Raw genomic sequence first — 133,697 nt, forward strand, 5'->3', positions numbered from 1 at the left:
ACCATCGCCAGATCTCCTCGTTTCGGATTCTAATGTAGATTCATACCGAGCATATACTGTACGAACTTTAAGTCGAAACCCATAGCATGTAAATTCACCTTAAACCATCAGTCCAGAATGATAACAAATGCCGTTTGATTAAACCCACAACGCAGCGGATGTCGTTAGCGCCGACGAGCAGCGGTCAGCTGATTGATGATTATGGCAGATGATGCCGCAACAAAGTGCACAGATCGTGTCAATTAATGTGTTTTACCCGGTACACATGTGACGCGGGACGCGGGGCATTACAGTTAATAGCAGAATCCTGTAGCATGTAGCACGAAGGGAAGGGAAAGGATCTTTCTGTAGTGAAAATAAGTGCCAGAGTGCCATTGATACTTGTCTCAACGAATGGATGTCTCTTATCTAAAAACAAACATAAACTTACCATAACGACAGATAGTGATAGTATCATATGTGAACGTGTGCTCGGTGCCTGTCGCTGCGGGCTCGAATAGTCTACACGTTTGGTATGATAATGGTCCGTAATGGCGAGTGGCGAGACACTCCAGCCACGAGCCGAACGTGCTGGCTGGATCTGATAAATTCAGCTACGCGGGACAAAAACGTTCGGGAAAACCGACGTCTTTTCTGTGGAGCATACAGCTCTAAAGATGTAGAAGGTATATTATATACCTATAAGGGTTTCTGTAAGAAAATTAGATTTAGTAAGACAGATAAAGGTGCCATTTTACCCCAAAGGATTGTTTCAAAAACCAAATGCCAGGTGACCTACTTATTCAATATTAATTAATCAATCAATAATTTATTGCAAGATTCAGATTGAAATGTACAGTGACCTGCGAAATTGCATCTAATGGAGAAATTATGAATGATTTCATTGATAACATGGTTGCTATAGCCGCTTATGTATATCTTTAAGTAAATCATATGACTTCCCTCACGGGACAGGCTTTGCCTAGTGTGGGGGTCAGAATAAACTGTAAATGCTCTAATGTTTCTGGAAATAAACTATTTGTATTTGTATTTGTATTTATAAAGTCGCCATGCACTTACGGCTGATGGTAATACATATGGCCTGACAATTTAAGGATGACTCACGTTAGACCGGGCCGTGTCCGGGCCGGAGCTTTCGGCGCTTCGTTTTCTATGGAAAGCATCACGTGATCACCTGTCATGTCATAGAAAAAAAAGCGCCGGAAGCTCCGGCCCGGACACGGCCCGGTCTAACGTGAGTCATCCTTTAAGCAGCACAACGTATGTATGAGAGCCAGGCATCTACATATTTCGACTTAAAATTCTTCCTAAGAGCTACCTAATACAGTTTGGATAAACGTATGTGGCTTTCCATCACAGAAGGTTTCTCATGCTTCAAGTGCAATAAGATCCTTTTTATCTGAAATTCCAACAGAAATTGTGATAGAAAGGTCCTTATTGCACATGAAACAAAAGGACCCTGCTCTAATGGAAAGCCACACATTTCGGCGAGTTTCTTCAAATTCCGCATTAAATAAATCCAAAACATATTTCTGGAGGACTAATGATACATTGACAAAATGCCAAACTACCTATAGATTAACAAAATTATCGGTAGTGTGCGGAAAGAGATAAAGAGTCGTGGAACGTGGAATGGATGGGGCCCAATACGTTCCACGACTTTTCTCTTTCCGAACAGACTATAACAAAATAAAGTCACGTGACTATATTCCATACATTATTTAAGTTTTAATTTGCATTTTCTATCAAAGATTGTCATCTCTTTTTCCAATAGACAGGGATAAGCATATTAGTACCTACGTTCTACGCAAATTCCACGACATTAACAAAACACCCAGGTAATATAAAAAACTCGTCTGTGTGTGTGTCTGTGTGTGGAAAATAATTTGACTGGTTATCACGATTGTAAATAAATAGGAAATAAAATAAGATATTACGTAAGTACCTAGTCCATGACGCCATGACGCACACGCACGCAATGCATGGAACGATCGGACGGTGAACGAGATGCGGAAGCCAGCACTTCGGCCGAATCACGTCTCATCTAAATATGGACATTTATGTTACATACTATACTATTAGGTACTCAACTTGCTTCGAATAGTCAGTCGAGTCGAGTACAGTCAGTAGCAGAAGTTGCTAAGCGGGCGAGGTGTTCAAAATAATCTTGACGCGACTTTATTGTTAAGAGAATAAGAGCGTATCAAGGTAATGAATAACTTGCCCGCTTAGCAACTTCTGCTGCTGACCTACAAAATACAAATCATTGCAACTTCCAGAGAATACCTTCTAGCAAAGATAGATATAACTCCGTAATAGATGGATACAGTCTAAGGAAAAAAAGTGCCTCGAAAATAAAGAAAATTTGATTCTCGTTCAGAAGGCGCTACTAGTTTTGGCCTACAGTCGTATAGATGGCGTTGACGGTTTCGTTTGTTATTTAACAATTTTAACGCATATCAGTGAAAGAACATGGGTCAAAATCATAAAAATAATTAATGCAAATAAAAAAAACATTTATCTATATTTAAATACATTCTATCATATTTTTATAAATCTTCATTTTTAGTTTTAAAGTGTGTCGACAGATGGCAGTGAATTTACTGTGGTTACAAAATTTACTATTACAGTACCGCTCTAGTATAAGTTACTCTATGCTTCTAGTATTATATCTTAATGCGAAAGTATTTCTGTCTGTCTGTCTGTTACCTCTTAATATGTACCTAATCTGTTGAACAGTTTTGATGAAATTTGATATGGAGATAATTTGAGGTCCGGGGTAGGAGAGTAAATTTTTACAATCATCATCATTACACGATAGACGCAGACGAAGTCGCCGGCAGGAGCTAGTATTCTAATACCTATTTAATATTCTTGTTGAACAGTAAATAAGTACGAATGGTGACAAATGTACTTACATTTTATAATAATTTAACATAACAGTTGTATTCTGTGACAGTTGGCATAAACTGTATGTATGTATGTATATTCTTTATTGCACATAGAAAAACAAATACTAGGAACACAAGAAAGAAAGGAAAGAAGGAAAGGTACATAATATTAGGGCCGGTACAGAAGGACTGCAATTTGTATGGGAACTTTTATGGGAACTTATTTGTTGCAGTTGGCTTGCAGTCGGTGTGCAGTTCCCATACAAACTGCAGTGGGGTTGCAGTCCGTCTATATCGGCCGGCCCTAAATGTAATAACCACCATGGATTGCAGTAAATAAATGAAATGAAATGAAATGAAATTATTATTTTGACCGGTGGCGAAGGACCCCACAGATTATTAGGTACCTATGTAGTTAGATAAGGCCTGTGTTACTGCACTGAGAGCTCGCCTTCTTAGGTATTTGACTCTTTGCTACAAAGTTGACTAGTGTTGCTACAGTGTTTCAACTTTCAATGCGGCCAATTACCGTGAGAAACCACAAAATATCATCATCACCCTAAAATGCCTAATGAAGACCACCCTATAATGACATTAAATTTAAAATTAAAAAAAACCCCAACACAAACCGTTGATGAACGGGTGAACCGATTCTGTTCTGATAAACCCAGTCTTAAAACAATCACTAGCAAAACTGTTTTCATATTTAAAAAAACCGCATCCTAATAGGTTCACCCGTTTAAGAGCTATGGTGCCACAAACTCTTCTTTTGGATCGATGGTTAAACATAACCTAGCCCATAATATAAACATAACAATTTTAATTGCTTAATATCTATTCTGTTCGTGTAAAAGGGCCATTACGAATGGTCAGTTGTCTTAAACATGGAGTTCTTTGTTAACTACATAGATGCCGATGGTGACTCACAGTCTCGGAACAAACGGGTCGAAGGAAAAAATGTTGCCGCAAAACCAGTATGTTCACGATTTGAACCGTTCCGTTTAAACACTTTGAAAGTCTCCCGACTACACTTTAAGGAAAATAAACAATCCTTAATTGACCAGATACTTTTTCCAATTACGTTTTTAAACCATGTGAAATGTGAATGTGATTATGACAGATGCATAACGAATCTTTATAAATATAACCACCGGAAAGTTGATTGAATTACGGAAAATATAGATTTTCATCTATTCTAAATGTTTGAATGAAAAAGTTGTAATGCAATGCACGCAATGCAATTATACAGAAAGGAAGATCACGCACGCGCACGGCAAACACCCGGAGCGTACAGACAGCACAGTACAGTATAGGTACGTACACAGTAGGTGTTTCCGGGTGGCTTCTATTAGTTCTATTCTAACTGTCATTGTACTGGTTATAAAATCTTGTTGTTCGTTCATATCGGAAAGCCGGAAGTCACCCGGCTAAGATTTCATCATTCGAGTAGCTCTTTCAACTACAGACGCCAAATGGGTCTCTATTGGTTCCTATAAAGTTTTAAGTCATAATGTCAGTCAAATTGGTTGTCCAAATTTGGGTTAGTCATAATTTAGTTTTTCTCAGAAACGCGTAACTTTTCAGGATTACCATAAAACAAACCTAACCTAACCTATTTATCTATAGGATAGCCTAATCAAAATCCTGAAAAGATAACTGTTTCAGAATTATGACTAATGATCTGACAATCGTTACATTAGAAATAAGCGCAGGATGGGGCACAATGGAAAGGAAATAACCAGAACTTATACTAAAAGTAGGTATGGTATGTATGTATTTATAAGTGCTTTGAACGGCCGCCCAGAAGCCGCGGCTGGCCATGCCACAGCTCGCAGGAACCGCGGGGGGCTGCTGCAGCTGGATGCGTCCGCGCAGGAGGGGGCGGTCAAGGCCGCGCGCGGGGGGGGGGGAGCGGCGCGGGCGCCGGCGCCGCCAGTCCGAGTCGTGAGCGCCGCCGGGAGGTCGCGTTGTTGTGAGTGCAGTGACAGTGCTAGTGCCCGAGCCGAGAACCAACCGCCTGCGACCGAGACATGCGCCTCGCGCATCTCCTTTAACACCAAGCAACAACACAGGTATGCAAACAAAAGCTACATTTCCTAGAGAGCTTTATGGTGCTTTCCGCGTCCGTGTTTCCCTAATGCCCTACTAGATAAGTAAAGATATGCAAAGTTATTCCGATAACGGTAATATCTCCCAAATTAACGTCACAGACTAGAGGTGCCCGCGACGGAGTGTAAAGGGACTAACGACAAAAACGCCAGTCCCAGTTGCTGGAACCGTTTAGACAACACATAAATAAAACAAAAATGTAGGTATGGCATCTGATTTCCATCGGATCCGATCGAACATAATTATCTACCAATTTAGTCAGGTACATCCTGAGATCACTGGCCACTGATCAATTATGATTAAAAGTAAGTGAAAGTATTTCTGTCTGTCTGTCTGTTACCTCTTAATATGTACCTAATCTGTTGAACAGTTTTGATGAAATTTGATATGGAGATAATTTGAGGTCCGGGGTAGGAGAGTAAATTTTTACAATCATCATCATTACACGATAGACGCAGACGAAGTCGCCGGCAGGAGCTAGTATTCTAATACCTATTTAATATTCTTGTTGAACAGTAAATAAGTACGAATGGTGACAAATGTACTTACATTTTATAATAATTTAACATAACAGTTGTATTCTGTGACAGTTGGCATAAACTGTATGTATGTATGTATATTCTTTATTGCACATAGAAAAACAAATACTAGGAACACAAGAAAGAAAGGAAAGAAGGAAAGGTACATAATATTAGGGCCGGTACAGAAGGACTGCAATTTGTATGGGAACTTTTATGGGAACTTATTTGTTGCAGTTGGCTTGCAGTCGGTGTGCAGTTCCCATACAAACTGCAGTGGGGTTGCAGTCCGTCTATATCGGCCGGCCCTAAATGTAATAACCACCATGGATTGCAGTAAATAAATGAAATGAAATGAAATGAAATTATTATTTTGACCGGTGGCGAAGGACCCCACAGATTATTAGGTACCTATGTAGTTAGATAAGGCCTGTGTTACTGCACTGAGAGCTCGCCTTCTTAGGTATTTGACTCTTTGCTACAAAGTTGACTAGTGTTGCTACAGTGTTTCAACTTTCAATGCGGCCAATTACCGTGAGAAACCACAAAATATCATCATCACCCTAAAATGCCTAATGAAGACCACCCTATAATGACATTAAATTTAAAATTAAAAAAAACCCCAACACAAACCGTTGATGAACGGGTGAACCGATTCTGTTCTGATAAACCCAGTCTTAAAACAATCACTAGCAAAACTGTTTTCATATTTAAAAAAACCGCATCCTAATAGGTTCACCCGTTTAAGAGCTATGGTGCCACAAACTCTTCTTTTGGATCGATGGTTAAACATAACCTAGCCCATAATATAAACATAACAATTTTAATTGCTTAATATCTATTCTGTTCGTGTAAAAGGGCCATTACGAATGGTCAGTTGTCTTAAACATGGAGTTCTTTGTTAACTACATAGATGCCGATGGTGACTCACAGTCTCGGAACAAACGGGTCGAAGGAAAAAATGTTGCCGCAAAACCAGTATGTTCACGATTTGAACCGTTCCGTTTAAACACTTTGAAAGTCTCCCGACTACACTTTAAGGAAAATAAACAATCCTTAATTGACCAGATACTTTTTCCAATTACGTTTTTAAACCATGTGAAATGTGAATGTGATTATGACAGATGCATAACGAATCTTTATAAATATAACCACCGGAAAGTTGATTGAATTACGGAAAATATAGATTTTCATCTATTCTAAATGTTTGAATGAAAAAGTTGTAATGCAATGCACGCAATGCAATTATACAGAAAGGAAGATCACGCACGCGCACGGCAAACACCCGGAGCGTACAGACAGCACAGTACAGTATAGGTACGTACACAGTAGGTGTTTCCGGGTGGCTTCTATTAGTTCTATTCTAACTGTCATTGTACTGGTTATAAAATCTTGTTGTTCGTTCATATCGGAAAGCCGGAAGTCACCCGGCTAAGATTTCATCATTCGAGTAGCTCTTTCAACTACAGACGCCAAATGGGTCTCTATTGGTTCCTATAAAGTTTTAAGTCATAATGTCAGTCAAATTGGTTGTCCAAATTTGGGTTAGTCATAATTTAGTTTTTCTCAGAAACGCGTAACTTTTCAGGATTACCATAAAACAAACCTAACCTAACCTATTTATCTATAGGATAGCCTAATCAAAATCCTGAAAAGATAACTGTTTCAGAATTATGACTAATGATCTGACAATCGTTACATTAGAAATAAGCGCAGGATGGGGCACAATGGAAAGGAAATAACCAGAACTTATACTAAAAGTAGGTATGGTATGTATGTATTTATAAGTGCTTTGAACGGCCGCCCAGAAGCCGCGGCTGGCCATGCCACAGCTCGCAGGAACCGCGGGGGGCTGCTGCAGCTGGATGCGTCCGCGCAGGAGGGGGCGGTCAAGGCCGCGCGCGGGGGGGGGGGAGCGGCGCGGGCGCCGGCGCCGCCAGTCCGAGTCGTGAGCGCCGCCGGGAGGTCGCGTTGTTGTGAGTGCAGTGACAGTGCTAGTGCCCGAGCCGAGAACCAACCGCCTGCGACCGAGACATGCGCCTCGCGCATCTCCTTTAACACCAAGCAACAACACAGGTATGCAAACAAAAGCTACATTTCCTAGAGAGCTTTATGGTGCTTTCCGCGTCCGTGTTTCCCTAATGCCCTACTAGATAAGTAAAGATATGCAAAGTTATTCCGATAACGGTAATATCTCCCAAATTAACGTCACAGACTAGAGGTGCCCGCGACGGAGTGTAAAGGGACTAACGACAAAAACGCCAGTCCCAGTTGCTGGAACCGTTTAGACAACACATAAATAAAACAAAAATGTAGGTATGGCATCTGATTTCCATCGGATCCGATCGAACATAATTATCTACCAATTTAGTCAGGTACATCCTGAGATCACTGGCCACTGATCAATTATGATCTCTAATTCGCTATAGGTATTTGTGCTTACGCATATTTAACGTGTGCTTAATAAGCTTTCTGAGAATTTACGTCAATTTATCAAGGATCCCATAACTGATCCGGCAAATTCTGATAAGAATGAAACCATTTTGTTCAAAAAAAGATTTTTAATTGAAAACCACCTTTGTAAGAACCTCAAAAAGATATTGTTACAACACCACCTTTTTGCTATACGTCCCTCGGATCACCTCACCTGACCTGACAAGAATTTATCACTTTATAGAAAACTTCGGATCAGGTAGTCAAGCAATATTCCTTAGTTTGTAAACTTTTTTGCTAACATTGCCCTTAAGGGTGTTTCCGTCGTTAACAATGAATAGCTTCATTTGAACTCGCAATATTCTCTTTTCGTAATATTTTCCAAGACTTCCAACGGATAGAAGTGTCTCGACAAACGGACTCTGTAGAAATCAGGTAGGCTCAGTCATCCATGTGCCGCCGTGCGCATTCTTGAGTTTGCGCACGACACTGCTATTAGTGCTGCATGAAGGCTGAAGCTTGCACCACGCCAAAAGCACTGCCTGACATGACTAGACAAGCTTAGGATGCCTTCCCACTGAGAGAGATGAAAGGAGACGTGTGGGAATCAACCAATAGCATTAGTCCAATGGAGAGAAGAAGACAATCATTGGTTAATTCCCACACGTCTCCTTTCATCTCCGCGGAAAGGCAGCCTTAGAACCCAGGAGGGTTAGAAATCTGACTCCGTCGTCCATTAATGTGCTAGTGTGCTACCGTCCGCGCTGTTGTTACACTGTTTGGAATTTTCTGTGTGAAAGACTGCTCAGCACCAGCGCAAGCTTGCATCAGTTGTGCAGTCGAGGACTGGCCAAATCTACAAAACATTACGTCCTAGCTCTTCCTTGATAGCCAAGCTAGACAACAAGCATGACAATAAACAAACAATTATAAATTGCGTGTAGAAAACTGACTAATCATGTGAAGGAATGGTTTCCTCGTGATATAATGTGCAGAATGTGCTCAAGAGTGGTATACGGACATCGTGCATATAATTTGTTAATTGCGCAACTATATGTGCTGTTATTAAATGACTGTAATAAAAGTTGACAATGACACGAAGTTAATTGTTAACGCTGACGGCTTAGAAGCTTGTGCAAAACATAATTGCTGTTGAGAGAACTAAACACTGACATCAAACCAAACTCTTCACTGAGCACCTGAAACTTCTTGAAACAGATAAAAGACGAGTCATGTGGCATACAGGTAAAAGCCTCTTACTAAAGGATGACTCGCGTTAGTCGCTTTAGACCGGGCCGTGACCGGGCCGGAGCTTCCGGCGCTTCGTTTTCTATGGTGATCATATCACCTGTCATGTCATAGAAAAGTAAGCGCCGGAAGCTCCGGCCCGGACACGGCCCGGTCTAACGTGAGTCATCCTTAATACGAGTAATACGTTTAAATACACCTATTCTTTTACTTACGTATCTTTTTTTCTTGTTATTTCTTTTACCACTTTTTGAGGAATTTCTTCTTCGTCCATGCTCAATATATAGTTTCAGATAATGTTATCTACATCATGATGATGACTTGAGTAGGCAAAGATTTGAAAGATTACCTCTATTTGATCGCATATACGTAACACAAGGAACGCATTCGTCACGGACCATCATCGACGATTGAGCAATAATCCGAACTACTACATTTACCGTTCATAAAGTTTCAATACCTAGTGTTACACGTATTCCGATTGGAAAACAATTTATAATCTTTTCGAGCCATCGCGCTTCAGTTACGTTCACCGTCAGACATAAATGACATAAATAATGGAAATTCAATCGTGTATAAAGTGATTCAACGGTGGATAAAGTTGACTCGGAACAAATGGGTCGGTGAATTAATGGGTTGTTGTGTCGCGGTGATTTAAAACATCACATTACTAATTAAAGAAACTTAACGAAATAACAAATAGACTATATCGAAGTCCATTTCTGGTTTCGCAGTTTTTAGATGCTTTTTACGCAGGCCCTAAAATGTGTTATTAATATTATCGGACGCAAGTGACGTTGAACTGTTCTAAAATGAGATCAAACAACATTTAAATATTTATTGCAATCAGCAATTAAAAGTTCCCTGTAGGAATTCCCCTTAACAGGAAGTTCCCTACCTATTATTTTCTCCTATTTCTCCGTAGCACATTAGACATTGGACATTTTTATTTATTTATTTTATTTGTTTTAATTTGTTTAGTTTAGTTATTAGTCAATTTCCATACTGTCGAATTAGTATTTCCTGTAATTGATGGTTGTGTGTATGTAAATAAAAAAATAAAAAAAATATTTGTATCTTTCCCATAGAATGTATGTTGCCGCTATAACAACAAATACTAAAAACAGAATAAAATAAATATTTAAGTGGGGCGTGCGTAATGGTACGGAACCCTTCGTGCGCGAGTCCGACTCGCACTTGGACGGTTTTTATAGTAATATAATTTTCACCCAAATCCAATTATCTGAAGTTGCTCTGTCGCGATTCGCGAAATTCGCGTTCAGCAGTGCGAAAACTGGAGTTCCCTGCAGCACCGTTACCCGGCCGCACATCAGTTACTCACATGCTTGTGCCAATAGTGCCAAACTCGTCACAGCTCCAACATCACTTATAAGGGGATGCGCGGTTGACGGAGTTATGCATATCAAACGGTTTCCGAATAACTATTGTTTGTGACTTTCCTGTTCGTCATTAAAGTAATAAGTACTCGTATGTTAAATAATTATTTCCCCCTATTTATTTGATATATACCAAATAGTGTCTTGGTTTTCCGATGTATTATGTGTATGAATCACGCAAAATAGGCACAATGGTTGTCGATTTGCGGAAAATGCCTACTAAAACTAACTAACATACTTACCAATTTTCTTTGTAGGTCATGTTTATGTTAAAATAGTATCAGAATAACTTGCTTGCGGTTTTTCTGTTCATTAATAATGTAATTAACTGGGCAGGGATGATTCCTCGTTTTTTTTTACTGATTTCCTTCTAGTTGTTTTATCGTATATATCATTATTAGTACAAATACAAAATACAAATTATTTATTTGCCAGAATACAGGGGCAATTATTATTAGGGCAGGTATTAGATTAGATGGTGACAAAATTAGAAGTACAGTGTACTCTACTCATAATTAAGCATGCAAAAATAGCATAAAAAACATACATACACATACATACATATAAAAACATACATCATAAAACTCATAAATGTACCTACATGTTTTAACTAAGGTAGAACTTAGATAGCTAATAGCTTTCTCTGTATTTACCACTTAAATGGCAGTCAAGTCAACTGTGCGTTTCTCCAGAAACTTCTTGCCTCGCACAGCTAAATTGTGGAATAAACTGTCGCCCGTGGTAGGCGTGGTATTTCCGGAACGATACGATCTTCAAACATTCAAGAGCGTACTCCTATCTTAAATGCCGGCAACACACTTGCAACCTATTGTTGCAGGTGTCCATGGACACCTGTGCTGTCAGGATCAGAAATTGTTTTCTGTCTGTGACCGATTAAGCCCAAGATCGTATGGAGGTACATCTGTGAGATCATAATTATTATCATTTGTCATTACTGTTATATCAACTTCGTGTAGTTACTATGGATATGGACACGTTTCCAAATGGTAATCAAATATTTTACCTCAATTGGTGCTCCTCTATGTATTATGAAAACTATTCGTAATCGAACTGGTTGCACTGTATCATGCAACCATGTACATAGTTTGTATTTCATTCTCCAAACAATAAGTTCAGTTATACAATATTATACAATATTATACATATTATGTTGTTACGAGCGGTGAACCTAGACGCGTGTGTTATTGTAACGAAGACTAAACAGGCCGGTGTTTTGGGACCTGACACCGCGACCCGCGACACCGGCATCGGCAGACACTTCAGTCTTTGACACCGTGCGTTACTAAAACTACTAAAAGACGAGCTGGGAGTAGGATCATACAATCATACCACATCATGTGCGCTGATGTCGCCTTCGATACGCCTTCTTTAGGTCATGCAGGCATCAGAAAAAATATTACAATAATGACTGAGTCGTACCAACCCTGTGTACGGCTATTTAGATTCACAGCATCCGATAGTTGACTATGTATGCAATGCATGAAGATTGATGAATTGATGATACATTTAACTTTTGATTAAACCCTAACTGACACGTTTGGGTTGTGTCCAATTCTACAGTCAGATTCTACATCAAACTCACGCCGTCAATCGTATTTATTAGGCAGTTAAGTAATTAACTGCCTAATAAATTAATCATTAGAATTATTAGAGTAACTTATACTAGAGCGGTACTGTCATAGTAAATTTTGTAACCCCAGTAAATTCACTGCCATCTGTCGACACACTTTAAAACTAAAAATAAATATTTATAAAAATACGATAAAATGTATTTAAATATGGATAAATGATTTTTTTATTTGCATTATTTTTTCATATGTTTTTGACCCATGTTCTTTCACTGGTATGCGTTAAAATTATAAATAACAAACGAAACAGTCAACGCCCTCTATACGAGTGTAGGCCAAAACTAGTGGCGCCATCCGATCGAGAATCAAATTTTCGTGATTTTCGAGGCACGTTTTTTCCTTAGACTGTATCCATCTATTACGGAGTTATATCTATCTTTGGAATTATACACAGATAACTGATAATGTATTTATGATCAATCTGAAGCAGATGCACTTATGTAGTCTGTGAAACTGTGTTGTATGTGTTACAGTCGTTGTACAAGCGGCACTTTTGAAATTTTGATCTGCTGATCTTGCTATGTGTGATCTGGCCAGCTAATCATACTCATATATAATCATAATCACTCGTCACTTAGAGACGACACCTCCTTCATTTTCGTTTCCTTTCCTAATCTGGAGGATGAGCACCGCTACTGTCTGTCCCCATAACACACTTGGCTTGGGTTGCGGCAAATGACGTCATCGCAACATCTGATAACAGATGCGGCCTGAGAATTGCTGCGGCGCCATTGTTGCGATTGCAACGTGACTGTTTCATCGTGGCTTGATCAGAACTACTTCTAGCTAATGTACCCCACTCCCTCTCCCTCAGGCCTTACGCCGGCACACGTACGTGACGAGACTGGGTCACAGAATAACTCAATTATTAATTAGTAAAATTACACGTATTTTTTACAAAACGTGACTTAATTTTACCCAGTTTGTATGCAGTCCGCCTTTTTCCCCCATATAGGAAGTGGCGGAAAAAAAATCCCTGGGTCTCTCTACACCTATCAACGCGGAATCAGAAAAAGCTAACAGAAAAAAGCTTAGTTTTGCGATAAGATAATTAAGCTTAGCTTGCAATAAGAGCGAAAAATACGTCGTCGCTTTGTAAGGCGTCAGCCGAGCTTGGCGTGGGGAAGCCCTAATAAAAATAAAAATATAACTTTGCTATCCATGAAAGGCATGAAATGGCTAACATACATATACCGGAAAGTAGTAAGCCCCACTTCATCGATCTAAAAATACCTTAACATCAATATACATTTTGGAAACATGTAAGTTTGTAAAAAATACCCTCAATTTTATACCAAACATTCAGACATACCCCGACGTTACGTCAGCAGGTTTCAAAATAAATTGATGCAGGTTATCCCCTCGAAACTAAAACTACATTCAAAAAGTCCTAACTCGATGCCAATAAAAATATTCAATAAAATTAGTAACAAAATAAATAACACCAAGTCCGACAATGAATTCTTTAAAAAAATTAAAGATCACCTGATTAAAAAGGCTTATTATACATTAAATGAATTTTTCACGGCCAATAATTATAATTAATAAAGTACCCATACAATATAATACTTATATTATATATTATATAACCTTGTACAAAAAACTCGTTCTCCTCTTGAATAAACTGTTTGCTTTGCTGTGCCCTACAGGGTGTCATGTTGTACACATGTGATATGCAATAAAGAATATGAGTATGAGTATGAAATGATAACGTGCTAGTCTATCAGCGCTAACCCGTCACACTTAATTAGGTCCGGGTACTTCTTGTACATGCACTGTTTGGCGTCTGGTCTGGGTTGCCAGACCATTAACATCTCCAAGATCTCCTGATTCCTGAGGATTCGTACAGACTTATAAATGTGAATCACGTGTCGAGTTTTGTACTTGGTGGTGATTTGTTATATTTATTTGCGTATTTATTTTCGCAGTGAGAGGATGGAATAAATAATTGCATGTAAAAATACGCAACAATAAATAAAAATACGGTTAGCACTAATTTATTAGCACGTTATAATTTCGCGCATTAGCAAAGTAATATTTTTGTTTTAATTTATACGGATTTCCGCACAATACCGCCTGATTTTATTAATTATTTGAAATAACCCCTTCACACGCTTGCTTATCTTTAATAAACAACGGGAAACACAGAAACGTTCAGAAAAGTAGGCAGTGGTATTTACCGTAAGTATTTACCTACTGATTCAAAAGCACTATTTTAGATAAGTATATTTTTTCAATGTCAGTATATATTTTTATAAAAAAAAAAATAGTTTCTTTTGAACACTAGGGAGGCCGCCCACCGAAGGCATACTTAAAGTTCTTAAGCCTTATTTTACAAATGTATCCTATTGAATATGTATATGTATACTATACTTAATATATATAATGCATGTACATATGTAATTAGTTCGTTCGGAAACAGCTGTTTATTTTAATCGTTAAGTTTCTGAATAAGCTTCAATAACTTGTGATCACTGGGCAACAAAGAAAGGCCTCATCCTCATATGTTTCTACGGTGTTTATTGTTTACAGTTTTTATTAAGTAATATAGCCTAATGACGTCTATTACTTATACTTATAACAGTACACTGCACGTGGCACGTGGGCAGTAATGGTCCCCCACCGCGGCCTCGGTTGCTCTATTTACGGTTCCCCTTGTACTCCACGAGTGTCTTAATTCATTCGTAGTTAAATTAAGGTCACCCTTTACGGCGGAATCGAGACAAGCGAATGTTCGGACAAATATTTGAAGTATGCTATACAATACATACTTATGCCACTAAACACATACCTACTTCTATCAGTAGCAGACCCCGCGAATTCCCGATGGCTCCACCATATTGAAACTTCCAAAAAGTGAATCGACAAGGAGGGTATTATTATCAAACCTGCTCACAATATTTCACGAGGATCGGTTCTACAGGTTATACATATAACCTACGTTTTGTAGAAGAGAACAGCCGGAGCCGGACAGACACACGAAACGATTATGCTCATATCAAACTGAAACGGGGACTCCAAAAAGTATACATAATACATTACATGTCGGATTACATGATTTGTATTGCTACACATTAAATGGATCAGTCTATTTATAACAACAAAACCGGAAAGAGGAAAATTAAATGAACCTTAGCCAGTGCAGTACTTACGTATCGTATATCTTCATTAGTTATAATTTAATTTATTATGGCATAATCATTTGTTTCAATATACAGTGTGGAAAAAATGTACGGGCCCTGGAGGGAAATTTGGCTCATTAAACTTAAAGGAAACATTCTTTTATTTTTAAAGAGAAACAAAACGGCATTCAGTTTTTTCCTAAATGGATGCCTCGCAGGGAATCGAACCGACAAAAAAATTCCAAAAAATAAACACTCGTTATTTTATTCCACTATTCGATCCAAGAAACATTAGGTCTTACACTCGTCTGTCGTACAACATATACATAAAATCAAATATTTAGTTCTCAAGAATATTTCTAGAAAAGCAAAATTGAAAAAAAAACCGACCAAGTGCGAGTCGGACTCGCGCACCGAGGGTTCCGTACTTTTTAGTATTTGTTGTTGTAGCGGCAACAGAAATACATCATCTGTGAAAATTTCAACTGTCTAGCTATCACGGTTCATGAGATACAGCCTGGTGACAGACGGACAGCGGAGTCTTAGTAATAGGGTCCCGTTTTGACCCTTTGGGTACGGAACCCTAAAAATGAAAAATCTTTGAATGTAGTTTTGTTTCTTTTTAAAACTAAAAGAATGTTTCCTTTAAGTAAAACGAGCTAACTTAAGGTTTTAAAACACTTTCCCTCCAAGGCCCATTATTTTTTCCCATAAGTAAATAGGTAATGATTATTTATAATCCTTTCTTTCATAATCAATAAAATGCGTATTTAATAAATGATATCATAATAATTTATTATCAGGTAGATTACACTGTGAATAACATGATAACAGATAGGTACCTACATTATTGTACTCATTATGTACCTACTTATATGGGAGTTGTAAAATAGAATGCCATGTTGGTTGCGTAACATAACAATATATTACATTTGATGTAGTAGTATCACAGAAAACGTGAGTAGTATTCATTTTATTGTACATAAAACCGTTTAATATCAAATCCAGAAACTCAAAGGCGAATTTATCCCTATTCCAGCTAACTTTTAAGTATATGAAAGGGAAACTTAATTCCTCTAATACGTTTTAGAAATATGTCTGTACAGTTCGCGTTCTAAACTTTTTTCCACACTATTGTTTAACATAGTGAGACGCATCGCTTTTTGTAATAAACCTATTAGAAAATGATTGACGCAGGCGTCCATAGGCTACGGTGACTGCTTACCATCAGGCGGGCCGTATGCTTGTTTGCCACCGTTGTGGTGTTAAAAAAAATCTTATACGTTACTATTACGGATGGATGCTGGTGCTGACCTTACAGTCATGTTTTAACATATTAACAAATAACATTGCAATCAGTTTCTACCCGTAATGACGTGAAAGTGCACAACGCAAATCCTTTATCCGAATTATGCGTAATGTACAGTCGCCATCAGATATATCGCAGCAGCCAAGGTACTCAAACATTCGAGCAAGCATTTTAACACCTTGACAATAAAAACGTGTTCAGATATTTGTGAGCGCGTTGGCCGCACCGCTCCGATATATCTGATGGCGACTGTAGGGGCCTGATGTTTATATTAGGAGCATGTTGCATCCTTGACGATGCCTGCACTATCAATTTGATTATTTTGATTTGCATGTAAATATAATTGTAAATTATATCAATAGTTAATCATGCAGTGAAGTGGTCTATGCCAAGAATAATATTGACTTACTGTACATACCGCTCACCATACGTTGTTGAAAGATGCTTTGAAGATAGCTTTACACGTTTTGAATTACCAGTTTGTTCTATTATCTTGTTCTAAGAATCCAAGAGGTTGCGATGTTTAGCTTTAGTCACCTGCGATAGAAGCAAATAAAGACTTTTTTGGGAATGCAAACTTTTATTGCTGACTGTGTTTAGATAGCCACCTGACTACTCATCAACTTTTTTTATTCTAAAGCTGAAATTTGAACTCTGGAAGGTCTACGTTGCACTTTGCTTGCATTCTTTCTTCTCCGCTCAGCTGGATTACAACCAATGCAATATAGGTTCTCATCTCCGCAGAGGCAGACTATATTACGACGCTGTAAGTTTGCGTGCGCACCAAGCGTCTGATCATCGCTCGTCTGCGTATAAATTATAAAAATTGTAATTACATCAAAACAATTTATCCCGATCTCAGTTCCGCCTAGAATTATACGAGTCTCTTGGGGTCACATTGCAAAACCTCGTGCATAATAGATAAATTGAGCTTCTCTGCCGGTCGACAACGAGTCAATGAGTTCCAAAACAGTCCCACGCGGTGAGGGACACAACCACAACGTTGCATAATGCGCGCGCCGCCGCTGGGTGCCGTGTATTCTAACTAAATATTATATATGTGAGAAAGTTTGTTTGTTTAGAACGCAGACGCATCTAATACGGTCTTTTAGTCACAATGAAAACTGTCATCTCAGGTTAGCAAAAGTAAACAAAGTGTAAAACAGATAGCATTATGAGTAGTCTCTGTATCGAATGTAGCGATTGGAATGACCATTAGTGGCGAAAGCTACGCAGCACATGCGCGTGCGACGTTAATCGGTAACGACGTTAATCACTATTGGCTCATTAGTTTCTAATGTACTAGCGACGACTCCGTAGTACATATTACATCCGCTTTGTACGCACGCTTCTACTATGATACGGGACTTGGAATTTTACTTTAACCACCTTAATGTTTAATTAATAAAATCAGACTTTGCGGAAATACATATTAATTAACGCTAAACCGTCAACATTTCCAGCATCTTCTGATGATACTTCGTAGAGGGGTGAAACGTGTGGTGGTTTGCTATATTTATTTTCGCGGTGGGAGGGTTGTATTTGTAAGTAGGTATAACGTGTTAGCACTGTTTGACTAGGACGTTTTTATTTCGCGGATTAGCAAAGGAATAATATTCTTTTTATTATTAGTAGCCCTAATCATTAATTCTTCTAAAAGCACTCTAACATTGCACGCATTTTCAACACCTCTAAAAGGTTCTTAATCACCGCAATTTAATTTCTCTATCGTACGATTAAATCAAAAAGCATAAGTAGAACCAGAGAATAATTTTATTGTCTTTGGTAGAACGTTATGATGACACCTTGATTAATCGGTGCACAGTTAGCGTAGACAGAAGTCAGTAGTAATGGGTATTACGGCTGTTATGCCTGGCCTGGTGGGAGTGGTGGGCCAGTAGTTCGTACACTCGCCACTGGTCGTATTATGAAGTAAATAGATAATTACGGGCCATTCCTCCGAGTACTTCGTTAATTAGCAGTATTAGCACTCGTTGGGCGAGCGGCTACCGGCTACCTACTACTCGTACTAACTACGAGTATAATTAACGGTAACGTGATCGTTGTCGTCTCAATTCAACGATTATTTCACACTAAATATAAGTTTTGAAAGTAGTAGTTTTTGGGTAGTAGTTTGCACAAAACAAGGACACAAAGAGAGAAATTGACGTACTCAGAATGTGACGAACTCAGAAAGTAATAAACTCAGAATGTGAAGTACTCAGAAAGTTACAAACTCAGAACGTGTCCTAACTCGAAACTGACCTCCAAAGAATGAGACATGCTCCGCCTAAACCAATGATATGATAGTAGCACTGCAGATTAAATCGGGACTTGTAAACTCTCAAATTATGCATAAGATACAACTGCACATAAGTCAGAGTTCATTCAGCTAGCATATGAAAACTACAAACTACCTATAATAAAGAAGTTTAGCACAAACATTAAACGGTTCAAACACTCGCAAATCGCTTTCATCAGCTCATCTGCGAGGGGACTTGTGGAGGGCGACTCGCGGGAGGGGAAGGGAGGGCGAGAACAGGATGCACTTGTGGTTATTCCTGTTCTACCCGTTTCCTCCTCCCCACCCCTCTACCGGCGCATGAGCACCTGTATTACTTAGGGATAAGGACTATCGAAGCGAGTGCGAAACAGGATGGGTTTTTGCAGTTTATTTGAGCATTCTACTGGTACTGGAAATAACTGCGGTTATAAGCACAAATCTGAGCTAAAGCTTTTGTATGAAGCGGTGAAGTCTTCGAGCAACACCAGCACGTCGAAATGTTTGCTCGAAGGGAATTGTAGATGTTTTTTTTTTTTTTGTAATGTGACGTAAAATTAGCAGACTCATTAATCTCATTATCTACTTTGCTAAAAACTTTTAGGGTCAAAATAGGCGAGTTCGGCTAAATTTAAATTGTTGTCAATGGCAATGGCAAAGTAATTTATTAATTGCGTATTGTATTAGTATACATTTTTAAGATTTAATAAACGCGCTACAAGCCTCTATTAGTTATAAATCGTTTGTCTCAATCTGTCATTTTGACTTATGTAGGTATTTGTAATTTAAGAAAGGCATAAATTAACTAATGACGCTTGTAAAGTTCTATGAAAAGGGGGTTAGTCTTTTACATAACTGTAGTTATTATACTTCCAGTAGAATAGTTTAATACAAAGCTATAATCAGTACTCAAAGTATTTAAAGACTTAATACAGACCAATTCGAGTTTTAGTTATTCGATCTGTTTCCGCGAGTCAGTGTCTAAAATGACGTTTCTTCAACCAAAAACGTCACTTTTAACACTGACAGATCAGGCCCCGAAGCCAACACGCCAATCGCTAACGCCCGGTAGCGATTGAAACGCAACTGTCACTGTCGCACTAATATGAAAGTGATAGAGGGACACAAAGCGTTTCGTTGTCGAAGCGATAGCGATTGTCACCTTGGCTAGGCCGGCAGTAGGTATTATATCGGAAACAGATCGAATAACTAAAACTCGAATTGGCTCGTTATTTATATCGGATGGATAGAAAGGATCGCAATCTCTTATGGCAGAATTGTTGTAAAAGTGACCGCGTTAAGCTTTAAATAATAGTTCCTAATCTCTCCGGTGGCGCTAGTTAGGCTCTGGGACATGAGTATAACATGAACCATATAAGGCAACAAATAACCCACAAATAACCCGACCAAATTACGTAGGTTGTTTTTGGTAGTATTTCGGTGTATGGTGGCGCCGCCTAATTACTGTTTTTTGATGGACACTTTTCATACATAGAGATTTGGCTCCTTTATACAGTCTCCATAAAGTATAGCAATGTAATGTCGCTGTGTATACGCACGACACGATCACATTGTCACATGTCACATTACGTTGCAAGAACACAATGCCCATGTGTTCGCCCGGTGAATGGCGAATGTCGTCGCCGACATCGTTTTATCACAATATTCGCAATGATCGAGCCAATCGCTTGTGCGAGTAGTAACAACGAGTATTAAGGTTCTAAGTATTAAGCTTCAATTTAGGCATATTACAATAATTATTGTCAGACCTAAGGTTCGGTTTCGACTTAAAAACTGCCGAACCTTTCGGCCGCGTGGAGACTGTGTTTTTTGGTAGTGTTAGAAGTTAGGGTTTCGGCAGGTTTGGGCATAAAAACCATTTTTAAGCCGAAGGTTCGCAATCGCAGCTGATACAACAAACTGTATCAAAATGTTTTTAATAATGTTAATATCCAGAGAGGAAAATAAAGACGAAGACGAAGTATATTGTATGGAGCAACGGCCGTCCCCTTGCCTAATAACTTCTTCTGATAAGCAGCTTAACTAATGTTAGCAATTACAGTAGGCGTGAAGCGATCAATACTCGTATAAATGCGTGTAAATCTACCTAATTAGGTAGTTAATCTAATTGTACTTACCTATACCTACGATGGCTAATCATACATAAGTTTGATAAGTTTACAGAAACATTTTCATGTCACTCTTGTGTACTTGCATATTGTATAATACACCGTAAGATTGTGCACCCGTTAGAAATCGAACATAGGCTAGGTTAGTTTGTAATCTACCCACCGTCAGTTTATAATTTTACTAGCGAGATTTTAAACTGACGAGTGTTTACAATTTTACGGTGACATATATATCATATATAATATATGATTTGCCAATGAGCGTCCGCTTTCCAATAGAAATGCAAAGTTCAATGAAGCCGCCTGCGCGCGCGCCGGTCCCACGACACGACACACGGGCCACACGGCCGCTGCAGCATCCATCTCAAAACCAACTAGAGAATCTGCGCATGCGCACATGTAATAATAATTATAAGTTATACTAATTCATATGATTTTGCTGTAATGACCGGTATTATATCTATCAGAATGAATTTTATATTCTAAACATTGTGGTACTTATCGTTCATCTCAATCATCTCTAAGGATAATTTGATGATCGTTTTTTTTATTATATATATTTTATCTCTTGACACCTAGAGACTTTTACATCTCTAAACAATTTTAGTACTTGTCTGTTGTTTGTATATTTTTTATTAGTTTTTTTTGTGTAATTCGACATTTAGACTGGATACATCTCTGACAAAGTATCTAATATTTTATTGATTCCATATTTGTAATTGTTTTTTGTAATTTTTGGTTAATTTTATTGCTTGTAAAAATTTACATGTAAAAGTGCCCCTGTGGCCTACTTGCTGAATAAATGTTTGATGTGTGTTTGATGTATTCTGAAGCCAGATTATCATTATTTCATATATAGTTGTCATTGTTTAATTTTCATTAAATAAGCATAAAGTAAAGTAAAGTAAAGTAAGCCTAAGTCTTAAATACACAGGCTTACTTTACTCGCTTTTATAGGTATGTTATATGTATATGCCGGCATTCACATGAGCGGCAGCAGATTGAATTTGATTTAATGCCTCGCTCGGTCCGAACCGAACACTCAAATGATACCCTCTGAGCGGTTTGTAATTGACCAATTGTACTTTTTGTTCCCGTAAACATAGCTTCGGTTCGGAAAAACAAGCATCATCGTAATTAAATGGAACAACGTTACGAGCAGGTACTGATGCACAGCCTTGAGCGACGTGGCTCGGTGCTCACGCATCTTGGATGACCAAGTCACTGGCAGAATACTAAGTACTACTTAATATAAAAGTTAAGTGCTCGTACGTTTTGCTACGAGTATGACTTCGTCTAACCTATACCCTATGTTGACCTTTCTATTGGCTGATGCGAATAAAGCGGGATGTGATTTATTTGCAGAACCTTGAATTCAGTTGTCGTGGTATTTTGCCAACAGCGCTATTAAGAGGATACATTAGTGGCAATTTTTTCATACAAACGTTCTCGACATTTTCCTCTCTGGATTTTGGCTCTAGATGAGTATTGTTTTAACAAAGATAGATATAACTCCGTAATAAATGTTTACAGTCTAAGGAAAAAAGTGCCTCGAAAATCAAGAAAATTTGATTCTCGTTCAGAGGGCGCCACTAGTTTTGGCCCACTGTCGTATAGATGGCGTTGACTGTTTCGTTTGTTATTTAACAATTTTAACGCATATCAGTGAAAGAACATGGGTCTAAATCATAAAAATAATTAATGCATTTAAAAAAAATCATTTATCTATATTTAAATACATTTTATCGTATTTTTATAAATCTTAATTTTTAGTTTTAGTGTGTCGACAGATGGCAGTGAATTTACTGGGGTTACAAAATTTACTACGACAGTACCGCTCTAGTATAAGTTACTCTATGGTTTTAATTTTAATATCAGTTCCATACTACCAGTATCTGTGTCTGTACGTTTTGCTTTTTTTTTGATATTCTTGAACTAGGTTACTTCAAATAGCGCTAAAAACGGCCAAATAAATGCGCCGTAATCAGATGCATACAAAATCGGCAACAATAAACGCAAAAATCAAAACGGTCAGACACAGATAATTTCTTTCTCATTCCGTTCCCAAAATTTTGTTACGCCTGGTTAAGTTTTGGGGGAGGAAAATGTCGAGAACGTAACCTCGATTTCTGATTTCTGAGATTTTTACGCAGTATTTTTCGCCTAAGCTGCACTTGTCCTTATCGCACTAATTTTAGGAGCTGTCCCAGTCAGCGCGACTGAGATATTTACCTAAAATTCTCAAATCTGAGAAGGGGCTCAGCTAATATATCCTCTTAAGTTGTATTGTATCTGCAAATATAACTAGGGAACAAATCAAATCATTTTATTAAAGAGGTATTATGATTTATGTTTTTTATTATTATTATCTGCGAACCGTTATTATTGCAGCCTCTGTTCGTCGTGTACATTCGGAGCAAGAAATTCTCATAAGATCGTTCTTGCAAATAAATAAATGATTTAATGATTTAACGTACCAAAAGCTGTTTTGGTAAAGCTAAATAAACAAAATCTGGCTGCTTACATTTGTCGTGCCAATCACAATGGTTATAACATATTTAGCATAATTTTCCGTATAACCATAATTCCAAATTCCAAAGAACAAAAACAATTTCTTTACGGCGCCTCTACCCTCTGCGTCTTACGTAAGCGACAACTCGCGAACGCGAAGCGAAGCGGCGGCGCAGCGCAGCGGGCCCACGGCGTTCGCGTTCGCAACGAGATCGCCCACGTAGAACACTTCTATAGGTATCAAAGGATTGATTCACCCCGCGCCGTATCTCTTTGCTTCGCGTTCGCGTGTTGTTCGCCAACGAAGAACGCTGTGTTAGTCATTAAACCCTGTCTATCCTATACAAGTGTGGTTGTCAAGAACGTCAAGTTAGTGGGTACAGCTTTCCTCGCTCGAGTGCTCGGTCTACTTGCCTACTCTCTGTGGTAATCACTACGGTTTAATAATTGCCGCGGAACATGAGCCGTGAAAAAATCAAGGCCACGTGTGCGCCGGAACCATCGCTGTTCAGCTGATAGACAATTACCTATAAGCAGGTTTAGATTCCAATCTGGAGGCACGGTAGTGCCACCGCCAAGACGAGCAAAGCGAAGCGCAAGGGCACTACCTACATTTTCTCAAAACGCTTCGTCGATTTTTTGAACCCTCATTGGGTTTGGATTATACCTTATACCAGTTAAACAAAATTTTCGAGATATGATGTCAACAGGGACTTAGGTATTAAGCATAAAAAAATTTAATTGCATAGCTCTTATATTTTAGATTTTATTCATATCTAAAAAACCCCGCGCGATTTTGTCACTGACTCACTCACTCACTGATGATCATCAAAACCTTTGGAGTAAGTACTTCCTGAAGTCCTATAGGAAGCTGAAATTTGGTATGTAAGATAGTACACAAAGAACAAAAAAAACAGATTTCGTGCCTCACACGACTATCGAGCACATTGGAAATGAATCTACGGAATTCGAAAAAATATTTGGGGGTTGAAGTTTGTATGGGGAATCAGTAAAAAATAAAAAGCAGATTGCATAAAAGATTGTCATAAGCAACTTACAAAAAGAAGTGAAATACAACCAAAAACATACACGTGTAAAATGTTACCAAGACGACATAAGGCTTATGGTTTCGTCTTCGCAACATTTTACATGACAATGTTTTTGGTGGGATTTGTTATTCCTGATAGTTTTGCTGTTGGATCCTGAAACACAGTCAGCAGAAGAAGTATTTAGGGGTAACGTAGTCAAAAAGAAACGGGTCGAAACAAACCAGACGCTGTTACTGCCTTATCAATAAAGCTCGTTTAGCGACTTGTTGCAGAGCTGACGACTAAACTCGTGCCATTTTTTCCCATAATGCAAATGCAACGCTACCTCCGAGGCTCAGTTAAGAGTGTTGCTGTTAGTACAGGAGAAACCTGTATAGTTGTAGAACCAATTGAGTTTCATATCTGATACCTAAGTACAATAAGTTAGGCAATACACAATTTTTTTGACTTCCTCATAGGAATTTCCGTGGTGTACAAATGATGTTAGTAAAGGAACATGTTTGAATAACTTCTCTGCCATTTATTCTATTTAACCTTTCGCCCGCAACCTTTCCGCGCATTATGCGCGCGCGCATCTCCGCGGATCTTACAATCGCACTGACCTTTAATAGATCTAATCTCGTTGCATTAAGGTTCATAATAGGTTGGCTTATGATGATGCATATTATGCTAATGCTCCTAGTTATGGTCTTGTGGTGTTCGTGCGCAAGACATCCGCGCATGCGAGGAGCAAACGGTGTCTTTCGTATCATTGGAATAATATTGTATTTGAATTATAAATTTAACCGTCTAGTCTACTTTATACCAAAACGATTAAATAAATGACACTAATGATGACTTGGACCAATTTGATGATACGTGAACTAAAAATTTGATTTTTTTTTTCTGAAATAAAAACCCATTAATGAAGTCCAAAGTCCAAGTAAGCAAGGAAGACTATGAAGAAAAAAAAGAAGTGGAGACACTAAAGACTAGGTAACACATTAGGTACGAATAAAGTAGAACCCATTTAATACCTTTTATCGCGTAATGCCTGCATATGATACATAGTTCCTGTCGCTTGTTTTCATATACAGGGTAGCTAAAAAATAAGTGCATTCCCGTTGCCAGGGAGGTTTTGGGATTATACTGAGCAACTTTTACTATGGGACCAGCTACGAAATCGCGAAGAAAAAAATTTACCCTCCCATAGAAAATGGACCAGCCAAATTTTTTTCGCGATTTCGGGGTTGGTCCATTAGTAAAAGTTGTTCAGTATAATCCCAAAGCCTCCCTGGTAACGGGAATGCAGTTATACTCACTCAGTCTCAATAAGGACCTTATATCTAAAATTCCAAATTCCTATAGAAAGCTCGTTATTGCACATGATCATCAAGCTTGTAAGGACCCTTCTCTGATGGAAAGCCACATATTATTACGATTAATACGCGTTCCCTATTTAGACTCATTTTTCGCTTGGTCCTTTTAGAGTATTCTTAAGCGGGGGGGGGGGGGGAATAACAAATCACGTTGAAATTTCATCTGAATATCCCTCAAGGTAAAGACAAATCAGGCAGGAGCTATTAAGCTAATATAAACGCAGACGCAGTACCAGCGTATTTCGGCGTCGAAGGCTCGTTGATGAAGGCCTCGGTAATGACCGGTGTGACGTCATGACGCGTGACGTCTGTGACGCGACGGAAGCCGCGGGCGCAGTCGCGCGTCAAGGTTACTCCACTTGCGGACTACTGTCGGATGTGTTTGTTACTCAACCGCTCTAGTATGTTGTCCCTCTTATGATTCATCAATACTTCCTATCCTATATTGAATCGCTGACTTAGGTATAGACGGTGGCTACTACGACTAGCATCACTAAGGTACACATACTTACTCTTTCGATAAACATAAGCAGATCAGATCGCAGATAACAAAGGTGCCAATGCCAAGTTATAATATTACTTCCACCGAAATCTTCTCTAATCGCAAAAGTTTGGTTTAACAATTAACAATGACAAATGGACTAAGAATATCATATATCTTCTGCCATCAAGACAGCTAAGACAAAAGTGACCATCACAACTACCAGGGAATAGTTTCTAGAAATCTCCATTAGGTAGTAGTTATGACATAACATTAAATAGATGAGTCACGTCACGCTCCTAACTTTGTCATTTAACCGTCAACGCGCGGTAGGGTAGGGATTACTGCGATCTCCAAATGTTATTCATACATACATCTCCTAGATCTTACTCTCCAAGCCCTCTTCAAGCGCTTTCCAAGTGTGATGTAGTTAGATTCATCTTCTAAATATCGAGTATCCTTGGCAGTTAAAATTTAAGTACAAATCAATTTGAGACGTAAATAGAATTGCATTAGTGGTAGCTTGTGCTTGAATGATTGCCGCTTGAAGCTTATAAAGAAAGTGAATGTCTAGCAAACTTTTAACAAGGTTATTCGCCCATAAAAATCTTAAACCGTTCTTTTAAAAATTCCTTAGCCTTTAAAGTATATTTCATTGAAAACAAAAACTGTAAAGCAACTTTTAAACTACTTACTTAATTAAGCTTCTTACTTACTCTTTACTTTTCTTTTTTACAGGTAATTCTGAAAACCTTATATCCCTGTTGGGGCATAACAAGGCATCATCATCATCACCCTAATAAAAAGGACTAATTGTAAGTGCGACGACTTCAAGGTAATATTTCTGCTCCTCAAGAGCTGCTGGTGTGTGCAAATCCCAATAGTATACAGTTTCTTGGTTTGCTCAAACACGTTTGCAGTGAAAGCTTGCCCTTTACCAAACCAAATAGGTTTCTCTACGCTTAGCTATCTCACAATCAAACATCGCAGACAATACGATGCAACACAGAAAAACTTCCCTTTAGTCTTACATCACAGTATATACCGCCATAGCCATACACGCAATCTCAATCCTTTCACGCCGCCAATGCAACGCGAGTTAGAAAGGACACAGTGACGACATACTACACGAATAATGTTGCTTTGCTCTATTTTAAAACTGAAGCTAAGTGAAGCGTGTCTGGCTTTCAAATCGGGAGGTCGTGAGTTCAAACTCGGTTCAAAACCAATGAGGTTCACGCGCGGAACCTATGTATGATATTTTTCTTTGGTAAGGCAAGATATCGTAATGATATGAACAATACTACCTACAGATAACAAGACAAACCACCAACTCAAAGTAATCGTATTTTGATGTTTTATCATGTATGTCAAACCCACCCTATGTTGCACCACGCATAATCAACGAACGATAAACTTTAAACCGTTGACAGCTCCAGCATCCATCCCTTCTCTCAAAAGCTTGCTATAAATTTTGTCTCGAATCTGTTTATAATTATCTTGTCCCAAACGTGTTTACCCATCTCGTGGATGCGTCGGGCATTGGGCAGCGGGCCATGGCTTGGCAAACCGTCCCACTGACACAGTTGGCCCGCTGCACCGCCCGAACTGTTACGACGGGAAGCTACTCTAAACAATGTCACACCCACGTGACCCACGCCCTACGCCACTCCCAGGGCTATTCGAATTTAAAATTCCAATTTCAGTGAGCGCGAGATGTACTGTCCCAGCCCATCATGCATAACAGCCGATGTATAACGCATTCAATTGTTAACCGTATTATAACGCAAATATAAAACACTGTATCGACTGTCACATGGTGGAACAGCACTGTTTTTGAAGACAAATTCCAACGTCCAAATGTAAAAGTGCGAATTATATATAATTAATTAATTATGTTATGTTTCAGTTGCGTTAAATGTTATCATGCGCGGTATTCTATTCACGCATGACTGACAAAATTAATACGAGGACAAACTTCAATCACTTTAGTGCAGGAGCGTGGAGGATGGGTGGGCATCACCCCTACAGCTCCTCCGACCTCATAATACAGAGTTTAGGGATCTTATCTCTTGCGGATTTCACTCTGGAAGGTTAGAAATCGTTTTACGTCAAGGGCTACTGTCTCGCAGCGTCGGAAGGTGCGTGGTGGCGACTGGCGACACGCTCTCTTGTTATGAAAACAGTCATTAAAGCAGTGTGCAGCCGGCTGCCGGATGCGCGCGCACGCTCCGCCGCGCGCCGCGCCGCCCCGACACGATCTGCCGAGACAACATACGGTACTTATATGCTGCAAACAGGGAAACACACTTTTCTTACACAAACATCTACTCTTAGATATACCTCATATGATGCAAATTTGGTGGCCTGCCCGACGGTAAAAAGTTTGGTTTTAAAATTGGAAGTCGTGAATTCAAACTCCAACTCGTAACAGGTCAAAGACTTGATAGTAAAGTGATCTTGGGTTTAACGTTTTATTTATCGTCTCTAACTCCATATTATATCCACACGATACGGACATTGATAAGCAGCACATACCAAGATTGGCACTCGAAGATTCTTTCTCCATCTCCATATTTTAGGATCGTTTATCTCTAGGTGCAAGATAACATATCAGCAAATATTTTTAGTTAGATATTAAGTACGTGATGTTATAATTTATAATTATTGTTACGGAAAAATATTTAACAAATGTTGGCACTCCGACAAATATTCTGCTTATGTTTGCTCAGATACAATAAAGATACTGCAGATACCCAAGATAATAGACTACGCAGAGTAAAGATACGTTATCAGGCGAACTCAATGGCAATGCGTTAAACAACTGTTAAGACAGGTTAAACAACTGTTTTCGCCAGGAAATCGTCTGCATCCTTTAATTAACGTTATCAGACTTGAATAAAAACAATTCCAAGTTTCCGAATTGAGTAATATAAGTTTTGTGGTACTTAATGAAACCCCGTACCAAAGATAGATATAACTCCGTAATAGATGGATACAGTCTAAGGAAAAAACGTGCCTCGAAAATCACGAAAATTTGATTCTCGATCAGATGGCGCCACTAGTTTTGGCCTACTCTCGTATAGAGGGCGTTGACTGTTTCGTTTGTTATTTATAATTTTTACGCATACCAGTGAAAGAACATGGGTCAAAATCATATAAAAATAATTAATGCAAATAAAAAAAACATTTATCCATATTTAAATACATTTTAACGTATTTTTATGAATCTTCATTTTTAGTTTTAAAGTAAGTCGATAGATGGCAGTGAATTTACAGTGGTTACAAAATTTACTATGACATTACCGCTCTATCTTATTATATCCTCATTGCCCTTACCTACTAATATAATTATGTGCACTGTTGATTAACCAGCAGGCTGAGTTCAAAAGCCTAAAACTACTTTAAAAAATGTTGGTCACCGAAAATGAGACATGCTAACACGAAATTTCGCATTTTAACGAAAAGCTTTTAGCGTATCAAGAACTTGACGAAACTTTGTAGTTATTATGTCAAGCTGATTACGAAAAGCACACCGATACAATATGCAATGAACGTACTCGTTCATACCATACCTATCAATAGCCAACAGAGTCCATCGTCCTTGCATCCGCCATGGCTGCTGATGAGTTCAGAGAAATGTGATTCATTTTTATATGATAAGGAATTGTCAATAATGAGCCGAGCACAGAGTTATAAACTCTGACAGTGTTACAGTGTGACAGTGTTAAAGTGACACCATCAACATGTAATTTCTATGAAAATATAACGTTTATTATAAGTAGGCTAAGAAGCTGAAGAAGATGTCCAGGATAGAGCGAAGTGGAAGGAAAAAAAAACTGGCCAAGTGCGAGTCGGACTCGCGCACGAAGAGTTCCGTACCATTACGGAAAAAAACAGCAAAAAAAATCACATTTGTTGTATGGGAGCCCCACTTAAATATTTATATTATTGTTTTTAGTATTTGTTGTTATAGCGGCAATAGAAATACATCATCTGTGAAAATTTCAACTGTCTAGCTGTCACGGTTCATGAGATACAGCCTGGTGACAGACAGACGGACACACGGACAGCGGAGTCTTAGTAACAGGGTCCCGTTTTTACCCTTTGGGTACGGAACCCTAAAAAGCAGTAAAGCGGACCCCGTCACAGTACGGGACAAACGCTGAGGATGATGATGATACTATTGATACTAGCTCTTCCACGCTTTGTCACGTCACTGTCGGTGCAGAGTTAGCTTAGACGGACTTTATTTACAGATCCCATGGTTATTTACTTTAGTAAGTGTAGTGAATGTAAATCGGCTACGCTGTTGCTTTCCACGTTCGGTTCCACGAATCTCGAGTGAGTCGAATCCGTTTCTAATTAAGTTAATTGCCGCTTCTAAGCGATGCCGCGCCTCTAACTCGAACAACCGGAGCACCATAATAAGAATCCTTTCCTTTAACTGTATAATTAATGAGAAATTTTGACTATAGTTTGAATTTTATTCTCACGGAATTAATGTAAACAAAGGTGTGGCCGGTGACAAAAAACTTTTGCAACATTCAAGGTACTTAAACTGTCCATATTTTCCATATTTATTAGAAATCTTTTAATATTCTACTCCTTATATAACTTATATTGACTTTGTTAAAAGGAAACTGAATTTTTACATAACACATTTTTTTATTATATTAATGGACGCACAAACTCTTTACAGCCACAAATCCACAATTGCTATATTACTAAAGCTTTACCACTAGACCAGGAATATATGACCACGCGCCATGTTGCGGAATTTCACTGAAACAATTTTTAAGGGTTCCGTACCCAAAGGGTAAAAATGGGAACCTATTACTAAGACTCCGCTGTCAAAAATGTATTAAATGTATGTTTGCGAAAATGTTCCCCTGGCAACTAGCAGGTATTTTGCTCGATGTTATCAGATATTACCTAGATAATACCTTTAAATAGTTTAAATGTCCCACAGTCCCACTGCTGGGCTCGGTGTCCTATCTGGATTGATTTGACTATTATATCACGCTTTTTCAATAGGCATTATGCAGACAATGCATTTTCGTAGCCGAATCAAAGCACCACATAATCAGCACTAGTCGGGCAATAGTATTAAAATTAATCTCCCACTAGTAAAGACAGGGACGAATTCAAGAAGAACCTAATGCTCGAAAAATTGTTTAAAATAGGTCGCATGCCTATTATATTGATTGATCACGATTATTAGCGTAACGACATTTTGAACTGACCTCTTTCGCTCACGCCATCTGTTCGTGTGTGTGGTGGTGATGGTGACACACACCACTTGATCTCCGTGGCTGTGTGTGGTGGTGACACGCCACGCGGAGAAAGGCGACCTTTGGCGCATCTCCGTTGTGTAACCTGCGCAAGAGCCGATACGCGGGTAATGTTTATAGAAACGCGAGGTGTTTGGTTAGGCGCAATCGCAACAGTGTTATGATAATTACTTCTGCCGTGACAACGCGCGAATGTTGCACGGGGCACGGAAGTCAAACAAGCCTTAGGAAAAATTATAAACAGAAATAGGTGTCATACGAAAGACAAAGTGGCCAAGGCCTCCAGTGCCAATATTTGTGGCTGAAAGTGGTTTCCTAGGAATAGGATAGTTAGTACCTAATATCGGCTATGTTTTAAGTCCTGTGATGCGCGAAATATTCATAAAGACTTATGATGAAACAACTACTGTGTAACACAATTACAATTTCAATGGGTGTGTATTGTGTAATGATCGCTACATATTTTCATTCGATATATCAACAACATATGGTATAATTTTGAAAGATATATCACTAAGGTAATATAATCAACAATGTGTATACCAAGTATACCAACAAGAGGAATAATTTTATATGGTAAATTAAGGGTAGATTCAAAATAATTTTAATATAACGATTACCCAATATATGTAAGTTATAAATGACATCATTTCTAACTCTATAATATATGACAACCTTGAAAAGCGCATTATGGTTGGCATGGTGGATGGAGGACGGGATAGTGGACATCCACCAACCCGCTGGGTAGACACTGTGAAGAAGGCCTGCCGGGGATCTACACAGGCGCCTCTATTATCAGAACGGCGGAAAATCGTGCAGAATGGAGAGCCTTGGTGCACAAAATAACGACCTCATGATGTGGTCGCGACCCTCACTCCGATTTCCTCACGACGTTTTCCTTCATTGAAAATCGACTGTTAAATATCAAATGATATTTCGTATACATATAAATTCCCAAAAAGTCGGGGTTTGAACACTTTGAACCCGCGACCTCCAGATTGAAAGCAATATGCAACACAGAGCCCTATCAAGAGTATCGAGCCGAGTTCTGGCGGGAGCGGGAGCGGGAGGGCCGACCGACGGGTGGAAGGGAACAGGTTCGCGGGCGTCGACCCGCAGCGCGCGCCCAGCCGGCCGGCGGCCCTGCGCCTGCGCGGTGCGCGCGCATGCATAATGCGACTTCCGTCTGCCCGACCATACACAACCTGCGTTCTAGACGGAGCTTGTAAAGCCCTATATCGACTGGCCAACCAGACTGGTGGAACAGGTTCGGGAAGATGTACCGCTTGTATATACTCACTACGTAATGAGTACAAAAAAATATTCTATAACAGTAAACATGGACTGTTATAGTATAAAAATATCAGGGAGACCGAGCTTTGGCCGGAAAACATAGAAACTCAAAAATGCGCGTTCTCTCAGAGAAGACCTAGATCGATTTTCCGCCGCCGAAAACACCCATATAGCAAATTTCATCGAAATCGTTAGAACCGTTTCCGACATCCCCGAAATATATATTTATTTATGATATAGGAGGCAAAAGAGCAGGCGGATCACCTGATACTTATACACAAGAATTGTTCGTTTAAATGTATAGGATAATGTAGGATGTCATGCACATGCAGTGCATGCAATTAAATGGCATGTATTTAACAGATCACCAGATTTAGTAAAATTTAACACCAAAAATCATTTTTACCACCAGAAATAATGAATGATCACCAAAATAATAACTTAGCAAATTTTTTGGTGAAAGAGATTTCTTTATTTAGGGTACCAAAGTATTTTTTGGTGGTCATTATATTTGGTGCCCAATTGAATGGTACTATGGCTCACGTTGTAGTATTTTCGCGCTTCACTTATCTTCCGGTGCCCATGTGGGTTAGTCCATTCGCGCACACATGCACGTAATTATCGATTCTCTTTATGATCAATTCAATCAAGACGACTCCTTTGTTTCAATATGTTTACCAAATCGCACGCCATCATCATTACTATCATTACGCTTGCTTGAGTTACTTAGGTCCTCAAGGCTAATGAGTTTCGTAATCAGCAAAATTGTGAATAATATAGTAAAGAACAGGTTTAAATACCAACAGATAACGTCCTTACGTAGAATCAAGGCCTGACTGACTCATCATGAAGAAGGTATCTGAAGTAACATCTAAAAATATCCAATATTTCTGGTTAGGTGCAGGGGTAAGATAAACTATGGGGTAAGAGACATTTGTAGGGAAAATAAACAGTAGAGATACTTAAAGATAATAAAAAGAAAATAAAACTAATGCATAAATACAATTAACTTAAAAATACTTATAAAAGACCTTTCCTCATACGGTTTCTTTTGCCCCGAGCAAAATGAACTATGTTTCTCATACTCCACTTATTCATATTCATATTTATTTATTGCATCCATGGTACACAGGTGTTACACATATAATAGTTTCACATGGGCCCTGGTAGGGCAAGGCAATTATCTTAAATCTAAAGATTAATTTATATATGTACAATATATTTGACAGTGTCTTATTTAACTTTTAATAATTTCATAGTTGTATTATATAATATATAGTTATTTCTAAAGTCCATAACTGATTTTATTTTACCAAAATTTATAAAATTAAAATTAAATATACAATAATAATATACATGCTTAAAACGATTGTAAGTTGATGTCAAAAATATCGATACCTATATAATGTCAATTTCAAGCTTAAATTAAAAATTGTAAAATGAGACACGTCCAATAAATACACTAAACTACAAAAGAATTACATTTCATCTTCCAAAAAATCTTTAAGCCTATAATAACACTTATTAATTAAAAAGTCCTTTAACTGCTTATTGAATAGCGTTTCTGATGTCTGCAATTTAATGTCGTCGCTGATTTTATTATAAATTTTGATGGCCATCATGTTTGGGCTTGATTTATGTAGCTTTAGTACAGAACTTGTCGGTGGCGCCAGGTTATTCTTAAATCTACTTTCAAAACGTCGAGGACGGTCGGCAATTTTTGGAAAGAATTCCGGGTGTTTCCTGACAAATTTGCAGATTTCTAAAATGTACATTGATGTTAATGTCAAAATTTTGTATTTAATAAAGTAGGGTCTACATTCGTCGGAGTCTGTAGTGTTGGCGAGTATTCGTATGCATTTTTTTTGAAGGACAAATAGATCATTTATGTCAGTACTGTTTCCCCATAGAATTATCCCGTAGCTGAGCCATGAGGAAGCATAGGCGTAGTAGGCAGTCAAAGCGCATTGAAAGTAGGTAGATTTTTTTAATTCTCTAATTACATATATAAAGCTGGACTTGACCTTAGTCTGTTTCTATCCACACACTAAGCGATTTTCCGCATCAATTATAGGTACCTATCGAAACAATTGAAGATTAACAATTATCCGAACCTACAAAATGAGGATCGTATAGGACAGATTTTTAGAACCGCCAATTGTTAAAACTTGTGATGTGATGCCTCGGATCTAATCTAATGTGAATACCTAGTTAAATTAAGACGGAAATCTTAGAAATAGTGGATTCCACGTCCTCTGCTATGTTGCCCTTGCTGTGACAATCAGTTCAAGATCTCAGTCACTGCCACGCAACTTAGTTTCCTCGTCTATTGTTGCTCGCGAGTGTGACACGGAGACAATAGCGACAATGTAACAACTCGTAGCGCTTTAGACAGGAATTAACAAGGAAAAAGTTGCATCAATCAAGGCAACATCATCTGATGCAAGACGTCCAAAGGCCTCAACAATGATAGGTGTTGTGAACGGCTTTCTCAGATTTTTGACCACACGGTTGGTCTACTTTTTCGGGAGCTTTCGGACTGTGCCACATTTCTTTCGGTAGTTCACTCGAGAATCTTCTTACCTTGGCACTAGCAGACATCTGTTGTATTTAAATCGCATTATGATTATGATGCCTCTTTCGCCATCTTTAATAAAAATAGAATAGAATAGAACATTTTTATTCAACATCACATGAAATGGCAGAGTTAACAGATAGCGTAGAATAAATAAAAAATAAAAAACCATCAAAATCAATAAATAAATCATCATCATATACGCCAATTTTTTTCTAATTTGCTTAATTTCGTAAAGAAACTCTGAGCATTGCTCGCTCCATTTCATTGACCTTTTATTTATAGTAACTTAATTTGAGCCTTCTCATGACATCGGGGATCTCATCTTGGCTAGGCCTCACGCCTGGTAGCTCACAATATCGGTATTGTGAGGTTTACATACACAACATGAGAATCGTCGATAGACAACGCCAATTGTAACATTCGTAACTGAAACAATGTATGGAAATAGTCACGTGACTACATAATCGTAGGTATTCGGAGCATCTGTTATCTCGGTACATGTTTATTGTCTGACCACCTTTTGTACCATATTTCATGCAAAATAAAGTTATTTTCTTCTTCTTCTTTTCGTTTGTCGATGTTCGATTGTCATCTGGGCTTCCCCTGGTCTCGGCAAAACTACCTTATCTTGTGTGAGGAGAGCTTACGGTAGCTCTCGTGTCGTAGTAGACTGTCCGCCAAACGCGTCAGTGTTGCGGAGGTTTTTATCATCACCATTAGTATCAATCAGTAGTGGTTTAAGATGCGCAATTGCGCATGGGCATCAGGTACGCGCATGCATCGCACGTCTTGCGACGTGCCATCGAGCTTCCGATCCGAGCACTGATCATCAGGATAACTCTGACATCAAGGCTACTGAGCAGGGCCTGTGTATTGATGCTTAATTATGATTACCATTTACCATCACACAAAGAATACTTGTGTAGGTAGACACACTAGGAATCGAACCCTAATAATATAACTTCGTAATAGATGGATACAGTCTAAGGAAAAAACGTGCCTCGAAAATCAAAAAAATTGATTTTCGATCAGATGGCGCCACTACCTTTGGCCTACTTTCGAATAGATGGCGTTGACGGTTTCTTTTTTTTATTTTATACTACGTCGGTGGTAAACAAGCATACGGCCCGCCTGATGTTAAGCAGTCTCCGTAGCCTATGTACGCCTGCAACTCCAGAGGAGTTACATGCGCGTTGCCGACCCTAACACTCCTCTCCCTCGAGCTCTGGCAACCTTACTCACCGGCAGGAATAGAACAGGAACACAACACTATGAGTAGGGTCTAGTGTTATTTGGCTGCGGTTTTCTGTAAGGTGGAGGTACTTCCCCAGTTGGGCTCTGCTCTAGATCTGGAATGACATCCGCTGTCCTGTGCCCTACCACACAAAGCGAGATGTCATTCGCAGTGCCCATACCTCTCTTTTGGACATAGTTTAAGGACATACCCGGGTCCGGACGTAGTTTATGGACATACCCGGGTCCAAAAAGTTTCGTTTGTTATATGATGGTACCGCTCTATCCTATTATATCCTCTTTGCTTATAGCTATCAAAACTATTAGGGTACTACATACAACAAATAATGCCGCCGAGTAATGCGCCGAATCTGAGCGCCAATGATTGTAGGTTGCATTTTGAATTTATCCGTGCACTGAGTGACCTTAATATGTTTGATTGAAAGCCTTATACTAACCCGATCTATGAATGATCCAATTAATACTGACCCCGCGTCAGCGAAACGCGTCACGCACTAACTGCAACACATAACTAACCATTTGTCAACCTTATGCCGTCGTGATAAGATTGAGGAATGGTCAATGTCGATATACTTAAGCAAGTGAACACATAACTGGCCACAGATAGACCTTATCTCGTCGTGATAAGATTGACGAGCGGTCAATGTGTCGATATGATAGCGCTGTGGGCAGTGGTGATCAGTTACCGTTGCATTCCTCTCCTCGCCTGCGCCGGGGGCCGCGCCGTTAGCGCCGCGGGCGCAGCAAGAAGCGAGCTGCAAGCAAAAACTAAAGGCAAAAACAGCGGAGAACAGAGATCAGGGCCAGTTAAATTTAGATGGCTTAAACATAACAGCTATATTATCGTCCCTTTTGTGCGTCAATCTTTGTCGTCTGAATAACGTTGTAAACCCAGGATGTTTACGAAGTTCTGTCATTCGTATTATCCTCAAAACTATATTCTATTCTACTATGTATTATCCTCAACACCTCAAAACTGCGCTAATAGCATATTTTTATATTGCGTGTTGAAAAGATGATCAAGTATAACTGACTAGAGTTTATGTAAGTAACTCGATCTACACTGATTTAGCAGTGATACAAGTGATCGGAGTTTTGGTTGCAACTCGGGGTTTAAAAGAGCTCGAGAACTGCTTTTTTTGTCGTTCCATACTCAGTCGCCAATACTCTGGAGAGCTAGCTCGGGGCTTGGACTGACTGTAATAGGAAGAGGTTGCTGTTTTACAATGATACACTAAACAGACGCTTAACGCTTGCGTTTATCTTTCTAAGACAGATGTTTTAACTAGTATTCATCACGCAGTAAACCCTGATGTGCCTTTTGAAGTGTGAAGAGATATATAGTTCTCACGCCGCACACGGCCTTTCTCGGCCGATGGTTTTACATGTGTACCAGCAGCAGCCGCCGCTGGTAATCACAATAATTAACAATAATCTCATCCCGTTCACTGACCGACTGGCCGGATTACATTCAGCTCATTTATCACGTCAAGCTCCGTGTTTTAGTTAAATACATGTAAGAGTAATACATGCATAAATACAGTGTCGTGCGCAAGTCGTGCGTCGTGTATGTTTGTGAAATATACACGGCGCACGACACATTAGACCATTTAAAACCTAAGTATCCTCATATTGTCGTTTTACTATTTTGTTAAAAATTCAAAAAACAGGGAATCGATTCTGACCACGCTAAGTCGCCTGCCAAGTTTTACATGAAGGATCCTAAATTATTGCCATGAATCGGTACAAAAGAGAGATAAAGAATATTTACTTACTCTTTACTAAAATCTTCTTTCTACTACTCCTGACACTTGACAATGACGTTGACATTAATATGAACACCAACGTGTATGAACGATCCTATAAGAACCGTGATCCTCGACCACCGCGCTGCCGCGATTGTTGTCACGGGACCTCGATCCTGAGGGTGCCTGTCTTCCGCTAGTGATAAACGACAAATATGACGACGTCGGATCCGGTGTGCTGGTGCCGGCCGGAATCGTCGGGCGCGGTTGGAAGAACATTTCGGTACCTCGTCGCTCAAAGTATTCGTAATTTGTGTAGGCAGATCGATGTAAGCGGCCGTGACCGCATGTTCATTTCATGTATACGTTATTAGGGATTATTTATGCTAAATGCTAAACGATACCGTCGTTAGAATTCATTATGCTACACGACATTTCATCAATACAATTATGTTGCGATCCATCGGATCCACCCATACTGAGAGCATTCCATTCGACTTCTTCGTACGCTAGCCTTATTACACGCGTCCTAGGGGCGTAGCATGTACATATACAGACATGCGCGTCTGTACACGCACATGTTCAATGCTCTACATGATATAGTTGGCCGGTCAAACATAAATAAGAATAACAATTTACTTAACCATTTACCCGAAATCTATCGAAGTAAAAACCATATTTACGTGATCATGTTGTGCGTTCCAGGTGATGCGGTGTCCGGGCGGGGTCCCGACGCGGCTGGCGGGCTGGCGCGGCGCGCGCGCGCTGCTGCTGCTGGTGTGCTGGGGCGCGCTGTGCGTGGTGTGGCTGCCGCGCCTGCGCGCGCCGGCGCCGGCGCCGCAGCACGCGCCTGCGCGGCAACTGCTGCAGTCCGACCCCGCCGTCTCCACGCCCGCACCCTCCGCCACGCCCGCCGCCGACGCGCACCTCACTGAGGACCGGCTGCGCGCCGACGCCGAGCGCCAGCTGCCCTCGCTCCCGCTCACCTACTGGTACAAGCACCGCAACGACAAGAACAAGTTCTACAAATCGAAGGACTGCGCGCCGTTTCCCTCCGTGTTCGACCTCGAGTTTCACAACACGTACTGGCAGACGTTGCGCTCGAGTCAGGGCGTGTTCCATCTGTACGGCGCTTATCTTGACGCTCGAAATGCCTCGCGCATCGGCCCTGCCGTGAGATTGTTGGCCGTGCACGACCGCATCAAACCGACGCTGCCCACCCACTGCCAGCTCTGGTTCGAAGAACGACCCGAACCTGTAGTTGTACGCGTCCTCGAATACAAATACGTGTGGAACAGCAAGTGGGGCAACTACCGCGACGGTGTTCTGCAGCCGTACTTATTAGCTTGCGTGCTGCCGGCGGACGTGCGCGCTCTGCGGCCCGCTGCCGTGTCGTTGGTGGAGAAGCCGTGCGACCGCGCCACCAACTGCCTGCGCGTGCACTTCGACGAGCCGCCCGACCACGCGCAGAAGGAGTTCGCCGTCTGCGTCAAGGGGCTCGACTTCCAGCACGAGGACCTGTCCGTGCGCCTCGTCGAGTGGATCGAGCTCGTGCGGCTGCTCGGCGCCGACAAGGTGTTCTTCTACGAGCTCCAAGTCCACCCCAACATCAGCAAGGTTCTCGCGTACTACCGCGCGCGGGGTATAGTGGAGAGCACGCCGATCACGCTGCCGGGCGGGCAGCCCAACCTGCCGGGCCTGCAGCACATGTATCTGAAGAAGAAGACGACGCACAAGCGGCAGATGGAACTGGTGCCGTACAACGACTGTCTGTACCGACACATGTACCAGTACCGTTGGCTGGCGCTGCTGGACATAGACGAGGTGATTGTGCCGCTGCAGGACCCCGACTGGAGCTCGCTGTTAAAGCGCGTGATGCCGCTGGCCGCCCCGGCGGCCGGCAAGCCGCCGCGGTCGTCGTTCCACGCGTCCAACGTGTACTACCTGGACCAGCTGCAGCACGGTTGGGAGCCGGGCGCGCCGCGCTACATGCACATGCTGCAGCACGTGTACCGCACGCGGAACTTCACCAAGCCCGGCCAGTACGTGAAGGCGTTCCACGAGACGGGGCGCGTGCTGGCGCTGCACAACCACTTCCCGCTGGCGTGCCTGGGCGGCGCGTGCTCGTCGTACGCGCTGGACACGAAGCAGGCGCGCCTGCAGCACTACCGCGCAGACTGCGTGACGGCGCTGAGCAAGTCGTGCCAGGAGCTGCGCGCGGAGCCGGTGCGCGACGCCGCGTTGTGGCGCTGGGCCGACCGCTTGGTGCCGCGCGTCACGCAGGTGCTCACGGAGCTGGGGCTGGTCCCGCCCGACGCGCCGCCGCAGCGGTGACACCCTCTAGTCACGCCGGCGACGCCCGGCACACACTAAATTAGCCACAGTACGCCCCGTGCTCTAACTATATTTTTGTAAGCATTTATTTTCTATTCCTATTTATTGTATTTGTAAATAGTTAAAACGTAGACGGTGACGTACTTGCGTTGTGACACATTGTTTGTGACTTGAAGTGAATATTGAGATATTCGAGTATTGTGTATAAGTATTATAATTGCGTCCGCCGGGTGGCACCGGCGCAATGGACAGAAACAAATGGACTATATAAGTACATATACGAAAACGGGCTCCTCCACAGCGAGGACGGCCGCGGCTCGGGCGAGCGATGCCGAGCGTTTAGAACAGTCAAGAACAAATGTATGCCAGCATTTTGTATGCAATTTGATTGAATAGTTAGGTGAATATTGAAATAGATCCTATAGCGGAACGGCAGGAGTTGAAAATAAAAAGCAAATCCTCACATTAATTTGTTTTCATTTACCCTCGTCTATGTACATTTATCTTGCAAAGTAATGACACTCATGACCAAAAAAAAACATTAAATGCGGTGTAAAGTTGGTTACTGTAGAGGCATGTCTGTGAATGTAGTACACGAGGTAGGTCGTGTCAAAATTACAAAAAAAAACATCTGATCCGTAAAGATAAATGTATATTATCTTTGTCACACAGGTGAGAATGAAAGAAAAGAATGATTGCAAAAAAGTAATTTATAATCGGTCTTGTGATTCCTGAAAAAAGAATATGTATGTGCCATCGCCGACAGTGAACTGTGGCCATTCGTAGACCTTATTGTAACAAGATAAAATCTACAAACGGTTTAAGGTTTAAAGACACTTATTCTCATAAAGATAATACATCACTGACATGAGAACATATTTAGAAAATACAATATTTACATCTATTTTCGTTGTCGCAACATAACAAAAATAATATGCATATTTTACTAGGTATAACTGAATTATATAAGTTACATATATATAACTACACGTTCAACTCGTTTTGCAGTGTTATATTATAGGTGTATTTTCAATGACATGTTTAGCAAGTTGCTTTTTATACGAGTTAAACGTGTCGAGATGTTTAATATATGTGGGTAGGTTGTTGTACATGCGCGCACGCGCACCCTCAAAAAAGATCATGGATTTGCCGTAGTTAGTACGAATCTTCGGCAAGATAAGAAAACTAGCACGGCGGCTATGCCGATTACAGAGGTTCGGAAGATTCTTTTCTGTTTTTAAACGACAAGTTCGTGTGTATTTTTTTATTTAAAGTTTTACGTATAAAAATGCAACTGTTGTAGATAAATAGTTGTTTAATACTCATTAATTTTAATTTTAATAGTGATAATTAAACAGCATTTTAATTATTTTATTCTGTAGAATTTGTAGTTCAGCTAATCTTATCTTTGCAGCACTACCCCAAATTTCAATAAGATATAGCAGGTGTGGTTTTACAAGAGCATTGTAGATAGTAACTTTTTGGTTTTTGGGTATATACTTAATAGTGTTATGAAGAGAACCTCGCAGGATTACCAGTTTCTTTTTTATGTGATCTATATGAAAGTTCCAGGTTAGGTGTGTATCCATGTAAAAGCCGAGATATTTTTCATGAGTTTTTTGTTTTAAGGAGATGTCATTTATTGTTAGAGGCGCGTGTGTAGGAATGGGTTTGTTTTTGGCGTAAAAGATTACATAGCAAGTTTTGGAAACATTGCAGCCATTCCAAAAGGATATCTAGATTCTAGATCATGTTGAGCTCTAGCAATTATATCATGTATAAATGAACCAAAGTAGAATAGACAGGTGTCATCGGCGTAAAGAGTGATGGCCACCCATTTAGATCCAGTTCATGCACATTGTTAATATAAGCTAAAAATAGTAGGGGATCCAGAATCGAGCCCTGCGGGATGCCACAAGTTACGGGAAGTGGTTCGCTAGTGTAATTAGAATTAGAATTTTCCATTTTAACTACTTGTAGCCTGTTTGTGAGATAGGATTCAAACATTCGCAGAGCTGTTCCGGTTATGCCAATGACTTCTAATTTTTAAGGAGTAAGTTGTGACTTACAGTGTCAAAAGCTTTTTGGAGATCTATAAAAATGCCAAGAACTATATTTTTATGGTCTATGTTATGTTTTATTTTGGTAATGAGATCGACAGTTGCTGTGAGTGCGTTACTTTGGGGTCTAAATCCGTATTGGCCTTTAAACAGAAAATCGGTGGAGTCAAAGTAGTTTTTTAATCGTGTGTACAATATTTTTTCAAGGATTTTAGACAACACCGGTAGCACAGAGATAGGCCTGTAGTTACCAGGGTCAGTTTTCAATCCAGACTTGTATATAGGAGGTTTGTAACGGTTAATTAAGTATGTTGTTGTTAGTAGAGTCCGAGCACTCTCGTTTTTATGTCAAGTTGTACGTGAAGCATGCATGGTGGGTACTCCTGTTACGTGGAGCATGCATGGTAGGTACTCCTGTATGTACGTGGAGCGTGCATGGTAGGTACTCCTGTTTGTACGTGGAGCATGCACGGTGGGATTGGTGGGTACGGTACTCCTGTATGTACGTGGAGCGTGCATGGTGGGTACTCCTGTATGCACAGACCACCTCAACTACCTACTACACGGAGCACATAAGACAATCGAGGTCACCACACATAAGCGCTCCCGTACTCATTTAGTATGGATGCGGCATTTCAGTTTTACCTACAATTACGATCAGTACCTAATAGTGCAAATTAAAGATACTCGTATCAACAATGGCTTTGGGGGTGTAACTGGGCTATTAAAATACAAAATGGTGTAAAATACAAGCAGCATTTAGTAACTTACATGTAAAATGGCACGTATGTGTGTAATGTGTGGTGTGGATGTGTGGTGACTCGTGCTCTATGCTGCTATTAGCATTATGCTATTAGTCCGATGTTGGTACATACACATTGTCACTGCCTAGTCGGGGCATACCTAGTTAGCGTGTTCGGAGTCTCTAGTAGTTACCAACAGCAACACTAATGAAATAACTAGTGGCCAAGGAGTTCACAAATGAATAAATAAATATTAGGACATTCTTTCACAGGTTGACTAAAGTCCCACGGTAAGCCCATGGAGGCTTGTGTTATGGGTACTCAACAACCATATATATAATATATAAATACTTAAATACATAGAAAACACCCATGACGCAGGAACAAATATCTGTGCTCATCACACAAATAAATGCCCTTACCGGGACTCGAACCCAGGACCATCGGCTTCACAGGCAGGGTCACTACTCACTACCCACTAGGCCAGACCGGTCGTCAAAGTCAATAAAGCCACTGTTATCGAGAGATTAAAGTGTATGTTCCGATATTTTTAAGTACCTTGGCCGCTCCGACATATCTGATGGCGACTGTATGTACATATAAGTAAGCTACATATACAATTCGTCGAGCGGAGAAGAGAGCTGTTGCATTTCGATTGGTAATGCGGTAAGTATGTGTATATAAAGGCTTATTGAGGTACCAATAATATAGGATTGTAGGTAATGTTACATGTTTGCCCGTTAGCCCGTTTGTACAGTCAGTATCCTACCTAATCTATACAGCAATCGTATTTTTTTTATTTATTCAGATAAATACACATAATATACAACTTAATTACAAAAGTACCGTTAAACCAGTAAGGTTTGTCTCGGTACACCATCCGCAGTAGATTTGATACAATAATAAAATATAACATACACTATTCATAATGCTAGTCATCTCTACTTAACTTACTACTATACATATTTAAAGCAGATGACAACGGCTGAAACAATTCTGATAATAAATATATTTTTGAGGTTAATGTTGAGAGAAAAATGGAGATTTACCAGCTATTAGTACATTTACTAGAGACTTCACAATCACATACGCACAAAAAAACGCCTGTAGTATTTATAAGAGCAATTACGGTAAAACCAAAATTTGCAGTCGACCAGGTATTATTGGAGTTTTAAAAATATTTACGAGTACAAACTTACAAAGTAATGGTACAGTACAGGCTTGTACTATTAGTCCATTAATAACTAATAAACAAAATGTCTTACTTATGAATAATGCAATATGTAAGGCAATGTATTAGATAGCCGAAAGAATAATTAGGTAACGTTCTGCCACTGAAAGCCCCGCGCGGTTCATTATGTTATAAATAGTTCCGCGATGGTTTCCCACTTTTCCCAGTAAAAGGGTGAGGGTCCCTTTTCTTTTCTCTCGCCTTAGGATCTCTTAGTCTGCAGCTTCTTTCAATTCAGGGAAATACAACGGTACGTTACAGCTATTTTAAAGAGAATTGCCTAGCTCACAGGGATGAAGTTTCTAACGTCGTAATACGTAGTTACATATTAGGTAAGTCGTTCTTGTTTCTCACCACAACAAATTAAATGGATTTCCGAAATTAATGAAAGGTCCCTGGCTGACCTGGTTGACCTGGGGGCCTAGCCAAGATGACAGTCGTTTGCGCTACGACAACGACAACGAAACGCTTTTTTGTTCCTCTATATGAGTGATCTATCACTCATAATAATCATCTCTAGAGATAGACAGCGTCTGTTTTGCGATAACTCAAAAACCGCTTCACTGATCATGTTCGCTATACCTAGTTTTCATTGAATAAGTATCTTTAGTAAATCCAACACGTATATAGTTTTAAAATGAGAACAAAACTCCGTTTGTATGGGAAGGTGAAATTCGGCCGAGCTTGCTGCGGACTCTTAATATACTTATGGTATGACATCTATTTCTATTTATAATTTTATTTAAAGTAGGTAGTGTGACTACTTAGAAAACACAAATCAAAATGTTTGTTAAAAATAATTTGATTTGTTTCCAAAGGTTGTGTGTCATCTCAAGGGTTTGTAATATGGAAGGTAGAGGTAAGGAAATGAATCTTCATGTATCAAAAAGTAACCGTAAAAAACAGTAAATAGGCGGCGCCACCATACACTGAAGTACCTAGACCATACACCTAGTATTTTATATAGATGTGCACCCGTGCGACCGTGAGGGACAGAACATACGCAATGCGACAAAATTAAAAACACGTTTTAACATTCCTGACAACATACCAGAAACAACCTACGCAATTTGGTCGGGTTAGTTGCTGCCCCTCCCCCATTTCATTTCTACATTATTATACCTCTATGGTTCATGTCATAGAGTTTCCTATATATTACAATACTCTTTGGTCTCAGAGCCTACCTAGCGCCACCGGAGAGATTAGAAACTATTATTTAAAGCTGAAAGCGGTCACTTTTGCAACAATTCTGCCATAAGAGATTGGCATCCTTTCTATACTATCCATAGTTTGTAAGTAGGTCCTTTGTCCTTTCACTTACCCCCCTCGTTGCACAATGTACTCGTACTATTGTAATTCACATCACATGATACTCATAGAAACATAAGTCAGCTTAGAGTGCTCACTCCATCCATACATCAGTTTTAATAATTACAATAATAGTAAAACTCAAGTTATTATTAATGGAAATCAAAAAATGGAAATCAAGTTATTATTAAGATAAAATACTTCTATTTTACCAATAAAAGTTTGATTGATTGAATGGATTTTTATATATCTTATACTAGAGACAAAGTGCAATATAAGCTTAGTAAATTCCCAATGCGTCAATAGGGGAGGGGATATTACTGCAATGTTTTGCCACCAAAGTGCAGCACTAGTCTTTTTAGTAAACCATAGAGCAACTATACATACCATGGAGACTATTATAAAGGAGCCAAATCTCTATGTATGAAGTGTCCATCAAATAACAGTAATTAGGCGGCGCCACCATACACCGAAATACTACCAAAAACAACCTACGTAATTTGGTCGGGTTATTTGTTGCCTTATATGCACGGAGTAGGATGGAGATGGCAAGTGGGCGTTCCCGTCTATCCGACAGTTAGTAGCGACCGACTCACTTTATGCACAGACTATGCTCAGTTGTTGTGTAAACTTCATGCTCGAATGACATTCACGTCGTACGTACGCTCGTCTAACAAAAATTGATAATTAAATTTAAAATGCCGTATTGTGCAGTATTAAGCTGCAGAAATCACAGCGGTTTAAAAAATCTTTCACGTGGAGGTATTTCCTATCACCGGTGGTTATTTATTTAAATATAATCCGATAAATACGAAAAATCTGTTTCTATTGCATTATTTACGAATGTTCGTTAAGTAAATCTATATTTTATCAGTTAGAACTTAGAGTTCACAATCCTTTGTCACTATTCTTTACGTTTATCTGGAATATTCGCTATCCTAAATGTCAAATAACTTCGCTACTCAGATGCTGCGCAATGTCGATATTTATATCGATAAAGTTAAAGTTACGATATTTCAAGTTTGATGTTTGGTAGTTCGGTAATAAATTATTATTTTAGACACGTTTCTAATTATTATTTGGGATAATCAATGTCTTAGTAAATATGGCAGCTCTGGTCATCAAGCACTAAGTTAAGTCGGGGTCATTTCATGGCAACCTTTCAAACCTTCGTATTCCTTTATATAAGTTTTTGTTTTTTACACCTATCATATTTTCATCGTTAATATAATTAGACTAGGTACTTAATGCACTTATGCGTACAATGCATGCAATGTGCCATGAATAAACGTTTTATATTTTCTATTTCTTTATTATTAATTATTGTAGGTTACCACAAGATGCCGATATTAAAAATAAATGGGTCAATGCTACTGGGCAAGAAAATTAGTTTCCGCAAAAATATAGCACCATTTGCTAGGAGCATTTCTTAGAGAAAGATTTCTGGGGATAAAATTGCCATACATCTCATCTAGCGTCCACACGCCTAAAACTTAGTTACTAATTTAGTAATTATTAGTGACATTCGGGCTCACTTAATTAATAAAAAGTGTTCCGTACCACGCAAACTAGCGTGAAATATTGGAATTTTGCCGCCCCCCTTCCTGATTTGATAGGTCACAATCTTACAATCAAATCAAGTGGGATCGATGAGCCAGTTTCATGTATGCTTTCACACCATACAATTAATTTGACAATTTAATCAGGTTGTCCCGTCTAGATTGGCCTTAAACGCTGCTACAAGTAAATATATTGTTAAAGACGAATACTTACCTATGTAAGTAATTGCAGATTTGTGATCACAAAATAACAGCAATACCGAGTTAATAGACCTTTAAAGAACTATGATTTTATCTGTTTGACTTTAAGATATATTTAATGTTCACATTAACAACCTAGTTGGTCAATTAATAAGAAACAAATTTCTAGTTAGATATTTGTTGTACTGTACTACATATTATTTTTCATACAATCACGATTACCTATATTATAATCATAAATAAAGTATCATCTAAATGTGTATATGTGTATGTGTACATACGGTAATGAAATATCAATACCTAACTGAACACACAAATATCGATAAAACACTCCGATTACACTGTCCCCTCCCTATATCGAATGGAACGATGTTCCAACGGTTAGCTACTCGCAGGCGTGTAGAGATCTCGAAAACACCAGTGTAACGTGACCGTGAGATCCGTAACAAACCATGCGTAATTAGACCTTACTTATACTGGTTTTTTAGCCCTTTTCTCGCCTGTAATAAGTAAGTGATTTTAAAACTATAAAATAACGCCATCTGGTGTTGAGTAGTTGTATTAGGTGAACGTTGAGCGAGCTTTTGTGAGATGAATGAGATAATGAAAGAGTCGTATGTCATATAGCTTTGACATTATAATTTAAACCGTCACTCATGTAGCCTACAGTTGATATTCGTTCGAGAAATGTCCACCGGTAATAACTTTTTGGTATGGAAAGTTGCTACGAATCAGAGCAATTTTGTAAGTGTGTGACGTATTTTAACGTGGCTATGAATGTGTGAGTTTAGCGACACTGGTTTTCATACTAAATAGGAGTCATTTCACATCCACTAGTTTACAAAATTCCAATATTTCACGCTAGTTTGCGTGGTACGGAACACTTTTTATTAATTAAGTGAGCCCGAATGTCACTAATAATTACTAAATTAGTAACTAAGTTTTAGGCGTGTGGACGCTAGATGAGATGTATGGCAATTTTATCCCCAGAAATCTTTCTCTAAGAAATGCTCCTAGCAAATGGTGCTATATTTTTGCGGAAACTAATTTTCTTGCCCAGTAGCATTGACCCATTTATTTTTAATATCGGCATCTTGTGGTAACCTACAATAATTAATAATAAAGAAATAGAAAATATAAAACGTTTATTCATGGCACATTGCATGCATTGTACGCATAAGTGCATTAAGTACCTAGTCTAATTATATTAACGATGAAAATATGATAGGTGTAAAAAACAAAAACTTATATAAAGGAATACGAAGGTTTGAAAGGTTGCCATGAAATGACCCCGACTTAACTTAGTGCTTGATGACCAGAGCTGCCATATTTACTAAGACATTGATTATCCCAAATAATAATTAGAAACGTGTCTAAAATAATAATTTATTACCGAACTACCAAACATCAAACTTGAAATATCGTAACTTTAACTTTATCGATATAAATATCGACATTGCACAGCATCTGAGTAGCGAAGTTATTTGACATTTAGGATAGCGAATATTCCAGATAAACGTAAAGAATAGTGACAAAGGATTGTGAACTCTAAGTTCTAACTGATAAAATATAGATTTACTTAACGAACATTCGTAAATAATGCAATAGAAACAGATTTTTCGTATTTATCGGATTATATTTAAATAAATAACCACCGGTGATAGGAAATACCTGCACGTGAAAGATTTTTTAAACCGCTGTGATTTCTGCAGCTTAATACTGCACAATACGGCATTTTAAATTTAATTATCAATTTTTGTTAGACGAGCGTACGTACGACGTGAATGTCATTCGAGCATGAAGTTTACACAACAACTGAGCATAGTCTGTGCATAAAGTGAGTCGGTCGCTACTAACTGTCGGATAGACGGGAACGCCCACTTGCCATCTCCATCCTACTCCGTGGTTCATGTTATACTCATGTCCCAGAGCCTAACTAGCGCCACCGGAGAGATTAGGAACTATTATTTACAGCTGAAAGCTGGGGCCCTATTCGAGATGCACAACTGTCAGTTTCGGCTTCAACGTCAGTTCAACAGTGGAATGAATCATTTGTTCATCAACTGTGGAAAGTATCATTTGGTACAACCAAAACTCATTCATTGAAAAAATTATGCAACAAAAATCAACTTTGTTTTCTTACTACTATACGGTTTAAAATGGCTCTGAACTCTGCGTGGTTCGGTTTGGTTTCGTTGTCACCTAACTGTAGATTGCTAATGTCAAATTTACCTATTCAACAACACACGATTTCTTCTATTCAACTGAAGTTCAACACGAAACGTCACTTAACGCATGTCGAATACCGCTCCTGGTCACTTTTGCAATAGTTCTGCCATAAGAGATTGTCGTCCTTTCTATACCGTCTATATACCTTTAACAGGTTTTTGACAAGTGTTCAGAGATAATAAAATATGACATTGATGCATCAAAAGGCGGTTTGTTTGCAGAGGACCTACCGGGAAACGAGAACCCGAAATTTCGCTATCTTCTTTATCGCTCATATGTGAGAGTGACAGAGATGTTAGATAACGAAATTTCGATTTTCTTGTTTCGCGATAGACCCTCAGATTGCGGTAGTGGCGCCACCTACGCAGAGTTTCGCGTAATATTACCTCAACGGCAGGCAAAAGAAAACAATTAAGTATATTCGTTTTATTTTGAACAATTGCAATTTTAACCGGTATTGCAATATTAAACTGAAACCAAATTCGGAAATCCTCACCAACTTTTAGTACATGGTATTGGGACCAAAACTGACGCCCTAGCGCAGAAGTACGTAAAAGTTAGTGAGGGTTTCCGGGTGTGAACTAGCTCTTGAAGCGTTTTCCATGAGGCAAGTTACTAATAGTGTGACTATATACTGACCAGAGTCAGGTCAGCGTGGAGGTGGAGGTGTTGGTAGTGGGCACGTGCTCGGGTTCTGCGGGCGGCACCAGCGCCAGCGCGGCCAGCGCGCGCGCCACGCGCGGCACGAGCCGCCCGGCCCAGCGCCACAGTGCGGCGTCGCGCACCGGCGACAAGCGCTTCTCCTCGCTCAGCCGACGCGCGCAGTTGGCGCGGTAGTGGTGCAGGCGCACCTGGGCAGTGCTCATCGAGTACGACGAGCACGCTCCGCCGATGCACGCCAGCGGGTAGTGGTTGTGCAGCGCCAGCACGCGCCCCGTCTCGTGGAACGCCTTGACGTTCGAGCCGGGGTTGGTGAAGTTGCGCGTGCGGTGCACGTGTTGAAGCATATACATGTAGCGCGGCGCGCCCGGCTCCCGGCCAGCCAGCTCGTCTAGGTAGTATACATTCTGCGCGTAGTAGGTGATGCCCGGTGGCTGGCGCTTAAGCAGCGAGCTCCAATCGGGATCTTCCATTGGCACGATCACTTCGTCGACGTCCAGCAACGTTATCCAACGGTACTGGTACATGTGCCGGTACAGGCAGTCGTTGTATGGTACCAGTTCCATCTGCCGCTTGTTATTTAACCTCTTCTTCATGTACACGTGCTGCAGGCCCGGCAGGTTGGGCTGCCCGCCCGGCAACGTGATGGGCGTGCTCTCCACTATCCCCCGCGCGCGGTAGTACGCGAGAACCTTGCTGATGTTGGGGTGGACTTGGAGCTCGTAGAAGAACACCTTGTCGGCACCGAGCAGCCGCACGAGCTCGATCCACTCGACGAGGCGCACGGACAGGTCCTCGTGCTGGAAGTCGAGCCCCTTGACGCAGACGGCGAACTCCTTCTGCGCGTGGTCGGGCGGCTCGTCGAAGTGCACGCGCAGGCAGTTGGTGGCGCGGTCGCACGGCTTCTCCACCAGCGACACGGCGGCGGGCCGCAGCCTGCGCACGTCCGCCGGCAGCACGCAAGCTAGTAAGTACGGCTGCAGAACACCGTCGCAGTAGTTGCCCCACTCGCTGTTCCACACGTATTTGTATTCGAGGACGCGCACAATTACAGGATCGGGTTGTTCTTCAAACCAGAGCTGGCAGTGGGTGAGCAGCGTCGTTTTGATGCGGTCGTGCACGACCAGCAGCCGCACGGCAGGGCCGATTTGGGACGCACTGCGGATATCAAGATAAGCACCGTACAGGTGGAATACGCCTCGGCTGGAACGCAGCGTCTGCCAGTAAGTGTTGCAGTACTCGAGCTCGAATACTGAAGGCAACGGCGCACAGTCTTTCGTCTTGTAGAATTTATTAGTATCGTTACGGCGCTTGTAGAAGTAGGCGAGGGGGAGGGATTGAAGTTGGCGCTCGGTGTCGGCGGGCAGCTGGTCGAGGGCGGCGGGGGTGGCGGGGGTGGACAGCGATGGACGCGCGGCGGGCGGAGCACGCATGCGCGGCAGCCACAACACGCACAGCGCGCCCCAACAGACGAGCAGCAGCAGCGCGCGCGCGCAGCATAGGCGCGCCAGCCGCCCGCCTGCACTCACCATCACCTAGAATGCACAACACAATCATGGTAATGTAATTTACAATACATAACAGATCAGACAAGCTTCGGACAGATATTTGTATAATTATCTAACGAATCAACTGTATCAGGTGGTAATGTAGTTAATAACTACTAATTTATTTCCTTTGGTAATTTTACATACGAATCAATTGGATGTATGTAATAAACCCTTGAGAAATTTTCAGTGCCACTACGGCCTGGCCTAGCCCAACTACCACTGCTTTCCTCAAAAACTGCTCGACTCCACCCTAATACCTCTCCCAAGCTATATCCCAAGGGCGGTCAGATATTTGAGGGCTTCATAACTAGGTACCGGACGTTCACTACTTAGTAGGGTACTCTAGAATCTAGATCTCCTCAGTCACTTTACACGACTAGTTAAAAGTGATGAATACCGAAGTGAAGTTCCAAAGTAGTTTGACGCACGGTGGAGCCGGGCCCTCGACAGCGAATACATATATGCTCGGTGCCGAAGTTCCGGGTGTGTTACTGTTACAGCTCACTCTCAGAGTACTCGAGATGTCGTGAGCACTTCGCCAGTAAGGAATTCAGGGAAAAGTACTGTACTATACAGGAGAATGTGACACTAGAACTTGACTAGAATCAACTAATACACATGGATGGCGCGTGGCGTTACATAATTACATGAGGATGACAGTAAAGTGTTGGTAAAGTGTCAAGCCTCCTGAAAAGAGTTTTATTTATAGAGGAATATTATCAAATATTATACTTCAAACCAATTGTAATTGATATGTCGTATAGATCAATATATTCGGATCAAATTCGGATCAAGCTAACTATGCATGGAATTTGGAATGACAAAGTATGATATATCATCATCATCATTGGAACATATAATAATAACGCTTTCTCTGCTACTCCTACTGAAAGTTCCATTAAGACTTTGATTAAGACTATCCCGTTCGGTCATCCGACGCGTCCGCCATTGGTCCGCCACCTTCCTGATCATATGCGAACAGCAAACCACAGTGGCAACACTAGTTGACAGACATGTCAACAGAGGTTGTGACAACAACAAACCATTTTTCTGAAATTTTTGAGAATAAGGGTTTTATTCAAAATATTTCTGTGCTAAATTAGTTTAATTTCGAAGAAAAGTAATTGTAAGCATCTAAATTACCTAATAAAAAATGTACCTTTACTACATTACACGGGAGATAACATAAACAACATAAAAGATGTTTGTCTGTGTAGATTGCTAGCCAAAATTTTAAGTTGCTGGCACCCTGCCTCGTGCCTCGTGCCTCGTACGCCGTGCGCACTGCGCGCGTCTGCCGTCTCTGTGTCCACCATTCGATCGCATTGCCGCCGTGCAGTCGCAGGCGCTCGCCGCGTACTTATTACGCAAACTCCGACAGGTATCGGATTTACCAGAAAACTAAGTAAGTAGACTTTAACCTCGCTAAGTTTTGTCAAGAATGGCACTGCATGGCAATGCAAATCGGTGCAAACTTAGCGTAGACCGAGCAGTTGCATAGAGCACTAAGTACATCTAGGGGGAAGCACCGACCGTCGAATCGATCTAATTTCATGCAAGACCTTGGCAAGAGCGGAGTTAACACCGTCGTGTAAGTAATTAATAGTATAACTTTAAGTAGGTTAATAGGTAATAGTGGTAGGGTTCTTTTAACCTAAGGCATAATAATTATGTATGAAACTTAAGCCCGGTACAGGCAGCAGCAAAAGTACGCAAACGACAATGTCACAACGAAATAGTCACAGATATCACAATAAGCGCAGCGATGAACAGATCGCTTTGAACACATTAACTGCATTTTAACTGTACTTCTGATGCTGACGCTGACTGTACTTCACATATTTGGTTAAATATCTGAACACGCACTCTAACGCCTTGACAATAGAGGCGTGTTCAGATATTTGTGAGCACCTTGGCCGCTCCGATATATCTGATGGATGGCGACTGTACATAACATAAGTAAGTATACTAGCTGTACCTATACAACAGCCATTAAATAATGTTTGGCAGCAGGATAACGATTGTCACGTCACGCGCACTGTGGGGCTAATAAGTTGACAATGAGGAACAGGCGGGTAGAGTAGAGCTGTCGGCCAAGTAAGTACGAATGTACAAATTGTAAAATCAGTGTCAAAAAGATAGTGACGACTAAAAAGTAGCCAAATATATCGTAACACACTATCCTTATCCTATACTTCTAAATAAAAATATATTTTATTGCATTGTGTTACCACAGCACGAAGAGAACAGAACGAGAGGCACCCGAGCTTAGCTGTCGCACTCGCATACCGCGCGCATCCTCACACTGTTTGTTTGCCGGACACGCGCCCGCGTAAAAACACCAGATGTTTTTACGCCCGCTTATCACGGTAATAGTGATATTACCGTGATAAAATTAGCTGACGTATTTTTTTGCAGGTCGAATCGCGGAGTGATTTACAAAGATTTGTATAAATTTTTATACAAAAAATTGTAATGTATTGAGTTGTTATTTAATTTGTTCACATTCACACAATGCCATGCCCTGCGCTTTGTTATGCTACTGTGGCGTTGGCTTCACACATGAACACCCGATTGTAGTCTTTAATTTTGTTCACTGTCTATAGTTCAAGTCTCCCGAACTTGGCTGGCGCGCTACCGTGCCCCTGCGCTTTGTTATGCTAGTGGGGCTTTGGCTTCACCCATAAACACCCGGTAGTCTTTAATTCTGTACCAATTCACGGCTCCATTGATTCACTAATGCTCCGATATTGACATTAGTTGTAGGTTGAAGGGTAGGGCTGGCGCTGGCTGTGTGCTGTGTGAGCCTTGAGCTTGAGCCTATATTACTGAACATTGTGATCTTTATCAACGTGCAGTTTTCATAGCAAAGTATGTATATCGGTTGACACAAAAAGCGGTACATGTAAATACATATAATATTTATCTCTACATCCTATAAAACAAAGTCCCCCGCCGCGTCTGTCTGTATGCATGTATGTATGATCGCTATAAACTCAAAAACTACTGAACAGATTAAAAACTATTGTCTTCGGTTATCGCAATAGTTACTCATGAAATAAAACTATGAAAACGGATTATATCGCGTATATTGAATTTGTAATACATCCCGACGTTCCCGGGGTGAAGTAACACATATAATTATATAGCTGATGTCAAGCACCGTCGACCTAGGTCTGCAGTCTGACATGCTATGGGTCATGGATAAAGCCAATCACTCAATAAAGTTTGATAAGCCTCTGCATAGTTCTTACCAAGGAGAAGCGAATACATACCCAGAATGCTGCGCGAGGCCATTGAGATTAAGAAATATCCAAACTCTAATAGGGAAGATGGCTTTTCTCTACCACCAGCTTGGGATCCTGTATTAGTCCATCTGATGCAGGAACAAGCGAGACATAGACTACAAGATACAAGACATTTATTGGTAAAAGTTAATGTTTTACAGGTCAGTAAAATAGGTAGGTACATAGTAGGTACAACATTTCTAGAGTAAGTATTTATGTCACTTAAACTTAATTATTATTAAATAAAACATATTTTGAGCAAAGCAGGTTCGTAAACAGTAGACAATAGGGTCGCATATGGCTTAACAAGTCGTCACTTTAATTTATAAGGTATAAATTTGCTTATACATATTAATTAGGAGATAAATTACTTAGGGTTAGTACACGTTTCAACAAATTCGTCGACGCTGTAGCATGCTAAGTCAGTTAACATTGTTTTAAGATTTCGGTCAAACTTTTTATCCGTTTTAGCTAATTTTATTTCCTCAGGTAGCAAGTTATACAATTTTAGGCCTAAGATCCCAAGTGACTTTCGGGCCTTTGCAAGCCTGCACCGCGGGACGATTAGCCGGTTACTTCTACGGGCCAGGGAATGGGTAGCGTATTGATCCACGTTTGCCCTAACGTACTTACATGCGGTTAATATGTAAACACTCGGAAGAGTGAGAATCTTATGGTGTTTAAATAAACTTTTTGCGGGATGATCATATGGCTTTCCGCTAATGATACGAACAGCACGTTTTTGTAATTTGAAAGGCCTTTCGCGGTCAGCCGCCGTCGACTGTGAGACCTTTGTGTTGGATGATGTTGGACATTCTGAGTATAATATGTCTTGAAAAGATGTGTCCCGCCGAGTTTCTCGCCGGTCCCATATTGGGATAAATTCCTACAATTTAGGAGGGAACTAAATTTTCTCGGGTCTGAGGTGTAGGGTTGGAGCCGGCGTAGCTTTAGCGCGTATATATATATCTTTACTTGAAAATAGTTGTATTTTATAACTAGCCTTATGAACCTATTTTGCATGTACAACCAGCCTCTTTTCCTCAGTCACCCGTTGACCACGAACGCCGTATAAAGGGTTCGAAACGTCGGGATTTATTATAAATCCAATATACGCGATATAATCCGTTTTCGTAGTTTTATTTCATGAGATTTTCATGTGGTTTTCACATATCAATAGAATGATGATTCTTGAGAAAGGTTTAAGTGTATAATTTGTGAAGGGTAACCCCCGTGCCTGCCCCCCCCCCCCCCCTCCCCCCTCCATGCGAAGCCGGGCCGCTATAAGATAGGGCACACGCACTCCCTTAGCTTAATACAGCCTGTATCAAATTTACCAAGTAAACGTTATTTATCAAGCAAACTTACTCAAATTAACAATCGTTTACACATTGATTACTTAAGTTTAAGTCAATATATGTTATCGACCTGCCCAAGCTTTGTAACTAAGGAAGCTAATGAACACAACAAGGATAAGGAATAACTGAAACACCACAGATTATAGAATAGTTATTCACACATACACACAATAATGATTTTGACAGTAATGGCACAGTGTAAAAAGTATACAGTGAATCGACGACTTTGGCGTGTACCGAGCTACTAACAAGGGCGAATGTTTGCAGTGCACGGTACACCCCTCACCCCCCGTACCCCGCACGTTTGCCCTGTCTAGACGGAGTAGACGGCTTCGTCGAATGACTATTGTTTTATAGACTGTGCTTATGTGCTAATGGTTTTTATAAACAACAAATCATGCATGACTTTTTGCTCTAAATCCCATTTTCTCTCTTACAGGCTATATTATTTCAAAAAAACTGTTTCTTAATACAACATTTTAAGAATATGTGCCTGTGTGGTTCAACTTACAAGGTCCTGCCTTCAACTTTGGCTGTGAGTTTCTTTTAGTAGGTATCTAAGTATCGGAACTGTTTTATATATTGAGAAGATGGCGTTCAAAGGGTCAAAATATAGTAAACATACAAAGTGAAGAGTTGGTGCATCGGCAGCCCTAGCGACAATGTATTTGAGTCTGTATTTGGCAGACAATGGGCCTGGCCCCGTGGCCGCGGTTCAGCAGTTCGCCGCCGCCAGCCTGCAGCCTGCCGCCTGCCGCCTGCCGTCGCGCCGCGCCGTCCGTCGCACCAATCGCAGGTAACATTGCTTTATCTGTGTAGTTACAATAATATGTCCAAATGTTCTTAAGAATCATGCATAACATTCAGACACTTTAAAGTTTTCAATCTAGTAGTCCAGTCAGGTCAGCATCAACAGTAGCGTATGAAATAACGCAACAAAAGTACCTATTTGCCACCCTCGAATACTTTAGAATTTAAATATAGCTTAACAGTTCGCATAAAAAAAAGTATTTGCAATAGTTCAATTGATAATATTACATGTGTTAGTAGCAGTATGAAATAATTAATCTTTCTACACAACTAAGGTTAGTAGTATACACAGGGCATAACAGACTATTTCTACGTACAGCTTATATTGGCTGGCCTCTCAGTACGTGTACCAATGGCAATGGTTTATATACTTACAGTCACGCCTTGACGCAAATGCCCTCAGGATAATGTTAGAGCTGTATATGAGAAATGTATATAAATACAGGGACATATGTATTGTTGTTAAGCTATCAGAGAACAGTAGATACTTTGGACGATAGTCTAACACGGCGGTGGCGGTATATACTTTATATGCCGACTGTACCTAGCTTATAAGCACCTCATAAGCATAACAGCACCACACAGGCTCGATATACTTATTTCTTAATTTTGTTTAAAAACAAAAGGTGTACGCGGCCTAACGCAGGTAAGTAAACACTTTAAATCCCGACCAACTTGCACACGTCGGGGTTTCCCAAAAGCTTACCTCTATTGAACGTATGACGGTACCTGGCGTACCTATAATCCCTAAATTCCCCGATGTCAGGGGCTTTGTGCTGCAGGTATCCTTTTTGGATTAGTTGTAGTACCTGTTTCTTGAACACATTCAACCCTGAACGTTGTATTTTTTATCTTTAGGCACAGAGAATAAGTAAACAAGGATGTTGCGACGTGAAGTCCTTTTTCTTCTTAAACTTGACTTGACATGCTACCGCGTATCTAAATTGTTTTCCTGGGGCTAAAATACTTTAAATACTTTAAAACATGGGTTAATGCGGGTTAATGGGTTAATTCCTAAGCCAATGGAATTATATACTCCTACTAATTTACAACTACATCCAAAAGGCCTGGCATTTTCCGCAGAACTAGATACATGTCCTTGATATTGGCGAGCTACTTACATTATCATAATACTCGTAATTATTGGGATAGTTGATGTTTGCGTGGCCTGCGGACTTTGTGGCCGATATCATTCCACGGTTATCTCTAATGTGTTTAGTTGACATAATTATTACTCGTTATGTGTAATGTAATGGCGAGTGCAGGATGCTCCCGGATACGAGTTACCTTCGCTGTCGCATTTATTAATATTAATTGTTTGTTTATATTATTGTATCGTAAAAGGGAACATTTCCTCATTGTGTTTTGTATTTGAGCCCTTCTACAATCTTTTGACCTGACTGTATTTTCAACGGCGCGATAAAGGGCCCACTGACACTGACTATCAGTCCGCCGGACGATATCGGCCCGCCAGTTGTTCGGAACTGTCAAATTTTTGTTCTAACTGACAGGCCGATATCGTCTGGCGGACAGATAGTCCGTGGGCCCCTTTAGATGCCTTAGGGTCGGCGTTAGGTGTGGGGGCAGGGCGCATTTCATGTTTGTATCTTCCAAATTTCTGTTAAACGATATCGTTATGTATTTGTTGTGTTCAGCTGATTTTTATGTTCAAGGACCAAGGTACCTACCTAGTTCATGAGAATAGGTTTTTTTTTATTTATAAAACACAAATGTAACTTGTCCCTGTGCCTGATATCTTACGGACAGGTAGCTCACTGTAAAGTTTAAAATCAGCGGTCTGTTTTGTGAAACAAATATTATTTTTTATCAAAAGCCTTTTTGGTTTTTAACTATGAGACCTCTGGCGTATGTTTTACACGTAAATACGTTTTTGTTGGGCAACTCGTCCTAATCGGTATGCGGCCTACTTTATCGTCGGTCGAGCTCTCCGATGTCTAAGATTTTGTTATCTCGCTGCTCGGGGCAACATCCCGTAGTTTCGGCTGATGAATACTAGTATGAATACTAGTAGATACTTATATCTAGCATGTCCGGGACTTTAGGGGGCGAGGTGTTCAAAATGTAGATCATTTTGATATGCTCTGATTGTTACGTCAACAGTCAACACCGATGTTGTGTTAATTCAGGCCATTTTCAACATCACGCCCACAGCTACTTCCGCTGCTGACTGTACGTAAATATTCTAACCCCCTTATTCATAAAACTTTACGGGCCTTTAAACTATGTTTTATCCCTTTCTTACAAATACATGTCAAAATGACAGATAAAGACGAACGATACATGGCTAATTCAGGGAGAATTCAGGCCAGTGACGCGTTTATGAATAACGCCATAAATATTTATGTAAATGCAAATTTAGTTTTAATAATTCAGATTCGAATATTCCACAGTCCATATTTTAGTACCTAATCTTTATTGGCTGTTTAGACATGTGTTGACTAGGTAATTAATTAGATAATTATGATGCAACTGAGTAAGAGGATTGCTCTAGATTTTAATCTTGAATCTTTACCAGGCTTTGGTCTTCCCAGCAGTTTTACCTCCGTACCGTACGTTTAGGACCTGTTGACCTGTGTTATTTATTTTTGTTGACGTCATTAATATTGGACGGCATTACTAGCCTAGTTGGTGAACGTGCCCCCGAAACAGGACAGGAGGCAGGAGGTCTCGGGTTCAAATCCTAGCACGGATATTTATATCCTACCGACGCGACCGGTCTGGCCTAGTGGGTATAGTGACCCTGCCTGTGAAGCCGCTAGTCCTGGGTTCGTATCCCGGTAAGGGCATTTATTTGTGTGATGAACACAAATATGTATTTGTTCCTGAGGCATGGGTGTTTTCTATGTATATAAGTATGTATATATCTATATAAGTAGGTATGTATATCGTCGCCTAGCATCCATAGTACAAGCTTTGCTTAGTTTGGGGCTAAGTTTATCTGTGTAAGATGTCCCCTAATATTTATTTATTTATATTTATGTGGTTATCACCGAAATATTTTGATCCTGGGCATACCTGTCAGGATTTACCCTGACATGTCAGGATTTTTCGTCCTTTGTCAGGGTTGCGATGGTTGCGAGCGAGGGGACTTCGTGAGTGTTAGGGGCTTTACAAACCTCAACTAACCACTAGAGTTGGGCAGAGGAAAGAGGTTATGATGTAGGTAGCTACAGCACAGCGCAGCATATGGTGGCGAGTTAGTATTTAGTCAGTCGGTTTTTTGAGTAATGGCCGTCCAGCCAGCCTGCAGCCCTCGAACGATCAGGTATTGTGTTTATTTCTAAGAAACCTTTAGGGTAAAGTAAAGTATTGGAATAGAAAAATGGAGCAAACAGATTACTCTAATGGTACCCTAGAGGCTGTACTAGAAAGCAAGCACATGCAAGCAAGATGAAAAGATGACATTCGTCTGACTCTGGGGCCATACTGGATGATGGTTGCTGCAGACAGAGCCCAATGGAGACAGTTGGAGGAGGCCTATGCCTTACGGCACACACAACACATATATATATTATAATATTTGTAATTATAAAACAATCATCTGTAATTTATATTGTTCGGAATAAATGGCTTTATTATTATTATAAAGTATTGGAATATTAGGATAGGGATTAGTGCAATTTTTCCCTGATGTGGCACTTGTAAGTACTAACATACAACTATACGCTAACGTATTTATACGTAACTTATTTTATATGCATCTCCCTATCTCGCTCGTACAGACATATTAGTGTCTTGGATCTTGGCAGAGCTGCAGGTTGTAGGTATATCTTCTCTTAGCTTATGCCCGAGTTTAGTATTATACACAATTAGGTAATTGGTTAACATAACAGTTTGAAATGATTCACGGTTAGTTTCACTAGACTTATTGATCGGGATATAAAACAATACAAAACACAACAACAATACAAAAATTAATCACGGTCCATATCCCGGTCAAAATAAGTCTAATTGGTTAAAGGATTTGCCACACTGGATGCGTTCTGCGGTCAGCGGTCAGGTCAAACTTCAACTTCAAAGGTTGCTGTCAATGTTGTTCATACATAATTCATTCATTCATTCATTCGTTCATTGTTATTTTATTGTATTATAAACCTACTAACCTTAGTTATAAGTAAAACAAAATATGTAACTAACAATATGTGGATCCTGGTTATCTAAATAAAGAACTTTTAATAATAATAATAATGCGGGTTTGACCTGACCGCTGACCGCAGAACGCATCCAGTGTGGCAAATCCTTAACATAATTAGTATCTTTTGATCCTCCAATCGTGAGTGTCTCTTTAACTATTAGATACCAACCAACTGGAATTAAGTTATTCCAGGAACTGCTTATTGTTATTGTTAATAAAAGTATCGCCATGGACAAAACAATTCGTGTTGACGTTTGCTTTTCTCCGTGTTTGCCCGTCCTCTGATACTCGTGTACGAGTAGCCTGAGGACGAGGAGCGAGGTCGGCTCGGGCTCCGGCTCGGGCCGCGGCCGCGCTGACTAACGTGCTGATAAAATATAATCAATTAGCAATTTGTCATAACGGCCATAAATACTGATTGTTTACCACCACAACTCCATGCGGTCGTTGTTTGGATACGCGTGATATAATCAATTGATCTGCGTTATTTGCATAGGTATGTACAGTCGCCATCTGATATATCGGAGCGGCCGAGGTGGTCACAATATCTGAACACGCACTCTAACGCCTTGACAATAGAGGCGTGTTCATATACTTGTGAGAGCCTTGGCCGCTCCGATATATCTGATGGCGACTGTACCTACTTATACGGTAGCGGTACCAGTGTTGGCCGTAAAATGCCGTAATGGTTAATTCTAATTAACCATTGACCAATTTCATTAAACATTAATTTCGAAATTAATCTATAATTGCATTACGCATCAATTGTGTAGTGGAGCTCAGGTTTGGTGCAAAATAGGCATACGCTGTTTTGGTAATCCGAAACGTCTTTATGAGCACTTGGGAGAGCAGTACCCAATATAAAGCTGATGCTAAACCCTGGCTGTACCTAATGGAACTCAGGTTTGGTGCAACATAGACATGCGCCGTTTTGGTCTTCCGACTCATCTTAATGAGCACTTGGGAGAGCAATAGTTTAGTTTTAATGTTTAGTTTATTTTGTTCGTTATTCCAATACCTTTAATGTCAAACAAAATTACAGTTTGTTTGGCATTATTTACGTAATTCGTTAATAAAAGTATATTTTACTATTATCAATCACATCTTAAATTTATTAATCACATTATAATTTTTAATGGTTTGTGAAGCAATAACCATTAATTCCTTGTAATTGTTAGTGGTTCGAAATAAATTAATATTAATGCAAATTGATGTTTAATGCAATTGATAATCAACTTTCCTGCAAATGGCAAATAACCTTTTCAATGGTTAATTTTTAATGGTCAATTGCATTAACGTTCGGCCAACACTGTACGGTACAACATACTTCATTATTTTAGAAGTCTACGAGTATCAAGCTGACGGCAACACGCCTAGCCATTAAACAATATCTTTAGATTAAATTGTGCTTGTGATGATATCATCATGCTAATGTGCAGTGCGACGTGTAGATCAAGTGGTAAGGTCGTGGTCGTGAACCCGACGGTACAGGTTCTCAGGTTCTCACTCACCCCTTGCGTTATTTGTATCGATCATCCTTATCAGGTTATCATTAAGTTATTAGCCAGCGCTGCATCTTTATGAAAAAAACCGGCCAAGTGCGAGTCTCACTCGCGTTCCAAGGGTTCCATACATTACACAATTTTATTTTTTATATTAAAGAACTAGTTAGTGTAATTTTTTCAAAATTATGGACCCAGTAGTTTCGGTGATAAAGGAATGGTCATTTTTGGTTATTTTCTTAAATAACTTCTATACTATTAATTTTAAAATTACATAAAAAGCTCTTTCATCGATATAGTAAGTTAGTAGTAGTATAGTAACTTTATTTTTAAATTTTTTCTTTTACCCCCCAAAAGTGGATCCCATAATTAAAATTCATTTGTTTATGTTCGTATTTGGGTCACAAAGTTACATATGTGTATTGTGTACCAAATTTTAACTTAATTGGTCCAGTAGTTTTGGAGAAACTAGGCTGTGACAGTCGGACAGACAGACAGACGCACGAAGTTATCCTATAAGGGTTCCGTTTTTTCCTTTTGAGGTACGGAACTACGGAACTCTAAAAGTTACAAGAATTAATCTTTCAAAATTCGGCAAAGAATTTTTGTAGTTCGGTATAGAAATATAATTCCTTAGTTTTAGACTGAATATAATGACTGCATGGTCATGGTACTCGTATGGAGGTGAGCAGAGTTGTTGTGAGTTGTGAATTGCAATTGTTTAAGTTAAAGCAAAATTAGATAAGTAGATGATTACTCTTAATATTTTTAATAGTTTAGAATCACGACGTGAAAAATCATAGAAATCACAAGTCCAATTCTTTGCTCAATTAATATATTCAATGAATCATTCAATAGTATCATTATCTACGGGTGATTATATGATTAGTGTCCCTGAGGTAAGGATTGTATTGTATTGTAAGGAATACTTAACTAACCGAGCGAACAAAAGAAATAGTTTGAAACCCAACCCCCAACCTAAACAGTTACGAGCCATGCAGCTAATCGCCTACTTGATGGACTTTAAAACAATAGAACGTCCTAGCCAGGATGGTGGATGCTGCTTGCCGTGCTAATACTTTATACTTATTTATTTTGTAAGGGGGCAAATTTGTCGTTTAACTCCTCATACTAATATCGATACTTACCCGAGCAAGCTAACATTCCAAAATTGAGCTACAAGCGTAGCGGGTTTCTATTCTAAAAATTGCGAAAGTTCCAAGGCACGGGGTTAGATAAGCTTTGCTCCCGAGAGAAATACAGAAAGTCTTTTACCACACAATCAACGGAAAATAGTAACTGTAAAACGTAAAACATTACAAATCAAATTCAAATTAATACTATTAAATATTTATCATTCAAATCATCACTTAAAAGTCAATTCCACCAGTCAACACAAGGAAACAACTGAACTGAAACATGAGTATTTTTATTGTTGGCACTTTTTCCTTCACTTTGGAACAAATACTTTCTGGGACAGCCTGTATGTATTGACTTTCAAAAATTTCAGGCGTAAATATCACCCGCCAACATGCCTCGCAATAAATATTTAAGAAAATCACCTGTGATGCGGCGACATTTTTATTACGTAGCGTATACTTATTTTTTACACCTACGAATGATAAGTCAAAGTTTACCTAATCTACTATGTATCTACCTATTCATTGAAAATACACCCCAGACCAAAACTATGAAAACAAGTATAAATAATTAAGTAAGCAAATATTATTTGTTGTGCACTATAAATAAATAAAAAACACAGCGAAATACAAGCTTAAGACTAGGCAACAACGGGCTTACTTACATGACAATAAAAAACCGGACAAGTGCGAGTCGGACTCGCCCACCGGCGGTCGGGTTCCGTACTTTTTAGTATTTTTTTTTATACTACGTCGGTGGCAAACAAGCATACGGCCCGCCTGATGTTAAGCAGTCTCCATAGCCTATGTACGCCTGCAACTCCAGAGGAGTTACATGCGCGTTGCCGACCCTAACAGTCCTCTCCCTCGAGCTCTGGCAACCGTACCTTATTTGTTGTTGTAGCGGCAACAGAAATACATCATCTGTGAAAATTTCAACTGTCTAGCTATCACGGTTCATGAGATACAGCCTGGTGACAGACAGACGGACAGCAGGGTCTTAATAATAGGGTACCGTTTTTACCCTTTGGGTACGGAACCCTAAAAACCGACCAAGGACTCGCGTTCCGAGGGTTCCGCACATTACACAATTTAAAGTTAAACAATGTATTTTTATGTGAAACGTGAGTGAAATGTCTTTTAAAACCCGTAGGGGTTGGATCAAAAACTAAGTAATTAAGTCCGACTCACGCTTTACTGCACATTTCTAATAGTTTCGGAGATAGAGGGGGGAGCGGTCATTTTTTGCCTATTTTCTTGAATAACTTCTAAACCTGTGTTCTAAACTGTTTATCCTAAAATTGTAAAAAAAATATATTGTAGATTCTCACAATGAGCTCTTTCATTTGATATGTAACACAATATATTTTAAAGAACTTTATTTTTTAATTTTCTCATTTACCCCCCAAAATGGCCCCCATGTTTAAAATTCATTCGTTTACGTTACATGTCCGTCTTTGGGTCACAAAATTACATATGTACACATTTTTAACTTAATTGGTCTAGTAGTTTCGGAGAACATATGCTGTGACAGACGGACAGACAGACGCACGAGTGATCCTATAAGGGTTCCTTTTTTGTCCTTTTGAGCTAGGGAACCCTAAAAACTGTGATTTTCATGCGATTGACTGTTCTTATACTACCACTCATTGAAAATTAAAAATATGTATGTCGTACGTACTTAGTAGTAAGTTTTTTGGCAAAAATTTCAATTTCAAATTTAATTTTTCTGCCGTTTTTTGCGTAATGGTACGGAATCCTTCGTGCGCGAGTCCGACTCGCACTTGGCCGGTTTTACTTTTTTATTCATTTACTTATTATATTAGGAAGTTTTAATACTCAGGGGAAGTTTTAACATTCTTTTTGGTATTGCCTAATGTAAGTTTTTGGTTACTAATGATATACTTTTGGCCTGGGGTGTAGATATATAATTTAAAATGGTATACCTATCATACTTACTGGAGAAGACAGCTGAGTCAGCTGACGAGAAATGTCAAATGAAGGTGATGTTACTCGTGGGGCAGTTGACAACGCGAAGTAGCTTCCGCGGTCACGGCCTGGGCGCGGGCGCAGGGCTAGCTGCCGCTGAGGAAACTTACCCTCTCCCTGCCCCGCGCCCGCGTCCCGCCCCGCGCCGCGCCCGGGTATATAAGCCGCCACCCGTCGGTCGCTCATCATTCCTGCTCTGTTGCAGCTTCAGCACACTCCTCAGCTGACACACTCCGTCCTACAAAATGGCCGCTAAATTCGTCGTCCTTATCGCCTTCTTGGCTGTGGTGAGTCATTGAACTATTTACAATAATTTACCCTTGTGCCTGTTAGCTTTTGGAGTCCGTTAAGCTAACTAATAGGCACCGACTTAGCAAGCAACAGTGCCGAGGTGCCACCATAAACTATAATTCCTATGAAAATAGGACTCTTATAGTGACACCACCACACTTTACCGGCCGCAAATTCGGTGCAGCGAGTTAGCTTAACAGACTTCAATAGCTTTGTGTTTTTGTAGGCTAGTATTCAAAGAACTTCCTTGTCTTAAAGTTCAGCAAATCTCTAGGTCAAGTATGGCCCAGCCACACATTGTCACTGCAAACTTAATTCATGTGCGTTTATATTAGTGTGCGAGCCTGACTTTGTCGTGTTGCAGGCAAACGCGGGCATGGTGCGCCGCGACGCGCCCGCTAACCCCTGGGAGGAGATCCAAAAGAACGCGGAGGCGGTGGGCAAGACCATCCAGGAGCAGTGGAACAAGCTGGTAAACAGCAAAAACACGGCCGAGGTCAACAAGGCCATCAAGGACAACTCCGACGAGGTGCTCAAGCAGCTGTCGCAGCTGTCCACCTCGTTGCAGAATGCTGTGAGTACTTTACTTTTACTTCATTGAGTACTGTCTATTTAATTTTTAAATTACATATTAAAATGCTTAACGTAAAAAAAGTAAGTGCCCACCTGTAGTTACTAGTAGTTCACCCAAACAGAGACCTAGCGGCACATGCATACAGCTTGTTCCCTCTAATTCTTAATCTCCAGTCCGATCCGTCTCGTGTTTGAATTTAAAAATTGTATTTATTATCTAGGTCGTTGTAAGGAATACTACTTAAAGATATCGTCTAACAACCATGAAACTTAAAAACATGAAAATTGCACCCCTAGTTAAATTAGGGACCTCACCTAGCTTTGTCGAATATCAAGTAGTTTACCTGGTCTACATATATTCGATATTCAGTAGTCTCATCAGTTTCCTTTTTAACTAGGTTCTTCTAAATTCTAATACCAGTAAGGCAGTAATATACCACTGTATTTTGATAGAGCACATCCTTTATCATATCATTTAGCACGTCCTTTAAGGTCCGACCACAAGTCGCCTCAGTCACTAAAACATAAATTAAATAAGGTTTATGCTTTTCGTTCCTCGGGGATAACCATTATCAGCTATCCTCTCATTGAATTATTATCTCAGTAGTCAAATTACTTTGACATACATAACATACGATACGACGCAATAACTACGAGTACCTATTTCCTCTGGTAGGATCTCACCCCCGTCTCACATGCTCGTCTCGACCACTTTACTAACTCCAACTTCAACTTTTATTTCAGATGAACGACGCCAACGGTAAAGCTAAGGAAGCCCTCGAGACTTCGAAGAAGAACATCGAGAAGGCCGTGGAGGACCTCCGCAAGTCGCACCCCGAGGTGGAGCAGCAGGCCAACAAGCTGCGCGACCAGCTGCAGGCCGCCGTGCAGACCGGAGTGAAGGAAACCGAGAAACTCGCGAAGGAGATCGCCGCCAACGCCGACGAGGCCAACAAGAAGCTTGCGCCGCAGGTCAAGAAGGCCTACGAGGACTTCGTGAAGCAGGCCGAGGAGGTCCAGAAGAAGATCCACGAGGCTGCCACCAAGCAGTGAGCGCCCCCCGCACACCCCGCCCTGCCCCTATCTTGTAATAAATAGCTATACCCCACTGTGTGTTTTCAATTGTGTTGTCATTGTCCGCCCCTGACCCGTGCTATCTGCAATGCGCTATAATGACCTGTAGGTAGATAGCGGAGGGAACTGACCTTTGTGGACCTTACCGCAACGAGATAAGGTTTACTTATGGTCAGTTAGGAGTGTCTTTGTTGGCGCTACGTAAGAAAGGGCATACTCGTCTTCAATGTAGGGTATTACTTCTGTCGCTTTCCACTCATTATTATCGTACGGAACAATAATATGGGGAAACTCGACAGATGCAAAACGAGTTTTAATTATTCAAAAACGCGCGCTACGCATTTTGGCCGGATCACTCCGGCCACTCGTGTTGAGATCTGTTCGTAGAATATCGCATTATGACGCACTTTTCCTTATATCTTTTTGAAATCATAATGTACGTGAGAAACAATATATTTCAATTTAAACGGGTTCATATTGAGGGTATAAACGTCCGTTCCACGGGACGGCTAAGAAAGGTTCCTTGCCGTATGGCCCTAGCCCAGAAAAACCCTCGTGTCATAGGACCAACCTATTATGAACAACTTCCGGCTGTTATAAGAAGTGAACTGTGTGACCAAACATTCAAACGCCGATTATGAGATTTTTTGTTGGATAAACCGTTGTATTCTGTTAGTGAATTTATGAATGATGTATGATGTATTTTGACGATCCACCACAGGAGATACTATCTTGACATTATTTTGAAATCTTATTATTCTGTAATTATTTAATTTTTAAATTATTATTTTTTAATTTATTTTGTATTTTTTAGTATGTAATGTTTGACGATCATGATAAGAAGATAAGCATAATTTTGACATTGATGCAAATTTATAGTGTAATTTTTATCCTGAAATAAATAAATCTAAATCTATTGATTATATTCTTATGACATCCTTGTTTTGACGATCATAATATGACATATGATCTTGTAAATTGACATGCCTGCAATTTATAATGTAATCTGTATTATGAAATAAATGAATCTAAATCTAAAACGACTTGCTGGTGGTGGTGTGTCAAATGCTCAGGAAAGATGGTCATATTAGCATTAAGGTTGCACGTAGAAATAATTTTTAGGCTGATGGTATTCACATTTTCCTGATTTCTTTTTTAGGGCCATTCCCAAGTTAAATTAGTTTGATTATCAAACTTTGATAGTACTTTTCTCCAGTTACTTTCAAAGGAAAAGAAAAAGTCAGAACCTATGCCTGTTGAACTTATATTTCAAATAAGTTCAGGTAATATTTCTATTTCAAAAGCAACCTCCAGTGTTTTTACGTTCAGATAAATTACTTCCAGTAATTCATTACAAAATTTACAATTATAGATTGTTAGATGTAATTAGAGACCTCAGCGATAACTGGATGCTGATAAGCAATAATGAGTTAACCCACATAGGCACCATTTTTTTCGTGGTTTTCGAGTTTTTGTTCTAAAAATTAAAATTAGATTTTGACTAAACTGTTGTATTTAGCAGGTTAAATAATCTAAATCTTCGAAATAAATTTCAATTTGTCTTTTTGTTTATTGCGAATTGCATGATGATTGATGACGTCAACGTCAAACTTTCTCAAGAACGTGTCATTATACTTAACACAGTTTTGCTAATTGTGTTAATCTGCCTTTGAACTTATAATCAGCATGTTATAGCACATAACTTGTTGTGGTTAAACTATAGTAGTTTATGTGACTGCTACATAATGATAGGCATTAAAACTCGAGCGTGGGTTTGTAAAACGAACGAAGTGAGTTTCATAATAGAATCACACGTGTGTTTTAATGCCTAATTATGTACAGTTGCATACACTGCTTTATCTACACAAATATTAAACTTTCCATGATATATTCACTAACCTCATATTACACCCGACATTAGTTAGACTTATAGACTTACATATGTGTACTAAATTTCAAATTAATTATTTAATTAGTAGTTTCGGAGAAAATGGCTGTGACAGACGGACAACCAGACGCACGAGTGATCCTATAAGGGTTCCGTTTTTTCCTTTTGAGGTACCGTAAAATGGGGTGAGTAGGGTTCGCGGGGAGAGTTGGGTTATGAATGGGGAGAGAAAGTTTGAAAGGGGGGTGAGATGGGATGATTTAGATTTAGATTTATTTATTTCAGGATAAAAATTACACTATAAATTTGCATCAATGTCAAAATTATGCTTATCTTCTTATCATGGTCGTCAAACATTACATACTAAAAAATATAAAATAAATTAAAAAATAATAATTTAAAAATTAAATAATTACAGAATAATAAGATTTCAAAAATAAGGGTCGTCATATTTATATGATGTTAAGGCTACTGCTACTAACATAATGTATTCCAATTTAAAATGGAGCTATAGTAATACTCATAATAATAAAAAACGATCCAACAATCTTTCAAAATCACCTTTGTATGAAAACCCATCTCACCCCAATTACGAGGGACTACGGGGTGAGGTGGGTTTTCCTGTTTATCGTCAAAGTTATGAAATGCGGAACTACCCAAAATAAAATAAAAACTAAAATACAAACGTCCGGAACACTTATTATATACACCATTCAGTTTGCATATGTAAAAATAAAATGTTATCGAGGTTTGAATGTCAGTTTTGCTCCTACTCACCCCATTTTACGGTATAGAACCCTATAAATCGACATAACAAAAAAATATCGTCTCGAAAAGGTTTTAACATCTTAAAAATTTAATAAAAAATAGGTGAAATGTTTGTGCTTCTAAGGTATCTGCAACATCGCAGTTCTTTTATTATGTACCTTAAAGGTGACTGTCCATTTTCAACCGCAGCTGCGTTACTGCTCCGACACTACTGCAGCGGCCTGAACGCGTCGGTGTTATTGTCAATTTCCATAGTAAAATGAATGACGATATCGACTGCACGTAATATGGTGATTTTAACGTTTTCCCAACCGCAGCTGCACTACTGCTCCGACACGTCGGTGTTATTGTCAATTTCCATAGTAAAATTAATGACAAGGCCGACTGCACGTAGCATGGCCATTTTTGCGTATTTAGTGTATTATTGCAACTGCGGCTGCAGACCGCACGTCAAATCTGTCACCTGCACTGAAATGTCTTTGGGTCACAGATATGAGTAGTTCTAAGCAAAGAGGATATAACCACTACGTTCTAATAAGGAGCTTATTACACCCAAGGATATACAACCCCGATGGTACAGTCGCCATATATCGCAGATATATCGGGTCGGCCCAGGAGCTCACAAATATCTGAACACGCCTTTATTGTCAAGGCGCTAGTGTTCAGATATTTTTAGCACCTCGGTCGCTCCGATATATCTGATGGCGACTGTCCCTACTGTAAACTTTTTTGCTAATCTATATTGAGCCATATCACAGAGCCAGTTAGGAAACGTGTGTGTTGTACACAATAATTGTGTACAACACGCACCGCGCTAGTTGTATGCATGCACAATTAGGATTGTTCATTTTTTTTTAAATGTTCTATTTCGAAAACCATTTCGAGATATGAGGTTTTTAAACAGTTTCCGACATTTGCTGCGATATAATAATCGAAGATTGAAGATATTTCAACAAATATACTGATGACCTTAGTTTGACCTTCTCGCGAGGCTGAATATAATAAAGTCATCGTATAATAAAAGTTATCGAACCATAGTAAATAAATCCGTCACTCACGTCAAAGTTGTCATTGTCATCAATTGTCATAATGAAAATTTTCAGTTAAACCGCTAGTTTTTTACGATTTGATTTATAATTTTGATACCTAAACCACCCTAAACAGTAGATTCTGATTGCTTAATATATCAAAAACATTGTTCCCATTCGTGGGAATGATTTACAAAAATAATAGTCCGCGAAGACCTACGTGAAAGACGGTGTTGTCGTGAAGTAAATGTGGAATGGAATACTTCAAGTTGTTACCACATTATTGCTGTGAGGATCACGTCGATGTAAGTATAAAATTAATATTATTTTACTACGAATATTTAAAAGTCCATTTTTGTGGTCGGATCACTATTACCTATTTATTTTCTGTGATGATGTGGCCAGAATATCTAAAGACAAACCGTTTAACACAGCTTGTGCCCTACTAGCTCCGTTTTACTGCTTTGAAGTTAAATTCAATAAACAGACATACATATACGAGTATGTAACTTATTTGATGAAACTGAAAAGATAATTTCTAATTTCCAGGTACAAGTTGCAGTTTAAGGTTCAAGCTGCTGATATCATGATCATGGCGGACAAAACTAAAGTTAATAAAGAGTTGTGAAAAATAAAACAGTCTTATTTTTTACTTTTTTATTAATTTAGGAAAAACCTGTTTCCCAAAAAAGTGTATACATTATATGTTCAACATGTTCTGCACGTGAGGTTGACAATGAGGGCTTTGTTTATTAGCATTCAGTTGAAGTTGATGTAGGTTCTACTCTTGTTGAACCAGAAAATAATTGCATAGTTTGTTATTAAATCTATGCCCAGGCACTATTCTTGCTATAACTACATTCTCCGCCTTCTCTAGAAATTTGTACATATCCCACAGCCGTATCTAAAAAGGAAATGACCTGACCACACGTGATGACCTGAAATAGCAGAATACCTATAATTAGCAAAATGTACCTGATTCAACAGATCTCAAATGCAGTGCAGCGAGGGAATGCTGCAGGCATCATGGGAACTTTTGAGCCGGGTACGATGCAGGATGGAGGCGCATATTAGATGTTTAGTTTATTATTAGTTTTAATTATTATGTTATTTATTATTAATACCTATTGTATTGTATTATGCTCTTTCTATATTATATTAAGATTTATGTTTATCAAATAAATTAAGCAAAATTGGCATGTAATACAATATCTAACCAATGGTAACAAATAGGTAGAAATAATCCACAAGGTGCTAAGCGTCCTAAACAGTGGACGCTTGTTACAATTTTAAGAATCAAATCTCCTTACGAATCGAATCACTTACAAAATATATGATGTAACTTGCATTTGTATTTTTGCTACCCTGATTTCAGCCAAGTTACGGTTGGAGTTGGATGTAGTTACTATAGTATATACATCCAATAAAACTAAGTTATATTACTTAATATTCCGTAATCCTGGCCAAGCTATATTTTCCTACGTGATTTTTTTTATCATTTCATGATAAATTCATTAAATAAACTGTTCTTTTAATTTTTCGTAGTTTTGCGAGGATAGCTATAAGCTCGACAGGGCACGAGCGATAGAGAGGCAAATAGAATACCGAATAATCGGCAAAGTGGCCGAATAGGCCGAATAGTTGCCGAATATTCCTGGCAACTCTAGTCGTAATATCATATTATATAATGTCGTTTATGGCGACACTTTCTAATTTTGTCATTGCAAAATTTGCAAAGCCATTCCTGAGCTAAATAAACGAAGCAATCATTAATTTTTATTACAAAGAGCAAAGATGTTGTTTAATACCTCCTGGTAATATATTGATATCCAAACGAAAGGATACAAAATTGAACCACGAGAGAAGCGAATGGTTTAAAATTTACAATATTGACAGTTGCGGGGGTCTTAAGGCATGAGGGTTAAACAAACTTTGTTACAGTGCAACACGTAATTTTTCATCACACCAACACGAGGAAACCATTTATTATTCAAATTAATTTATTTGAAGTTCTTTCTATCGGCCAAGGTGAGGGCAATAGCTTTCTTCATAAAGGATTTCTTGTCTCGTCCGTCAAGTTTTATATGGATGCACGGTCATATTATAAAGAGTGCCGTGCCGCCCATGGACACCTGCAACACAAGAGGGATTTAAATTTGTGTTTCAGTTTCAAATAGGAAACTTGACAATATGAAGTGTAAATTGCGCAATTACTTATAGCTCTTACAAATAATTTTATTTATCGCATCGGATTGTTGTGTGCGGTGGTCACCTGGTGGTCACGCATTTAGGCAAGAGGATGGGGAAGAAAATTTCACATTGTGAACTTACCTTAATGTTAAGAATAATTTTTCCTCTGCATTAATTTTATTTGAGTAATTTGATTGTATTTCGTCAATTATTAAGTCTCATTCAATGTTGAATTGCTTTTCATTTAATCGGCAATATTATCTGAATAAAGGATCACCATTAAATATCAGATTTTTTATTAATATTGCGTAGCTGCCTTCGTCGGACTCTGACTATTGTAGAAAGGCAAACTGGTCTTCTTTTTCATGTAGCATGTAGCATTATCGTCACTCGCTTCTTCACGTAAAAAATACAAAAGTAAATTAGTATTTTATTTGTACGTCTGACATTATATGACTTGACATTGACAAGCCATCAACGAACGCTGTCGCGACTGCACGCCGCAACAGCCGCAGTCGTGCTGCTACAGTAGTGCGGCACCGCGTAACGTCGCAACTGCAGTGCAGCGGCAGTTACAAATGGACAGTCACCTTTAGGGTGCCTTTTTTGCAATTGAAAATTCACAAAAAAAATTTTTTTTTCAAATATTGACATTTTCTAACATTCCAAACCACTTCAAACATAGTTTAAAAAAAGAGATTAGCATGTAATCACAACTTCTGTGCTAATAGTCACTAGATCAAAACAATTTTAAAACTAATACCTCCTCTTACTTCAGTCAAGTCAAAAATATATATATCAAGAAAATCAATAATAAGTGCCTACCTATTAAACTTGGGACACATTGAGGTAACTTAGGACACCGTCTAAGTTTACCCCAAAAAAATAATAATTAAAAAATAAAATATTTAATTCAGACTAAAAAATCCATATTTTGTTAGTAATACTTAAACTAGGGAACCTATAAAATAAGTGTTAGTCTAATTACAACATTTAACATTTACGTTTAGATTTAGTTTAATCACTGTTTAAATTAAATAATTTTTATTGTATTTGTAAAAAATTAGGAATTAATCGATAGTTTCTTATACATCAATTTATTACAACATTTATTATACATTTACATTTACTAGCCATAAAAACAAAAACAAATACAAACAAATACCTATTAAGGCCAAGCAATAAGAAGGTATAGCGGAAAATGCTAGGAACACAATTTTTAACTTCGTAGCTTTATTTGGACTAGTTAGGAGATGAACATATCAAAAGTCCCCGGCCGTAACCCTGGTGCTGGGGGGAGAGGGGGGTTTGAAGGTTCCATTTTTCGGTTTTTCGATTATATCACGGAAACTATGCGTCTGAGCGACTTGGCCACTTATACAAAATGAAAAGAGATTTAATTTGTTACAAGTTTTATTCAGTCAAGTTTTTCGATATCTTGTATAGTTTTTGAGATATCCGCTCTTGAAGGTTTATTTAAGGCTCTCATTTTTATCTTGACTATCTACATGAGTAAAGCTGCTAGGCCCGGTTTGGTAACGTTTTCGTATAAATCGGTGGTGCTAAATTCATTTATGGTATCAACATTGACACCTTTCCGAAGTAAAAACATATAAACTTTAAACAAATAACTTTTTTAAACTCCTCTTCACGCTTAAACCGCTGGACCGATTTAGTTGAAATTTGGTAAATAGGTGTTTTAAGTCCCGAGACAGGATAAAATCATACTTTGAAGGTGTGAAATTTGGTGTGAGGGGAATTCAGCTTCTTCGCCGAAGTTGAATTCCTGAGGTTAATACTGTTTAAACTTAGGTTTGAAGTCATGTTTGGTATCATTATCAACTAAGTCAAACATGTAGACCATCCCAAATATTATTTAAATAGGTTCAGCGCTTATTGATTCCCCATACAAATTTCCACCCCACTTTTCACACCCTTAAAAGATGATTTTGGTTATAAAAACTATCCTACGTACTGTCCCGGGACTCAAACCATCTCTATACCAAATTTCAACGAAATCGGTTCGGCGGTTTAAGCGTAAAGAGGAGTTTCATAAAAAATCATTTTTTTAAATTTTGTTTTTACTTAGGAATGGTGTCATTGTTGATACCATAAATAAATTCAGCACCCCCGATTTATACGAAAACGATCCCAAACCCAGCCTAGCAGCTTCACTGATGTAGATAATCAGGATAAAAATGAGAGCCCTAAATAAACCTTCAAGAGCGGATATCTCAAAAACTATACAAGATAATTTAAAACTAATATGGGACTTAATCGCGTACAAACTTACGTTTATTTATAGCCTGACGTTTCGAACGTGACGTTACGTTCGTGGTACAGGTAGACTGGCGAGGAATTGTATCAACATCTTCTTGCCGCGCGGGTTTTGCGAACTACCCGCACTTGATCTTGATTATTAACTTGTACGCTACGGTTGTCACTTTGCCTACACACATCGTGTTAGTTTAAATCAGTATACTATACAAGATATCGAAAAACTTGACTGAATAAAACTTGTAACAAATTAAATCTCTTTTCATTTTGTATAAGTGGCCAAGTCGCTCAGACGCATGGTTTCCGAGATATAATCGAAAAACCCAAAAATGGAACCTTCAAACCCCCCTCTCCCCCCTAGCACCAGTGTTATGGCCGGGGGCTTTTGATATGTTCACCTACTAACTAGTCCAAATAAAGCTATGAAGTCATTAATTGTGTTCCGAGCATTTCCCTCTATACCTTTTTTTGGGCATTTATTTCCTGGCCTAATAAAAAACAAATATCTTTTGTGTGAGAGGTGGGCTACCGGCTACCGTGTCTGAGCGCGTGTCAAAGCTACAATGTCGTTTAAATAGCGGATGTATCGTGGTGGTTTTAAGGTTCAAATATATGTAATAATAATACCGGTATATTTTTCATACATTTGGTTTATTTAAACCGGTATTCGATTTCGGTATCACGGTTGTTTATGTATATTTATGCACTTAATTTAGCTAATGTGGTCAATCATCATGCTTACCTAAATACTATTCTATAATATCAAAGGAATACTGTGAAAGGTATGTGATATTTTGATTTTTAGTTATACCGGTAAGCGGTAACGGTCCCTGATTTGAACCTTAGAACCACCACGATACAGCCGCTTTTTTATATGGCATTTTTGCTTTGGCACACGCTCAGATACGCTAGCATAAAGGAAACAATGGCTTTTACAGTACATATGGTGCTACTTTTTCGCACTAGTGCGGGAATGAGCACTTTTCGTGCATATGTCGAAAGTTTAAAGGGCCATATGTACTGTAAAACGTTGTACGATACACGTGCGAAAAGATAATTCGCAACTCGTGTCGATTTAAAACACTCCCTGCGGTCGTGTTTTAATTTATCGCCACTCGTTTCGAATTTCCTCTTTTCCGCACTTGTATCGTAAATAACTATTGTTTAACAGATTAAGGTTTTTAGGCGTAAAAATCATTTGAATATTTTAACCAATAGCTAAGGGGGGCACTTGACGTAGGGGTCGTGCAGCTTGCGCCAGAGGTCGAACTGGTCGGCGTAGGACACCTGGTGCACAGCCAGCGCCTCGCGCAGCGCGCACGCATGCTCCACGTCCTTGCGCCACCGCAGGAACGCCGGCGCGTCGGCGCGCAGCACCCGCGCGCGCGCCGCCGCCACGCCCGTGACCAGCACGTCCTCCATGCGCAGCCAGCGTGCGCCCAGCGCCGCGCGGAGCAGCGCGCCCGCCGCGTCGCCCGACACCAGGTACGCCGGCCCGTTGGCGTACGGCGGGTACGTCGCCAACGGGAACTCCTCCGCGGGCACGAAGAACTTGGAGCTGGCGTTGCGCGCCGGCCGCCCGACGCGCCACACCTTGCCCCACACGGTGCGCGCGGCGCGACTGCGCGCCGGCGCCTCCGCGAACCGCAGCACTCCGTCCACGTTGATGAACGTGTCGTCGTCGGCCTTCAGCAGCCGCGCCGCCAGCGTGCAGTACGTGACGAACCACTCCAGCATCGACAGGGTTTTGAGAGTGAGATTCCCGTAGCTGTCCACATAGTGGCCCTCGATGACGTCGCCGTAGAGCTTGTCCTCGGCGTCGACGGCGGCGCGCAGAGCGGCCGGCGGCGCGCCCAGCATGAAAGCTAGCGTGATGTCTGCGCGACGTGCCGCGTGCCCCCACGTGAGGCGCACGGCCTCACGCTGGCGGAAGTGCACTGGCGCGGACGGCACGAGCACGACGAGCCGCGTGCCCGCGCCGTGCGCCGGGCACAGCTCGGCGTGCGCGCGCGCGTGCCCCGGCACGTAGCAGTCGCGCGTGCGCACCGCGCCCGCGGGGAGCACTTCGTCGTCCTTGTCACTTGTCCACTCAGGGGGCAGGGTCGGTCGCGCTTCGTTCACGGGACTCGACGGGTCGTGCGCTTCGATTGCAAGCGGCGCCATAACTGATACGAGCGTGACGCGGGGCAGGGCCGACGGGGGCGGGTCCGGGTCCGGGTGCAGCGGTAGCAGCAGCAGCAGCAGCGCGGACAGCGCGACCAGCGCCGCGAGCGGCACGAGCCGCGCGCGCCACCACCGCATGTTGAGACACGCGGAGGCGGATGAAGGTATTGGTTTGCCTGGAATCATCAAACCACAAGTCTTACATTGTCTAATGTCAACAAATCAAACGTCCTGCTATTCTCCGGTAGGTGCGTCCCTAACGCGAATATTCAGTGTCCTATCCCGACAACCAATACTTGCAGGTTTTTAGGATTTACATTGGATCCCACCTTGAACTGGAAGCAGCACATAAACATACTGTGTGGTAGACTGGGTGGTGCGATCTTTGCACTGCTCAAGGTGAAACCATTGGTTTCAAGTGCTGCGCTAAGGCAGGCATACTATGCATACTTCCACTCGCTTATGGTATACGGCGTGATCTTGTGGGGTAGGTAACTCGACCGACGCGGACAGTGTTGCTCATGCAAAAAAGGGCGTTTAGGACTATACTCGGACTAAAACAGAGGCAGTCCTGTAAAGCATTATTTGCTGAACACCAGATTATGACCCACTATTCGCAGTACATCTTTGAGGTCATTATGTTCACGCGTATACACCTGTCTCAATTTAAGCGAGTGGAAGTTGTGGGCAAATGCCTGCGGAGCACGGGAAAACTTCGGACAGTACCGCGTCGCACAGCACTGCATGCAAGAAACCCACGTGTAATGGTCCAACTTTCTACGAGCACCTATACCAAATGACATAAAAAATGAGACAAGTGAGTTCAGACGCAAACTAAAAACCTTTCTTACAAAGAAATCCCTATACTCAGTAAAGGAATATCTCTCAAATTAAACTGACATTGACCAAGTACATGTATCAAATGTAAATTGTTATATTGTTTTTTTTTTATTTTTAAGTCGTTTACCTGAATTTATATTTTTATTTTTATTTTCCATTTGACATGTATCTAAAATTCAAATTATTTGTGGATTGGTACTCTGTAAGTACTATATTATAATTGTTTTTATTTTTATTATTTATTAATTTTGACATTGTATGATTTGTTATTTGAATAATTTGACATTCTGACTAAGGTATTGTGATAGATCTCATAGATCTATATACCATTGCATATTGACTCCTCCTAAACATAAGAATACTTATGAATTGTAATTGAATTATTTTCTTTGTATCCGACGATCGCTATAGGACAAGTAATTGCTTAATTGTATTCTCTTACATTAACAACGAACTTTGTATTGCGAAATAAATAAACTATAAACTAAACTAATTTTTACGAGTATCTACGCGGATCGAACGAACGCTATATTGCGTGTTTTTATTGTACGCATGCATTCATAAGTATACACGCGGGAGTGGGAGTAATCAACACACATATATTATTTATATAGCAAGTATAGCAACACTCTTAGTGCAATGGATCTTAGGTAGACCTTTTCAATAAGTTCATCGTTGGAGGATGGTGTGATGGCAATGGTATTGACAACAACAGGTATATACATAAGTAGCATAATGCATAAAGTGTTTGTCTAATCGGACTGTCTATAATTTTCGTCGTATTAATTAGTAATACTTGAAACCAGTGAACCGTCTCGATGGCGGAAGAGTACCAATGTAATGGCAATCTGATTATAAATTATAGGTTTCGCCTAAATTAAATACTGATTTCAAGTTATTACTCTATTATGTTAGTTATGTCTCTTTCAGAACTGATTGTTAGGTACGATGAGAAAAATCTAAACGCTCAAAACATAGGTAATGCTCTTGATTTTTCCAGTCAGTCCAGTAATCATGCTCAAAACCCGATCAGTAATTTTGACGTGACGAGAAAACAAATGAGTGTACAATGTGTGCATGTTAAACCGATAGCGGCTGAGACTTTTCCTGTCTGCGTTTTGATCTATACACATACACATACAACAACAAAAGTTATCTACTGTTTTCCCGAAAGAGTGAGTTATTTCATCCAAAACAGTAGTAACTACTTATCCGATCTAATTTTGGAGTGTATCAAAATTATGGGCTTTTGTTTACTTGATTGGGTGGAGTGGGAACATTAACGCGACAGCTACCACATTGTACTTATAATAAATCGAATCTGTAACTCTTTTCCGAAACATAGCCTGCTCGACAATAAATAACCTTTGGCCGTTTAGTATAGTTATACTAGTTATTAGGATTGTTGACATTATGGAAATTCCGTTTCTATTTTAGTGCGGGTTTTCCCTTTGACGAAGATTCCACTTTAGGCGATTTACATTACAAATATTTGTATACTTCTGTGGTGTAATATGTAAATAACTAGTGAGTAAGCAATGCATATATAAACGTGTATCTTGCCCAATTAGAGCAGAATAAATCATAATCTTCGTCGAAGCTGTTGTTTGATTAACGCCGTCCGTACATAACACATCAATGGGTCTACTTAAAGTAAAAGTAGTGTACAAGTGCACATCATTAGCAGTTACAGGCAAATCCTGAATCGCTCTGAAGTTGCTGCATTTAAAAACTTTATAAAACGATCCAGCTGCGCGTTGCAGGGGACTCAAATACCAATATAAATAACTCAAACTTACTTTTGAATAGTTAGAACACTTCGCTGGTTACAAAACTACGGAATTGTATTTGGCAGTGATGTCGTATTGTGATGTGAATAGAGCACTGGGGTTTACCTGCAGAAGTCATAGTGCGTCAAGTATGCTATAAGGGCGGCGCGGCCTCGCCCTGGGGGCGCGCCGGTGGCGTCACCGCCGCACCCTTCCCGCCACGCTGTCCACCTGCAACTCTACACAACACCACACTTTCGCACTACTTATTCAATAGTGAAGTATTTAAATATCAGAACAATGAGTAATATAAGTGTGGGAGCGCCGCGATAAACAAACGAGGAGTATATGCTGTAATACGCACCCCCACCGCACCGCACCGCACTCTGCCGCTCCCACCACTTGCTGCAACGCTAACGCTCCCCGAACACCACGGAAAACAATACATTAATTACTCATATGTAATCGGTTAACTAATACTCAATAATTAGGTATTAAAGTAGATTTCCTCAAGCCACAAGACAGATGGATTTTGCCAATTTTGCCAACGGAACACATGTTAGACGAACATACAAGAATTATGGAACTACTAACTAATGTTTAAAATTAAGCACAATATTATATTGAAATGAAGTACACATTATCACTGGTTATTTACCCGTATGCTTAGGTATATTTAGTCATAACTAGCAACGAGCGCGCATAAAAAAATACGAAACGAGACGACTGATAAGATAACGGTTATCAGTATAAAACATAACGTAACGATTACTCGTAACTAATATAACTAGTAGTTCGCCCCGAACTGAGAACTCGCGGTTCGCCAAAAAGATAGATCAATCTAATTTAATGCACCTCCTCCTCCTCCTCATTAGTCGGCAAAGAATCAAAACCACGTGCGATTTATTGCGAGGTCTGTGGAGCCCTTAACTGATAGATTTAATTCTATTAGATTTATTAGAAGTATTAGAACAAATTAAATTATTTTCAGAAAATATTTTAGCCGCCTGCCGTGATATTTTTTTTACAATCCTAAATAGAAAAACGACATTATAAATGTATAAACTGAGCGCTTTCATTTGATACCAAACTCGCAAATAAGATGACCAGAATAGCAAGAAACCTCACAAATAGCTTTTTGGCCTTTTAGTCTCTTTCTAGCTCCATAACCCCTTGATCGAGCCTGCTCATAATTTGATGACTAAAATATAATGCCCTCAAATACACGTTCACCGACAACAACAAATTTACTTAAGTTATTGTCCATCAAACTATCCTCTGATTAGATAGTTCAGCTTAAAAACATCGAAATGATTGGACGTGCCCCTAATAAAGCCAGCATTGTGTTCCAAGTTAAATGTATTAAGAACTTCGCTTCGCTTTAATCGCTCCTTCGATTGTATGTGTGATCATATTGATCATATTTATGGTCGGGGAGCCCAAGAGGGGATTATTAAGAAAACAATGAGGATATAATAAGATAGAGCGGTACTGTCATAGTAAATTTTGTAACCACAGTAAATTCACTGCCATCTATCGACATACTTTAAAACTAAAAATGAAGATTTATAAAAAAACGTTAAAATGTTTCAATATGGATAAATGATTTTTTTATTTGCATTAATTATTTTTATATGATTTTGACACATGTTCTTTCACTGGTATGCGTTAAAATTATAAATAACAAACGAAACAGTCAACGCCCTCTATACGAGAGTAGGACAAAACTAATGGCGCCATCTGATCGAGAATCAAATTTTCGTGATTTTCGAGGCACGTTTTTTCCTTAGACTGTATCCATCTATTACGGAGTTATATCTATCTTTGTAAGAAAATAACAGTTAAGTTGTACAAACATGACCATTGTTTTTATTATAATTATGTTAAACTATTTGTATACATTCAATATATTTTTAGGAACATGTTACATGATGTTCTGTATTTTTTTTACAGGTTTCAGAAGTCAGTAATTATGAGATATAATGGCGCACTAACGCCATCTCTGTGTAAATAGATGAGTTATATATAATTATGTTTGGGTTGATAAGGTTATATTAATCTATATCTATACATTTGCTACGATGTAGTAAAATACAAGTACTACGAAATGGGTGATTTAGTAATTTTAAAGATTTAATCACCAACATTTTGATCAAAAAGTGCGTACCCGTAACACCATCTCGTGAGGGCACATTGAACTACAGTTTGTAAAGGAATTGGAGACTATTTCCTAATTTACATTAATCTTGATTTTGCACATTCGTTATGTTTGCATAAAAACTAGTCAACACGTTACACAAGGTTTTGGAATTTTAAATCTATGAGAAACATAAAATATCGTTAATGTTTACGTCGAATTCTGTCGAATTCGTGGCCTACTAACGCCATCTAGTAGTCTCCATGTGAACTAATCAAAACTTATTGATGTATTTGGGAAAATTCGCGTTATACTTTTTTTATTACGAATTATATAATATATTAATAAATATTAGGGATACCAACAAAAAATATATGTTTATAACATATATGGTAAAAATTATCTAACATACTTCGTATATATATATATCATAAAAGGTTTGTATTGCCTAATATATGCTTGTAAAATATGAGACTACTTATGGGAATCACGGGATAACGTCGAAAATACGTGCAGTGCTACCAAAACTATATGTATTTAAGGTGATTTAAGGAATTAACATCGAAAATATAGACACATGTCAACAGAAGACATAATCATCCTATTACATGCAGTATGCATACATCACACCCTCACACTTATTTTAAGATAACTATCAAGATAACGTTAGCACCAAGGCAACTATACATCTGGCAAGTAATAATATATATTAGTAGACATATAGATGACATGGTATTAAATGTTAACCCGGCAAACCTTCGAAACACCAGAAGCAAAATATAAGATACCGATTACGAACAGTGCTGCAGCTAGGAAGCACTACTCATATGTTGGAACTAGGCTTTTTGACAAATTACCAGGTGACCTACAGGACATAATACAACCTAGCTATTCAAGCGTATCTACTCAAAATAATCAAAGTTACATAAGTAGGCTAAATAAAAAAACTAAAGTGTTTCTCCTGAGTTTTTCTTTTACTGAATTAAAAGACTTCTACATAAAAATATTTCCTCAGTGAATAGATTGCTACGTAACTCCGTGTCATATTTCTCTATTTTTCCATATAATATATATGTATGTATGTGTATTAGATGGCAAATAATATATATAGCTACTTACATAATTATAAAACCCAATATACGTATATTAAATACGTACATAAAAATAAAAAATACCAGTAATGCATGTTTATTTAATTAAGCTTTTTTAATTGACTAAGTAAACTTTATATTATATGAAAATTGTTTATCCAAAATCCGATCGCTCTCTAAAATTGTGTCACATATATTGTAACTAGCCCTAGCACAGGCCCCGGTCTTTTTGGGCTGTTACTGCACACTATGTCTTTAAACGCTGGCTTAAATTAAAATGTATAATTAGAAATAGTGAAAAGTTTATTGTATATATTTAATGAATAAAAATATAAATAAAAAAATAAAAAACTACATACTGCATTAGAGAATTATAACTATTTACATTAAGAAGCAAAACCTTATAATCTTCATATAAATATAACAAAACAGTTTTAATCAATTTCCGGCATAGGGAAGTATCTAACTACTACGAAATGCGCAGTATTGATTCTGCTCACGTCTTATGAATCACCCTGTATAGTAGCCGCCTAGGCTCTCGGCAACGGTACCGCTTGTTCAGCAGCGAGCGGCCGGCGCGGCGCGGCGCGGGCCCGTGCTCATGCGCGGCCGCGACACTCGCCCCTGCAGTGGCTGCACTGTCGGCTGGACCAGACACCTCACCAGACGTATCCCAACTAGGACTAGGCCACACGAACTGAGTAGCAGTACCATTGTGCAAACTGTACTTAACTAACGGTTGTCCCAAAAAGGACGCAAGATTTCAATTTGCCGCCATTTTTGTATTTTAGTGCTGGCAACCCTAAAAAAAACTATTTGACAGCTGAATGTTTAGGGTTTGTAAAAATGGCGGGTTATACGAAAGATCAACGCGTTTTTATTATTGAACAATATTTCAAAAGTAATGAAAGTTCTCGATTCGGTGATCAGAATTGGCACCCTAGATGCCTAGATCTTGCGATTTAACGCCTTCTTTTTAGGGTTATTTAAAGTCTAAAGTCTATGCCAATAAGCCCACAACCACTCGTGCTTTAAAAGAGGAAATTCGACGCTGCATCGGAGAAATTCAGCCGCATCTATGCAAAATGGTCATAGAATTTTTTTGGCAAAAGAGTGTGTATGTGCCAGCAAAGCCTAGGAGTACATTTGCCTGACGTATTATTTTACAAATAACCCTATTTTATGTATTTCAAGATTTTATACACAAATAATTGAGTTAGGTTAGGTATTGAGTTAGGTTAGGTATTGAGTTAGGTTAGGTATTGAGTTAGGTTAGGTATCGAGTTAGGTTAGGTATCGAGTTAGGTTAGGTATCGAGTTAGGTTAGGTATCGAGTTAGGTTAGGTATCGAGTTAGGTTAGGTATCGAGTTAGGTTAGGTATTGAGTTAGGTTAGGTTAGGTTAGGTTATAGGGTCTCGACCTCTCCTTGCCGGCCGTAGTTAAGGCTATGGTCGCCGACGAGAGGTCGTGGAAAGCGGTCCTCTCCTTCTGCGAGGATGTAATGTCGCAGAAGGAGGCAGCGGAGAGGGAACGGGAGGCCGACCCAGCCTCGCACCCGATCCGCCGCAAGCGCGCAGGGGCTCGGAAGAGGGCGTACGCCCATCTCCTCCCCCCCACCTAGCGACGTCTGGACAGCGGCGCGGGGGCGTCGCCGCCATTACATAGGCCTCGCAGAGAAGGCGCGCGTGGTATGCCCACGCGCCTTCTGAGGAGGCAGGGCTAGAAGTTACTCCCTAGCCCCCCCTCCAGAGAAGGGCCCGCTGCATGTGGTCGTGGCGGGCGGCGCCGGCGTGGTCACGGTTGCGTACTTAAGAGAACCCGTGGCCACGCCGCATTGGCGGCGCGCAGGCATACCGTTGGTTTTTTAGTGGGTAGTGGCGCCTTTTGCCGAGTCCCACATAACCCGCACTTTCTCCCCCGAGGGTGTGGGTAAAAAAAAAAAAGGTTTGGTTAGGTTAGGTTAGGTTAGGTTAGGTTAGGTTAGGTTAGGTTAGGTTAGGTTAGGTTAGGTTAGGTTAGGTTAGGTTAGGTTAGGTTAGGTTAGGTTAGGTTAGGTTAGGTTAGGTTAGGTTAGGTTAGGTTAGGTTAGGTTAGGTTAGGTTAGGTTAGGTTAGGTTAGGTTAGGTTAGGTTAGGTTAGGTTAGGTTAGGTTAGGTTAGGTTAGGTTAGGTTAGGTTAGGTTAGGTTAGGTTTTTTTTTTTTTTTTTTTTTTTTTTTTTTTTTTTTTTTTTTTTAACAGTGCTCCTCCAACATGATCGGAGACTTTGCCTAGCTAGTTTTTCATTCATACCAGTTCTCGCTTGTATACCTCTCGTACTAGCATACTTCATACTTGATCTTTCTTTCATTCATCTCTTTCGTTCCTTATGTGGGTAGTCCCACCTATCAGCTTATTACTTATTACTTACTATTCGGGAAAAATAAGGAAACACAGGGTTTGAACTTTATTCATGAGTGCTCACTGCATGGGTAGCGCTTTTTATACAATTTCTTATTACATGCTTATATTTAATATTATTATCTATGTTACATTTTTCATATATTCGCTATTGTATTATTATCTTAAATCTAATATACATATTGTGCGTTTCTTATGACACGAGTTTGGCTCTCTCTTTTGATTATTCCTACTGGGTTTTTTATGTTTTTCTTAAATATATTTACTATATTTTAAAAAACATATATTTCTATCTAGTTTTATTTCTTTTTACGACTCTTCTCACAATTTTTAAGCAGAACTCTATAAATTGGTCCATTTCCGCACTAGCCATTATGTTGTGTAGTTTGTCGGCAGTTATACTAATTTTAATTTTTTGCTCCATATCAAAGCGCTCACTATCATGAACTGGACACTCAAATATTATATGTGGCACCGTTTCTTGCGTATTGTTGTCACAGACGCACGATGGACTCTCCTTGCACTTGAAGCGGTTTAAATACTCAGAGAATCCACCGTGTCCCGTCATCAACTGCGTCTTTAGGTTGTTTGGCTCTGATTTCCTTGTCACCCTATAAGCCGCCACTGCATCTGGGAAGAATAACTTCGTGATGGAAGCCGTTTCGCCAGACTTATACCTCCGATTCCATTCGTCAAGCGTCGACATGCGAATGCTACGCTTGACGAATGAAACCGGGCATTGGTCATAGTCCGGCTTTCGTTTGGAGCCTACTGCTGCTCCTTTCGCCAACTCGTCTGCCCGCTCGTTGCCTTCTAACCCTGCGTGAGCTTTAATCCAGTGTAGGGTGACTACCTTACCCTGGAGAGACATAGCTTTTAAATTCTCTCTGGCCTCTACAGCGAGGGGGTGAAGGCAACTGTGGTTTTGTATTGTTTGAAGGGCTGCCATAGAGTCGCTGTAGACTCCATACGATTTCTCGGCATACTTCTTTGCTTCCCTAGTGGCCCTGCACAGGGCAAGGAGCTCCGCCTGGTAAACCGTACAGTATCTCGATAGAGCAAGCTTGTGGGCTTTGGTTTCGGTTTCTCCCTTCCAAATAGAAAGTGAGGCTCCAACCCCGCCCTCAAGCCTGCTGCCATCGGTAAATATTCGCACATCGAACTCACTGTTCGAGTTCACATCGTCTTGGTTCACCAGGCGAACCACCCTCAATTCTTCGCGATCCGCAGGATGAGGCATTTCAGTTGCGGATGCCATTTGTTCCACCTCTCTATCTTCAGGCCACAGGGCAGGCAGAGACTCTCCCTTCTTGGCTTCGTACAACGAAGCCGCCTCTCGGACTCGGAGGTCAAGAGGGAGCATACCCGCCAGAACCAGCGCCGAGTTGAGGGACACGGTGCGGTATGCCTTGCATATCTTCTGCGCCATTCCGCGTTGCACCACTGCCAACTGCTTTTGGACACCCAATTTGTTTGCAGCATGCGCCCAAACACTAGCGGCATACAGTATGATGGGCTCTACGGTTGCCACATATATTATTTTTACGACTTCAGGATGGAGCCCCCAGTCTGTCTTGGCAGCCCTAGATAGCTGTTTATAGACTGCTATCGCTTTCCTGCAGACATTCGAAACATGGCTGTTAAAAGTCAGCTTGTCGTCGATGGTTACACCAAGTAATTTCATCTCTTTTACCATGGCGATGCTGGTTCCGCCCATACTCAGTCGAGGGGTGTCATACTTGAGCCTCCGTGTAATTACCATTGCATTAGTTTTATGCGGTGCGAATCGAAGCTTATTACTGACACCCCACTCCCGAGCATGGTCGAGAGCAGCGTTTGCGCGCGTTTCAATTTCCAGAGCGGTATTCCCATCAACGACAAGTACGACATCGTCTGCGAATGCCTGGCAGTAGTCGCCCCTTTGCCCGTAACTTTTAAGTAGTGGGTCCAAGAGCAAGTTCCACAGAATGGGGCCCGCTATCGATCCCTGTACGCATCCCTTGGTGGTGTCCAGACTGTATTGCTCTCCCGCGTATCTAACTGTTACTCTTCGGTCTGTGAGGTAGCTATCGATTACGCGTCTCAGTTCAACTGGGCAATTCTCTTCCGCCAACCGGGACCTGATAGCCGGCCACCAAGCACCATCGAAGGCCCCCTCTATGTCCAGTGATATTAGTGTTACGATCTTTTTAGAGTCTAATTTCTTTCGTATGTATTTCATTAGGGCATAAAGGGAGTCCTCGGTGCTGCGCTGTGGCATGAACCCGTATTGGCGATCACTCATTTGGGGCAGCAAGTAAAACTTTAGCCTGTTCACCACCATCTTCTCAAACACTTTACCCATGATCGGAAGCAGTCCTATTGGCCTGTACGATTTGGGCGTTGTATAGTCTCCTCTACCAGGCTTTCGGAGGACCACCACCGTTGCGGTTTTCCAAGCCCTAGGGAAGTATCCTCGGCTTAAACATTTATTAAGCAGTGCAAGGAACGTCTCTGGGTCCGTTTCTATGGCGTGAAGGCAAATATCAGAGGTAAAGCCGTCCTCCCCTGGGGCTTTCTTTGGGTTGAAGGAGTCGTACGCACGTTTCAGTTCCGCCATTGTGAACGAGGGTTCGCAAGTGTTATCTTGCTCCCCGTCGTTCACAATGTCGGCTCTCTCCCTCACTTGACGATGGTAGTCATTGTCGCTAGTGGTACAGTCCTTGGGGTAGAAAGTTTCCGCTAGCAGGCGCACTGAACTCTTCGCATCGAGCACTACTCCATCCTTCTCTAGCGGTGAGTCCTCTTCCCTGCGTGCGGTTCTTCCAATTACCCGGTAGATGCCCTCCCAGACCCCTTCTCTGCTTTGTTTATGGCAGAAGTCCTTCCAACTGTCCACTTGCGCTTTTGCCGCTGCCCTTTCATACTCTTCTTTGTATTGTACGTACTCTTCTACTACTTTTGACCTCCGGACTGGGGCAGCACACCCTATCCTGCGCTTCCTGGTAGCGACCCCTTTTTTCATTTTGGCGAGTTCCTCGGACCACCACGGCAATGTAAGTTGTTGTTTGACTTTCTTTTTAGGCATAGACGATATACAGGCTTCTTCTATTGCAGCGTTAAATTCTGTTACTACTTTTTCTATTTTTATATTGTTATTTAAGCTTTCTATTTCTGATTTTACTATTTTGTGGTCTTGCAGCAATTTTCTGAATTTTCCATAAAACTCAGACCAATTGGCTTTCTTAGTGTTGAATTTCCTTGTTGTCCTTTGTACCGTTATGCCAACCAGTTTTGTCAGCTTGACTTTAAATATAATGCCGTTGTGGTCCGAGCTTGTCAGCCCCTGATCAACTCTCCAGTCGTCTACCAGGTCCAGTATGTCAATGGAGCAGGCCGTTACATCAACATAGCTTGTGTAGTGTTTGCCGCCTCTCACGGTGTCGAATGTTGGAGTATCCCCTCTATTGAGTATGTTCAGGCCAAGCTCATCCAGTGTAGTGGCCAGCTGTTCCCCTCTGCCATCGACTACAGGGCTACCCCACCAGGTGCTTTTCGCATTAAAGTCTCCTCCTATTATCCACCTCTGCGGTTTTAGTTCTTTTGCGACTTTCTCAAGTTGCTCAAGGTGGGGTTCCATGGGTTGGTCTGGTTCAAGATACAGGGAAACGAGTACGACTTCCCAGGCACTGGTTTGGATGCTCACTGCTACAACATTGTCGGTGGTGAGTTTCGGGTATTGTGTTACTTTAATGTCGTCGTCAAAGACGGCGATCGCAGCCTTTACTGTTCCCTCCCCCGCGCCAGTGCCCTGGAAGATTCGTACTCCCTTGTAGCTTCTTGTCACTTTTGCCCCTCCTACATAGGGCTCTTGGAGAAGCGCGACAGCGATACCTCGCTGCTTCGCCTCTGCATAGAGCTCCTCAGTGGCAAGTTTCTTTCGCTGCAGGTTAGCTTGTGCAAGCTGGTAAAGTATTGGATTGCCAGGGGCGCCTTTAGCAATATGCCACGCTCGACCTTGCTATTTCGTCCCATCTTTTGCGTGTTTGGCAAGCCAGACTGAACGCGTTGTGCTCTGTGTCTTCCAATTCGGCCTTTTGGTTAGGTTAGGTTAGGTTAGGTTAGGTTAGGTTAGGTTAGGTTAGGTTAGGTTAGGTTAGGTTAGGTTAGGTTAGGTTTTTTTTTTTTTTTTTTTTTTTTTTTTTTTTTTTTTTTTTTTTTTTTTTTTCTCTTTGTATCCTCCAACATGATCGGAGCCTATGTTAGCGTGTATCTTTCATTCCAGTTCTCGCTTTTATTCTTCTCGCACTTTCATGCTTCATACTATCTTTCTTTCATTCATCGTCTTGCATTGCTTTTTCTGGGTGGGACTCCCAGCTACGTTTGCCTGTTCTATACTATATATTTATTTCTTCCTTTAATTGTTTTAGGGGTTGTACTTGGTGGTCTTTCCATTGGGGGTTGTAAATAATCAAGAATACAAGTTGTTGTCCATTCAAGGTGGTTCGGGTTTTACATTTCTCTCTTTGTAAGTTTTTCTGTTTACTCTACGCTATTCACATTTTTGTTTCCTTATTCTATTATTTTATGCTTATTAACCTTATTACTATGGGTCGGGAGTAGATTTTACATAGGTGGTTTTTTGTTTATTGTACATATTGCATTGTCTTTTACATTAGAGCTATACTTGTTTACTCCAGATAAACATCATGTTTATTATTATAATATACACTGTTTATCCTATATCTACTTATTTCTATTTATTACTATTCTTACAATTTTTCCACAATATTCTAAGAACGTATCTCTAATATTCTTGTTTTGCATTATTTTACTGATATTTTCTATCTCAATCCCTTCCTCAATCTTATTTTCTATATCGTGCCTTTGTGTGCTAAACTGAGGGCACTCCGCTATTAAATGCGGAATGCTCTCCGGTTTGCCGGGTTCACATATGCATGATGGGTTCTCCTTGCACTTAAATCTGTGTAAGTACTCGGAGAATCCACCATGCCCTGTCATTAGCTGTGTCATTGGATTCGTGAATTCGATTTTGCGCACCGTCCTGTACGCCGCCACCGCATCCGGGAAGAACAACTTTGTTGTTGAGGCTGTCTCGCCTGTCGTGTATCTCCGATTCCATTCGTCAAGCGTCGCCATACGAATGTTTCGCTTGACGAATGAAACCGGGCACTGGTCATAATCACGCTTACGTTTGGAGTCTGCAGCTGCTCTCTTGGCGAGTTCATCCGCCCTTTCATTACCTTCCAACCCCGCATGTGCTTTTATCCAATGCAAAGCGATAGTTTTGCCTTGGTGGGATATTGCTCTTATATTATCTCTCGCTTCGACTGCTAAGGGGTGGAGGCAACTATAGTTCTGGATGGTTTGCAGGGCTGCCATGGAGTCGCTGTAGACTCCAAACGTGTTTGCTTTGTTGTTCTTAACTTCTCTTGTGGCCACGCAAATAGCCAGAAGTTCCGCCTGGTAGACAGTGCAGAACTTAGGTAAAGTCAGTTGTCGGGCTTTTATCTCGGTTTCACCCCGCCATATAGACAGTGAGGCTCCGACTCCGCCCCCGATCTTACTACCGTCAGTGTAAATTCGCACTTCGTAATTACTGTAATTGTTAACGTCGTTTTGGTCTGTCAGGCATGTCAGTTTCAGTTCTTCGCGTTCCGCGGGATGAGGCATTTCTTCTGCTGGCGCCATCCTCTCCACCTCCCAGTCACCCAACCCTGGCTGGGGTACGCCTCTTTTGGCCTCGTACAACGAGGCCGCCTCGCGGACTCGGAGGTCAAGAGGGAGCACCCCTGTCAGGATGAGCGCAGAGTTAAGGGAGACAGTGCGGTACGCTTTGCACAGCTTTTGCGCTATCCCTCGTTGCACCGCTGCCAGCTGCTTCTGGACGCTTATTTTTGTTGCGGCCGGGGCCCATACGCTTGCGGCGTACAGGATTATTGGTTCCACAGTCGCTACGTATATGGTCCTAATAACCTCGGGGTGAAGTCCCCAGCTTGCCTTTGCCGCTCTGGAGAGCTGCTTGTGGATTCCCACTGCCTTTTTGCAGACGTTCGAGACATGTGCGTTGAAAGTGAGCTTGTCATCGATGGTAACACCTAGCATTTTTATTTCCTTGACCATCTCTATGTTTGTCCCGCCCATGCACAGGCGTGGGGTGTCGTACTTCAATTTCCGTGTAATGAGCATTGCATTGGTCTTGTGCGGCGCGAATTTCAATTTGTTTCTGACTCCCCATTCACGAGCATGTTCGAGAGCTGAGTTAGGTTAGGTTAGGTTAGGTTAGGTTAGGTTAGGTTAGGTTAGGTTAGGTTAGGTTAGGTTAGGTTAGGTTAGGTTAGGTTAGGTTAGGTTAGGTTAGGTTAGGTTAGGTTAGGTTAGGTTAGGTTAGGTTAGGTTAGGTTAGGTTAGGTTAGGTTAGGTTAGGTTAGGTTAGGTTAGGTTAGGTTAGGTTAGGTTAGGTTAGGTTAGGTTAGGTTAGGTTAGGTTAGGTTAGGTTAGGTTAGGTTAGGTTAGGTTAGGTTAGGTTAGGTTAGGTTAGGTTAGGTTAGGTTAGGTTAGGTTAGGTTAGGTTAGGTTAGGTTAGGTTAGGTTAGGTTAGGTTAGGTTAGGTTAGGTTAGGTTAGGTTAGGTTAGGTTAGGTTAGGTTAGGTTAGGTTAGGTTAGGTTAGGTTAGGTTAGGTTAGGTTAGGTTAGGTTAGGTTAGGTTAGGTTAGGTTAGGTTAGGTTAGGTTAGGTTAGGTTAGGTTAGGTTAGGTTAGGTTAGGTTAGGTTAGGTTAGGTTAGGTTAGGTTAGGTTAGGTTAGGTTAGGTTAGGTTAGGTTAGGTTAGGTTAGGTTAGGTTAGGTTAGGTTAGGTTAGGTTAGGTTAGGTTAGGTTAGGTTAGGTTAGGTTAGGTTAGGTTAGGTTAGGTTAGGTTAGGTTAGGTTAGGTTAGGTTAGGTTAGGTTAGGTTAGGTTAGGTTAGGTTAGGTTAGGTTAGGTTAGGTTAGGTTAGGTTAGGTTAGGTTAGGTTAGGTTAGGTTAGGTTAGGTTAGGTTAGGTTAGGTTAGGTTAGGTTAGGTTAGGTTAGGTTAGGTTAGGTTAGGTTAGGTTAGGTTAGGTTAGGTTAGGTTAGGTTAGGTTAGGTTAGGTTAGGTTAGGTTAGGTTAGGTTAGGTTAGGTTAGGTTAGGTTAGGTTAGGTTAGGTTAGGTTAGGTTAGGTTAGGTTAGGTTAGGTTAGGTTAGGTTAGGTTAGGTTAGGTTAGGTTAGGTTAGGTTAGGTTAGGTTAGGTTAGGTTAGGTTAGGTTAGGTTAGGTTAGGTTAGGTTAGGTTAGGTTAGGTTAGGTTAGGTTAGGTTAGGTTAGGTTAGGTTAGGTTAGGTTAGGTTAGGTTAGGTTAGGTTAGGTTAGGTTAGGTTAGGTTAGGTTAGGTTAGGTTAGGTTAGGTTAGGTTAGGTTAGGTTAGGTTAGGTTAGGTTAGGTTAGGTTAGGTTAGGTTAGGTTAGGTTAGGTTAGGTTAGGTTAGGTTAGGTTAGGTTAGGTTAGGTTAGGTTAGGTTAGGTTAGGTTAGGTTAGGTTAGGTTAGGTTAGGTTAGGTTAGGTTAGGTTAGGTTAGGTTAGGTTAGGTTAGGTTAGGTTAGGTTAGGTTAGGTTAGGTTAGGTTAGGTTAGGTTAGGTTAGGTTAGGTTAGGTTAGGTTAGGTTAGGTTAGGTTAGGTTAGGTTAGGTTAGGTTAGGTTAGGTTAGGTTAGGTTAGGTTAGGTTAGGTTAGGTTAGGTTAGGTTAGGTTAGGTTAGGTTAGGTTAGGTTAGGTTAGGTTAGGTTAGGTTAGGTTAGGTTAGGTTAGGTTAGGTTAGGTTAGGTTAGGTTAGGTTAGGTTAGGTTAGGTTAGGTTAGGTTAGGTTAGGTTAGGTTAGGTTAGGTTAGGTTAGGTTAGGTTAGGTTAGGTTAGGTTAGGTTAGGTTAGGTTAGGTTAGGTTAGGTTAGGTTAGGTTAGGTTAGGTTAGGTTAGGTTAGGTTAGGTTATAGGGTCTATTCTCGGTCGATTTCGTTCAAATTTGGCATAGGGGCTTTTTTTTACCTGATCTATCTATGGTCTTTCGCTTTTGGTATTGAATCGCCTTGCGTCTGGTACCTCCCATACATTTTTTTTGAAAATTTGCGGTTTTTAATTTTTTATTAAAAACTTATAATAATTAGGTGTTTGGTTTCTACCCTACCCCAAAATTTCTATAATTGCGCATCGAATGACGTTTTTTACATTAAAATCGGATAATAAATAAAGATTTTAGACCCGGGTTAGATTATTTTTGCATTTTTTTAAATTTTTTTTTAGCGTCCAAAAATTTTGAAAAAAATATATAAGGTAGGCATGCCGTACCTCGTGCACCTACTACGTGGTGCCGATAGCTCGAATTTCAAGTCCATTTTTTTTTATCTCTTACCGTTTTTGAAATATTAATTTTTTAGAGGTAAAAATATAGAGAAACATTGCTATTACCTTCATCAGGCGCCTCGACCGATTTTGTATGGAAAAAGCTAATTCCGACTCGAACTTGACCGAAATTCAGTTTGAGGAAAAATTCTGTATCTTCTAAACGGCTGGTCCGATTTTGATAGGACTTTCAACATTGGTCATGGGATGGAAAATGTAGTTTGACGCATCTGTCAAAACTGTCAAAATTGACAGTTTGAGAGTTTTTGTCATTTTTACTGAAAATTAACATGTTTTGTTATTGTTTGGTACTAAGTGACATAGTTTAATGTACTTAGTGTTGTTTGACATATCTGTCAAATTTGACAGTTTGACAGTTTTTGCCATTTTCAGTGAAAATTCTCATTTTGGGATATAATTTAGCACCAAGTGACATTGTAAAGTGTAGATTTATACTATCTGTCAAATCTGTCAAAATTGACATTTTGTGAAATTTTGACAGTTTTGGGTCCAAAATCGAAACGGCTAGTCCGATTTTGATAGGAACTTCAACAGTAGTCATGGGATGGAAAATGTAGTTTGACACATCTGTCAAAAATGTCAAAATTGACAGTTTGACAGTTTTTGTCATTTTTACTGAAAATTAACATGTTTTGTTAAAGTTTCGTACTAAGTGACATAGTATAGAGTTGTTTGACATATCAGTCAAATTTGACAGATTGACAGTTTTGGTCATTTTCAGTGAAAATTATCTTTTTGGGATAAAATATAGCACCAAGTGACATTGTTAATACTATCTGTCAAAATTGACAGTTTGTGACATTTTGTCCGTTTTGGTTCCCAAATCGAAACGGCTTGTCCGATTTTGATAGGACCTTCAACATTAGTCATGGGATGGAAAATGGAAAACCTATTAGGTTAGGTTAGGTTAGGTTAGGTTAGGTTAGGTTAGGTTAGGTTAGGTTAGGTTAGGTTAGGTTAGGTTAGGTTAGGTTAGGTTAGGTTAGGTTAGGTTAGGTTAGGTTAGGTTAGGTTAGGTTAGGTTAGGTTAGGTTAGGTTAGGTTAGGTTAGGTTAGGTTAGGTTAGGTTAGGTTAGGTTAGGTTAGGTTAGGTTAGGTTAGGTTAGGTTAGGTTAGGTTAGGTTAGGTTAGGTTAGGTTAGGTTAGGTTAGGTTAGGTTAGGTTAGGTTAGGTTAGGTTAGGTTAGGTTAGGTTAGGTTAGGTTAGGTTAGGTTAGGTTAGGTTAGGTTAGGTTAGGTTAGGTTAGGTTAGGTTAGGTTAGGTTAGGTTAGGTTAGGTTAGGTTAGGTTAGGTTAGGTTAGGTTAGGTTAGGTTAGGTTAGGTTAGGTTAGGTTAGGTTAGGTTAGGTTAGGTTAGGTTAGGTTAGGTTAGGTTAGGTTAGGTTAGGTTAGGTTAGGTTAGGTTAGGTTAGGTTAGGTTAGGTTAGGTTAGGTTAGGTTAGGTTAGGTTAGGTTAGGTTAGGTTAGGTTAGGTTAGGTTAGGTTAGGTTAGGTTAGGTTAGGTTAGGTTAGGTTAGGTTAGGTTAGGTTAGGTTAGGTTAGGTTAGGTTAGGTTAGGTTAGGTTAGGTTAGGTTAGGTTAGGTTAGGTTAGGTTAGGTTAGGTTAGGTTAGGTTAGGTTAGGTTAGGTTAGGTTAGGTTAGGTTAGGTTAGGTTAGGTTAGGTTAGGTTAGGTTAGGTTAGGTTAGGTTAGGTTAGGTTAGGTTAGGTTAGGTTAGGTTAGGTTAGGTTAGGTTAGGTTAGGTTAGGTTAGGTTAGGTTAGGTTAGGTTAGGTTAGGTTAGGTTAGGTTAGGTTAGGTTAGGTTAGGTTAGGTTAGGTTAGGTTAGGTTAGGTTAGGTTAGGTTAGGTTAGGTTAGGTTAGGTTAGGTTAGGTTAGGTTAGGTTAGGTTAGGTTAGGTTAGGTTAGGTTAGGTTAGGTTAGGTTAGGTTAGGTTAGGTTAGGTTAGGTTAGGTTAGGTTAGGTTAGGTTAGGTTAGGTTAGGTTAGGTTAGGTTAGGTTAGGTTAGGTTAGGTTAGGTTAGGTTAGGTTAGGTTAGGTTAGGTTAGGTTAGGTTAGGTTAGGTTAGGTTAGGTTAGGTTAGGTTAGGTTAGGTTAGGTTAGGTTAGGTTAGGTTAGGTTAGGTTAGGTTAGGTTAGGTTAGGTTAGGTTAGGTTAGGTTAGGTTAGGTTAGGTTAGGTTAGGTTAGGTTAGGTTAGGTTAGGTTAGGTTAGGTTAGGTTAGGTTAGGTTAGGTTAGGTTAGGTTAGGTTAGGTTAGGTTAGGTTAGGTTAGGTTAGGTTAGGTTAGGTTAGGTTAGGTTAGGTTAGGTTAGGTTAGGTTAGGTTAGGTTAGGTTAGGTTAGGTTAGGTTAGGTTAGGTTAGGTTAGGTTAGGTTAGGTTAGGTTAGGTTAGGTTAGGTTAGGTTAGGTTAGGTTAGGTTAGGTTAGGTTAGGTTAGGTTAGGTTAGGTTAGGTTAGGTTAGGTTAGGTTAGGTTAGGTTAGGTTAGGTTAGGTTAGGTTAGGTTAGGTTAGGTTAGGTTAGGTTAGGTTAGGTTAGGTTAGGTTAGGTTAGGTTAGGTTAGGTTAGGTTAGGTTAGGTTAGGTTAGGTTAGGTTAGGTTAGGTTAGGTTAGGTTAGGTTAGGTTAGGTTAGGTTAGGTTAGGTTAGGTTAGGTTAGGTTAGGTTAGGTTAGGTTAGGTTAGGTTAGGTTAGGTTAGGTTAGGTTAGGTTAGGTTAGGTTAGGTTAGGTTAGGTTAGGTTAGGTTAGGTTAGGTTAGGTTAGGTTAGGTTAGGTTAGGTTAGGTTAGGTTAGGTTAGGTTAGGTTAGGTTAGGTTAGGTTAGGTTAGGTTAGGTTAGGTTAGGTTAGGTTAGGTTAGGTTAGGTTAGGTTAGGTTAGGTTAGGTTAGGTTAGGTTAGGTTAGGTTAGGTTAGGTTAGGTTAGGTTAGGTTAGGTTAGGTTAGGTTAGGTTAGGTTAGGTTAGGTTAGGTTAGGTTAGGTTAGGTTAGGTTAGGTTAGGTTAGGTTAGGTTAGGTTAGGTTAGGTTAGGTTAGGTTAGGTTAGGTTAGGTTAGGTTAGGTTAGGTTAGGTTAGGTTAGGTTAGGTTAGGTTAGGTTAGGTTAGGTTAGGTTAGGTTAGGTTAGGTTAGGTTAGGTTAGGTTAGGTTAGGTTAGGTTAGGTTAGGTTAGGTTAGGTTAGGTTAGGTTAGGTTAGGTTAGGTTAGGTTAGGTTAGGTTAGGTTAGGTTAGGTTAGGTTAGGTTAGGTTAGGTTAGGTTAGGTTAGGTTAGGTTAGGTTAGGTTAGGTTAGGTTAGGTTAGGTTAGGTTAGGTTAGGTTAGGTTAGGTTAGGTTAGGTTAGGTTAGGTTAGGTTAGGTTAGGTTAGGTTAGGTTAGGTTAGGTTAGGTTAGGTTAGGTTAGGTTAGGTTAGGTTAGGTTAGGTTAGGTTAGGTTAGGTTAGGTTAGGTTAGGTTAGGTTATAGGGTCTATTCTCGGTCGATTTCGTTCAAATTTGGCATAGGGGCTTTTTTTTACCTGATCTATCTATGGTCTTTCGCTTTTGGTATTGAATCGCCTTGCGTCTGGTACCTCCCATACATTTTTTTTGAAAATTTGCGGTTTTTAATTTTTTATTAAAAACTTATAATAATTAGGTGTTTGGTTTCTACCCTACCCCAAAATTTCTATAATTGCGCATCGAATGACGTTTTTTACATTAAAATCGGATAATAAATAAAGATTTTAGACCCGGGTTAGATTATTTTTGCATTTTTTTAAATTTTTTTTTAGCGTCCAAAAATTTTGAAAAAAATATATAAGGTAGGCATGCCGTACCTCGTGCACCTACTACGTGGTGCCGATAGCTCGAATTTCAAGTCCATTTTTTTTTATCTCTTACCGTTTTTGAAATATTAATTTTTTAGAGGTAAAAATATAGAGAAACATTGCTATTACCTTCATCAGGCGCCTCGACCGATTTTGTATGGAAAAAGCTAATTCCGACTCGAACTTGACCGAAATTCAGTTTGAGGAAAAATTCTGTATCTTCTAAACGGCTGGTCCGATTTTGATAGGACTTTCAACATTGGTCATGGGATGGAAAATGTAGTTTGACGCATCTGTCAAAACTGTCAAAATTGACAGTTTGAGAGTTTTTGTCATTTTTACTGAAAATTAACATGTTTTGTTATTGTTTGGTACTAAGTGACATAGTTTAATGTACTTAGTGTTGTTTGACATATCTGTCAAATTTGACAGTTTGACAGTTTTTGCCATTTTCAGTGAAAATTCTCATTTTGGGATATAATTTAGCACCAAGTGACATTGTAAAGTGTAGATTTATACTATCTGTCAAATCTGTCAAAATTGACATTTTGTGAAATTTTGACAGTTTTGGGTCCAAAATCGAAACGGCTAGTCCGATTTTGATAGGAACTTCAACAGTAGTCATGGGATGGAAAATGTAGTTTGACACATCTGTCAAAAATGTCAAAATTGACAGTTTGACAGTTTTTGTCATTTTTACTGAAAATTAACATGTTTTGTTAAAGTTTCGTACTAAGTGACATAGTATAGAGTTGTTTGACATATCAGTCAAATTTGACAGATTGACAGTTTTGGTCATTTTCAGTGAAAATTATCTTTTTGGGATAAAATATAGCACCAAGTGACATTGTTAATACTATCTGTCAAAATTGACAGTTTGTGACATTTTGTCCGTTTTGGTTCCCAAATCGAAACGGCTTGTCCGATTTTGATAGGACCTTCAACATTAGTCATGGGATGGAAAATGGAAAACCTATTAGGTTAGGTTAGGTTAGGTTAGGTTAGGTTAGGTTAGGTTAGGTTAGGTTAGGTTAGGTTAGGTTAGGTTAGGTTAGGTTAGGTTAGGTTAGGTTAGGTTAGGTTAGGTTAGGTTAGGTTAGGTTAGGTTAGGTTAGGTTAGGTTAGGTTAGGTTAGGTTAGGTTAGGTTAGGTTAGGTTAGGTTAGGTTAGGTTAGGTTAGGTTAGGTTAGGTTAGGTTAGGTTAGGTTAGGTTAGGTTAGGTTAGGTTAGGTTAGGTTAGGTTAGGTTAGGTTAGGTTAGGTTAGGTTAGGTTAGGTTAGGTTAGGTTAGGTTAGGTTAGGTTAGGTTAGGTTAGGTTAGGTTAGGTTAGGTTAGGTTAGGTTAGGTTAGGTTAGGTTAGGTTAGGTTAGGTTAGGTTAGGTTAGGTTAGGTTAGGTTAGGTTAGGTTAGGTTAGGTTAGGTTAGGTTAGGTTAGGTTAGGTTAGGTTAGGTTAGGTTAGGTTAGGTTAGGTTAGGTTAGGTTAGGTTAGGTTAGGTTAGGTTAGGTTAGGTTAGGTTAGGTTAGGTTAGGTTAGGTTAGGTTAGGTTAGGTTAGGTTAGGTTAGGTTAGGTTAGGTTAGGTTAGGTTAGGTTAGGTTAGGTTAGGTTAGGTTAGGTTAGGTTAGGTTAGGTTAGGTTAGGTTAGGTTAGGTTAGGTTAGGTTAGGTTAGGTTAGGTTAGGTTAGGTTAGGTTAGGTTAGGTTAGGTTAGGTTAGGTTAGGTTAGGTTAGGTTAGGTTAGGTTAGGTTAGGTTAGGTTAGGTTAGGTTAGGTTAGGTTAGGTTAGGTTAGGTTAGGTTAGGTTAGGTTAGGTTAGGTTAGGTTAGGTTAGGTTAGGTTAGGTTAGGTTAGGTTAGGTTAGGTTAGGTTAGGTTAGGTTAGGTTAGGTTAGGTTAGGTTAGGTTAGGTTAGGTTAGGTTAGGTTAGGTTAGGTTAGGTTAGGTTAGGTTAGGTTAGGTTAGGTTAGGTTAGGTTAGGTTAGGTTAGGTTAGGTTAGGTTAGGTTAGGTTAGGTTAGGTTAGGTTAGGTTAGGTTAGGTTAGGTTAGGTTAGGTTAGGTTAGGTTAGGTTAGGTTAGGTTAGGTTAGGTTAGGTTAGGTTAGGTTAGGTTAGGTTAGGTTAGGTTAGGTTAGGTTAGGTTAGGTTAGGTTAGGTTAGGTTAGGTTAGGTTAGGTTAGGTTAGGTTAGGTTAGGTTAGGTTAGGTTAGGTTAGGTTAGGTTAGGTTAGGTTAGGTTAGGTTAGGTTAGGTTAGGTTAGGTTAGGTTAGGTTAGGTTAGGTTAGGTTAGGTTAGGTTAGGTTAGGTTAGGTTAGGTTAGGTTAGGTTAGGTTAGGTTAGGTTAGGTTAGGTTAGGTTAGGTTAGGTTAGGTTAGGTTAGGTTAGGTTAGGTTAGGTTAGGTTAGGTTAGGTTAGGTTAGGTTAGGTTAGGTTAGGTTAGGTTAGGTTAGGTTAGGTTAGGTTAGGTTAGGTTAGGTTAGGTTAGGTTAGGTTAGGTTAGGTTAGGTTAGGTTAGGTTAGGTTAGGTTAGGTTAGGTTAGGTTAGGTTAGGTTAGGTTAGGTTAGGTTAGGTTAGGTTAGGTTAGGTTAGGTTAGGTTAGGTTAGGTTAGGTTAGGTTAGGTTAGGTTAGGTTAGGTTAGGTTAGGTTAGGTTAGGTTAGGTTAGGTTAGGTTAGGTTAGGTTAGGTTAGGTTAGGTTAGGTTAGGTTAGGTTAGGTTAGGTTAGGTTAGGTTAGGTTAGGTTAGGTTAGGTTAGGTTAGGTTAGGTTAGGTTAGGTTAGGTTAGGTTAGGTTAGGTTAGGTTAGGTTAGGTTAGGTTAGGTTAGGTTAGGTTAGGTTAGGTTAGGTTAGGTTAGGTTAGGTTAGGTTAGGTTAGGTTAGGTTAGGTTAGGTTAGGTTAGGTTAGGTTAGGTTAGGTTAGGTTAGGTTAGGTTAGGTTAGGTTAGGTTAGGTTAGGTTAGGTTAGGTTAGGTTAGGTTAGGTTAGGTTAGGTTAGGTTAGGTTAGGTTAGGTTAGGTTAGGTTAGGTTAGGTTAGGTTAGGTTAGGTTAGGTTAGGTTAGGTTAGGTTAGGTTAGGTTAGGTTAGGTTAGGTTAGGTTAGGTTAGGTTAGGTTAGGTTAGGTTAGGTTAGGTTAGGTTAGGTTAGGTTAGGTTAGGTTAGGTTAGGTTAGGTTAGGTTAGGTTAGGTTAGGTTAGGTTAGGTTAGGTTAGGTTAGGTTAGGTTAGGTTAGGTTAGGTTAGGTTAGGTTAGGTTAGGTTAGGTTAGGTTAGGTTAGGTTAGGTTAGGTTAGGTTAGGTTAGGTTAGGTTAGGTTAGGTTAGGTTAGGTTAGGTTAGGTTAGGTTAGGTTAGGTTAGGTTAGGTTAGGTTAGGTTAGGTTAGGTTAGGTTAGGTTAGGTTAGGTTAGGTTAGGTTAGGTTAGGTTAGGTTAGGTTAGGTTAGGTTAGGTTAGGTTAGGTTAGGTTAGGTTAGGTTAGGTTAGGTTAGGTTAGGTTAGGTTAGGTTAGGTTAGGTTAGGTTAGGTTAGGTTAGGTTAGGTTAGGTTAGGTTAGGTTAGGTTAGGTTAGGTTAGGTTAGGTTAGGTTAGGTTAGGTTAGGTTAGGTTAGGTTAGGTTAGGTTAGGTTAGGTTAGGTTAGGTTAGGTTAGGTTAGGTTAGGTTAGGTTAGGTTAGGTTAGGTTAGGTTAGGTTAGGTTAGGTTAGGTTAGGTTAGGTTAGGTTAGGTTAGGTTAGGTTAGGTTAGGTTAGGTTAGGTTAGGTTAGGTTAGGTTAGGTTAGGTTAGGTTAGGTTAGGTTAGGTTAGGTTAGGTTAGGTTAGGTTAGGTTAGGTTAGGTTAGGTTAGGTTAGGTTAGGTTAGGTTAGGTTAGGTTAGGTTAGGTTAGGTTAGGTTAGGTTAGGTTAGGTTAGGTTAGGTTAGGTTAGGTTAGGTTAGGTTAGGTTAGGTTAGGTTAGGTTAGGTTAGGTTAGGTTAGGTTAGGTTAGGTTAGGTTAGGTTAGGTTAGGTTAGGTTAGGTTAGGTTAGGTTAGGTTAGGTTAGGTTAGGTTAGGTTAGGTTAGGTTAGGTTAGGTTAGGTTAGGTTAGGTTAGGTTAGGTTAGGTTAGGTTAGGTTAGGTTAGGTTAGGTTAGGTTAGGTTAGGTTAGGTTAGGTTAGGTTAGGTTAGGTTAGGTTAGGTTAGGTTAGGTTAGGTTAGGTTAGGTTAGGTTAGGTTAGGTTAGGTTAGGTTAGGTTAGGTTAGGTTAGGTTAGGTTAGGTTAGGTTAGGTTAGGTTAGGTTAGGTTAGGTTAGGTTAGGTTAGGTTAGGTTAGGTTAGGTTAGGTTAGGTTAGGTTAGGTTAGGTTAGGTTAGGTTATAGGGTCTATTCTCGGTCGATTTCGTTCAAATTTGGCATAGGGGCTTTTTTTTACCTGATCTATCTATGGTCTTTCGCTTTTGGTATTGAATCGCCTTGCGTCTGGTACCTCCCATACATTTTTTTTGAAAATTTGCGGTTTTTAATTTTTTATTAAAAACTTATAATAATTAGGTGTTTGGTTTCTACCCTACCCCAAAATTTCTATAATTGCGCATCGAATGACGTTTTTTACATTAAAATCGGATAATAAATAAAGATTTTAGACCCGGGTTAGATTATTTTTGCATTTTTTTAAATTTTTTTTTAGCGTCCAAAAATTTTGAAAAAAATATATAAGGTAGGCATGCCGTACCTCGTGCACCTACTACGTGGTGCCGATAGCTCGAATTTCAAGTCCATTTTTTTTTATCTCTTACCGTTTTTGAAATATTAATTTTTTAGAGGTAAAAATATAGAGAAACATTGCTATTACCTTCATCAGGCGCCTCGACCGATTTTGTATGGAAAAAGCTAATTCCGACTCGAACTTGACCGAAATTCAGTTTGAGGAAAAATTCTGTATCTTCTAAACGGCTGGTCCGATTTTGATAGGACTTTCAACATTGGTCATGGGATGGAAAATGTAGTTTGACGCATCTGTCAAAACTGTCAAAATTGACAGTTTGAGAGTTTTTGTCATTTTTACTGAAAATTAACATGTTTTGTTATTGTTTGGTACTAAGTGACATAGTTTAATGTACTTAGTGTTGTTTGACATATCTGTCAAATTTGACAGTTTGACAGTTTTTGCCATTTTCAGTGAAAATTCTCATTTTGGGATATAATTTAGCACCAAGTGACATTGTAAAGTGTAGATTTATACTATCTGTCAAATCTGTCAAAATTGACATTTTGTGAAATTTTGACAGTTTTGGGTCCAAAATCGAAACGGCTAGTCCGATTTTGATAGGAACTTCAACAGTAGTCATGGGATGGAAAATGTAGTTTGACACATCTGTCAAAAATGTCAAAATTGACAGTTTGACAGTTTTTGTCATTTTTACTGAAAATTAACATGTTTTGTTAAAGTTTCGTACTAAGTGACATAGTATAGAGTTGTTTGACATATCAGTCAAATTTGACAGATTGACAGTTTTGGTCATTTTCAGTGAAAATTATCTTTTTGGGATAAAATATAGCACCAAGTGACATTGTTAATACTATCTGTCAAAATTGACAGTTTGTGACATTTTGTCCGTTTTGGTTCCCAAATCGAAACGGCTTGTCCGATTTTGATAGGACCTTCAACATTAGTCATGGGATGGAAAATGGAAAACCTATTAGGTTAGGTTAGGTTAGGTTAGGTTAGGTTAGGTTAGGTTAGGTTAGGTTAGGTTAGGTTAGGTTAGGTTAGGTTAGGTTAGGTTAGGTTAGGTTAGGTTAGGTTAGGTTAGGTTAGGTTAGGTTAGGTTAGGTTAGGTTAGGTTAGGTTAGGTTAGGTTAGGTTAGGTTAGGTTAGGTTAGGTTAGGTTAGGTTAGGTTAGGTTAGGTTAGGTTAGGTTAGGTTAGGTTAGGTTAGGTTAGGTTAGGTTAGGTTAGGTTAGGTTAGGTTAGGTTAGGTTAGGTTAGGTTAGGTTAGGTTAGGTTAGGTTAGGTTAGGTTAGGTTAGGTTAGGTTAGGTTAGGTTAGGTTAGGTTAGGTTAGGTTAGGTTAGGTTAGGTTAGGTTAGGTTAGGTTAGGTTAGGTTAGGTTAGGTTAGGTTAGGTTAGGTTAGGTTAGGTTAGGTTAGGTTAGGTTAGGTTAGGTTAGGTTAGGTTAGGTTAGGTTAGGTTAGGTTAGGTTAGGTTAGGTTAGGTTAGGTTAGGTTAGGTTAGGTTAGGTTAGGTTAGGTTAGGTTAGGTTAGGTTAGGTTAGGTTAGGTTAGGTTAGGTTAGGTTAGGTTAGGTTAGGTTAGGTTAGGTTAGGTTAGGTTAGGTTAGGTTAGGTTAGGTTAGGTTAGGTTAGGTTAGGTTAGGTTAGGTTAGGTTAGGTTAGGTTAGGTTAGGTTAGGTTAGGTTAGGTTAGGTTAGGTTAGGTTAGGTTAGGTTAGGTTAGGTTAGGTTAGGTTAGGTTAGGTTAGGTTAGGTTAGGTTAGGTTAGGTTAGGTTAGGTTAGGTTAGGTTAGGTTAGGTTAGGTTAGGTTAGGTTAGGTTAGGTTAGGTTAGGTTAGGTTAGGTTAGGTTAGGTTAGGTTAGGTTAGGTTAGGTTAGGTTAGGTTAGGTTAGGTTAGGTTAGGTTAGGTTAGGTTAGGTTAGGTTAGGTTAGGTTAGGTTAGGTTAGGTTAGGTTAGGTTAGGTTAGGTTAGGTTAGGTTAGGTTAGGTTAGGTTAGGTTAGGTTAGGTTAGGTTAGGTTAGGTTAGGTTAGGTTAGGTTAGGTTAGGTTAGGTTAGGTTAGGTTAGGTTAGGTTAGGTTAGGTTAGGTTAGGTTAGGTTAGGTTAGGTTAGGTTAGGTTAGGTTAGGTTAGGTTAGGTTAGGTTAGGTTAGGTTAGGTTAGGTTAGGTTAGGTTAGGTTAGGTTAGGTTAGGTTAGGTTAGGTTAGGTTAGGTTAGGTTAGGTTAGGTTAGGTTAGGTTAGGTTAGGTTAGGTTAGGTTAGGTTAGGTTAGGTTAGGTTAGGTTAGGTTAGGTTAGGTTAGGTTAGGTTAGGTTAGGTTAGGTTAGGTTAGGTTAGGTTAGGTTAGGTTAGGTTAGGTTAGGTTAGGTTAGGTTAGGTTAGGTTAGGTTAGGTTAGGTTAGGTTAGGTTAGGTTAGGTTAGGTTAGGTTAGGTTAGGTTAGGTTAGGTTAGGTTAGGTTAGGTTAGGTTAGGTTAGGTTAGGTTAGGTTAGGTTAGGTTAGGTTAGGTTAGGTTAGGTTAGGTTAGGTTAGGTTAGGTTAGGTTAGGTTAGGTTAGGTTAGGTTAGGTTAGGTTAGGTTAGGTTAGGTTAGGTTAGGTTAGGTTAGGTTAGGTTAGGTTAGGTTAGGTTAGGTTAGGTTAGGTTAGGTTAGGTTAGGTTAGGTTAGGTTAGGTTAGGTTAGGTTAGGTTAGGTTAGGTTAGGTTAGGTTAGGTTAGGTTAGGTTAGGTTAGGTTAGGTTAGGTTAGGTTAGGTTAGGTTAGGTTAGGTTAGGTTAGGTTAGGTTAGGTTAGGTTAGGTTAGGTTAGGTTAGGTTAGGTTAGGTTAGGTTAGGTTAGGTTAGGTTAGGTTAGGTTAGGTTAGGTTAGGTTAGGTTAGGTTAGGTTAGGTTAGGTTAGGTTAGGTTAGGTTAGGTTAGGTTAGGTTAGGTTAGGTTAGGTTAGGTTAGGTTAGGTTAGGTTAGGTTAGGTTAGGTTAGGTTAGGTTAGGTTAGGTTAGGTTAGGTTAGGTTAGGTTAGGTTAGGTTAGGTTAGGTTAGGTTAGGTTAGGTTAGGTTAGGTTAGGTTAGGTTAGGTTAGGTTAGGTTAGGTTAGGTTAGGTTAGGTTAGGTTAGGTTAGGTTAGGTTAGGTTAGGTTAGGTTAGGTTAGGTTAGGTTAGGTTAGGTTAGGTTAGGTTAGGTTAGGTTAGGTTAGGTTAGGTTAGGTTAGGTTAGGTTAGGTTAGGTTAGGTTAGGTTAGGTTAGGTTAGGTTAGGTTAGGTTAGGTTAGGTTAGGTTAGGTTAGGTTAGGTTAGGTTAGGTTAGGTTAGGTTAGGTTAGGTTAGGTTAGGTTAGGTTAGGTTAGGTTAGGTTAGGTTAGGTTAGGTTAGGTTAGGTTAGGTTAGGTTAGGTTAGGTTAGGTTAGGTTAGGTTAGGTTAGGTTAGGTTAGGTTAGGTTAGGTTAGGTTAGGTTAGGTTAGGTTAGGTTAGGTTAGGTTAGGTTAGGTTAGGTTAGGTTAGGTTAGGTTAGGTTAGGTTAGGTTAGGTTAGGTTAGGTTAGGTTAGGTTAGGTTAGGTTAGGTTAGGTTAGGTTAGGTTAGGTTAGGTTAGGTTAGGTTAGGTTAGGTTAGGTTAGGTTAGGTTAGGTTAGGTTAGGTTAGGTTAGGTTAGGTTAGGTTAGGTTAGGTTAGGTTAGGTTAGGTTAGGTTAGGTTAGGTTAGGTTAGGTTAGGTTAGGTTAGGTTAGGTTAGGTTAGGTTAGGTTAGGTTAGGTTAGGTTAGGTTAGGTTAGGTTAGGTTAGGTTAGGTTAGGTTAGGTTAGGTTAGGTTAGGTTAGGTTAGGTTAGGTTAGGTTAGGTTAGGTTAGGTTAGGTTAGGTTAGGTTAGGTTAGGTTAGGTTAGGTTAGGTTAGGTTATAGGGTCTATTCTCGGTCGATTTCGTTCAAATTTGGCATAGGGGCTTTTTTTTACCTGATCTATCTATGGTCTTTCGCTTTTGGTATTGAATCGCCTTGCGTCTGGTACCTCCCATACATTTTTTTTGAAAATTTGCGGTTTTTAATTTTTTATTAAAAACTTATAATAATTAGGTGTTTGGTTTCTACCCTACCCCAAAATTTCTATAATTGCGCATCGAATGACGTTTTTTACATTAAAATCGGATAATAAATAAAGATTTTAGACCCGGGTTAGATTATTTTTGCATTTTTTTAAATTTTTTTTTAGCGTCCAAAAATTTTGAAAAAAATATATAAGGTAGGCATGCCGTACCTCGTGCACCTACTACGTGGTGCCGATAGCTCGAATTTCAAGTCCATTTTTTTTTATCTCTTACCGTTTTTGAAATATTAATTTTTTAGAGGTAAAAATATAGAGAAACATTGCTATTACCTTCATCAGGCGCCTCGACCGATTTTGTATGGAAAAAGCTAATTCCGACTCGAACTTGACCGAAATTCAGTTTGAGGAAAAATTCTGTATCTTCTAAACGGCTGGTCCGATTTTGATAGGACTTTCAACATTGGTCATGGGATGGAAAATGTAGTTTGACGCATCTGTCAAAACTGTCAAAATTGACAGTTTGAGAGTTTTTGTCATTTTTACTGAAAATTAACATGTTTTGTTATTGTTTGGTACTAAGTGACATAGTTTAATGTACTTAGTGTTGTTTGACATATCTGTCAAATTTGACAGTTTGACAGTTTTTGCCATTTTCAGTGAAAATTCTCATTTTGGGATATAATTTAGCACCAAGTGACATTGTAAAGTGTAGATTTATACTATCTGTCAAATCTGTCAAAATTGACATTTTGTGAAATTTTGACAGTTTTGGGTCCAAAATCGAAACGGCTAGTCCGATTTTGATAGGAACTTCAACAGTAGTCATGGGATGGAAAATGTAGTTTGACACATCTGTCAAAAATGTCAAAATTGACAGTTTGACAGTTTTTGTCATTTTTACTGAAAATTAACATGTTTTGTTAAAGTTTCGTACTAAGTGACATAGTATAGAGTTGTTTGACATATCAGTCAAATTTGACAGATTGACAGTTTTGGTCATTTTCAGTGAAAATTATCTTTTTGGGATAAAATATAGCACCAAGTGACATTGTTAATACTATCTGTCAAAATTGACAGTTTGTGACATTTTGTCCGTTTTGGTTCCCAAATCGAAACGGCTTGTCCGATTTTGATAGGACCTTCAACATTAGTCATGGGATGGAAAATGGAAAACCTATTAGGTTAGGTTAGGTTAGGTTAGGTTAGGTTAGGTTAGGTTAGGTTAGGTTAGGTTAGGTTAGGTTAGGTTAGGTTAGGTTAGGTTAGGTTAGGTTAGGTTAGGTTAGGTTAGGTTAGGTTAGGTTAGGTTAGGTTAGGTTAGGTTAGGTTAGGTTAGGTTAGGTTAGGTTAGGTTAGGTTAGGTTAGGTTAGGTTAGGTTAGGTTAGGTTAGGTTAGGTTAGGTTAGGTTAGGTTAGGTTAGGTTAGGTTAGGTTAGGTTAGGTTAGGTTAGGTTAGGTTAGGTTAGGTTAGGTTAGGTTAGGTTAGGTTAGGTTAGGTTAGGTTAGGTTAGGTTAGGTTAGGTTAGGTTAGGTTAGGTTAGGTTAGGTTAGGTTAGGTTAGGTTAGGTTAGGTTAGGTTAGGTTAGGTTAGGTTAGGTTAGGTTAGGTTAGGTTAGGTTAGGTTAGGTTAGGTTAGGTTAGGTTAGGTTAGGTTAGGTTAGGTTAGGTTAGGTTAGGTTAGGTTAGGTTAGGTTAGGTTAGGTTAGGTTAGGTTAGGTTAGGTTAGGTTAGGTTAGGTTAGGTTAGGTTAGGTTAGGTTAGGTTAGGTTAGGTTAGGTTAGGTTAGGTTAGGTTAGGTTAGGTTAGGTTAGGTTAGGTTAGGTTAGGTTAGGTTAGGTTAGGTTAGGTTAGGTTAGGTTAGGTTAGGTTAGGTTAGGTTAGGTTAGGTTAGGTTAGGTTAGGTTAGGTTAGGTTAGGTTAGGTTAGGTTAGGTTAGGTTAGGTTAGGTTAGGTTAGGTTAGGTTAGGTTAGGTTAGGTTAGGTTAGGTTAGGTTAGGTTAGGTTAGGTTAGGTTAGGTTAGGTTAGGTTAGGTTAGGTTAGGTTAGGTTAGGTTAGGTTAGGTTAGGTTAGGTTAGGTTAGGTTAGGTTAGGTTAGGTTAGGTTAGGTTAGGTTAGGTTAGGTTAGGTTAGGTTAGGTTAGGTTAGGTTAGGTTAGGTTAGGTTAGGTTAGGTTAGGTTAGGTTAGGTTAGGTTAGGTTAGGTTAGGTTAGGTTAGGTTAGGTTAGGTTAGGTTAGGTTAGGTTAGGTTAGGTTAGGTTAGGTTAGGTTAGGTTAGGTTAGGTTAGGTTAGGTTAGGTTAGGTTAGGTTAGGTTAGGTTAGGTTAGGTTAGGTTAGGTTAGGTTAGGTTAGGTTAGGTTAGGTTAGGTTAGGTTAGGTTAGGTTAGGTTAGGTTAGGTTAGGTTAGGTTAGGTTAGGTTAGGTTAGGTTAGGTTAGGTTAGGTTAGGTTAGGTTAGGTTAGGTTAGGTTAGGTTAGGTTAGGTTAGGTTAGGTTAGGTTAGGTTAGGTTAGGTTAGGTTAGGTTAGGTTAGGTTAGGTTAGGTTAGGTTAGGTTAGGTTAGGTTAGGTTAGGTTAGGTTAGGTTAGGTTAGGTTAGGTTAGGTTAGGTTAGGTTAGGTTAGGTTAGGTTAGGTTAGGTTAGGTTAGGTTAGGTTAGGTTAGGTTAGGTTAGGTTAGGTTAGGTTAGGTTAGGTTAGGTTAGGTTAGGTTAGGTTAGGTTAGGTTAGGTTAGGTTAGGTTAGGTTAGGTTAGGTTAGGTTAGGTTAGGTTAGGTTAGGTTAGGTTAGGTTAGGTTAGGTTAGGTTAGGTTAGGTTAGGTTAGGTTAGGTTAGGTTAGGTTAGGTTAGGTTAGGTTAGGTTAGGTTAGGTTAGGTTAGGTTAGGTTAGGTTAGGTTAGGTTAGGTTAGGTTAGGTTAGGTTAGGTTAGGTTAGGTTAGGTTAGGTTAGGTTAGGTTAGGTTAGGTTAGGTTAGGTTAGGTTAGGTTAGGTTAGGTTAGGTTAGGTTAGGTTAGGTTAGGTTAGGTTAGGTTAGGTTAGGTTAGGTTAGGTTAGGTTAGGTTAGGTTAGGTTAGGTTAGGTTAGGTTAGGTTAGGTTAGGTTAGGTTAGGTTAGGTTAGGTTAGGTTAGGTTAGGTTAGGTTAGGTTAGGTTAGGTTAGGTTAGGTTAGGTTAGGTTAGGTTAGGTTAGGTTAGGTTAGGTTAGGTTAGGTTAGGTTAGGTTAGGTTAGGTTAGGTTAGGTTAGGTTAGGTTAGGTTAGGTTAGGTTAGGTTAGGTTAGGTTAGGTTAGGTTAGGTTAGGTTAGGTTAGGTTAGGTTAGGTTAGGTTAGGTTAGGTTAGGTTAGGTTAGGTTAGGTTAGGTTAGGTTAGGTTAGGTTAGGTTAGGTTAGGTTAGGTTAGGTTAGGTTAGGTTAGGTTAGGTTAGGTTAGGTTAGGTTAGGTTAGGTTAGGTTAGGTTAGGTTAGGTTAGGTTAGGTTAGGTTAGGTTAGGTTAGGTTAGGTTAGGTTAGGTTAGGTTAGGTTAGGTTAGGTTAGGTTAGGTTAGGTTAGGTTAGGTTAGGTTAGGTTAGGTTAGGTTAGGTTAGGTTAGGTTAGGTTAGGTTAGGTTAGGTTAGGTTAGGTTAGGTTAGGTTAGGTTAGGTTAGGTTAGGTTAGGTTAGGTTAGGTTAGGTTAGGTTAGGTTAGGTTAGGTTAGGTTAGGTTAGGTTAGGTTAGGTTAGGTTAGGTTAGGTTAGGTTAGGTTAGGTTAGGTTAGGTTAGGTTAGGTTAGGTTAGGTTAGGTTAGGTTAGGTTAGGTTAGGTTAGGTTAGGTTAGGTTAGGTTAGGTTAGGTTAGGTTAGGTTAGGTTAGGTTAGGTTAGGTTAGGTTAGGTTAGGTTAGGTTAGGTTAGGTTAGGTTAGGTTAGGTTAGGTTAGGTTAGGTTAGGTTAGGTTAGGTTAGGTTAGGTTAGGTTAGGTTAGGTTAGGTTAGGTTAGGTTAGGTTAGGTTAGGTTAGGTTAGGTTAGGTTAGGTTAGGTTAGGTTAGGTTAGGTTAGGTTAGGTTAGGTTAGGTTAGGTTAGGTTAGGTTAGGTTAGGTTAGGTTAGGTTAGGTTAGGTTAGGTTAGGTTAGGTTAGGTTAGGTTAGGTTAGGTTAGGTTAGGTTAGGTTAGGTTAGGTTAGGTTAGGTTAGGTTAGGTTAGGTTAGGTTAGGTTAGGTTAGGTTAGGTTAGGTTAGGTTAGGTTAGGTTAGGTTAGGTTAGGTTAGGTTAGGTTAGGTTAGGTTAGGTTAGGTTAGGTTAGGTTAGGTTAGGTTAGGTTAGGTTAGGTTAGGTTAGGTTAGGTTAGGTTAGGTTAGGTTAGGTTAGGTTAGGTTAGGTTAGGTTAGGTTAGGTTAGGTTAGGTTAGGTTAGGTTAGGTTAGGTTAGGTTAGGTTAGGTTAGGTTAGGTTAGGTTAGGTTAGGTTAGGTTAGGTTAGGTTAGGTTAGGTTAGGTTAGGTTAGGTTAGGTTAGGTTAGGTTAGGTTAGGTTAGGTTAGGTTAGGTTAGGTTAGGTTAGGTTAGGTTAGGTTAGGTTATAGGGTCTATTCTCGGTCGATTTCGTTCAAATTTGGCATAGGGGCTTTTTTTTACCTGATCTATCTATGGTCTTTCGCTTTTGGTATTGAATCGCCTTGCGTCTGGTACCTCCCATACATTTTTTTTGAAAATTTGCGGTTTTTAATTTTTTATTAAAAACTTATAATAATTAGGTGTTTGGTTTCTACCCTACCCCAAAATTTCTATAATTGCGCATCGAATGACGTTTTTTACATTAAAATCGGATAATAAATAAAGATTTTAGACCCGGGTTAGATTATTTTTGCATTTTTTTAAATTTTTTTTTAGCGTCCAAAAATTTTGAAAAAAATATATAAGGTAGGCATGCCGTACCTCGTGCACCTACTACGTGGTGCCGATAGCTCGAATTTCAAGTCCATTTTTTTTTATCTCTTACCGTTTTTGAAATATTAATTTTTTAGAGGTAAAAATATAGAGAAACATTGCTATTACCTTCATCAGGCGCCTCGACCGATTTTGTATGGAAAAAGCTAATTCCGACTCGAACTTGACCGAAATTCAGTTTGAGGAAAAATTCTGTATCTTCTAAACGGCTGGTCCGATTTTGATAGGACTTTCAACATTGGTCATGGGATGGAAAATGTAGTTTGACGCATCTGTCAAAACTGTCAAAATTGACAGTTTGAGAGTTTTTGTCATTTTTACTGAAAATTAACATGTTTTGTTATTGTTTGGTACTAAGTGACATAGTTTAATGTACTTAGTGTTGTTTGACATATCTGTCAAATTTGACAGTTTGACAGTTTTTGCCATTTTCAGTGAAAATTCTCATTTTGGGATATAATTTAGCACCAAGTGACATTGTAAAGTGTAGATTTATACTATCTGTCAAATCTGTCAAAATTGACATTTTGTGAAATTTTGACAGTTTTGGGTCCAAAATCGAAACGGCTAGTCCGATTTTGATAGGAACTTCAACAGTAGTCATGGGATGGAAAATGTAGTTTGACACATCTGTCAAAAATGTCAAAATTGACAGTTTGACAGTTTTTGTCATTTTTACTGAAAATTAACATGTTTTGTTAAAGTTTCGTACTAAGTGACATAGTATAGAGTTGTTTGACATATCAGTCAAATTTGACAGATTGACAGTTTTGGTCATTTTCAGTGAAAATTATCTTTTTGGGATAAAATATAGCACCAAGTGACATTGTTAATACTATCTGTCAAAATTGACAGTTTGTGACATTTTGTCCGTTTTGGTTCCCAAATCGAAACGGCTTGTCCGATTTTGATAGGACCTTCAACATTAGTCATGGGATGGAAAATGGAAAACCTATTAGGTTAGGTTAGGTTAGGTTAGGTTAGGTTAGGTTAGGTTAGGTTAGGTTAGGTTAGGTTAGGTTAGGTTAGGTTAGGTTAGGTTAGGTTAGGTTAGGTTAGGTTAGGTTAGGTTAGGTTAGGTTAGGTTAGGTTAGGTTAGGTTAGGTTAGGTTAGGTTAGGTTAGGTTAGGTTAGGTTAGGTTAGGTTAGGTTAGGTTAGGTTAGGTTAGGTTAGGTTAGGTTAGGTTAGGTTAGGTTAGGTTAGGTTAGGTTAGGTTAGGTTAGGTTAGGTTAGGTTAGGTTAGGTTAGGTTAGGTTAGGTTAGGTTAGGTTAGGTTAGGTTAGGTTAGGTTAGGTTAGGTTAGGTTAGGTTAGGTTAGGTTAGGTTAGGTTAGGTTAGGTTAGGTTAGGTTAGGTTAGGTTAGGTTAGGTTAGGTTAGGTTAGGTTAGGTTAGGTTAGGTTAGGTTAGGTTAGGTTAGGTTAGGTTAGGTTAGGTTAGGTTAGGTTAGGTTAGGTTAGGTTAGGTTAGGTTAGGTTAGGTTAGGTTAGGTTAGGTTAGGTTAGGTTAGGTTAGGTTAGGTTAGGTTAGGTTAGGTTAGGTTAGGTTAGGTTAGGTTAGGTTAGGTTAGGTTAGGTTAGGTTAGGTTAGGTTAGGTTAGGTTAGGTTAGGTTAGGTTAGGTTAGGTTAGGTTAGGTTAGGTTAGGTTAGGTTAGGTTAGGTTAGGTTAGGTTAGGTTAGGTTAGGTTAGGTTAGGTTAGGTTAGGTTAGGTTAGGTTAGGTTAGGTTAGGTTAGGTTAGGTTAGGTTAGGTTAGGTTAGGTTAGGTTAGGTTAGGTTAGGTTAGGTTAGGTTAGGTTAGGTTAGGTTAGGTTAGGTTAGGTTAGGTTAGGTTAGGTTAGGTTAGGTTAGGTTAGGTTAGGTTAGGTTAGGTTAGGTTAGGTTAGGTTAGGTTAGGTTAGGTTAGGTTAGGTTAGGTTAGGTTAGGTTAGGTTAGGTTAGGTTAGGTTAGGTTAGGTTAGGTTAGGTTAGGTTAGGTTAGGTTAGGTTAGGTTAGGTTAGGTTAGGTTAGGTTAGGTTAGGTTAGGTTAGGTTAGGTTAGGTTAGGTTAGGTTAGGTTAGGTTAGGTTAGGTTAGGTTAGGTTAGGTTAGGTTAGGTTAGGTTAGGTTAGGTTAGGTTAGGTTAGGTTAGGTTAGGTTAGGTTAGGTTAGGTTAGGTTAGGTTAGGTTAGGTTAGGTTAGGTTAGGTTAGGTTAGGTTAGGTTAGGTTAGGTTAGGTTAGGTTAGGTTAGGTTAGGTTAGGTTAGGTTAGGTTAGGTTAGGTTAGGTTAGGTTAGGTTAGGTTAGGTTAGGTTAGGTTAGGTTAGGTTAGGTTAGGTTAGGTTAGGTTAGGTTAGGTTAGGTTAGGTTAGGTTAGGTTAGGTTAGGTTAGGTTAGGTTAGGTTAGGTTAGGTTAGGTTAGGTTAGGTTAGGTTAGGTTAGGTTAGGTTAGGTTAGGTTAGGTTAGGTTAGGTTAGGTTAGGTTAGGTTAGGTTAGGTTAGGTTAGGTTAGGTTAGGTTAGGTTAGGTTAGGTTAGGTTAGGTTAGGTTAGGTTAGGTTAGGTTAGGTTAGGTTAGGTTAGGTTAGGTTAGGTTAGGTTAGGTTAGGTTAGGTTAGGTTAGGTTAGGTTAGGTTAGGTTAGGTTAGGTTAGGTTAGGTTAGGTTAGGTTAGGTTAGGTTAGGTTAGGTTAGGTTAGGTTAGGTTAGGTTAGGTTAGGTTAGGTTAGGTTAGGTTAGGTTAGGTTAGGTTAGGTTAGGTTAGGTTAGGTTAGGTTAGGTTAGGTTAGGTTAGGTTAGGTTAGGTTAGGTTAGGTTAGGTTAGGTTAGGTTAGGTTAGGTTAGGTTAGGTTAGGTTAGGTTAGGTTAGGTTAGGTTAGGTTAGGTTAGGTTAGGTTAGGTTAGGTTAGGTTAGGTTAGGTTAGGTTAGGTTAGGTTAGGTTAGGTTAGGTTAGGTTAGGTTAGGTTAGGTTAGGTTAGGTTAGGTTAGGTTAGGTTAGGTTAGGTTAGGTTAGGTTAGGTTAGGTTAGGTTAGGTTAGGTTAGGTTAGGTTAGGTTAGGTTAGGTTAGGTTAGGTTAGGTTAGGTTAGGTTAGGTTAGGTTAGGTTAGGTTAGGTTAGGTTAGGTTAGGTTAGGTTAGGTTAGGTTAGGTTAGGTTAGGTTAGGTTAGGTTAGGTTAGGTTAGGTTAGGTTAGGTTAGGTTAGGTTAGGTTAGGTTAGGTTAGGTTAGGTTAGGTTAGGTTAGGTTAGGTTAGGTTAGGTTAGGTTAGGTTAGGTTAGGTTAGGTTAGGTTAGGTTAGGTTAGGTTAGGTTAGGTTAGGTTAGGTTAGGTTAGGTTAGGTTAGGTTAGGTTAGGTTAGGTTAGGTTAGGTTAGGTTAGGTTAGGTTAGGTTAGGTTAGGTTAGGTTAGGTTAGGTTAGGTTAGGTTAGGTTAGGTTAGGTTAGGTTAGGTTAGGTTAGGTTAGGTTAGGTTAGGTTAGGTTAGGTTAGGTTAGGTTAGGTTAGGTTAGGTTAGGTTAGGTTAGGTTAGGTTAGGTTAGGTTAGGTTAGGTTAGGTTAGGTTAGGTTAGGTTAGGTTAGGTTAGGTTAGGTTAGGTTAGGTTAGGTTAGGTTAGGTTAGGTTAGGTTAGGTTAGGTTAGGTTAGGTTAGGTTAGGTTAGGTTAGGTTAGGTTAGGTTAGGTTAGGTTAGGTTAGGTTAGGTTAGGTTAGGTTAGGTTAGGTTAGGTTAGGTTAGGTTAGGTTAGGTTAGGTTAGGTTAGGTTAGGTTAGGTTAGGTTAGGTTAGGTTAGGTTAGGTTAGGTTAGGTTAGGTTAGGTTAGGTTAGGTTAGGTTAGGTTAGGTTAGGTTAGGTTAGGTTAGGTTAGGTTAGGTTATAGGGTCTATTCTCGGTCGATTTCGTTCAAATTTGGCATAGGGGCTTTTTTTTACCTGATCTATCTATGGTCTTTCGCTTTTGGTATTGAATCGCCTTGCGTCTGGTACCTCCCATACATTTTTTTTGAAAATTTGCGGTTTTTAATTTTTTATTAAAAACTTATAATAATTAGGTGTTTGGTTTCTACCCTACCCCAAAATTTCTATAATTGCGCATCGAATGACGTTTTTTACATTAAAATCGGATAATAAATAAAGATTTTAGACCCGGGTTAGATTATTTTTGCATTTTTTTAAATTTTTTTTTAGCGTCCAAAAATTTTGAAAAAAATATATAAGGTAGGCATGCCGTACCTCGTGCACCTACTACGTGGTGCCGATAGCTCGAATTTCAAGTCCATTTTTTTTTATCTCTTACCGTTTTTGAAATATTAATTTTTTAGAGGTAAAAATATAGAGAAACATTGCTATTACCTTCATCAGGCGCCTCGACCGATTTTGTATGGAAAAAGCTAATTCCGACTCGAACTTGACCGAAATTCAGTTTGAGGAAAAATTCTGTATCTTCTAAACGGCTGGTCCGATTTTGATAGGACTTTCAACATTGGTCATGGGATGGAAAATGTAGTTTGACGCATCTGTCAAAACTGTCAAAATTGACAGTTTGAGAGTTTTTGTCATTTTTACTGAAAATTAACATGTTTTGTTATTGTTTGGTACTAAGTGACATAGTTTAATGTACTTAGTGTTGTTTGACATATCTGTCAAATTTGACAGTTTGACAGTTTTTGCCATTTTCAGTGAAAATTCTCATTTTGGGATATAATTTAGCACCAAGTGACATTGTAAAGTGTAGATTTATACTATCTGTCAAATCTGTCAAAATTGACATTTTGTGAAATTTTGACAGTTTTGGGTCCAAAATCGAAACGGCTAGTCCGATTTTGATAGGAACTTCAACAGTAGTCATGGGATGGAAAATGTAGTTTGACACATCTGTCAAAAATGTCAAAATTGACAGTTTGACAGTTTTTGTCATTTTTACTGAAAATTAACATGTTTTGTTAAAGTTTCGTACTAAGTGACATAGTATAGAGTTGTTTGACATATCAGTCAAATTTGACAGATTGACAGTTTTGGTCATTTTCAGTGAAAATTATCTTTTTGGGATAAAATATAGCACCAAGTGACATTGTTAATACTATCTGTCAAAATTGACAGTTTGTGACATTTTGTCCGTTTTGGTTCCCAAATCGAAACGGCTTGTCCGATTTTGATAGGACCTTCAACATTAGTCATGGGATGGAAAATGGAAAACCTATTAGGTTAGGTTAGGTTAGGTTAGGTTAGGTTAGGTTAGGTTAGGTTAGGTTAGGTTAGGTTAGGTTAGGTTAGGTTAGGTTAGGTTAGGTTAGGTTAGGTTAGGTTAGGTTAGGTTAGGTTAGGTTAGGTTAGGTTAGGTTAGGTTAGGTTAGGTTAGGTTAGGTTAGGTTAGGTTAGGTTAGGTTAGGTTAGGTTAGGTTAGGTTAGGTTAGGTTAGGTTAGGTTAGGTTAGGTTAGGTTAGGTTAGGTTAGGTTAGGTTAGGTTAGGTTAGGTTAGGTTAGGTTAGGTTAGGTTAGGTTAGGTTAGGTTAGGTTAGGTTAGGTTAGGTTAGGTTAGGTTAGGTTAGGTTAGGTTAGGTTAGGTTAGGTTAGGTTAGGTTAGGTTAGGTTAGGTTAGGTTAGGTTAGGTTAGGTTAGGTTAGGTTAGGTTAGGTTAGGTTAGGTTAGGTTAGGTTAGGTTAGGTTAGGTTAGGTTAGGTTAGGTTAGGTTAGGTTAGGTTAGGTTAGGTTAGGTTAGGTTAGGTTAGGTTAGGTTAGGTTAGGTTAGGTTAGGTTAGGTTAGGTTAGGTTAGGTTAGGTTAGGTTAGGTTAGGTTAGGTTAGGTTAGGTTAGGTTAGGTTAGGTTAGGTTAGGTTAGGTTAGGTTAGGTTAGGTTAGGTTAGGTTAGGTTAGGTTAGGTTAGGTTAGGTTAGGTTAGGTTAGGTTAGGTTAGGTTAGGTTAGGTTAGGTTAGGTTAGGTTAGGTTAGGTTAGGTTAGGTTAGGTTAGGTTAGGTTAGGTTAGGTTAGGTTAGGTTAGGTTAGGTTAGGTTAGGTTAGGTTAGGTTAGGTTAGGTTAGGTTAGGTTAGGTTAGGTTAGGTTAGGTTAGGTTAGGTTAGGTTAGGTTAGGTTAGGTTAGGTTAGGTTAGGTTAGGTTAGGTTAGGTTAGGTTAGGTTAGGTTAGGTTAGGTTAGGTTAGGTTAGGTTAGGTTAGGTTAGGTTAGGTTAGGTTAGGTTAGGTTAGGTTAGGTTAGGTTAGGTTAGGTTAGGTTAGGTTAGGTTAGGTTAGGTTAGGTTAGGTTAGGTTAGGTTAGGTTAGGTTAGGTTAGGTTAGGTTAGGTTAGGTTAGGTTAGGTTAGGTTAGGTTAGGTTAGGTTAGGTTAGGTTAGGTTAGGTTAGGTTAGGTTAGGTTAGGTTAGGTTAGGTTAGGTTAGGTTAGGTTAGGTTAGGTTAGGTTAGGTTAGGTTAGGTTAGGTTAGGTTAGGTTAGGTTAGGTTAGGTTAGGTTAGGTTAGGTTAGGTTAGGTTAGGTTAGGTTAGGTTAGGTTAGGTTAGGTTAGGTTAGGTTAGGTTAGGTTAGGTTAGGTTAGGTTAGGTTAGGTTAGGTTAGGTTAGGTTAGGTTAGGTTAGGTTAGGTTAGGTTAGGTTAGGTTAGGTTAGGTTAGGTTAGGTTAGGTTAGGTTAGGTTAGGTTAGGTTAGGTTAGGTTAGGTTAGGTTAGGTTAGGTTAGGTTAGGTTAGGTTAGGTTAGGTTAGGTTAGGTTAGGTTAGGTTAGGTTAGGTTAGGTTAGGTTAGGTTAGGTTAGGTTAGGTTAGGTTAGGTTAGGTTAGGTTAGGTTAGGTTAGGTTAGGTTAGGTTAGGTTAGGTTAGGTTAGGTTAGGTTAGGTTAGGTTAGGTTAGGTTAGGTTAGGTTAGGTTAGGTTAGGTTAGGTTAGGTTAGGTTAGGTTAGGTTAGGTTAGGTTAGGTTAGGTTAGGTTAGGTTAGGTTAGGTTAGGTTAGGTTAGGTTAGGTTAGGTTAGGTTAGGTTAGGTTAGGTTAGGTTAGGTTAGGTTAGGTTAGGTTAGGTTAGGTTAGGTTAGGTTAGGTTAGGTTAGGTTAGGTTAGGTTAGGTTAGGTTAGGTTAGGTTAGGTTAGGTTAGGTTAGGTTAGGTTAGGTTAGGTTAGGTTAGGTTAGGTTAGGTTAGGTTAGGTTAGGTTAGGTTAGGTTAGGTTAGGTTAGGTTAGGTTAGGTTAGGTTAGGTTAGGTTAGGTTAGGTTAGGTTAGGTTAGGTTAGGTTAGGTTAGGTTAGGTTAGGTTAGGTTAGGTTAGGTTAGGTTAGGTTAGGTTAGGTTAGGTTAGGTTAGGTTAGGTTAGGTTAGGTTAGGTTAGGTTAGGTTAGGTTAGGTTAGGTTAGGTTAGGTTAGGTTAGGTTAGGTTAGGTTAGGTTAGGTTAGGTTAGGTTAGGTTAGGTTAGGTTAGGTTAGGTTAGGTTAGGTTAGGTTAGGTTAGGTTAGGTTAGGTTAGGTTAGGTTAGGTTAGGTTAGGTTAGGTTAGGTTAGGTTAGGTTAGGTTAGGTTAGGTTAGGTTAGGTTAGGTTAGGTTAGGTTAGGTTAGGTTAGGTTAGGTTAGGTTAGGTTAGGTTAGGTTAGGTTAGGTTAGGTTAGGTTAGGTTAGGTTAGGTTAGGTTAGGTTAGGTTAGGTTAGGTTAGGTTAGGTTAGGTTAGGTTAGGTTAGGTTAGGTTAGGTTAGGTTAGGTTAGGTTAGGTTAGGTTAGGTTAGGTTAGGTTAGGTTAGGTTAGGTTAGGTTAGGTTAGGTTAGGTTAGGTTAGGTTAGGTTAGGTTAGGTTAGGTTAGGTTAGGTTAGGTTAGGTTAGGTTAGGTTAGGTTAGGTTAGGTTAGGTTAGGTTAGGTTAGGTTAGGTTAGGTTAGGTTAGGTTAGGTTAGGTTAGGTTAGGTTAGGTTAGGTTAGGTTAGGTTAGGTTAGGTTAGGTTAGGTTAGGTTAGGTTAGGTTAGGTTAGGTTAGGTTAGGTTAGGTTAGGTTAGGTTAGGTTAGGTTAGGTTAGGTTAGGTTAGGTTAGGTTAGGTTAGGTTAGGTTAGGTTAGGTTAGGTTAGGTTAGGTTAGGTTAGGTTAGGTTAGGTTAGGTTAGGTTAGGTTAGGTTAGGTTAGGTTAGGTTAGGTTAGGTTAGGTTAGGTTAGGTTAGGTTAGGTTAGGTTAGGTTAGGTTAGGTTAGGTTAGGTTAGGTTAGGTTAGGTTAGGTTAGGTTAGGTTAGGTTAGGTTAGGTTAGGTTAGGTTAGGTTAGGTTAGGTTAGGTTAGGTTAGGTTAGGTTAGGTTAGGTTAGGTTAGGTTAGGTTAGGTTAGGTTAGGTTAGGTTAGGTTAGGTTAGGTTAGGTTAGGTTAGGTTAGGTTAGGTTAGGTTAGGTTAGGTTAGGTTAGGTTAGGTTAGGTTAGGTTAGGTTAGGTTAGGTTAGGTTAGGTTAGGTTAGGTTAGGTTAGGTTAGGTTAGGTTAGGTTAGGTTAGGTTAGGTTAGGTTAGGTTAGGTTAGGTTAGGTTAGGTTAGGTTAGGTTAGGTTAGGTTAGGTTAGGTTAGGTTAGGTTATAGGGTCTATTCTCGGTCGATTTCGTTCAAATTTGGCATAGGGGCTTTTTTTTACCTGATCTATCTATGGTCTTTCGCTTTTGGTATTGAATCGCCTTGCGTCTGGTACCTCCCATACATTTTTTTTGAAAATTTGCGGTTTTTAATTTTTTATTAAAAACTTATAATAATTAGGTGTTTGGTTTCTACCCTACCCCAAAATTTCTATAATTGCGCATCGAATGACGTTTTTTACATTAAAATCGGATAATAAATAAAGATTTTAGACCCGGGTTAGATTATTTTTGCATTTTTTTAAATTTTTTTTTAGCGTCCAAAAATTTTGAAAAAAATATATAAGGTAGGCATGCCGTACCTCGTGCACCTACTACGTGGTGCCGATAGCTCGAATTTCAAGTCCATTTTTTTTTATCTCTTACCGTTTTTGAAATATTAATTTTTTAGAGGTAAAAATATAGAGAAACATTGCTATTACCTTCATCAGGCGCCTCGACCGATTTTGTATGGAAAAAGCTAATTCCGACTCGAACTTGACCGAAATTCAGTTTGAGGAAAAATTCTGTATCTTCTAAACGGCTGGTCCGATTTTGATAGGACTTTCAACATTGGTCATGGGATGGAAAATGTAGTTTGACGCATCTGTCAAAACTGTCAAAATTGACAGTTTGAGAGTTTTTGTCATTTTTACTGAAAATTAACATGTTTTGTTATTGTTTGGTACTAAGTGACATAGTTTAATGTACTTAGTGTTGTTTGACATATCTGTCAAATTTGACAGTTTGACAGTTTTTGCCATTTTCAGTGAAAATTCTCATTTTGGGATATAATTTAGCACCAAGTGACATTGTAAAGTGTAGATTTATACTATCTGTCAAATCTGTCAAAATTGACATTTTGTGAAATTTTGACAGTTTTGGGTCCAAAATCGAAACGGCTAGTCCGATTTTGATAGGAACTTCAACAGTAGTCATGGGATGGAAAATGTAGTTTGACACATCTGTCAAAAATGTCAAAATTGACAGTTTGACAGTTTTTGTCATTTTTACTGAAAATTAACATGTTTTGTTAAAGTTTCGTACTAAGTGACATAGTATAGAGTTGTTTGACATATCAGTCAAATTTGACAGATTGACAGTTTTGGTCATTTTCAGTGAAAATTATCTTTTTGGGATAAAATATAGCACCAAGTGACATTGTTAATACTATCTGTCAAAATTGACAGTTTGTGACATTTTGTCCGTTTTGGTTCCCAAATCGAAACGGCTTGTCCGATTTTGATAGGACCTTCAACATTAGTCATGGGATGGAAAATGGAAAACCTATTAGGTTAGGTTAGGTTAGGTTAGGTTAGGTTAGGTTAGGTTAGGTTAGGTTAGGTTAGGTTAGGTTAGGTTAGGTTAGGTTAGGTTAGGTTAGGTTAGGTTAGGTTAGGTTAGGTTAGGTTAGGTTAGGTTAGGTTAGGTTAGGTTAGGTTAGGTTAGGTTAGGTTAGGTTAGGTTAGGTTAGGTTAGGTTAGGTTAGGTTAGGTTAGGTTAGGTTAGGTTAGGTTAGGTTAGGTTAGGTTAGGTTAGGTTAGGTTAGGTTAGGTTAGGTTAGGTTAGGTTAGGTTAGGTTAGGTTAGGTTAGGTTAGGTTAGGTTAGGTTAGGTTAGGTTAGGTTAGGTTAGGTTAGGTTAGGTTAGGTTAGGTTAGGTTAGGTTAGGTTAGGTTAGGTTAGGTTAGGTTAGGTTAGGTTAGGTTAGGTTAGGTTAGGTTAGGTTAGGTTAGGTTAGGTTAGGTTAGGTTAGGTTAGGTTAGGTTAGGTTAGGTTAGGTTAGGTTAGGTTAGGTTAGGTTAGGTTAGGTTAGGTTAGGTTAGGTTAGGTTAGGTTAGGTTAGGTTAGGTTAGGTTAGGTTAGGTTAGGTTAGGTTAGGTTAGGTTAGGTTAGGTTAGGTTAGGTTAGGTTAGGTTAGGTTAGGTTAGGTTAGGTTAGGTTAGGTTAGGTTAGGTTAGGTTAGGTTAGGTTAGGTTAGGTTAGGTTAGGTTAGGTTAGGTTAGGTTAGGTTAGGTTAGGTTAGGTTAGGTTAGGTTAGGTTAGGTTAGGTTAGGTTAGGTTAGGTTAGGTTAGGTTAGGTTAGGTTAGGTTAGGTTAGGTTAGGTTAGGTTAGGTTAGGTTAGGTTAGGTTAGGTTAGGTTAGGTTAGGTTAGGTTAGGTTAGGTTAGGTTAGGTTAGGTTAGGTTAGGTTAGGTTAGGTTAGGTTAGGTTAGGTTAGGTTAGGTTAGGTTAGGTTAGGTTAGGTTAGGTTAGGTTAGGTTAGGTTAGGTTAGGTTAGGTTAGGTTAGGTTAGGTTAGGTTAGGTTAGGTTAGGTTAGGTTAGGTTAGGTTAGGTTAGGTTAGGTTAGGTTAGGTTAGGTTAGGTTAGGTTAGGTTAGGTTAGGTTAGGTTAGGTTAGGTTAGGTTAGGTTAGGTTAGGTTAGGTTAGGTTAGGTTAGGTTAGGTTAGGTTAGGTTAGGTTAGGTTAGGTTAGGTTAGGTTAGGTTAGGTTAGGTTAGGTTAGGTTAGGTTAGGTTAGGTTAGGTTAGGTTAGGTTAGGTTAGGTTAGGTTAGGTTAGGTTAGGTTAGGTTAGGTTAGGTTAGGTTAGGTTAGGTTAGGTTAGGTTAGGTTAGGTTAGGTTAGGTTAGGTTAGGTTAGGTTAGGTTAGGTTAGGTTAGGTTAGGTTAGGTTAGGTTAGGTTAGGTTAGGTTAGGTTAGGTTAGGTTAGGTTAGGTTAGGTTAGGTTAGGTTAGGTTAGGTTAGGTTAGGTTAGGTTAGGTTAGGTTAGGTTAGGTTAGGTTAGGTTAGGTTAGGTTAGGTTAGGTTAGGTTAGGTTAGGTTAGGTTAGGTTAGGTTAGGTTAGGTTAGGTTAGGTTAGGTTAGGTTAGGTTAGGTTAGGTTAGGTTAGGTTAGGTTAGGTTAGGTTAGGTTAGGTTAGGTTAGGTTAGGTTAGGTTAGGTTAGGTTAGGTTAGGTTAGGTTAGGTTAGGTTAGGTTAGGTTAGGTTAGGTTAGGTTAGGTTAGGTTAGGTTAGGTTAGGTTAGGTTAGGTTAGGTTAGGTTAGGTTAGGTTAGGTTAGGTTAGGTTAGGTTAGGTTAGGTTAGGTTAGGTTAGGTTAGGTTAGGTTAGGTTAGGTTAGGTTAGGTTAGGTTAGGTTAGGTTAGGTTAGGTTAGGTTAGGTTAGGTTAGGTTAGGTTAGGTTAGGTTAGGTTAGGTTAGGTTAGGTTAGGTTAGGTTAGGTTAGGTTAGGTTAGGTTAGGTTAGGTTAGGTTAGGTTAGGTTAGGTTAGGTTAGGTTAGGTTAGGTTAGGTTAGGTTAGGTTAGGTTAGGTTAGGTTAGGTTAGGTTAGGTTAGGTTAGGTTAGGTTAGGTTAGGTTAGGTTAGGTTAGGTTAGGTTAGGTTAGGTTAGGTTAGGTTAGGTTAGGTTAGGTTAGGTTAGGTTAGGTTAGGTTAGGTTAGGTTAGGTTAGGTTAGGTTAGGTTAGGTTAGGTTAGGTTAGGTTAGGTTAGGTTAGGTTAGGTTAGGTTAGGTTAGGTTAGGTTAGGTTAGGTTAGGTTAGGTTAGGTTAGGTTAGGTTAGGTTAGGTTAGGTTAGGTTAGGTTAGGTTAGGTTAGGTTAGGTTAGGTTAGGTTAGGTTAGGTTAGGTTAGGTTAGGTTAGGTTAGGTTAGGTTAGGTTAGGTTAGGTTAGGTTAGGTTAGGTTAGGTTAGGTTAGGTTAGGTTAGGTTAGGTTAGGTTAGGTTAGGTTAGGTTAGGTTAGGTTAGGTTAGGTTAGGTTAGGTTAGGTTAGGTTAGGTTAGGTTAGGTTAGGTTAGGTTAGGTTAGGTTAGGTTAGGTTAGGTTAGGTTAGGTTAGGTTAGGTTAGGTTAGGTTAGGTTAGGTTAGGTTAGGTTAGGTTAGGTTAGGTTAGGTTAGGTTAGGTTAGGTTAGGTTAGGTTAGGTTAGGTTAGGTTAGGTTAGGTTAGGTTAGGTTAGGTTAGGTTAGGTTAGGTTAGGTTAGGTTAGGTTAGGTTAGGTTAGGTTAGGTTAGGTTAGGTTAGGTTAGGTTAGGTTAGGTTAGGTTAGGTTAGGTTAGGTTAGGTTAGGTTAGGTTAGGTTAGGTTAGGTTAGGTTAGGTTAGGTTAGGTTAGGTTAGGTTAGGTTAGGTTAGGTTAGGTTAGGTTAGGTTAGGTTAGGTTAGGTTAGGTTAGGTTAGGTTAGGTTATAGGGTCTATTCTCGGTCGATTTCGTTCAAATTTGGCATAGGGGCTTTTTTTTACCTGATCTATCTATGGTCTTTCGCTTTTGGTATTGAATCGCCTTGCGTCTGGTACCTCCCATACATTTTTTTTGAAAATTTGCGGTTTTTAATTTTTTATTAAAAACTTATAATAATTAGGTGTTTGGTTTCTACCCTACCCCAAAATTTCTATAATTGCGCATCGAATGACGTTTTTTACATTAAAATCGGATAATAAATAAAGATTTTAGACCCGGGTTAGATTATTTTTGCATTTTTTTAAATTTTTTTTTAGCGTCCAAAAATTTTGAAAAAAATATATAAGGTAGGCATGCCGTACCTCGTGCACCTACTACGTGGTGCCGATAGCTCGAATTTCAAGTCCATTTTTTTTTATCTCTTACCGTTTTTGAAATATTAATTTTTTAGAGGTAAAAATATAGAGAAACATTGCTATTACCTTCATCAGGCGCCTCGACCGATTTTGTATGGAAAAAGCTAATTCCGACTCGAACTTGACCGAAATTCAGTTTGAGGAAAAATTCTGTATCTTCTAAACGGCTGGTCCGATTTTGATAGGACTTTCAACATTGGTCATGGGATGGAAAATGTAGTTTGACGCATCTGTCAAAACTGTCAAAATTGACAGTTTGAGAGTTTTTGTCATTTTTACTGAAAATTAACATGTTTTGTTATTGTTTGGTACTAAGTGACATAGTTTAATGTACTTAGTGTTGTTTGACATATCTGTCAAATTTGACAGTTTGACAGTTTTTGCCATTTTCAGTGAAAATTCTCATTTTGGGATATAATTTAGCACCAAGTGACATTGTAAAGTGTAGATTTATACTATCTGTCAAATCTGTCAAAATTGACATTTTGTGAAATTTTGACAGTTTTGGGTCCAAAATCGAAACGGCTAGTCCGATTTTGATAGGAACTTCAACAGTAGTCATGGGATGGAAAATGTAGTTTGACACATCTGTCAAAAATGTCAAAATTGACAGTTTGACAGTTTTTGTCATTTTTACTGAAAATTAACATGTTTTGTTAAAGTTTCGTACTAAGTGACATAGTATAGAGTTGTTTGACATATCAGTCAAATTTGACAGATTGACAGTTTTGGTCATTTTCAGTGAAAATTATCTTTTTGGGATAAAATATAGCACCAAGTGACATTGTTAATACTATCTGTCAAAATTGACAGTTTGTGACATTTTGTCCGTTTTGGTTCCCAAATCGAAACGGCTTGTCCGATTTTGATAGGACCTTCAACATTAGTCATGGGATGGAAAATGGAAAACCTATTAGGTTAGGTTAGGTTAGGTTAGGTTAGGTTAGGTTAGGTTAGGTTAGGTTAGGTTAGGTTAGGTTAGGTTAGGTTAGGTTAGGTTAGGTTAGGTTAGGTTAGGTTAGGTTAGGTTAGGTTAGGTTAGGTTAGGTTAGGTTAGGTTAGGTTAGGTTAGGTTAGGTTAGGTTAGGTTAGGTTAGGTTAGGTTAGGTTAGGTTAGGTTAGGTTAGGTTAGGTTAGGTTAGGTTAGGTTAGGTTAGGTTAGGTTAGGTTAGGTTAGGTTAGGTTAGGTTAGGTTAGGTTAGGTTAGGTTAGGTTAGGTTAGGTTAGGTTAGGTTAGGTTAGGTTAGGTTAGGTTAGGTTAGGTTAGGTTAGGTTAGGTTAGGTTAGGTTAGGTTAGGTTAGGTTAGGTTAGGTTAGGTTAGGTTAGGTTAGGTTAGGTTAGGTTAGGTTAGGTTAGGTTAGGTTAGGTTAGGTTAGGTTAGGTTAGGTTAGGTTAGGTTAGGTTAGGTTAGGTTAGGTTAGGTTAGGTTAGGTTAGGTTAGGTTAGGTTAGGTTAGGTTAGGTTAGGTTAGGTTAGGTTAGGTTAGGTTAGGTTAGGTTAGGTTAGGTTAGGTTAGGTTAGGTTAGGTTAGGTTAGGTTAGGTTAGGTTAGGTTAGGTTAGGTTAGGTTAGGTTAGGTTAGGTTAGGTTAGGTTAGGTTAGGTTAGGTTAGGTTAGGTTAGGTTAGGTTAGGTTAGGTTAGGTTAGGTTAGGTTAGGTTAGGTTAGGTTAGGTTAGGTTAGGTTAGGTTAGGTTAGGTTAGGTTAGGTTAGGTTAGGTTAGGTTAGGTTAGGTTAGGTTAGGTTAGGTTAGGTTAGGTTAGGTTAGGTTAGGTTAGGTTAGGTTAGGTTAGGTTAGGTTAGGTTAGGTTAGGTTAGGTTAGGTTAGGTTAGGTTAGGTTAGGTTAGGTTAGGTTAGGTTAGGTTAGGTTAGGTTAGGTTAGGTTAGGTTAGGTTAGGTTAGGTTAGGTTAGGTTAGGTTAGGTTAGGTTAGGTTAGGTTAGGTTAGGTTAGGTTAGGTTAGGTTAGGTTAGGTTAGGTTAGGTTAGGTTAGGTTAGGTTAGGTTAGGTTAGGTTAGGTTAGGTTAGGTTAGGTTAGGTTAGGTTAGGTTAGGTTAGGTTAGGTTAGGTTAGGTTAGGTTAGGTTAGGTTAGGTTAGGTTAGGTTAGGTTAGGTTAGGTTAGGTTAGGTTAGGTTAGGTTAGGTTAGGTTAGGTTAGGTTAGGTTAGGTTAGGTTAGGTTAGGTTAGGTTAGGTTAGGTTAGGTTAGGTTAGGTTAGGTTAGGTTAGGTTAGGTTAGGTTAGGTTAGGTTAGGTTAGGTTAGGTTAGGTTAGGTTAGGTTAGGTTAGGTTAGGTTAGGTTAGGTTAGGTTAGGTTAGGTTAGGTTAGGTTAGGTTAGGTTAGGTTAGGTTAGGTTAGGTTAGGTTAGGTTAGGTTAGGTTAGGTTAGGTTAGGTTAGGTTAGGTTAGGTTAGGTTAGGTTAGGTTAGGTTAGGTTAGGTTAGGTTAGGTTAGGTTAGGTTAGGTTAGGTTAGGTTAGGTTAGGTTAGGTTAGGTTAGGTTAGGTTAGGTTAGGTTAGGTTAGGTTAGGTTAGGTTAGGTTAGGTTAGGTTAGGTTAGGTTAGGTTAGGTTAGGTTAGGTTAGGTTAGGTTAGGTTAGGTTAGGTTAGGTTAGGTTAGGTTAGGTTAGGTTAGGTTAGGTTAGGTTAGGTTAGGTTAGGTTAGGTTAGGTTAGGTTAGGTTAGGTTAGGTTAGGTTAGGTTAGGTTAGGTTAGGTTAGGTTAGGTTAGGTTAGGTTAGGTTAGGTTAGGTTAGGTTAGGTTAGGTTAGGTTAGGTTAGGTTAGGTTAGGTTAGGTTAGGTTAGGTTAGGTTAGGTTAGGTTAGGTTAGGTTAGGTTAGGTTAGGTTAGGTTAGGTTAGGTTAGGTTAGGTTAGGTTAGGTTAGGTTAGGTTAGGTTAGGTTAGGTTAGGTTAGGTTAGGTTAGGTTAGGTTAGGTTAGGTTAGGTTAGGTTAGGTTAGGTTAGGTTAGGTTAGGTTAGGTTAGGTTAGGTTAGGTTAGGTTAGGTTAGGTTAGGTTAGGTTAGGTTAGGTTAGGTTAGGTTAGGTTAGGTTAGGTTAGGTTAGGTTAGGTTAGGTTAGGTTAGGTTAGGTTAGGTTAGGTTAGGTTAGGTTAGGTTAGGTTAGGTTAGGTTAGGTTAGGTTAGGTTAGGTTAGGTTAGGTTAGGTTAGGTTAGGTTAGGTTAGGTTAGGTTAGGTTAGGTTAGGTTAGGTTAGGTTAGGTTAGGTTAGGTTAGGTTAGGTTAGGTTAGGTTAGGTTAGGTTAGGTTAGGTTAGGTTAGGTTAGGTTAGGTTAGGTTAGGTTAGGTTAGGTTAGGTTAGGTTAGGTTAGGTTAGGTTAGGTTAGGTTAGGTTAGGTTAGGTTAGGTTAGGTTAGGTTAGGTTAGGTTAGGTTAGGTTAGGTTAGGTTAGGTTAGGTTAGGTTAGGTTAGGTTAGGTTAGGTTAGGTTAGGTTAGGTTAGGTTAGGTTAGGTTAGGTTAGGTTAGGTTAGGTTAGGTTAGGTTAGGTTAGGTTAGGTTAGGTTAGGTTAGGTTAGGTTAGGTTAGGTTAGGTTAGGTTAGGTTAGGTTAGGTTAGGTTAGGTTAGGTTAGGTTAGGTTAGGTTAGGTTAGGTTAGGTTAGGTTAGGTTAGGTTAGGTTAGGTTAGGTTAGGTTAGGTTAGGTTAGGTTAGGTTAGGTTAGGTTAGGTTAGGTTAGGTTAGGTTAGGTTAGGTTAGGTTAGGTTAGGTTAGGTTAGGTTAGGTTAGGTTAGGTTAGGTTAGGTTAGGTTAGGTTAGGTTAGGTTAGGTTAGGTTAGGTTAGGTTAGGTTAGGTTAGGTTAGGTTAGGTTAGGTTAGGTTAGGTTAGGTTAGGTTAGGTTAGGTTAGGTTAGGTTAGGTTAGGTTAGGTTAGGTTAGGTTAGGTTAGGTTAGGTTAGGTTAGGTTAGGTTAGGTTAGGTTAGGTTAGGTTAGGTTAGGTTAGGTTAGGTTAGGTTAGGTTAGGTTAGGTTAGGTTAGGTTAGGTTAGGTTAGGTTAGGTTAGGTTAGGTTAGGTTAGGTTAGGTTAGGTTAGGTTAGGTTAGGTTAGGTTAGGTTAGGTTAGGTTAGGTTAGGTTAGGTTAGGTTAGGTTAGGTTAGGTTAGGTTAGGTTAGGTTAGGTTAGGTTAGGTTAGGTTAGGTTAGGTTAGGTTAGGTTAGGTTAGGTTAGGTTAGGTTAGGTTAGGTTAGGTTAGGTTAGGTTAGGTTAGGTTAGGTTAGGTTAGGTTAGGTTAGGTTAGGTTAGGTTAGGTTAGGTTAGGTTATAGGGTCTATTCTCGGTCGATTTCGTTCAAATTTGGCATAGGGGCTTTTTTTTACCTGATCTATCTATGGTCTTTCGCTTTTGGTATTGAATCGCCTTGCGTCTGGTACCTCCCATACATTTTTTTTGAAAATTTGCGGTTTTTAATTTTTTATTAAAAACTTATAATAATTAGGTGTTTGGTTTCTACCCTACCCCAAAATTTCTATAATTGCGCATCGAATGACGTTTTTTACATTAAAATCGGATAATAAATAAAGATTTTAGACCCGGGTTAGATTATTTTTGCATTTTTTTAAATTTTTTTTTAGCGTCCAAAAATTTTGAAAAAAATATATAAGGTAGGCATGCCGTACCTCGTGCACCTACTACGTGGTGCCGATAGCTCGAATTTCAAGTCCATTTTTTTTTATCTCTTACCGTTTTTGAAATATTAATTTTTTAGAGGTAAAAATATAGAGAAACATTGCTATTACCTTCATCAGGCGCCTCGACCGATTTTGTATGGAAAAAGCTAATTCCGACTCGAACTTGACCGAAATTCAGTTTGAGGAAAAATTCTGTATCTTCTAAACGGCTGGTCCGATTTTGATAGGACTTTCAACATTGGTCATGGGATGGAAAATGTAGTTTGACGCATCTGTCAAAACTGTCAAAATTGACAGTTTGAGAGTTTTTGTCATTTTTACTGAAAATTAACATGTTTTGTTATTGTTTGGTACTAAGTGACATAGTTTAATGTACTTAGTGTTGTTTGACATATCTGTCAAATTTGACAGTTTGACAGTTTTTGCCATTTTCAGTGAAAATTCTCATTTTGGGATATAATTTAGCACCAAGTGACATTGTAAAGTGTAGATTTATACTATCTGTCAAATCTGTCAAAATTGACATTTTGTGAAATTTTGACAGTTTTGGGTCCAAAATCGAAACGGCTAGTCCGATTTTGATAGGAACTTCAACAGTAGTCATGGGATGGAAAATGTAGTTTGACACATCTGTCAAAAATGTCAAAATTGACAGTTTGACAGTTTTTGTCATTTTTACTGAAAATTAACATGTTTTGTTAAAGTTTCGTACTAAGTGACATAGTATAGAGTTGTTTGACATATCAGTCAAATTTGACAGATTGACAGTTTTGGTCATTTTCAGTGAAAATTATCTTTTTGGGATAAAATATAGCACCAAGTGACATTGTTAATACTATCTGTCAAAATTGACAGTTTGTGACATTTTGTCCGTTTTGGTTCCCAAATCGAAACGGCTTGTCCGATTTTGATAGGACCTTCAACATTAGTCATGGGATGGAAAATGGAAAACCTATTAGGTTAGGTTAGGTTAGGTTAGGTTAGGTTAGGTTAGGTTAGGTTAGGTTAGGTTAGGTTAGGTTAGGTTAGGTTAGGTTAGGTTAGGTTAGGTTAGGTTAGGTTAGGTTAGGTTAGGTTAGGTTAGGTTAGGTTAGGTTAGGTTAGGTTAGGTTAGGTTAGGTTAGGTTAGGTTAGGTTAGGTTAGGTTAGGTTAGGTTAGGTTAGGTTAGGTTAGGTTAGGTTAGGTTAGGTTAGGTTAGGTTAGGTTAGGTTAGGTTAGGTTAGGTTAGGTTAGGTTAGGTTAGGTTAGGTTAGGTTAGGTTAGGTTAGGTTAGGTTAGGTTAGGTTAGGTTAGGTTAGGTTAGGTTAGGTTAGGTTAGGTTAGGTTAGGTTAGGTTAGGTTAGGTTAGGTTAGGTTAGGTTAGGTTAGGTTAGGTTAGGTTAGGTTAGGTTAGGTTAGGTTAGGTTAGGTTAGGTTAGGTTAGGTTAGGTTAGGTTAGGTTAGGTTAGGTTAGGTTAGGTTAGGTTAGGTTAGGTTAGGTTAGGTTAGGTTAGGTTAGGTTAGGTTAGGTTAGGTTAGGTTAGGTTAGGTTAGGTTAGGTTAGGTTAGGTTAGGTTAGGTTAGGTTAGGTTAGGTTAGGTTAGGTTAGGTTAGGTTAGGTTAGGTTAGGTTAGGTTAGGTTAGGTTAGGTTAGGTTAGGTTAGGTTAGGTTAGGTTAGGTTAGGTTAGGTTAGGTTAGGTTAGGTTAGGTTAGGTTAGGTTAGGTTAGGTTAGGTTAGGTTAGGTTAGGTTAGGTTAGGTTAGGTTAGGTTAGGTTAGGTTAGGTTAGGTTAGGTTAGGTTAGGTTAGGTTAGGTTAGGTTAGGTTAGGTTAGGTTAGGTTAGGTTAGGTTAGGTTAGGTTAGGTTAGGTTAGGTTAGGTTAGGTTAGGTTAGGTTAGGTTAGGTTAGGTTAGGTTAGGTTAGGTTAGGTTAGGTTAGGTTAGGTTAGGTTAGGTTAGGTTAGGTTAGGTTAGGTTAGGTTAGGTTAGGTTAGGTTAGGTTAGGTTAGGTTAGGTTAGGTTAGGTTAGGTTAGGTTAGGTTAGGTTAGGTTAGGTTAGGTTAGGTTAGGTTAGGTTAGGTTAGGTTAGGTTAGGTTAGGTTAGGTTAGGTTAGGTTAGGTTAGGTTAGGTTAGGTTAGGTTAGGTTAGGTTAGGTTAGGTTAGGTTAGGTTAGGTTAGGTTAGGTTAGGTTAGGTTAGGTTAGGTTAGGTTAGGTTAGGTTAGGTTAGGTTAGGTTAGGTTAGGTTAGGTTAGGTTAGGTTAGGTTAGGTTAGGTTAGGTTAGGTTAGGTTAGGTTAGGTTAGGTTAGGTTAGGTTAGGTTAGGTTAGGTTAGGTTAGGTTAGGTTAGGTTAGGTTAGGTTAGGTTAGGTTAGGTTAGGTTAGGTTAGGTTAGGTTAGGTTAGGTTAGGTTAGGTTAGGTTAGGTTAGGTTAGGTTAGGTTAGGTTAGGTTAGGTTAGGTTAGGTTAGGTTAGGTTAGGTTAGGTTAGGTTAGGTTAGGTTAGGTTAGGTTAGGTTAGGTTAGGTTAGGTTAGGTTAGGTTAGGTTAGGTTAGGTTAGGTTAGGTTAGGTTAGGTTAGGTTAGGTTAGGTTAGGTTAGGTTAGGTTAGGTTAGGTTAGGTTAGGTTAGGTTAGGTTAGGTTAGGTTAGGTTAGGTTAGGTTAGGTTAGGTTAGGTTAGGTTAGGTTAGGTTAGGTTAGGTTAGGTTAGGTTAGGTTAGGTTAGGTTAGGTTAGGTTAGGTTAGGTTAGGTTAGGTTAGGTTAGGTTAGGTTAGGTTAGGTTAGGTTAGGTTAGGTT

General features: G+C 39.5%; 4 protein-coding genes across 5 annotated transcripts; 2 read left to right on the forward strand and 2 right to left on the reverse strand.

Annotated features, from left to right (window-relative positions):
• The first annotated feature begins 7,439 nt into the window (after positions 1–7,439).
• Positions 7,440–41,448, forward strand: LOC134749921 (uncharacterized). 2 transcript variants are annotated; one of them, XM_063684939.1, is made up of 2 exons: positions 7,440–7,594; positions 39,355–41,448. In XM_063684939.1, exon 2 carries the CDS (start codon positions 39,358–39,360, stop codon positions 40,981–40,983), a length of 1,626 nt encoding a protein of 541 aa, XP_063541009.1. In that variant the 5' UTR covers positions 7,440–7,594; positions 39,355–39,357; the 3' UTR covers positions 40,984–41,448. The 2 variants fall into 2 exon arrangements, with proteins under 2 accessions (XP_063541009.1, XP_063541010.1); XM_063684940.1 differs by lacking the exon at positions 7,440–7,594 and adding an exon at positions 38,796–38,932.
• A 9,510-nt stretch (positions 41,449–50,958) lies between these two features.
• LOC134750379 (uncharacterized) lies at positions 50,959–66,954 on the reverse strand. The gene is made up of 4 exons (XM_063685540.1): positions 66,876–66,954; positions 58,686–58,811; positions 57,859–57,980; positions 50,959–52,509 (listed from the first exon to the last, which is right to left on the reverse strand). Exons 1-4 carry the CDS (start codon positions 66,952–66,954, stop codon positions 50,959–50,961), a joined length of 1,878 nt encoding a protein of 625 aa, XP_063541610.1.
• Positions 66,900–68,737, forward strand: LOC134750189 (apolipophorin-3-like). The gene is made up of 3 exons (XM_063685317.1): positions 66,900–67,052; positions 67,421–67,630; positions 68,374–68,737. The coding sequence occupies exons 1-3, from the start codon at positions 67,011–67,013 to the stop codon at positions 68,680–68,682; spliced, it is 561 nt and encodes a 186-aa protein (XP_063541387.1). The 5' UTR covers positions 66,900–67,010; the 3' UTR covers positions 68,683–68,737.
• Positions 68,738–75,869: 7,132 nt separating this feature from the next.
• LOC134750099 (beta-1,3-galactosyltransferase 1-like) lies at positions 75,870–81,898 on the reverse strand. Its single transcript, XM_063685193.1, has 2 exons — positions 81,753–81,898; positions 75,870–79,193 (listed from the first exon to the last, which is right to left on the reverse strand). Exons 1-2 carry the CDS (start codon positions 81,763–81,765, stop codon positions 78,073–78,075), a joined length of 1,134 nt encoding a protein of 377 aa, XP_063541263.1. The 5' UTR covers positions 81,766–81,898; the 3' UTR covers positions 75,870–78,072.
• Positions 81,899–133,697: the final 51,799 nt, after the last annotated feature.

The sequence above is a fragment of the Cydia strobilella genome, chromosome 19 (genome assembly GCF_947568885.1).
Source record: "Cydia strobilella chromosome 19, ilCydStro3.1, whole genome shotgun sequence".
In the NCBI taxonomy this organism is placed as follows: Eukaryota; Metazoa; Arthropoda; class Insecta; order Lepidoptera; family Tortricidae; genus Cydia; species Cydia strobilella.

Coding starts and splice junctions, on each gene's coding strand:
- LOC134750379 (XM_063685540.1), bottom strand. CDS start 66,954: ATGATGAGCGACCGACGGGTGGCGGCTTATATACCCGGGCGCGGCGCG. Junction 58,812..66,875: donor GGGCGCGGGGCAGGGAGAGG/GTAAGTTTCCTC, acceptor TACAACGTTCAG/GGTTGAATGTGTTCAAGAAA. Junction 57,981..58,685: donor CCGTCATACGTTCAATAGAG/GTAAGCTTTTGG, acceptor GTAACTACACAG/ATAAAGCAATGTTACCTGCG.
- LOC134749921 (XM_063684939.1), top strand. CDS start 39,358: ATGCGGTGTCCGGGCGGGGTCCCGACGCGGCTGGCGGGCTGGCGCGGC.
- LOC134750189 (XM_063685317.1), top strand. CDS start 67,011: ATGGCCGCTAAATTCGTCGTCCTTATCGCCTTCTTGGCTGTG. Junction 67,053..67,420: donor TTATCGCCTTCTTGGCTGTG/GTGAGTCATTGA, acceptor GTCGTGTTGCAG/GCAAACGCGGGCATGGTGCG. Junction 67,631..68,373: donor CCACCTCGTTGCAGAATGCT/GTGAGTACTTTA, acceptor CTTTTATTTCAG/ATGAACGACGCCAACGGTAA.